A 144,179-nucleotide genomic window follows, 5' to 3' on the forward strand; every position below is an offset into this window, starting at 1 on the left:
AATAGGAATGGGTGTTGTATTTTATCAAAGGCTTTTTCTGCATATATTGAGATAATCATGTGGTTCTTGTTGGTTTGTTTGTTGATGTGGTCAATTATGTGGATGGTTTTCCTAATATTGAACCAGCCCTGCATCCCTGGGATAAATCCTACTTGATCATGGTGGATGACCTTTCTGATCACTTGCTGGAGTCTTTTTGCTAGTATCCTATTTAAGATTTTTGCATCTATATTCATTAGGGAGATTGGTCTATAGTTTTCTTTCTCTGTTTTTGACCTGCCTGGTTTTGGAATCAGTACCATGTTTATGTCATAAAAGGAGTTTGGTAGAACTCCCTCTTTGCTTATTATGTCAAATAGTTTGTATAGTATTGGGATTAACTGTTCTCTGAATGTTTGATAGAATTCACTGGTGAATCCATCAGGCCCTGGGGATTTTTTCTTAGGAAGTTCTTTGAATGCTTGTTGGATTTCATTTTCTGATATGGAATTATTTAAGAATTCTATTTCCTCTTCTGTTACTCTAGGCAGTTTGTATTTTTGTATATATTCATCCATATCACCTAAATTGGTGTATTTATTGCCATATAATTGGGCAAAGTAATTTCTAAGGATTGCCTTAATTTCCTCTTCATCGGAGGTGCTGTTCCCCTTTTCATCTTTGATTCTGTTAATTTGCTTTTCTTCCTTCCTTTTTATAATTAGATTGACCAGTACTTTGTCTATTTTGTTTGTTTTTTCAAAGTACCAGCTTCTTGTCTTATTTATTAAATCAATAGTTCTATCTCTTTTGATTTTATTAATTTCTCCCTTAATTTTTAGGATTTCTAGTTTGGTTTTCTGCTAGGGTTTTTATTTTGATCACTTTCGAGTTTTTTTATTTGCATTTCCAATTGATTGATCTCTGCTCTCCCTAGTTTGTTGATATATGCACTCAGGGATATGAATTTACCTCTGATTACTGCTTTGGCTGCATCCCAAAAAGTTTGAAAGGATGCCTCACCATTGTCATTTTCCTCGATAAAATTATTAATTGTTTCTATGATTTCTTCTCTAACTAAATGATTTTGGAGTATCATATTGTTTAATTTCCAATTAGTTTTTGATTTGGTTTTCCATGTAGCTTTACTGATCATTATTTTTATTGCCTTGTGATCTGAGAAGGCTGCATTTAATATTTCTGCTTTTTTGCATTTGTGTGCTATGTTTCTGTGACCTAATGTATGGTCAATTTTTGTGAATGTGCCATGTGGTGCTGAGAAGAAGGTGTATTCCTTTTTATCCCTATTTATTTTTCTCCATATGTCTATTAATTCTAATTTTTCTAAGATTTCATTCACTTCTTTCACCTCTTTCTTATTTATTTTTTGATTTGATTTATCTAAATTTGATAATGGTTGGTTTAAGTCTCCCACTAATATGGTTTTACTGTCTATTTCTTCCTTCAATTCTCCTAGTTTCTCCATTAGAAATCTGGGTGCTATATTATTCGGTGCATACATGTTGATTAGTGATATTTCCTCATTATCTAAAGTCCCTTTTAACAAAATATAATTACCTTCCCTATCCCTTTTGATCAGGTCTATTTTTGCTTTGGCTTTATCAGATATCATGATTGCCACTCCTGCCTTCTTTCTGTCAGTTGAGGCCCAGAAGGTCTTACTCCATCCTTTAATTCTGACCTTGTGGGTGTCAACCCGCCTCATGTGTGTTTCTTGAAGACAACATATGATAAGGTTTTGGATTCTAATCCATTCTGCTATTCATCTACATTTTATGGGTGAGTTCATCCCATTCACGTTCAAAGTTATGACTGTCATTTGTGGACTCCCTGGCATTTTGATAGCCTTCCCTAATTCTAACCTTTTCTTCTTCGGCTCTACCTTTTAGTCCAGTGATTTACTTTAAATTGGTCCCCCTTGTCCCCTCTCTTGATATGTTTCCCTTTTTAGTCCCTCCCTTTTTGTTCCCTCCCCTTCCCCCCCTCTCTTTTCCTCCCCTTTTGTTCCCCCCTCCCTTGGTTTTCCCTTCTCCCTACCCTTGTTGGGTAAGATAGAATTCAAGATCCCAATGGATCTGGATGTTTTTCCCTCTCAGGGTTGATTTCCCTGAGAGTAAAGTTTAAGTAAAAACTCTCTTCCTCTCCTTCTTATAGGAGTCTTCTTCCCCTCCCCTTCCCATGTGAATCTTTGTGTGAGAACGATTATTCTATTTGGTCTTTCTTTTCCCCCTATTTACACATTACATTTTCCCCACATATTAGTATACATAGATTGATAGAGATGTAGTCCTTATAGAAGAGAGTTTGAGTAAAAGAAGAAGATAACATTTTTCTCCTTTTCCCTTTTCTTCATATTTACCTTTTCAGGTATTCCATGCTCTTTGATTTTCGATATTGAACTTTCCACAGAGCTCTGGTCTTTTTATTGCAAAAAGTTGGAAATCTTCTATTCTGTTGAATGCCCATACTTTCCCTTGGAAGTATATAGTCAGTTTTGCTGGATAGCTGATTCTTGGTTGAAGACCCAGCTCTCTTGCCTTTCTGAAGATCATGTTCCATGCCTTACGATCATTCAGAGTAGAACTTGCAAGGTCTTGTGTGACCCTGATTGGCATTCCTTTATATCTAAATGGTCTTTTTCTGGCTTCTTGTAGGTTTTTTCTTTTGTTTGAGAGTTTTGGAATTTGGCAATTACATTCCTGGGAGTTGCCTTTTGGGGGTAGTGTAGAAGGTGTTCTGTGAGCTCTGTCAGTGGCTGTATTGCCCCCTTGTTCTAGAATCTCTGGGCAATTTTCTTTGATTATCTCTTGTATTACGATGTCGAGTTTGCTGTTTATTTCTCGCTTTTCTGGAAGTCCAATTATTCTTAAATTATCTCTTCTCCCTCTATTTTCCAAATCTGTCACCTTGTCAGTGAGATATTTTATGTTCTCTTCTAATTTCTTGGTCTTTTGGCTTTGCTTTATTAGTTCTTGCTTTAAAGCCTGGTTTTCTTTTTCACTTTGGTCAAACTGGTTTTGTAGATGCGTGAATTTCTTTTGCATTATTTCCCACTTTTCCTCCCAGAAGGCTTCCATCTTTTTGATCATTTCAGATTCAAATTCTTCATGGGTTTGTGGAGAGTTTCCATTTCCTTTGGAAGGTTTCAGAGCTTTTGCTTGTGTTTCTTATTCTATCTCCTCTGTGTTTTGTATTTTTGCTCCATAAAATGTGTCCAAAGTCACCCCCTTCTACTTGTTTTTTTTTTTAATTTTGGGACTTTTGTGCTTCTGTGGAGTTTGCCATCTCTATCTGAGTGGGGGGGGGGGACTAGCTTTTCTTATCTCTGTCTGGCGTTCAGAGGTTTTAGCCCTAGGCAGATTGTCCATTCTATGCAGTTGTTATTCTGTCTTCCCGGGAAGCCAAGAGTTGTTGGTGTGTCCCTGTTACTGCCCTGCTCTCCTCGGCACCCTCCTGATGCTTCTCCATTGCCTTACTTCCTCGCTCTAAGCCTAGCTTGGCCCTTGTTCCTATGCCTTAGCCGACCAGCGCCTGTACTACGCAGGGGGAGGGGCCATGGCTTCCAGGAGCTCTGAGGGCTCCTAATGAGATTAGCTTTCTCTGGGTTGAATTTAGTATGCTTTGAGGCAGGGACTTTTTTTGTGATTTTCAGATGGAAGGATCCAGCCAGGGGGTTACAAGCTCCCCCCTCTCTCTCTGTTTCCCTGATGTCTGGGTGCCCCCTTGACTGGGTTAGGTTGTTTTCAGGATGTGGCCTTCAGAATAGCAGGCTCCCGAGGCCCTTTTGCCAGTCCTGAGGGTTGCTGTTGTTTCAGAATACCCTGCTCTCTGAGGGGGAGGGGCCACGGCTTCCTGGAGCTCCGAGGGCTCCTCTCTGGGGTTTACTAGCTCCCCCGTCTCTCTCTGTTTCCCTGCTGTCTGGGTGCCCCCTCAACTGGGTCAGGTTGTTTTCAGGATGTGGCCTTCAGAATAGCAGGCCATGAGGCTCTGAGGTTGCCTCTGCTGCCTTGGACTCGGACTCGGCGCTCTGGGTTGGGGGTATGGGTCCTAAGACCTTCCTTCTGCCTACCCCTTAGGTTCGAGTGGTCTCGGGTTCTGGCTTTTGGGGGGGGCCATACCTTTTGATCCAGGTCCAGGTCCAGGAGGAGGACTCCCGGGGTCTATGCTGTTGATCGTTTTGAATTTTGGTGCCCTAGGAGCATTTGGTTTGAGATCGGTAAGGAAGGGTTTCAGGAGATCTGAACTTTAGCTTTCTCTAAGCCGCCATCTTGACCAGAAGTCGCAAAGAAGTTTTTAATGCTTGCCTTAATTTCCACGTCTTTGGAGGTAATCCTTTTCATCTATGATACTGTTAATTTGCTTTTCTTCTCTCCTTTTTTTAATTGGTTTGACCAGTACCTTGTCTATTTTGTTTGTTCTTTCAAATTACCAGTTTCTTGTCTAATTTATTAGTAAATAGTTCTATCACTTTCAATTTTATTAATTTCTCCCCTAATTTTTAGGATTTCTAATTTGGTTTTCTTCTGAGGGTTTTTAATTTGTTCGCTTTTGAGTTTTTTATTTCATGCCCAATTCATTTATCTCTGTCCTCCCTAATTTGTTAATATATGCACTCAGGGATATGAATTTTCCTCTGAGTACTGCTTTGGTTACATCCCATAAGGTTTGAAAAGATGTCTCATCATTGTCATTTTCTTCAATGAAATTATTAATTGTTTTTATGATTTGTTCCCTAACTAACCGATTTTGGAGCATCATATTATTTAATTTCCAATTGACTTTTGATTTTGCTCTTCATGTACTATTACTGATCATTATTTTTATAGCCTTATGATCTGAAAAGGTTGTATTAATTATTTGTGCTTTTCTACATTTGTATGTCATGTTTTTATGACCTAGTGTACGGTCAATCTTTGTGAATGTGCCATGTGCTACTGAAAAGGTGTATTCCTTTTTGTCCATATTTATTTTTCTCCATATATCTATCAACTATTTTTTCTAACATTTCATTCACCTCTTTTACCTCTTTTTTATTTATTTATTTTTATTTGATTTATCTAAATTTGATAGTGGTTGGTTCAGATCTCCCACTAGTATAGTTTTATTATCTATTTCCTCCTTCAGTTCTCCTAGTTTCTCCATTAGAAATTTGGGTACTATACCATTTGGTGCATACATGTTGATTAGTGATATTTCTTCATTGTCTATACTCCCTTTTATCAGGTTGTATTTACCTTCTCTATCCCTTTTAATCAGGTCTATTTTTGCTTTGGATTTGTCAGATATCATGATTGCTACTCCTGACTTCTTTCTGTCAGTTGAGGCCCAATAGGTCTTACTCCAACCTTTAATTCTGACCTTGTGAGTTTCTACCCGCTTCATGCATGTTTCCTGAAGACAACATATGGTAGAGTTTTGGATTCTAATCCATTTTGCTATTTGTCTACATTTTATGGGTGAGTTCATCCCATTCACGGTCAATGTTATGATTGTCATTTGTGAGTTCCCCAGCATTTTGATATCCTCCCCTAATTCTGACCTTTCTTCTTTTGCTATTACCTTTTAAACCCATGGTTTATTTTAAATCAGTCCCCCTAGACCCCTCCCTTGTTATGCTTCCCTTTTTAGCCCCTCCCTTTTTGTTCCCTTCCCCTCCCTCCTCTCCTTCCCTACCTTTTTGTGTTCCTTTTCACCCTTCTCCCCTTGGTTTTCCCTTCTCCCTTACCCTGTTGGATAAGATAGAATTCAAGATCCCAATGGATCTAGATGCTCTTCCCTCTCAGAGTTGGTTTCACTGAGAGTAAGATTTAAGTAATACCAATTGGCACTCTTTTCCTCTCCTTCTTATAAGAGAATTCTTCCCCTCCCCTTCCCATGTGTATCTTTGTGTGACAAAGATTGTTCTATTTAATTTATTTCTATTTCTTCAAGTACATCTTAGTACCATCATTGATTCCCCACTTCCTTTTTCTTTCTTTTTTTCTCCCTCCCCTCCAAAATATGTTATCTTTCCCTATGAGTGATTCTTCTGATTACTCTATTAATGCATACAATTTTTGAAAGTCGCACATAACATTTCCCCCATATGTTAGTATATGTAATTTGATCTAATTGTGGCCCTTATAGAAGAGAGTTTGAATAAAAGAGAAAAAAAAAGAACTTTTCTCCTTTTCCCTTTCTTTCATATTTACCTTTTCATGTTTCTCTTGCTCTTTGTGTTTGGATGTCAAACTTTCCACTGAGTTTTGGGCTTTTCTTTATGAATATTTGGAAATCTCCTATTTTGTCGAATGCCCATACTTTCCCCTGGAAGTATATAGTCAATTTTGATGGGTAGCTGATTCTTGGTTGAAGACCCAGTTTTCTTACCTTTCTGAATATCATGTTCCGGGCTTTAAGGTCTCTTAGCGTGTTCACTCCTAGGTCATGTGCGATCCTTATTGATGAGCCTCTGTATCTGAAGTTTCTCTTCCTAGCTTCTTGTAATATTTTCTCCTTAGCTTGGAAGTTCTTGAATTTGGTGATTACATTCCTGGGGGTTGTCTTTTGGGGATTTAGTCTAGAGGGTATTCTATGAACTCTTTTGATTTCTATTTTTCCTCCTTGTTTGACAACATCAGGGTAATTCTCTTCAATGATTTCTTGTAGTATGGCATCAAGGTTTTTGTTAATCTCTGGTTTTCAGGTAGACCAATGATTCTCAAATTGTCTCTCCTTCCCCTCTTTTCCTGGTCTGTCACCTTTCAGTGAGATATTTTATGTTTTTTTTTTCTAATTCATTAATTTTTTGACTTTGCTTTATTAATTCTTGCTGTTTTGCAAGATCACTGTCTTCTAGTTGCTTAATTCTGGTCTTTAAGGACTGGTTTTGCTTTTCACTTTGGTCTGCCCTTCTGTTAGAGGCTTCCAGCTCTTTCTCCAATTGTGAGATTTTGTCTGTCAGGATGAAGACTTCTTTCTGAATTTGTTCCCATTTTTCTAGCCAGAAGGTTTCTATCTTTTGGATAAGCATCATTTTGAGTTCTTCTAGAGCTTGTGGATAATTTCCATTTTGGGGGGTGCGTATTTTGATTTTGTTTGCATTTCATCCTCTTTTTTCATCTGTAGCCTGCATTTTCCCACCATAAAAGTTTTCAATAGTCACTTTTTTTCCCTTTCTTCTTGGAGGATTCATCTTGGGCACTCTGAGCCATCCCTCTGGTGATTTTCCCTTTCCTTTTCAGTCAGAAATCTGAGTGAAATGGGCAGATTTTGATGTTTTTGCCTCAGGTTGATTCTTCCCAGCCTCCAAAGTTTGTTAGCGGCCCGCCCACTCGGTCTGTGGTCTCTTCTCTCCCGTGCATGCAGGTTTCCCCTGTAAAACTACTCCACAGGGTAGTTCCCTGGTAGTCCTTGTCCATTCCCAAGGACCTTGGTGTGCCTGTCCCCCCTCACTACAGTGAGGAGCGGAGGAGACTTTGCTTCAGGTCATTTCTAGAGCCTCCATGGCTTTTGCAGTTTGCAGGAGCCCCCATGGTCTGCAGACTCTCCAGTGAAACCTCTCTGGGGAGTAGTTCCCTGGGAGTCCTCCTTAGATCCCAAGGACCTTGGAGTGCTCCCCACTCACTGCAGAGATGTTCCTCACTCACTCACTCACTGTCTCTGGTGAGTTCACTGGGGTGAAGGAGGGCAGCTCCACTCAGCTCATACTTGTCAGCGAGTTTTCTCTCCCTCTTATAGTGTGTAAGTGTTCAAACCCCACATACCTTTATTGTTGTGGGCTGCTGCAGAGTCCCTCAGATCTTCCAAAGATGATTTTTATGCTCTTTTGAGGTAGTCTATTATATTTGGTACAGGGAGAGGAAGCAATTCGTGTCTAGATTGCTGCCATGTTTACCCAGAAGTCTCAGTAACTATTTATTAAACGTCTCCCATGTATCAAACGAATGCAGACTATCACTCCAAATTTGTGAGAGAAGCAAGAATACTCTGAATAATACTAAATATTAACAAACTGAATGCACTCATCGTACTTTTGTTAATAAGGCATGAGCAGGAAGACTGAGACTTATTTTGAGGATTCTTTACTATCTCTCCAGTTTATTTTTAGTAATAGGAAGCCTAATTTTAAATTTCCAAATGTTCAAGGGTGTCTATTCAGCATGCACTTCCCTTCTTAGAAAACCAAGAAGCATACTTAATGTCTCATTTGACAAAATGAGAGTCTGATATGAACCATTTTAGTTTCTATTTAGAAATGAGTGCAAATTAGTCAGAAATGAGAGTTGAAAAACATGACTTAGTTTGTGTTAATAACATCATTGTTTATTCACAATTACAATCATCTGAGGAATATTTTCAAGAAACCTAAAATGAATAACTGAAGAAGCATTTATTAACTAATTATTTTGTACCAGACACTGTGCTAAGTGAATACAAGCAAACTAAATTCTCAATATTCCCTTCCAAACAACTTGGAAATGAAAAAAATATAGCTAATATGGAAAATAATGCCTCAATCAAATTTTGGAATAGCAATCATTGGATAAGACATTCTTCTGGTCTAAGAAAACTTAAGTGGTCAAGCAGAAGTCTATATAATGGGATGGAGGACTGCCTGGAGCTCACATACAATGGTGGCAACATTGGCCTCAGCAGCAGCTTCAGGAGCTCTCAGCCTGTAGAAGAAAAAGGTGTTGGATAGCTGGAAAAGAAAGAGTTTAGAGGGGACAGCTAGGTGGCTCAATGAATTGAGAGCCAAGACTAGGGATAGGAAGTCTGGGTTTCACATTTGATCTCAGACACTTTTTAGTTCTGTGACCCTGGACAAATCACTTAGCCCCAATTGCCTAGCCTTTACCACTTTTTTTGTCTTGAAATCAGTATTTAGTATCTATTCTAATATATAAGGTAAGGGAAAGAAAGAAAGAAAGAAAGAAAGAAAAGAAGAAAGAAAGAAAGAAAGAAAGAGAAAGAAAGAAAGAAGAAGAAAGAAAGAAAGAAAGAAAGAAAGAAAGAGAAGAAAGAAAGAAGAAAGAAAGAAAGGAAAGAAAGAAAGAAAGAAGAAGAAAGAAAGAAAGAAAGAAAGAAGAAGAAAGGAAGGAAGGAAGGAAGAAAGAAAGAAAGAAGGAAGGAAGGAAGGAAGGAAGGAAGGAAGGAAGGAAGGAAGGAAGAGAAGGAAGGAAGGAAGGAGGAAGGAAGGAAGAAGAAGAAAGAAGAAAGAAAGAAAGAAAGAAAGAAAGAAAGAAAGAAAGAAGAAAGAAAGAAAGAAAGAAAGAAAGAAAGAAAGAAAGAAAGAAAGAAAGAAGAAAGAAAGAAAGAAAGAAAGAAAAGAAAGAAAGAAAGAAAGGAAGGAAGGAAGGAAGAAAGAAAGAAAGGAAGGAAGGAAGGAAGGAAGGAAGGAAGGAAGGAAGGAAGGAAGGAAGGAAGGAAGAAAGAAAGAAAAGAAAGAAAGAAGAAAGAAAGAAAGAAAGAAAGAAGAAAGAAAGAAAGAAAGAAAGAAGAAAGAAAGAAAGAAAGAAAGAAAGAAAGAAAGAAAGAAAGAAAGGAAGAAGGAAGGAAGGAAGGAAGGAAGGAAGGAAGGAAGGAAGGAAGGAAGGAAGGAAGGAAGGAAGGAAGGAAGGAAGGAAGGAAGGAAGGAAGGAAGAGGAAGGAAGGAAGGAAGGAAGGAAGGAAGGAAGAAAGACTTGCTGGAATTGTCTGGCAGCTCTATTGCCCATATGCAGTTTTGGTTTGTAATTAGAGCGTGGAGAGGTATGCTGGTGTAGGATCACAAGGGAGTAGGGCCCTGGTCACAGTTCCAAAGCAAAGAGGGGTGATAACACTTGTGACTGCAGCAGATAGAAAACCTTTCCTGGGTAAAGACAGGACGGTAGACTAGGAGAGCAGTGACTACACCTCTCCAGGATCACACTGCCTTGGAAGCATCAAACACTTGCAGAAAGAGCTCTGAAAAGAGCAACATGAAAAATCCTGAAGCTTGGGACTATGTCTCCTCATCCTCATATGAACAGAGTTCGACATTAACATAAAGTTCCAAGTGAAGAAACAGGCTGAGAAAATGAATAAACAACACTATTGTGCTGCATGGAAATGATAAGAGGGGTGATGGCTTCAGGGAAAAAAAAAAAAACATGACAAGACATATGAACTGATGCAAAGTGAAGTGAGAAGAACAAGGAGACAATTGTGCACAATAATTACAATGTTGTAATGGTGATCAACTGCAAAAGACTTGGCCACTGAGAAACAATTGAATGATCCAAGATAATTCCAAAGGACTCAGGATGAAAAAAATGCTATCTATCTCCAGAGAGAATTGAGGAATTCTGAGTACAAGTTGAAGTACAATTTTTAAACTTTATTTTTCTTGCTTTCTAAAAATATAGCTAATATGGAAATTTATTGCATGATTTTACAAGTATAATTGATTTCATATTGCTTACCCTTTTAGTGAGAAGGGGAGAAAGTAGAAAAGAGAAGGAAAATTTGGAACTCAAAATTGTAAGAGAATGTTAAGAATAAACAAATAATAAAACTATAAAATAAGAAGAGAACTGGTCCTTGCACCCAAAGACTATGTAATAATGTAATGGGGAAGACAAAATTAACACACAGAGAAGAAAAAATTTTTTGTTAAATAGTGAGGTAATAAAGGAATTTTTACTGTCAGGATCTACCATTTTGCTACTATTTGTATAAGAAAATTTTAATTAAAGTGTATTTGTAATTGGTCTATTTGTAAAAAAGTCTAATAACCCCTAGATAATGAGAATGTGAATATTTCTTTTCAATCCAATGAAAGTGGGAGGAGGAGGGGAGAGAGAAGGAAGGAGGAGACTGGGAGAAAGAGGACAGGCTAGGAGAGTAGTTTAATTTCATGGAACATAGAATCTGGGCTTTTGTTTCTAGCTACATGGCTTTTATATATCACTTTGTACAAGGGATTTAGATGCTCTAGATTTCCATTTCTCTAAGCATTAATAATAATAATTGGCATTTACATGCCATTTTAAGATTTCCCGAGAACTTTACATATGCTAACTCATTTAAGCACTATCATTTACCCTACCTCTTTCATTACAGTATTTTCATTTATTACATTAAGGAAACTTTTTTTCATGCACATTAATGTTTGATGATTAGTTGTCAGGGTAAAACATCTGGATATAGATAATTTAGTTGCAGAATTCAGTGACATAACACAGAAGGAGAAATATATTGAACTCTAGGTGGTATTAAACTAAGCTATGTACTTTACAGGCAAATAGGGGTCATACTATAATTTTCTCCCTTGAACACTATTTTATCTATTCTATTCTATCTCTTAGTCTTCATAGACAGGGATTGACAAAAAGAAGAAAAAGAGATGAAGAGAAGGAAATGAAAGGGAAAAAAGAGAATAAAAATGGAATTGTAATTAGAGGAAAAGGATTCATAAGAGGAGCACTATGAACCTAATTAATTCTTCTTCCTTGTTCCTAAGAGCACAAGGTTGTCACTTCCCTTAGGCACCAATTTCTTGAAATCTGAAAACCAAAGTGTAGTTCGAGAAAAAAAAACTTGTATTCAGGCCCATCTATCCTTTGTCATATACCAAAAATCTACTACTTCTTTAAAAAAAAAAACAATCTCTTATTTTATTAGTAACAACTCTAAGATAGAAGGGCAAGGGATAAGCAATTGGGTTTGAGTGATTTGCCCAGGGTCACACAGATAAGAAGTGTATGAAACCAGATTTGAACCCAGGTTCTCTCAACTCCAGGCCTGGTGCTCTATCCATTGTACTAACTAGTTGCCCCCCAAGATCTATTTCTTTTCTTTTTTTAAAAACCCCTACCTTCCATCTTGGAATCAATACTGAGCATTGGTTCCAAGGCAGAAGAGTGGTAAAGGCTAAGCAATGGGGGTTAAATGACTTGTCCAGGGTCACACAGCTAGGAAGTGTCTGAGGTCAGATTTGAACCTAGGTCTTTAGGCCTGGCTCTCAATCCACTGAGCAACCCAGCTCCCCCTCTAAGATCTATTTCTTAACAATTTATTCACACATTTAATCACAAAGTTAACTAGAAATATTCCAAGTCCATGTAAAAATAGTATAGTCAACATCTTATAACAGGTATGTTTTCTAGGATGGAATGCTAGTTTTTCAGAAATCATATATAAAAAGTTTCTAATACTTAGTTACTCTGATGCTAAATCAAGTGAAAATTCATTTTTTTATCCCTTTAAAACAAAGAGTAACAAACATAAGAGTATAGACTACATTAGGGAGGCTGGTGACTTTCCAGGGAAACCATTAAATAAAAAGAGGAGTTGTTAGACAATATCTAAAATAAGAGAAAATAATTACTTTGTAATGTAAGTTAAAGAATACTGGTCCATTCAGAAACTGTAAAATATATATCTACATGGAAAGCTCTTGAAGTTTTTGCTCTTGAGGGATCCAGCAAAGAAATCTTTTTGGATATCTTTGTTGAATAAAGTCCTAGGTTTTTTTTTAAGAGTTATTTTTATTAATTCTATAATCAAAATCAAACAGTGAGAAATACTTCTGAGCTTAAGTGGGGCACTGTGTCCATTTCTTCTTCCTTTCTACTCTGAACCCAAGGGGAACCAGCCTTTTAATGAGAGTGAGTCTAGTTTTTTTTTTTTTTTGTCACACTTTTTAAGTCTGTAGGTTCCCTCACCCCAAGTCCCTGGGGACAATTATTTTAAGCTTAGGTTTATGCTCATGTTCAAGGTTTTCCTAAAAGGAATAGTGGCTGAGGGAAGAGAAAGAAAAGTACTCAATCAGTTATGGGACAGCTATTTTTTTCCTACACATAAAAGAAATGCTAAACGCACAAGACAACATTCATTCAGAGAACGCTTTCAAAAAGAATTCAGAAAGTTAATTTACAATCACTTTTAAATGTGCTAGGAGGCTGACATTTAATGATCAAAACTTTATTTCCCTTTCTGCAAGTTGTAAGATTGATGATTAGACATTTGACATTTTACCACAGCTCTGTGTAGTCCAAACAACTCACAGTATCTATGCTGGTTAAACAGCCTAGTCTTGGACCAGAGTTCTTATCAGTGATCAGCTTCTCTCATGAAGAAATTCTCTTGGCTACCAATCAGCTTCACTCAGTGGTTTCAGGATCTCCAGACTTCTCGATTATACAATATCATCTCTAAGCCTAGATACACCCATCTTAATGTTGATATTTAAGTCAAATACTCTAGAAAAGAAATATAAAGTGGAGAAAGTTAGGCATGAATTCAAGCTGGTTCAGTGCTAAAACCCAGTCTCCATGTGAGAGTTTAGCAGTGGAATGGGGAAACCGAATGAACTTTTTCTCATATCAAAGAGTTGGAACAAAGGAAATGGCCTGGAAGTTAGCTTTCCTTTGAAATGATGTAGCATTCTATTCTCTACCAGGGTCAGAGGATAGAAGGACAAAGGGAATAGTGGATTTGCCAGGTTACACCAAAATGCCAAGTTTTTTCAGTGCTGGATCACCACATGAACAGAGGACCCACAAGGTCAATAAGATCAGAAATAGAAACTCTGAGCATGCTCCATAGGATGGCACTTGTTACATAAATGCTATCAAATTATTTTTATATGCATGTATATATTGTAATATGGCCTTCTGGGAGGATCCTGGCTCTATAATCTTTCATTTGTGACATTGCCTATTAGTAGTATTTCTAATTTTTGAGTTAAGCTGAAAAGTTTCCAGTTCTTGGATGCAACCCTTTTTTTTGTAGACTGGAAATGCATGAAAATATAAATGATCAATGGGGTGAAGAAGGTAAGGAGCCATTTTTCTACTGCCATCTTTGAACAATTTCTATAAAACCTGAACTTTATTGACTTGATAATGAAGACTGTAGCAAGGGGGAAAAAACGCTTTTCCTGAAGGGTATCAAACTTAATTGAATGGTGACAGTAGAAAAGCAGAAAATCATCTGCCTTTCATGAGCCATTTTGGGAACGTCTAAGGGTAGAACTGGTTCTACTATATTAAAACTGTTCCACTGGAGAAGAGCTGAGAGGCTAAAATCTGTTTGCAATTACCAAATCAAAATGCAATTAACTAGTCACTGGGAACAAACAATGATTTCTTTAAATTCTCTTTTTTGAAATGCAGAATTGGTGAGGGGGATCAGATTCCACATTCCCTGAGTTAGGATGTTTTCACTTATGGAACCTTCCTCTGAAAGACCCTCTGAGGGCCACAGTTAATAGACTCTCCTGTGAGCCAAGGAGGGTTAATGGGGGATGTGAAGTGGGCAGAGGAGGAAAAATTGTTGGCAAAACAAAGCAAAGAGCTTTTCTACCTACAGAGGTAATCTCTCTTTTTTTTCCTTTTTCCTTTTTTTAAAAACATCAAAGGACCAGTCACTCTTTGCTCCTTTTGCAGACTTTTGTTTGGATCTCAAACAGAAAGTGTGAATTGATTTGTAAAGTCAGGATCAAATATTTCTATGACTTGATTTTCCTCCCACATAATCATTACAAGCAAAGCATCTGCTATGTCTGGAATGTATAATTCAGGTTAATAGAAATAATGTGCAGCTCAAGACATGGTGTGCTTTTTAAATAGTGTCCTACAGATCTTAACTCAGTCACAACCTAGAAAAGCTTTAAGAGTGCATTAAGATTTTGGGGACAACCTGTATGTTCCAAGCAAAGCACAACTACTAGGAAGGAAAAAAATCTCTCATAGTTAAAATGCATTCGGACACGTAACATTTTTACCTTCTGGTTAAAATATATTTGTGATAGATATGGAAATCTAATAATGCAGAGATGGTAGGTTTTTAATGATTCCACTCTCTCGGTGGATATTTGAATGAGTTATTCAATGAATCAGCTATTTCATCAGCATCCCCTTCCCTCCACCTGTTCAGCTGATCTCTGTATCTTTTCACACTGTGTGATGCTGTCCTGACATTTACCTCAATTCCTCCCCCAGACATTCAAATCCAGCAGGCTAGTAGTAGTCTTCCTCTGGTTACCACTTTGTCTGTCTGTCAACCTTCTTTTACCCCTCTTTCTGAGCCTACATGGTAATATTTCTTGATGTCTCTTAAATCAGTTGACCAAAAAGCATGTATTAAGTCCTTACCATGTGCCTGGCACTGTGCTAAGTGCTGGGAATATGAAGACAAAAATGAAATAGCTGTACACAGACAAGCAAAATGCAAGGGAATTGAGGGAGAGCCTTACCAATTACAGGGAGAATGAAGGAAAGGCACCTGTCCCTCAGGATTCTTAACTTGAGCATCTCTGAGCTTGAAACCAACCATTCCAACCCCTGAATTTTTTATATTAATTGTTTTCTTTGTAACACTATCCATTTAATTTTATGTATTTTAAAAATATGATTCTGAGAAGGGATATGTGGCCTTCTCAGACTGCCAAAGAGATCTAAGACAGAAACAAGAGAAATAAACCCCTTTGTAGGATGTGAGTTGCGCTTGAAGGAAATTCTTATGAAGTAGCCAGCATTTATATGAAGCTTAAAATGTTGCAAAGTCCTTCATATACATTTTATCATTTGAACGTTACCATACCCTGTGGGATAAGTGCAAGAGAAATTATTATCCCCATTTTACAGAAGAAATTGAGTCTGAGAAGGGCGAAGTACCTTGCTTGAGGGGCAACACAGCTAGAATCTTTTTTAATCTTTGTTTTTTTGTAACAAATTTACACATATGTTTTCCAAAGTTATGTGATTCCCCCTCTCAGAGTGGACAAGAAATTCAATCTGGGTTATTCATGTTTTTTCATGCAAACAGTAAGAATCTTAAGCAAGTTTTAGACCTCTTGACTCCAAGTCAAGTATTCTATCTGTTAAACTCATATTACCTCCTGAGATATTGATGAGGAGGGAGCGCACTCCTTGAAATGGGACAGGGAGTATGAAGTCTCCGGAATAGCAAGTAAGGCCATCTTGGCTGGATCTTAGAATGAGTGGAGAGGAAGTTTATGAAGTAAGACTGTAAAAGTAAGTGGAATTTAAACACCAGATTGAAGAGTTAATATTGCATTCCAGAGATAAGGAAGATTTTGGAATCAGGTGTAGAAGTTTGTAACATGGTACAGTTTAAAGAGCAGCAAATTTAGAGTCAGAGGACCTAGGTTTGATTCCATCTTTGCCAGTTGCTACCTCTGTGACTTTCACCAAGTCCTCATTGAGCCTCAGTTTCCTCAAAAGGAAAATGATAAAATTGGATTAAATGACTTCTAAAGTCTCTTACAAATTTAAATCAGTGACACTACATTTTGATGTGGAGGCAATAAGAAGCTACTAAAATGTTTTATCAGGAGATTATATGATATATATGATATGATAAATAATCTGATTTAGGAATATTAATTTAGAAATTCTGTGCAAAATAGGTTAGAAGACCAACTGTAAATTGGCATAGTACTTCAGAGTATACAAGAATAGGACCAATTAAGAGACGATGAGAATTTAAACAAGTGGAAAGGCCACAGGAAAAGAGAGAAAGGGGTATGGATCTGGAAATGAAAGATATTGTGTAGAGAGAATTAAGAAGACATCAACTGATTGGATATATGGTTTCGGCTAGAGAGAAGAGCCAAGCATGACTCCAAGTTTGGGGATATAAGTGACTGAAAGGATGATGATGCTCTCACACTCAAGTATGTTGTTATTCAGTCATGTCCTACTCTTTGTGACCCTATTTGGAGTTTTCTTGTAAAAAATATTGGAGCAATTTGTCATTTCCTTTTCTAGTTCATTTTATAGATGAGGAAACTGAGGCAAACAAGGGTAAGTGACTTGTTCAGGGTCACACAGCTAGGAAGTTTCTGAGACTAGATTTGAACTCACGTCTTCCTGATTCCAACCCCTATATCCAAGTATAATAGCCTTCTTAAGCCTACCATGAGCTTCCTTGGATTCACTTACATTTGTGTTTCTTCTAGAATTCTGGTGTTCTATGATTCTCAGTTATATGACTTCACTGGGAGAATAATGATATTTAAAAGGTAAGCTATTGTAACAATAAATATTATTCAATAAAAATATTGCACAACTGCACAGATATGATCTGATCTAAAAAGTAGGAAAACTCATGTCTATTCTTTGATGCCCTCCCTTTTTTCTACAGGAGGGGACTTCAAGAGGCATAAGTCGAGGTTCTAATCTTCACCCTGGCACTAACTCTGTAAACTTTGGAAAGTCACAATTTTCAATGATTATAGTTTCCTTACTTATAAAAAGATGGATGATTTCTAAGGTTTCTATCAGTACCAAAATTCCATAACTCTGACTCTCTCTAGAATCTGAACTCCTACAAGAGTCATTCATTTCTTCATGTATATATTTATTCCATAAATTTCATGAAGTACTTATTACAAATAAATCACTCTGCTAGAATATAGAGAGATCATAAATGAGACATGGTCCCAGCCTTCAAGGAGATGGGTACATTTTGTTCAACAATGCCTTGCCTTTTCCTTAAGCAAAGGAGAAAATGTTTTTGTTGAGACAAAGAGAAAGCTACACAGAAGACATAAAAAGTTTTCCTTGACATTTTTTAAACCCCTACCTTGTCTTTGAGAATCAATACTGTATATTGGTTCCCAGGCAGAAGAGCGATAAGGGCCAAGCAATGGGGATTAAGTGGGCACAGGCAATGCTAACTCATTCCAGTTTATTCTAGTCAGAATGTCATGGAAAAGGGGGAATCTATGGACCACATGAGTAGATTAAGGAATTGCTTCTGTTTTTTAAGTCTAATTGATTTTTTCAATGAATAAAATATATTTCCTCTCTTCCATACACACCCCAATTGAAAACTAAAGAAAAATAAAACTTTTGTAAGAAATACAAAAAGTAAGTGAAACAAATTTTTGCTTTGGCCATTTCTAAAAAAAAGTCTCAATATTTATTCTAAACTCATCACGTCTCCATCAGGAAATGGGTAGTCTGTTTCATCAAGAATTCTATGAAATTTTAGTTTGTTGTTGCATTGATCAGAGTACTTGAATCTTTCTTTTTTAATTTAAAATGTTTTTATTCCAAACTTTATAAAACCAAATGAGAAAAGCATTTCCTCATACAAAAGGATACTCAAATTAAATCATAAATCTTCTATATATATACACCTATTTTATAGTTTAGTTTCTTCATATCTACATAATAAATACCATCTACTAACATTCCAGTTCCTCCTCACCTTCCTTGCATCAAAAAATTATTGTCAAGATAGCAAATACATAATTAAATTTTTCATATTTCACCTATTTGTTCACTTTCTGGAGGTAACATTCACAGTTTATTCTTCCAGGATTAATTCTGTGGCTGTATATTATATTCTCCGGATTCTATTCATTTTACTTTTATTTATTTTGTGTTGTTCTTTCCAAGTTAAAAGAATCAGTCTGTTCATTTCTTAAGTTCTTGAGTCTTTCAAAACATTTAAAAATATAGAATTCTTGTTCTTGTATAAATAGTTCTAGGTTCTGCTTACTTCACTCTGCATAGGTTCATTCAAGTCTTATCTTATTCCCTGCATCATTTCTCCTTTTTAAGTTTATTTTTTTTCCTGTTTGGATATAGCTATAGTTCTTTTTAAACCCTCACATTCCCACTTAGAGTCAATACTGTGTATTTGTTCCAAGACAGAAGAGCAGTAAGGGCTAGGCAATGGGGGGTTAAGTGACTTGTCCAGAGTTACACAGCTAGGAAATGTCTGAGGTTCCATTTGAACCCAGGATTTTGCATCGCTATGCCTGGCTCTCAATCTGCTGAGCCAACAAAGTTATAAGAACCATTTTCTGACATTTTTATTCCATGCTCTCTCCCTCCCTCTTTCTGCTCCCCCTTCCTGAGACAACAGATAATACAAATTACACATGTGCTCTCATGCAATACATATTTCATATTTGTCATGTTGTGAAAGAAGACACATCCATTTTATATGGAAAAAACCACAAAGGAGATAAAGGGAAAATGGTATCCTTCAATATGCATTCAGACTTTTTCAGTTCCTTCTCTAGGGGTACATAGCTTTTTTTTTTTTAAATCATAAGTCTTTTAGAGTTGTCTTGGATCCTTGCATTTAATAAATCATTCACAGTTGATCATTATACATCATTACCGTTACTGTGTACATTCTCCTGGTTCTGCTCACTTCATTTTGCATCATTTCAATTAAGTCTATCCAGGTTTTGTTTTTAATGATTATCCTGTTAGTCATTTTTTGTAGCACAATAGTATTCTATTCCATACATATGCCACAACTTGTTCCGCCATTCCCCAATTGATAGACTTTCTTCAGTTTCCAATTCTTGGCCAACACAAAAAGTATCAATATAAATATCTTTGTACAAGTAGGTTCTTTTCCCCTATATTTGATCTTTTTAGGTAGACCTATTAGTGGTATTTTAGATCAAAGGATATGCACAGTTTTATGGCCCTCCCTTCATCATTTCTTATAGCAAAACCATATTCTACCACATTGATATGCCATAATATTTTCAGCCAATCCACAGTTGATGGTCACCCTCTTAATTTCCAGAGCTTTGCCCCTGAAAAAAGAGCTCTTATACATATGTTTGTATATATAGATGCCCTTTTTTTTCTTGATCTCTTTTGAGTATAGACCCAGTAGTAGTATTAATAGGTTAATAACTTTGAGAGCATAGTATCAAATTATTTTCAAGAATGACTGGATCAGTTCATAGCTCCACTTATAGAGCATCCATGTATCCGTTTGCCTATAATTCCTGCAGCATTCATGATTTTACATTGTTTGATCAATTTTGAAAATCTGATGGGTGTGAGGTGGAGCCCCAAACTTTAATTTTATTTTTATTTCTCTAATCATTAGTAATGTGGTCGCAGTTTTGTTATTGTTACTGGAGTTATATCATCTAGATTCTGATCTTTCTTAGACCTAAAAAGGATTTCATCCTCTACGTGGACCATAAGATCTAGCACAGAATTGGAATGCATGAGTTTTAATTTTGTTGCCACAGAGATCCTTAGAAATGCCCTTTAAAGAAATTTACTGGAGAGAAAATTGGATGGTTAAGGACTTCCATTTCTTTCTCTGCTTGGTTTCCTATGAAGTTATCTGTAGTGTTATTGGGTTCTACTTTCATTTTCCTACCTAGCCAGACCACTTCTTGCTGTCTCATTCTCTTTGACTCCTATGTAGTCCAAAACCTCACTTTCTCTCTCTTTTGTTGGCTTATTGTCGTGGCCTCATCTGGATTTCTCTTTTTCTTTTCCCTTTTCTTTCTTTCATTGTATTTGTGATCTGTAGTGGGTAGGTCTTGTTACTCACATCAAGAGTGCTTACCTAGGTCCTGGGAGAGGAAATTATTGGTAATTTAACTCTATCCTTTTTTTAATGGAATGTCTACAAAGCTATCCCTCTAGTATCATTAATGAAAACTATAGTCTCAATTAATAGAAGTCATTTTGTTAGATTTACATTCAGCCAGAAATTCCTCTTTACCCCATCAAAGTCTATGACCATACAAATCCTGGTCTTATACCTGTTTCGCCCACAAGAGAAAAGTTACGTCTATTTTATTAAGTGAGATTCAGCTTTTCTCAATGTCCTACTGGCCAAAAATATGCTCAAGATTCTGGCAGGGAAAGAGAGTCTAATTGAGCCCAAATTCCTTCTTGGAGCAGTGTTTCTAACAAAGAGATGACCAAATGAAGAAAATGCTATATAGCTATTCCTTCCCTCATGCTGTAAAACACACACATGGCATAAATTATGTGGGTACACTACTGATCCTCTCTATTTTTCTAATTTTCACATATCTCTACAAATGTGTTATAATCTCAAAACAGCAACAGATGTACTCTCTGATTTCTTATTGAAAGTGACAAAACAGATAAAGACTTGGCAAGATGGAGATTTCACTTATCTCAATATTTCAGAAATAAGTCATCAAACAAACACATGGAGAGATAGCTAGTAGGGGTTCCTTGTTTGGACTCATATGAGCTTTCATGGCTCTCTTCTTCCCTTTGTAAGGCATGAGAGGTGTGAGCAATGAGCTTTATTTGAAGTCAGAAGTCCTGGCCTGAAACTTGCTATCTGTGGGAGCAGAGGGAATTTACCTTATTCCTCAGCAAGAAAATGATAGAATTGAACCAGATGACCTCTATGGTACCTCCCAGTTCATCATTCTGAAACAGAAAGGTAGCCTGTGATGTCATTGTTACCAATAACCTAGAAGGTTAAAATTAGGAAATTGGGACCAAAAAGTATTTCTCTTTAAAAAATAAAGGGATAGGGATTTAGGGGGAAATTAAGGTGATAATAAAAGGTAGCCATAAAAATATAAGAAATACTAAAACTCAATCTTATTTAAAGTTTTTAACTTGGTCTCAAATTTGTGTTAATTTACTTTTTACTAGATAGACACTTTTCTATCAAAAGAAAAGTTTCTCTTTTTTCATATTCTATATATATGCCACAACTTGTTCAGCCATTCCCCAATTGATGGATATTTCTTCGGTTTCCAATTCTTTGCCAACCCAAAAAGTACTGATATAAATATCTTTGTACAAGTAAGTTCTTTTCCCTTATCTTTGATCTTTTTAGGTAGACCTCTTTTTCTCTCTTTTTCTTTTCCCTTTTCTTTCTTTCATTGTTTTTGAAACTTGTAATGCATAGGTCTTGTTATTTCTGGAGTGTTATATCTTCTTATATCTGGAGTGCTTACCCGGGCTCTGAGGTATGTGTATATTGAAGTTTTGACTTGTAGAATGCAGAGCAAGTGCACAAGTGATCCTGGGAGCACATGAGGTGCATTTATTTGGCACCATTCTTCAGAGGAAAGAAATAATTCAATATTGACCAAAGCACAAGACCAACTATTAAATCTTCTTCTTCTAGAACTAGGGCAGTGCTTTTTGAGCAAAACTGTCAAGAAGATAAGCTGAAAAACCAATCCAAAATGTTTGTTTGGAAAGCACTCGGAATTCACGATCGATTTTAAATTCAACATATTTACATGAACTACAAGGAATAAGCAGGTTTAGTGCTTGGTATTACAATTTTACAGATGAAAAAACTGAGGCTAAAAGAGTTTGAGTGAGAAAGAGAGGTAGATGTAGAGAGGTAGATAGAACATTTATCAAGTACTTAATACATGTTGGGGCACGATGCTAATACTAAAAACACAAATATACATAAATAAGACAGACGCTACCCTCAGGTAGCTTTTGCTCTAAAGTTGGAAGAAAATATTTAAGGAGAGGTATAAAGGTGGTGGTGGTGGTAAGGAATAAAAGTAGTAGGTGAGAGATTAGAAAAGAGAGCTCCAGAGTTCATGGATCTTAGAGTGGGTTTCCTGCTGAAGTGGTGAACTCATTAAGGAAGTTACCAGTCATGAACTGCTCTCTGCCCTCAGGAGCCTACCATTCAATTGCTCTTGGTCCTGAGATTCCCATTCATAGTCCTTTTGGTTATTGTTAGCTGTGTCCAAACTCTTTATGACCTCATTTAGTGTTTTCTTGGCAAAAATACTAGAATGGCTTTCCATTTTCTTCTCCAGCTTTATTTTAGAGATGAGGAAACTGAGGCAAACAGGGTTAAGTCAGGGTCACAAAACTAGTAATATCTAAGGTCAAATGCCCAGCACTTAATTCGCTGTATTACCTAGCTTCCCTTAAATTACAGCCTTATATGCTACATAATACACACATACAAAATAACCATAAATTCTGATGATTTCCATCAATCAACAACCCAGAGTTACCATATGTAGCTTTGTTGTGTCGTGTTTTGACACTTGAGACTACATAAAAACAGTGTCTGGTTAGTGTGTCTGGCAATGTGATGCTTAGTGTTTGTGATTATACTTTCTTTCCAAGGGGGAATTTTGCCTGCTTTTAATGGATTAAGACCCTCTAATTGAACAAATTATTTTAATCTAGACTAAAAAATCAGTCTGTGGATAACCCAAAGACCTACAGACTATTAATAAACATTATTTGACTGATGGACTTTATGTATGTATATACACAAATCATCCACACAATGATATGACTGTTTTCATCATGGAGTAGAGAGGATAGATGGAGCTTCTCTAGGAGTGGGGTACCTTATTGGCACAGTGGTTAGAGAGCTGGGCTGAGAGTCAAGAAGACCTGAATTCAAATATGGCCTCAGACATTTACTAGCTGTGTGAACCTGGTTAAGTCACTTAACCTTATTTGCCTCAGTTTACTCATCTATAAAAGGAGTTGGAGAAGGAAATGGTAAACACTCCAGTATCTTTGCCAAGAAAATCCCAAGTGAGCATGTGAAGAGTCAGACATGACTCAAAACAACTGAACAACTCCTTCTTTTAAAGGCTTTCTCCCTTAGTTTGCATTGGAAAGAAATAAAATGGCCAGTCTTCTTATCTGACTCATGGGAGGGAGTGGTATTTGGTGTTTCCTTGCCATTTACCACTCTGGGTGGCCGAAGCAGAAAGACAGGGCCATCTCCCTAGAGTGTAACTCTCCCACAATGGCAAGTAGCAGGCCTACATGAGTCAGTCAGGAAAAAGAAGTGGTTGGGCATGGTCCATGGTAAATTCCAATGTGCTGAACATGGGAGGATCTTCACATAAATTTCAGGCTAGAGCCTGTTGGGATCATTCAACTGACAGAAGTCAAATGTTCTTGGCACTAATTTCTTCCCCTTATTAAAGGTTTGTTTTATCTTCTTTTTCCAGGTATTGGGGAAAGGGAGCAAATCTGCTTCAAGAATAGATTGAATTAAAGCTGAAGGAACTTTGATTTAAGAGAATTCTCCCTCTCTGACTCCTCACTTAATCTGTATTATTATAAATCTTTGGGTTTTTTGTTGAGTTTAGGAATTCTATGTATCCTTCTTGAAAAATTGTTTTTATTATGATAAACATTTTCCAGATTATGTCTATATTATTTTTAAAAATTTATTTTTTGATATTTTCAATCCATGTTTTCTCTCTCCCTCTGACCAAGAAAGCAGATAATATGATGTAGTTGTAAATATATTATCGTATAATGCATACTTCCATTTTTGTCATGCTATGAAAGACATAATACTTACACTAGAGAAAAATTCATGGGGAAATTAAGAATGGTATGTTTCAATTTGAACTCTGTTCCTTCTATAGTAGTAGATATATATATATATATATATATATATATATTTTGTCATAAATTTCTTGGAATTGTCCTGGATCCTTGCCCTATTAATAATAGTTGTCATTCACAATTGATCATCATACATTATTGTTTTTACTGTATACAATGGTCTCCTGTTTTCTAGTGTTTTAATTGAAATGGGTATTGTATTTTGTCAAATCATGACACTATCCTGCTATAGTGGACCCAGTTTCCCATTCCCCTTTGGAAAATAGATGACTTCCATGGCCAAACAATCCATCCCTCTGCTGGTGAACCTCTCTGAACTTAAGTAGGCTTATCCTTCGGTGGTAGATATTGTTCTTCCACAGAATTATTGCAAGATTTTCTTTCCAGTTTAATAGTACCTATCAATGGGTATTGTATTTTGTCAAATCATGTCACTATCCTGCTTTAATGGATCCATTTTCCCATTCCTCTTTGGAAAATAGATGACTTCCATGGCCAAACAATCCATCCCTCTGCTGGTGAACCTCTCTGAACTTAAGTAGGCTTATCCTTAGGTGGTAGATATTGTTCTTCCACAGAATTATTGCAAGACTTTCTTTCCAGTTTGATAGTACCTGTCAAAATATATATTCAACTGATATCATTTTTGATATCCCAAATAACCACAATGATTATGAAGTAGACGTCAAGTAAAGTTTCATTTCAACGATTCTCCTTACATATAAGCATTTTTTAGTTTATTTTTTATACAACACTAACCAGTTTTTGTTTTTAATTATATTTAATGTCTCAGATACCAGACTCTGTGGCAAACTTTGACTAACTTTGACACTTAGTTTCCTTAAGGAGACAGTATTTAATCTGCTTCAACCATCTAACTGGCCAAATCAAAATACACAAGTAAACCACTTTCTTCACAAAATGAAGACAGGACAGCTCTATATAGAATCAGGGATCTTAGCCTTGTGAAGAGTTAGAATACACAATAATGAGAAATGGTGATAGATGTAAGGGAAAAGGATAGAAAAGGATCATTTCCATAGTTTCTAAACAGGGTACTATTCAGAGGGCAGAGAGTTCATATAATACAGGTTCTCTGTGAAGAGGATGGGGTTGTGCTATATAAGATTATATAGGGAAAGAGAGATTCGTCGCAAATAATTAGCCCAATAGACCCCCTCCCCCAAGTATACAAGGGAGGCATGCTGTTGGGCTATTTTAATACTACGCACATAGCCCTATGAATCTCTTTTACTTTTTTCAATTGAGGGGGGGTGTAAAATAAAGACTATCCCATACTCAATAGGCATCAATACACTTACTGTTTAGATATGAGAAAGGGACCTTATTTCCTCTATTCAGGAAAATCCTTGATACCATCTGTACCATACGTATATTAGAAGGTTTTTCTGGAGTAACTTCATATGGGAGTAATGAGTCAAAAAGAGTAACCCCCTTCTTAACTCAGGCCATAGATCTACATGTAAACCCAGGGTCTTAGATAAGGAGTGCTTGGCCATGCAGATAAGATCATCATGGAGAGAATTTAGAAGGGTGTATAGAAAGGGAAGAATTTGCTTTTTCTTTACTGCTAGTTCAGGAATCATTTTGTATTTCATTCTATTGAATCATACAATATATGTCAAAAACATTTTCTAATTCCATCTATAAGGGATGGGGTGGTATAATAAAAAGTACAGTGAAATGGGAATTAAAAGACATGGGGTCTAATCCAAGCTTTGTCATTATTCAGTTATGTGGCCTTGGGCAAATCATTTATGCTCTCTAAAAGTAGATTATCTCTAAATCCTTTCCAGCTCTAAAGTCCATTATTCTACATGTTAATCTGATATATTATTCATGGCAGCTTAGATCCAGAAATAAGGTTTTCATGAAAAAAAATCCCACAAAATGTCTTTACATTCACTTTAGTTTCTGTTTAAAAATCTAAAATATATGGAGGAGGGAAAAGCCACTTAATTACTTTTGATTATTTTCATTTTTGTTGGCTGGTTCCTCATGTATAAACTAATAACTATGCACTAAAATCCTTCTCATATGTTGTTACATTGTGTATCAGAGATACATGGTCTATCCATTTCTAGGTCATTCATCAACCTGCTTTTTGCCTTGTTCCCACATTTAATTTGATCAAATTTTTGACATTTTCTCAATTAATGGAATGAACTCAGAGCTCTACCTCAATACATCAAATATTTTTTATTTAATGAACTAAAGAATATTTCCAAATGTAATTACTCATTTCTCTCAAAATTAAAACCTCTAATCTTCTAGGATTAAATAAATATGAAAATTACTGAATTTATATTATATTAACAATGAAATAGATGTTAAAAGAAAATATAATTATTTACATTGTTTGCTCTCAGAAAGATCATAGCCATAGAAACCTCTAGTTATCAATGTAATGACGAATGACTTCTCTTAACTTCTGCATGCAGTTTCATATCATTCTCTTCAATTAAGAACACCAATAACATTTCTTCATGAGTTCTCCTCATTTCACAAAGTATTTTTTTACAAAGAAAGATTCCCTTGATCTTTTCTTCCTCTAATCTTCCTTTTGTCTTCTTCATCTTAGCTCCAGAATGAGAGTCTCAAGGTTCCACTTTTAATAGTCTCTCTACAGAATTATTTCTCACAAAATTCTCTTTGTTAAGTTTTCTTCCCATTGAAAATACACTTAAAAGTTATCTCAAGAGTTTTTCTCATTCTTGTTCCCCCTAAAATTTCTCTATTCCTTTTTTCAGTAAAGCTCCATTTCACTCTCTTTTCTCAGTTTCTCTCTAAATTGTCAGACCTAACTACTTAATGCTAAACAATCTATTTGGTTCTTACTGCTAAAGGAATCGTAACTGTGGCCTCTTTAGGAGATGAGTTTAAACCAGGTGTTACATTTCTCTTGTCAGTCAAATATTTTTAGTTTCCTTAAAACCATTTCAGGGTACATTAAATCCACATTAATGTTACATAAATCTTAAAATATGAAATTCACATTCACAATGTAAAGCATCATTTGATAGATTGCTTTAAATAAGAAGAAAAAATTATCATTGCCAAGAGTAATGATAGATAAATAGTATAGAAAAATAATATATTCATGCAACATCATAAAATTTTCAAATTATGGGTTGGATGAATCTTTAATGGCCTATTGATTAACATAAATCTGTATCCAAGATTCACTGCCAGAATTGTAAAACTCTGTGTCTGGTTTTTGTTTGTTTGTTTGTTTTGTTTCGCCTTACTCTAGAAGATTTTGTAGGTGATCTGGGCAAAAAAGGTACTGCCTCTTGGTTCAGTCTTCACCTCATTCCCCATATGAATTAGAGTACCGAATTCCAGGCACATTTATTAAGTATTTATGTGCTAAGTATGGCTTACTCAAATCCATCCTTTAGTCAGGAGATCATCAAACTGCCTGGGAAACTAGATGTAAGTCAATGTTCTTGAACTGATGTTTCAAACTTTTTTCCTTCATGATATTTTAAATATTTCTTTTGCATTAAGGAAATGCCTTGTTTTATTTGTAGACTTAGGTGTCTGCTCTACTTCACTTCACAATTTCTCCTTTATTTGAAATACTTCACATTTATTATTTTTCTATTTAGTCATCAAATTTCATCAACACTGTCTGAATTTCAAAGTTTCTCTACCCATTTCTCCATGACACCAATCCCCCAGCAAATCCCTGCCATCTTACTTCAATTTTTGATAACAAACTTGGGTCGCATGTGCCCTTGTTTCTTGAAGCTGGCTCCTTGGGCATCAACTTCCTTTAAACCAAGGATTCATTTTTCTTGAATGTACATAATGTATTTGTGACTATATTGTAGTCCACGATTGTAAAGGGTTTTATGTACATGAATGTCATACTGAGTTCTCATCTCCTCAAAAAATTATAATTTAGTGGAAGATAACCATAAAGAGGATACCTTGAAAATATGATGGGGAAAGAGATGGGAAGGTAGAAAAAATCATCAGGAGAGTAAGGGTATAAAATAATTGATAGTCTAATATTTACAAAAACATATATTATACAAATTAACATATAAAGAAATCAAATATTTAAATAAAGCTATCTTAAATAAAGAAATTGAAGATGCTATAAATGAGCTCAATAAGTAAATTCTCTAAGACTAAATGTATTCACAAGTGAATTCTATCAAACATTTAGAGAACAACTAATTTCAATACTACCTAAGCTATTTGAAAAAATGATAAAGAAAGGTTCCTACAAAATTTCATCTGTGATAGAAATATGGTTTTGATACCTATATCAGAAGAGCATAAATAGATAAAGAAAACTAGACCAACTTCCCAAATGAAAATTGATAAAAAAAATGTTTCATGAAATACTAGCAAGGAGGTAATAAAATATACCGTGACCAGATGGAATTTATCCCAGAAAAGTAGACTTAATTCAATATGAGGAAAACTATAGGAATAATTAACCATATCAATAGAAAAATACCAAAAACAGATCATTATCTCAACAGACACAGAAAGAAGCTTTTGACAACCTCCTATTAAAAGCACCAGAAAACATAGGAATAAATTGAATTAAAAAAAAAATTATAAGAAGTATCTCTCTAAATCCAAGACCAAGCTTTCTATGTAATAGGAATAAACTAGAAGCCTTCCAAGGAAGGTCAGGGGTGAAGCAAGTATGTCCATAATCACTAAAATTATAAAATATTGTACTAGAAATGCCAGCTATATCAATTAGAGAAGAAAAAGAAGTTGATGAAATAAGAATAGGTAAGAGGAAAAGGTATCATTCTTTGTAGATTACATGATGATATACCTAGAGAATCCTAGAAAATGAACTAAAACATTAGTTGAAATAATGCATAAGTTTAGAAAAGCTGCAGGATATAAAATAAACCAACATATATAAATAAATCACCAGCAATTCTATTCACAAGAAAAAACAGTAGGAAGAGACAGAAAGAGAAATTCCATTAAAAATAATTGCAGACAATACAAAATACTTGGGAATCTACTTACCAAGACAAACCTAGGAGCTATATTTTTCTACAAGTAGAGCCATCTCCTTTTTTTATATGTCTTTGAGATAATTTTATTATAGAGGCAACTTAATAGTTTAATGGGCTTAGAGTTGGGAAGATCTTAGTTCAAATCCCAGCTAGGACTAAAGACATCACCTAAAGTCACTACATTTCAATTGATATTTTCTGAGGGATTTAGGCTTGATGGTTTCTAGAGTCCCTTCCTGAATTATCCTATGAACTTTTTCCTCTGATTTATACAGAACTGCTTATTAGGCATGTAGATTTCCATTTTTTATTTGAAACATTTCAGACCATGGTGAATTCTCTTAATTCTTAGTGTGCTTTTATTTAGAAACTTCTTGCTGTCATGAGGTCCTGGGTTCAAATTTGACCTTGGGCACTCCTTAGCCATGTTACCCTGGGCAAGTCACTTAATTCCAATGCCTCAGCCCTGCTGCTCCTCTGCCTTGGAACCAATATTCAGTGTTGATTCTAAGACAGAAGGGAAGGGTTTACAAAAAAAAGAAAAAATGAAATTTCTTGCTGTCAAAAGACAGACTCCCTCATCCTTCTAGACCATTGGCATTAAGACCTTGGGAATGATGTGAGAGGAAACAGAGCAGAAAGAGGCCTGTAGGAAATGCCTGCTTATGCCACATTGCAGTGTTGAGAGACTGAAATAGCCGCAAAAGCAAACAACATTTTCAGTTATCGTTTAAACAGAAGAGACAGACTGAATTTCCTTAGTTTAGATTTTGTCAGACTTTGATGGATATGCCATAGGTGGAAAGCCAACTTTATTTTCCCAATGGACAACAGATTAGTCTCCAGTTTGGAACTGTATTTTGTGAGGTTTTTAGTGGGTTTTTTTCTTAAGTTGTTTGTTTTTTTTTTCCCCTCCCAAGACAGTGTGTTGCCCAGTGGTGAGAGCCTAGCTTGGACACTGGGAATTTTGGGACTTGATTGAGCTGCTGAATAGCTTTATTCTTTACAGTGGTGGAAAATAAAACATCCTCCCTTTCTCCCTATGGGGTTGTGGTGTGAATTAGCTAATGAGTCTGGAAAAGTGAAGGGTGAGGACTACCACTGTCTTCTAGAGGAGGAAAGGGATTATTATGCTCCGGAGGCGAGATTGAAATTATTCTCAAACAAATATCTGTGAAGGGAGAGATTCTGCCTTTAGACAAGATCCCAAACTGGCTCTGCTAATGAGCATCCCTTACTTTCAAACCCAGTGGAGACATAGAAGAAGGAAGCCCTGGTTCCTATTCTATAATCAGAATAGCTCTGATTCTGTGCAGACTCAGTGCAAAAGATAGACTTCAAAAATTGGAGTGACTTGCTCCCCAGAGAAGCTCAGATTCTAGGTCACTGGCCTAGATCTTTTTCTTGTAATTGGAGCTCCAGAGAAAGAACACTGACTCTGATGTGGGAGAATCTGAGTTCAAATTTTTTTCTCTGATACTTACCTGTATGGGCAAGTCACTTAACCTCCCTAGGACCTAATTTTCTCAAGTGTAAAATAAAGGAGTTGGAATAAATGGCTGCTTTGGTCCCCTCAAGTTTCCAAAATTAGGCTGGAAGCTTGTCAAAAGCAGGACCTGGGTTGTGCCTGTCCCCAGTACTTGGCTCCAAGGATTGTTTAATAAATGTATGATGTGCTGAACTTAACAGAAATAAGTCATTAAGATATGTCATCACAGAGCAGGGGTATGGAAGTGAAGGGGATTTGTTTTTCTTTGCTTTAATCTTTCTGACCTACTCTCAGACTAGATCACACAGGAATTACAAAGCAAGTGTGGGCTTTACTTTTTATTTATTGTAATTTCTTTATTATTTTTAGAGCTAGAAAATAGTTTTGAGTTCATCTCGCCCAAATGCTTCATTTTACAGTTGAAAAAAACTGAGACAAAAATTTGAAAGTCTTCTACCTGGGGAAGAGCTGAAGTCTGGCAGGCAATTAAATTTTATTAAGCATCTACTATATGTCAGGAATTATTCTGACTACCAGAGACACAAAGAAAGACATCTCGGTCTCGGATTCCCCTTTCCAGGACACTTTCTATCCTAAAACATTAATGTAGTTGTACTTATCTTCGTTATTTAAGACCAAGTTGCATACTTTCACTAGGAAAATAACTGAATTTACAACATGACGTTCATTTCCCCAATCTGTGCAATTGCTAGAGTTTTAAAAATCAGGATATGCATTCTTTTTCCCCATCGCGCCAGCGGAGGATGCATCACATAACTATTTCTCTCATATCAAAAACAAAGAAGGACTGGATTTCCAAAGGAAAAGGCACATGGTTTGCAATTAAGGAAATGGACTTAACATCACCATTGATTCAAAATGTGCTTCCAAAAAGAACAACAAGTGTGCCAGCTGTTGATATGGAGATTAGGAACACAAAGGTCAAATTACTTTGTCTAACTTTAATCTAAACATAAAGTAAGCTCCTCAACTAGCTCCTCTCAGATCTTCCTCTTTCTCTCTCATTTAACTTTCATTTTCTTGGTGGTCCCTGACACTCCTGTGCCAAACTCCTACAGAGTCTACCTATCCCCAGATCTGCTTGAGTAGCTGCCAGAGAAGTCCAGAATAGGTATTGGTGAGAAGCTTTTCTCTTCGTTTTTAAGGCATATCTTGTACTCTATGTAATCATTTTGGAGCTGCAGGCAGGAGAGGTGTAGATAATTTTCTTTCCCTTCCTCTCCTCCAGAAAGACGGTACTTCTTAGTTAAATAAGATGGCATCTATTTAGGATGTGAAGGAGGCAACCAAAGATCTTATGGCTTCTCTAAGAGCATTTTTGGGAAGCCAAGGTTTCAGTTGAGAGAACTTTCTCAGACAGTGTTAGCTACAATTGGGAGAAATTGATGCAGCATTGAATAGCAGCACAGGAGAGGAAACATGAAGCTCACTCGTGTTAAGATGAGTCCAAGTGAAATTATGATGCTCTGTTTGCTCTATGTAGTTCTTCTGGAAGGAATCAGTAATGTTGAAGGGAGGATGACAATGATCTCATTAACTAAGGGCAATGGGTACAAAATACAGAGTGGAAGATATTTGGCTCAGAATACCTTTTTTAACTCTTACCTTCCGTCTTAGAATCAATAATGTGTACTGGTTCCAAAACAGAAGAAGGGTATGGATTAGGTATTGGAGGTTAAATGACTTGCCCAGGGACACACAGCTGCCAAATTTGAACCCAGGGCCTCCTATCTCTAAGTCTGGCTCCTTTTGTCCATCGAATCACTAAGCTTCCCCAACTCAAAATCTTTTTTTTTTTAATTAAAACCCTTACCATCTGTCTTAAAATCAATACTCTATTGGTTCCAAGGCAGAAGAGTGGTAAGGGTCAGGCAATGGGGGTTAAGTGACTTGGGCAGGGTCACACAGCAAGGAAGTGTCTGAGGCTCAAGTTTGAACCCAGGACATCCCCTTTCTAGGTCTGGCTCTCCATCCATTGAGCTACCCAGCTGCCCACTCAAATCTTTTAAAGAAGTAGAATAGGCAGCTTCAGGAGGTGGGGCCAGCTATAGACCATCTTCAGTCAGAGAGGCTAGATGACTTCAAGGCAGAGACTCTCTGAACTGGATTCTTATTGAGGTATAGACTGGACTAAATGACCTCTGAGGTCTCATCCATGTTGGAGATTATGTGACTCTATGATTATGGAGAAGTTTGTCGGCTTCACATGTGTTATTCAAAGACTGATGATACCTCTCCCGAGATTATCCTACTTTGGAGAAGTAGAGAATGAGGTAGAAAAAAAGGGAAAAGGACTAATTGACTCATGACTAGCCACTGAGCCAGCAATTTCCTACTGAAATGATAATCTTCTCTTTGACTTTCTACTAGATGGTAAAGTCCAAGAAGGCAGGATTTACTGAAATTTTGTATCTTCCAGTATAAAATGCTATGCATGCTACAGGAGCTTAATAAATGTATGACTTTGAATGTATCAATTTATGAATTCACTCAATTTTATTCTTTTTCTGTCTTAGCTACTTTTTATGAATCCTGTTGAGGACACCATTTATTCCAAGTTGAAATATATGACAGGGACTAAATATGTTATTCCTTTGATGAAGAGAATTTCTAACTGAGGAAACTCCCTCTAAAATTCAGGGAGAGCTGCGATACCAAACTCAATAGAAACTGAGATTTTTGGGGGCAGCTGGGTGGCTCAGTGGATGAAGAGCCAGGCCTAGACTGGGTTCAAATCTGACCTCAGACACTTCCTAGCTGTGTGACCCTGGTCAAGTCACTTAACCCCCATTGCCTGGCTCCTACTACTCTTCTGCCTTGGAGCCAATACACAGTATTGACTCCAAGACAGAAGATAAGGGTTTAAAAAAAAAAACAAAAGAAACTGAGATTATTTCTCAATCATTACAGAAGAGTCCTCTGAGGGCCACATGTTGACTTAAGTCTCAAAATGTCATGTTCTCTATGTTTTATTGTATTTTATTATTTTATTAAATATTTCCCAATTGCATTTTAATCTGGCTTAGGGTCATTTGGGAGGCTTCAGGCTGGATAAAGCTCTGTGACACATCTGACCTACAGCACTTAAAAGTTGTCACTTGATCAGGGTCACCCAACCAGCCAGTACATGCTAGAGGCAAGACTTGTACCCAGGAGTTCCTGACTTCAAGGTCCCCTCTAGCCACTCTGTCAGGTTTTAGACAAGCTGGCAAGTTAATGGTGCCCATTGAACAGTCTAGTCTCATGATGGGTGCCTAGGATTCTGCTGGCTATAAACTCATGATCACATCTCTGTTGCTAGAGGCCATGGGATTCTTAGGGTGCATTTACAAGTCTCTATCTTAATAAGGGTGAGAGTCAAGGCTGCAGTAAACTGCAGCCTTCCCAGGGCTATCCAGCTAACTTCCCTGTTTTCTCCCCAACCTAATTTGCTGCAAATTAGTCTGAATCATGGGAAAGAGTGATTCTATTTCAGAATTTTAAGGGAAGAAGAAAGTGCCTTTGTCCCTAAGTGATTTATTTGAAAAAAGAAAGACCTAAATAAGTAAAAAATGAAGAGCTGGAAACTGTGGGTCTTCATGATTGAAGAGATTAGAAAGGATCAAAACTTTTATTATTGGATGTTTTCTCACAAACTAGAAACTGGAAAAACAGTCTGTTAGAAAACATGACCACACACATTCAGTATTTGGCAGTTGTTAGCAACATGGAGAAGGAAAACAACAAAAAACAACATAGATTTGCCAATACATTGAAGTATCAAAGTACCAAAATGCAAAGGCAGAACAATAGAGATGCTTCTGCTGCTAATAGTGGGGAGGACATCCAGAGCCTCCTAACCCATGTCCCTTCTTCCCTTTAGGTAGAAACCTATCATTGGCTGGAGACATTCTGTGGATCAGCAACTATTAAAAATATGGCTCAAGGGTCCCTAGTGATGAATTTACTTTTACTAACTATAGTAGGGGGATCTTAGGTCAGGCTGGTCCCTACTGGATCAGAGCTGATTTTGAAATGAAGAAAACACTTCTAGGTCATGCAGTAGTTAGCAAAATGCTTGATAGCAGCATTAAAAGAATATTCAACAAAAATAGAGCAATAAGTTTCAGTAAATGTGCCCCCTCACCTGCCTTTCCCTCCCTCCCTCCATCCCTTCCTCTCTCTCTCTCTCTCTCTCTCTCTCTCTCTCTCTCTCTCTCTCTCTCTCTCTCTCTCTCTCTCTCTCTCCCTCTCCCTCTCTCTGTCTCTCTGTCTCTCTCTTTTTCTCTGTCTCTCTGTCTCTCTCTGTTTCTCTGTCTCTCACTCTCTCCGCCTGCTCCTCCCTCCCCATACAAGCATGGCAAACACACACACACACACACACACACACACACACACACACACCCTTTGCCTTAAAATAAATATAGTCTGATTAATATGGTAAGGTATGATGATCCACTTAGTCTTGGGACATGGCAAAGGCTAAAGTTTCCTCTACAAAGGCACGTCTATAGTGACCTATTCTTAGGCATTATAGCCTATATCAGTGGTCCCCAAACTATGGCCCGCAGGCCACATGCGGCTCCCTGAGGCCATTTATCCAGCCCCCACTGCACTTCCAGAAGGGTCATGTTTTCTCATCTGTAAGATGAAGTCATACAAGACAGTACTAGAAGCCGTATCTAATTCTAGAGCTACAAGTTTATGATCCTATTTCTCTTTACCAAGAAAAAGAGATAAGAAAGAGTTAGAACCCAGTCTCTCTACCCCACAGAGCCTCTGCCTCTCTAGGGCCCTGAAGCAAGAAAGAGTTCATGGTGTCCCTAGTTGGACTTTGAAAGCATTTATTTTCCCATAGAAACATAACAAGCATTTCCCATAACAAACAAGGTTATAAATGGTGATTAGGTGTAATTGAAATAGTACTTTTCCTACCACACTGAAGGTACATTCTTGGGTAAATGGTCTCTTGTGGACTGGCCTGAGTCTTAACCACCATAACTAGTGACTTACAAATGACCTTTTCGAAGGTAAGTTGGGAGCTATCTTGGATAATGAATAAAAAATAGGCAGGGAAAATGTAAGTGAAGATTTTTAAAAAGCTGTTTAGGAGCTTTGTTGGGTCAGTTTTCAGTGGGAGCTTCTAGAGAAGGGGTTTTTAGACTTTTTGGTTTTCTGTTATGGACTCTTTTATCATTCTACTGAAACCTATGGCACTTTTCTCCTAATTGTGTTTTTAAATATATAAAATAAAATACCTAGGATTAGGAAGGAAACCAGTTGTATTAGAATACTCTAATAAAGTGTTTTTTTTTTTTAAACCAGATTGATATACCCCAGGTTAAGGACTCTGAATCTGTCCTCTAGAGAAGTGTCAAGAGCTCAATGGAATCACTAAAAAACAGGATGATCTCTACCATAAAGTATAGAAAGTATAGTGTCAGCACCAGAAGAGTCCTTCTATGAGTCAACTGTACAGGAAGAGGAAGTGCACTTATCTTTGAAGTGCAGAATTGCTGTTTTATTAGGTAAGCTTAGCCTTTCAATGAAGTCTAACAAAAGAAATTGCATTTGAGTGCTCCTATGTGTTACCAATTAACCTAGCCTTTTATCTCTTGCTTCCTCTCCAAGAAAGGGAGGCATAGTCCTTGGTTTCTTTTGTGTGCCATTTGCTGGCCAAATACAGTGGAGGGTTGAATCTCATCATGTTCCACATTGGAATGATTTGGTAACTTAGAGTTTCTCTGAAGTGCTTTAAATGCCTCAGGCATCCCATCCTCCTAAAGTTGGAACCATTATGAATTTTTTTTTAGGCTGCCATGATGATTTGAACTACTAGAATAAAAACCAAATTGAATGGTTACTTAAGGAGTCTGGACCACACTATCTACTACTGTGCTATTCTTTTAGATTTTTTCCTCTAATATGTTAGTACTGATGGTCTATTGTCTAAACCATTCAACTACTTAAACCATTCAACTACACCTAGGAGGAGGTAAGAACTCCCTGGCATCTTTGTATTTCATCTTCACTCCTTTCATTTTTTGCCCTGCTACTATCCATACCCTCCTATATCACCATTTTCCATCTCCTGTTCCAAAGGACTATGGTCAAAACAATACTATCATTGATTCTGGAAAGAGTACTTCAGAGAACCACAGTATGGTGCCATCATCTTTGTCACTTTCCAGATCATAAATTCCCTCCATGGCTCTTGCACCCCATTAGAATGTAAAGTCCTTGAGCCCAGGAACTTTTTTATATGTCTAAATTATATCCCCAGCACTTTGAGCAGTGCTTGGCATTTAAGAAGTACTTACTAAATGCTTTTCATTCAGTTATGCAATTAGTTGATCATCTTTATTTAGGCCAAACCTGAATGAAGCATATTTTAGTGACTATAGCTGAATTCAATGAAAAAAACAGTCCTTATGCTCCAAATTTGAAATAAAGCTTCAGGGCTAAAAGACTGACCTATAGAGTCAAATGGATTGCTAGGTGGCATAATGGAGAGTGTGCTGGACCTGAAGGCAGGAAGACACATATTCCTGAGTTCAAATCTAGTCTCAGCACACACTAACTGTGTGACTCTGGGCAAGTAACCCTATTGCCTCGATTTCTTCAACTATAAAATGAACTAAAGAAAGAAATGACTAACTACTACTGTATCTTTGTCAAGAAAACCCCAAATAGGGTCACAAGGAGTCAGATGTGACTGAAATGACTGAGCAACAATAGATTCAGATGGATCTCAGTTTAACTACTCTCTCTCACTCTTTTGACTTTGGTGATTTTATTGTGGAGGAGGGATGAGAGCAAGAGATAATTTTCTCTCTCTTTCCTCCCCAGAATCCATTGATCATGCCATCAGAAATAACTGTCAGAAGTATGAGATCCTGGGAGTATAAGGAGACATCCCTTCCAGGCTGGAGCAATGGTTCCCCCAAAAAATTTAACAGAGGGGATTATGAACTCTGTTTATGGGGAGGGGTGGTGAGATAGTCTTAAGAAAAACAGTAAGCCTCAAAGCCTCATAAAAAGCTGCAAAAGGAAGTTCAAAAAGCCTCTATCAAGGGAGAAAAAAGAACTTCCAGTAATCAGGAGTTTTAAGTTAACCCTTTGCCAATTGTGTTCTCTATGCATGAGCCTCTGGACTTTGTACTTTAAGTTTTTGTCCTCACTGGTGCTGTGTGATAATGGAAAGTATATCACAGATCCTTGAATGGAACACTCTTCAAACTTTGGCTTTTACTCTATATCTTAGCATTTGCTTAAAAGCTAATTAAAACTGACAGATCATTATTGGAAAGTACAGCAATGGGTGTTTGTGAATAATATTAGGAACCCAGACCCTCAAATTTATCCCAAGATCCCCAAGGGACTAGTAATTAGTCACCTTCTGGGATCCAGACAACAAAGGAGCCTGAGAGAGAATGACGAGAGAGGTAGAAAAGCAAATTGAGGAAATAGTAGCATGAAATCCCAGATGGGAAAAAATTTCCAGGAAAGGATAGTCAGCATGCTGTGTGAAAGGTGATAGAAAAGTCAAGTAGGAGTGGGACCAAGAAAAAAAAAAATCTCGTCATATCTGGCAATTAAAAGATCACTTGTAATTTTGGAGAGAGTATTGTCAATTGATTGTTGAGGCTTATGGTCCAAAAATAAAGGGTTAAGGAGTGAGTGAGAAGAGAGAAAGTAGACTTAATTAATATAGACAGCATTGCATTAGAATTTTGACTGATAGAAGAATGAGATGTAGTACAAAGATTAAGGAGGTAGAGTTTAGTGAAAGTTTTTTTTTTTTTAAGACAAGAGAATTTAGAATGTTGAAGGCAACAGAGAAAGACCCATCAGAAAGGAAACATCTTGAGATTAAATATATTATTGCATATATATATACATATTTATATATATATATTCCTCCCTTCTCTGTCTCCACTCCTTTGTGAGCCAATTAAACTCTTCAGTATACTATACACTATAGTATACACAGCACAGCATCTCTTACCCCAGTGTCCTTTTGCTTATCACGTCTTACTAAACTTGATTACTCCCATAATTCACCTCCTTCACTGCTATTAACATGCTATTGAAGTAAATTGGAAGAAATCTCCCAAAACATGATGACTGGATCATCACAAATTTATGTTCTCTAAAATCAATGGTTCCCTTATGGCAGCAAGACAAAACTTCTATTCCTTCCTAATTGATTTGCTATTCCATTTTCTTCAAATCTTCTAGACTATCCTTTCCTCCCACCCTCTCAGGTGAGAAATAACCTCATCTTTCACAAAAAAAAAATTTGATGCCATTCATTAAGAGCCCCCCCCCCCCATTTCCCCTACTCATCTCACATCCTCCAGCCATTTCCTCTCACCATCTCATTCCTTCTGATCTCAAATAAAGAAATGGCCCTTCTATTTACCAAAATCAACACCTCAGCATGCACCTTAAGTCCCATCCTCTCACCTTCTCCAGGAGATTATCTCCACTCTAATCCCCACCCTCTCTCTTACCTTCAATTTCTTCCTACCTGTTGACTACTTTCTTACTGTTCATGAGCATCCTTAAAAAAAAAAAAAACTTCATATAATCTAACTATCTCCATTATCATCTTATATCTCTCCTCCTCTTTCTGACTAAACTCCTTGAGAGAATTGTCTATACTCGGTGCCTTCCTTCTTCTCACTCTCTTCTAAACACTCTAGTCTCATCACTCAACTGAAACTGCTCCCTCCAAGGTTAGCAATTCTTTCTTAATTGCCAAATTGAAGGGCCTTTTCTTGACCCCTGCAGCATTGGACACTTAATCATCTTCTCTTGAATGTTCTTTCTTCTCTATGTTTTTGTTGCATAGTTTCTCCTTCTGTCCTTCCTAACTGCCTCTTCCTTGTAACCCAAGTGCCTATCATAAATGCCCCTTCTTTGTCTCTTTTGCTGGTTATTCATTCATCCTTCACCCATTTCTTAGTCTTTCTGACTTTCTTCAAGACTCAGTTCAAATTCTACTTTGTAGGCAGGTTCCTGAGCTTCTAGTGCTTTCCTGTCTACGACAGCATTCCATCTGCTCTATGTATATCTTGTACATGCCAATTATTTTCATCTTGTCTTCCTGAATGCAAAAGAAAAACATATCGCTTGTTTATATGGATACATGATTTAGAGTTTTGGTTTCAAAAGATGACTCTATAACAAAAATGAAGAATATGGAAATAGGTATCTGGTGCTAACATTTGTATAAGTCAGTGGAATTGCTTGTCAACTTTGAGAGTGGGGAGGGTAGAAAGGAGGGAAAGAAAATGTATCATATAATAATGGAAAATATTTTTAAAAATTAAATTCAATTAAAAAAATTTTAAAATCTTGTCTTCCTGGTTAAGTTAAGGGCTCCTTGAGAGCAAAATCTACTTTTGCTTTTCCTTGTATCCCAAGTAATTCTGAGCTAAAAGTAAATCCTTAATAAATGTTTGTTGACTGATTACTTGTAAACTTTATTATAGCACTTTATATAGCACTTTGGGCAGTTAGCTGGAACAATGAATAGATTCACTTTACTGGTTTCAAATCCAGTCTAAGATATTTCCTAGCTCTGTGACCCTGGACAAGTCACTTAGTCTTGTTTGCCTCAATTTCTTAATCTATAAAATGAGAGGGAGAAAGAAAGGCAAACCACTCCAGTAACTTTGCCAAAAAATCTCCAAATGGGGTCAGGAAGGGTTGGACATGACTGAATAAACACTTTACATAATCATTACACATTTAATTTAATTTTGTCTTCACCAGAACCCTGGGAAGTGGGTGCTATCATCATTTCCATTTAATAAACAAGAAACCAAAGATGAGAGAGATAAGTGAGTGCCATGAGTCACACAGCTAGAAAGTAGGCAAAGTAGGATTTGAAGCCTGATCTTCCTAATTCTGAATCCATTAAATTATTCACTATCCCAAGACCCCATTCTCCAAACATTCTCTATTACTTGGGGCCTGGAAGGTGGGCACTATTATTTAAGACTTGTGACATCATTTGCGGTTAATAAAGGAAAAATTATTGGGTGAATAATGCAGTATATTTGGAAGTGATGACCTTATAATTGTAATATTAGGTAATTAGGTGAACTTTCTGATTTGTCATTTTTTAAAGTAGAATTCATCAGCTTCCCTCTACCCCGGGGTACTTCAAAACAGTAAAAACTTGAAAATATACTTTTGCAATTATTGCTGGGGAATATTGAAGAAGAATATGTTTCTGTTTTCCTTATAAAAATAATGCCAGGTAAAACTTTTAGGACACTTAATTTTCAATATCTTCTCCCTTACACTTGGCATATGAAAAATATCTTCTCAATAAATTTGATGTCTTTGTAGAGGACATATTTCATATGTCAGTCATAAGAATTATTTCTCTGCAACTATTTTGATGCTCTTTTCAAATCAGAAAACAGAGGATAGATGGAATGACAAGGATGATAAACCTTATTTTGGAATAGTGCAAGTCTGCATCTATGAATTCCTATTTTAATGATATTCCATTTAGGCTGTGACCCATTAGTCATTGTATAGAGTGGACTAACAAAGGATTATTATGTTCCTGCATTAAGAGTTATGGGAAAGATCATAAATTATCTTTATGGGTCATTTCCTCCAAACAGTCATTGTAGTACTACTAATGGGGAGCAGGAGAGTATTTCTGTGTTGCTTTTGTTTGAAATCGGTGGGATTGGAATGGTACAAAACTAGTTTGATCTTTTGTAGTGAGACTTTTCATTGATTGCTGTTTAATACATTATATTATCTTATAACAGATTTATACCTGTTAGAGGCGAATCAGCTTCCTTAGCATCATGTCAATGGTGAGGAAATATGGCTTAGAGAGACTGCTTAGTGATAGCTTGACTTTCACTGAAACTCAAGATAAGGTGAGGTCTCTCCCCATCTCACTCTGTTTCATTATGTGCTGGTTATTTTAGGGTAGCACTTAATAAATATTTATTGAACTTAATTGAATGGATGATAGAGGCAGACTTAGACACTTCAGAATGTTTTTTAGCCCCTTGGTATGTCTGAAATATGAACTTTTGGAACATGAAAGCCTATTTGGTTCTAGATCAAGGGTTCTTTTCCTTTGTTATGTGTCATGGTCCCCTTTGGCAGACTGATAACCTATAGACCCCTTCTCAGAGTAATGTTTTAAAAGGATAAAACAAAATTCATAAGATTACAGAGGAAACCCAATACTTTGAAACATTTAAATATTTTTTAAACAGCCTTACATATCTCAGTTTAAGAATCTCTCTTATAGATTTTCACTATGTTTATGAAACTCTTCTGTTTTTACTAAACAAGAATGCATATTCTCTGTTAGAGCCAGGTTAGCAGCTAGGTGGCTCAATGGATAGAGGCCAGACCTGGAGTCAGGAAAACTCAGCCTCCTGAGTTCAAATCTAGTCTCAGACTCTTAAAAGTTGTGTGACCCTATTCAAGTTACTTTATCCTGTTTGCCTCAATTTCCTCATCTGTAAAATGAGCCAGTGAAGGAAATGGCAAACTGCTCAAGTATCTTGAAGAAAACGCCAAATGGGTCACAAGGAGTCAAATTTGATTGAAATTACTGAAAAAGAGCAAGAACTGTGAGAACTGGGCAAACCCATAAGGAGCTGCTAGACAAATTCCCATTTTGTAATGGATGGAACTGAGGTACAGAGAGAGAAAATGATTTTATCTTTCCATATTTAATAATTCGAGACAGACAACTCAATGGTTTCTACTACTTGGTACCTTTTTAAAGAGAAAAAAATCAATTACCTTAGAATTCCTAGAATATTATGATAGAATTATGTAAAAGGTATTTAATAAATTCTGAAAGTTGAAGGGACTATTGTTAGTTTTAAGTTATTCATTATGGATGGCTTCCACGTCTTTCATTTGATTTTCCCAAGATGGTGACATTTTACTGTACCTTGGCCTTTCCTCCATGCATTTTACACTGGTATGACCTGGTCAGTGATGGATCGTCCTCAGTCAGGCCAGAGAACATGCTATCTGATAAAGAACTATCATGTATGCAGCCCAGCATTAGAGGATGCTCAGGAATGGCTGCCATGTTCTCTGAGTCCCCCCTCAGTACTAATTAACACCATTCCTCATCCTCCCCAAAGAAGTCAAGCCAAATGCCCTCAATTCTCTGTGGGGAATCTAAAGGATATTTGCCCAGGAATATTCATTCACCATAGAGCCTCTAGGGTATCTGAATATAGAAAAAGAGCTTTGAACCTGGCGTCCATAAACTTTTAAAAAAATATTTTGATAATCAAATTTCAATATAACAAGTTTCCTTTGTAATCTTATGCAATTTATTTTATGCATTTAGATGTATTATTTTGAGAAGAGACCCATAGATTTCAGTAGGTTGCCAAAGGCAGGGAATAGTCCAAGGAAGTTGCCCCATCTGAACCAAAAATTTCCTGAGTGCTTCAGCCCTACCAATGTGTTTGTAGAGAGAAGAGGCGCTTGGCTACTGCAAATTGGTCCTAATTTGCTCAATCTTGTTCCCCCATTTCAATGTGTATATTTTTCCTCACCACACCAAAGTTTCTTCCTTTATTCTGTGATTGTGTGTATTCTTTGTTTATACTAGCCCCAGGAATTTTATGTGCATAAGGCATAGACTCTACATCAGCCTGACTTTTTGTAGTGATTTTTCAATCTGGGGTCCTTGTGGCAGTCATTTCCATTCATGCATCTGTCCTCAGAAGATAGAAGATTAGACCTGGAATCAAGAAGATCTGAGTTCAAATTTGTCCCTATACACTTCCTAACTGTGTGACCTTGAGAAGATCATTTAATCTCTGTCTGCCTCAGTTTCCTCAACTATAAAATTATGAGTTTATAATGAAATGTTATATCAAAATAATGAAATTATAATAATCCTCTCAAGATTGTTAAGAGGAAAAAATGAGAAAATATCTACAAACTATTTAGCTCAGGGCTTAAAACATAGCAGTCACTTGATGGATGTTTGTCCCCTTCCAACCCTCCCCTACCATTACATTTTGCACAAAACCCACATTGCATAATAATAATTACAAGATTAGAATTTATATGGACATGAATTTTGTAGTCCTTGAATAACTCACTTATGTGAAAGATAAATTCTTCATCATCTTGCATCTCTACAAGGAAGGAGGGAAAGAAGGAAGGAATTAGGGAGAGAAAGAAAGAAAGAAGGAAGAAGGGAAAGAGGGAGGAAAAGTAGACAGAAAAGGAAAGGAAGGAAAACAAAAAAGAGATTAAAAACCAGCAAATATGGAGGGCATTTAAGATTATTATAAAATTGAATGAATAGCTTCTAATAGTTGTCTACTTTGTTACTATGAATTTTATGCCTCTTTTGATGATGAAACATTAAACACTAGAGATGTGTTTCTCATTAAAAGCCTGATTTTTATTGTTAATGTGTATTTTCTGTTTTTCTTTTCTTTCTTTTTTTTTTAGTTCCTACACCTTGCTTTAGGAGTCACCTCAAAGGATGGATTTACAGAGCAACCTGTTAACAGAGCAATAACCAGAGCCCTGCACTTAGCTACTACCTGTCAACACTCTCAGCAAAGTGCTTTGAGATGATCCAACTCCTATTGTTTTCTTCTCCTCTCTTTTATCAGCTAGAAGCCATTTCAAACACATGGATGTTATAGGTTCCCAGAAGGGCTTCAGGGAGCACTAAAGCCTACAACCAAGATTTCACAGAATCAGAAAAATTAAGAGGTCAGTGCCTGGGGCTATCTGAGACATTGTGTCATCACAGTATTTTAGTAGCATGGACTCCTAAGGAGCACTCTTGCCAGAAAGAGCCAGATTCTAACTGGCTCATGTGGAATTGTATGGGATATTGTTTACTATGAGGCAAATGAAAAACCACATGGTCCTCCCATTTAAGCTTTACGTCTTTCAGAAGGAGATAGGAAACACACTCAGCACAGGGCCAAAATATGCCTGTTTGAAAGTAAATAAGCAGAGAATCAAGAGTCACCAATTCATGACTCTTATTACCAGCCCTTCCTCCAGGTTCCTTAGCCATCTTTTGTCCTTTTATTGCATTAATTAGCCAGTTCAATTTGACTGATTTCATGTCTTGAATACACAGGCACACACACCTACACACATACATACACACAGCCACTATATGACCTATATCCCTGGAGAGGTGTTACCTGAAAGCCTGTCATCTTTATTGAGTTTTCTTCTTTGTACCCGGGACTTTAATTTGGGGGGGGGGGTCATTGTTGGAGTAAAGTGGTTCCAGGTGTAGCCAGCCGCGTTCAAGTGGTAAATCATTCCTTTCAGAGGTTAGACTATTAGTCTGTGATTTGTTTTCAAAATGCTCTGAAGGAGGGTTTTTTCCTGAAATTACACCTACAGTTCTTCTCAAAGGATGTAGTTAAAATGAGGGATTTCTAAAGAAACAAAGGCCTTCCTGATTTGAATACTTAGAAATTCTCAAACCTCCCCAAAGCGATTGCATGTTCAAGAAATTCTTTTCAAAAGATCAGAATGGAAAGAGCCTACTTTGAGTCAGAAGACTTGATTTTGAATCCTGAATCTATAACTCTCTGTTTGATTTCTCTATCTCAGTTTCCTCATCTGTAAAAACAAGAAGGTTGTTTGGATTAGATCATAGCTGATATCTCTGTCTATCTATCTGTGATTTAAAATTAGAGAGTGCTTTATGTGCCCTATATTATTTGATCATCACAATAAGTCTGAGATAATAATGATGATGATGATAATATTAGCTGGTATTTAGTATTTTAAGATTTGCAAAATCCTTTACATATGTTATTTCATTTGATACTCACAACAATCCTATAAAATAGGTTCTATTATTATTATTACAGTTTTGCAGTGAGGAAACTGAGGCTCAGGCAAAAGGTGACTTGTTCAGGGTCACACAGTAAGTATCCTCAACCAGTTTCTCAACTCGGGTCTTACTGACTTCATTTCCAGCACTTTTGTTTTTAATTCTCAATTCATTCATGAGGAAACTGAAGTTCAGAGAAGTTAGGAGTACTGTCCATGATCACAAAGCTGATAAATATAAAAAGTAGAATTGGAACTCAGATCTTCTTGGTTATAAGACCAGCACTTGATCTATGATGCCATGTTGCATGTATCTCATAAGTACATAATGATTTTTTTGTGGTCTTCTCCATTTGAATGTGAGCTCCTCCTGAAGCTGGACTTTGGTTTTGCCTTTTTTTTTATATCTCTAGCACTTGGCACCAGACCAGGCACATAGAGAGCCCTTAATAAATGCTAATTGACTGGGTGACTGATTTATTGTGCAGAATATCTATTGGATGAGCTTAAAGTTCCTTTCTAGCTCTAAACTTTTCCTAAAAATGATGGCACTGTGACCATTTTAGGTGGCAAATGAACTAGAGATGAACTTGGAAATATTCATTTTTAGCAAAATAAGTAATAAACAAAAGTCCAATGACGTTGGACTCCTGATTTGTAGAATGAGGGTAGTGAATTGATCTAGATAATCTCTAATATCTTTGAAACACTGAGTCTAGGCTACTATGAGGAGCATCCTTCTATGGTCAAGTTGTTTATAGTTAATAATCTGCCAGAATGGGCCAGAGACTTTAGCATTTATTGTCTGCATCATTCCTTTATCATGTACACATTCTTTAGTGAGTTTCTCTTTTTTCATTACATTCACTACATTCATTTTAATTACATTTCATTTTTTCATTACATTTCATTACATATATCTTGTCTCCCCAACAATTATTCAATCAAGAAGTATGATGGGCCCATAGCCCAAAACAAAATTGTCCATTCCCTCAAGGAGCTGTTACTCTACTAGATTTAAATAGCAAACATATAAGTAAGTGCAAAGCTAGCTAAGGTAAATATGAAATAGTAGGTGGGGGTCCCCAGGGCTTTGAAGAGAGCCGGGGATTCTAAAGTGAAGAGAGAGCGTGTTCTAGGTGTGGGAGCTCATCTGTGCAAGATCAGAGATGCAATATTGCAGATGCAGACCTGCAGAATAAGCAGGTCTATGTTTCTAGAAAGTAGAATGTGTGAAGGGTAGTACAGTAAAACAAGTAGGGAAAAGGGGGATAGATCTTAACTTTGTAGAAGGCTTTAAATGGCTTTAAATATTAAATAGAAGAATTTATTAAGTACTTTTAGTTGCTTAATGACAGTTAGGTGGTATAGTGGATAGAGCATTGGGTTTAGAATTAGGAAGAGTTATCTTCCTGGGTTTGAGTCTAGCCTCAGATACTTACTAACTGTATGACCCTGGGCAAGTCATTTCATCTTATTTGTCTCAGTTTCCTCACCTGTAAAATAAAATGGAGAAGGAAATGGCAAACCACTCTAGTATCTTTGTCAAGAAAACCCCAAAAGGGGTCATGAGGAGTTGGACATGACTGGCACAACCAAACAACAGCTGCTTAGTAAATGTTTATTGACTGTCTGGTTAGAGGGATCTAATATATATATCTACATATATATATATATTCATACATATGAAAGTAGATTCATGCTTGGCAGTTGATTGAATATGGCAGTGAGGGAGAGTAAAGAGTTGAGGGTGACTCTGAGGTGCTGGAAGATGCTAGTGTTTTCAACAGATGTAGGGAAGAGTGCTGGGTTTTGAAAGGAGGAAGATGTTCTATTTTGTATATGTTGAATTTGAGATGCTTATGGGATATCAAATGGGGGAATGTCTAGTAATAGTCCATTGATAATATGAAACTGGTGCTCTTGAGAGAGTAGGACTAGATAAGAGAAAATTTTAATCACTTTGAGGGAAAAGATCTTGTGTTTCTTTATCCTATCAGTGTCTAGTATCGTGTCATACATCACTGATTGGGATGAAACTAAAGCAGAAAATCCCAGTTACAATAGTACCATATAATAGAACTTGCTTTAAAAAAAACAACATATTGTCATTCAGAATGTTTACCATCCAACATAAAAGATATCCCAAACTTAAAACAACTTAAAAGTATACTAATCCTCTTGGGACACCCTTGAAATATAAATTGAGGCTTGATAAAATGCAACGCAAAAAAGTTCTACAATAAGCACTCTTCTTAGTTTCGGAGCTTCCTTAATAAGGATCTCAAACCCCAAACTAAGAGACCAGGTGGGGCTGCTGGAGGTGTCCTAATTATATAATGTAGGGTTTTGTTTAGGTCAGAAAAAAATTGTCAATAGATAAAGTCTGCCTGAAGATAAACATTTACTTTATAGTTGGAGTATGCATAGATGTGTGCTAAAATAAACATGCCCTATGGACTAGAAACCATAGCTCAGTAGAACATTTAGCCTTAACCAAATGCTTCCAAAGAGTTTGGCTTGTTGATTAGCAAAGTGGATGTCTTAAAGGAACATTTAGATTACATTTAGATTAGATATTTTAAACTTGTCTATGGAACACTCAAATTTATGGCACTTTCCATGTCAGCAACCAAGTCAACAACCATTTATAAAGCACTTACTATGGCCAGAGCCAGTGTGAAGGACCTAGAGTGGCCCAAGTTTCATAAGACAAATAAGGACAAGTGCTGAGGGAAGATTTATTTCTCAGGACTTCTGAGTCAACAGGTGGTATACTGAAAGAGAAATACAGCCAAAGAAATTTGGGAGATTAGTCCTTCAGTTTGAATGCAGAAGCCTCCCTCCTTATACACAGAGGATGTCTATTCCCTTCCCTTCATGCCTTCCCTTCATTTTGGGGCCTTTCCTGGTTGTCTCATCTCCTAGTGTCTCCTCCTCTGAAGGAGCTTCTATACTAAGTATATTCTGCATGTCCCTAGTTCTTTTCATGCCCATCTCCCCATTAGATTGTGAACCTCCTGAGGATAGGAACTGCTTTTTGTCTTCTATTTTATCACCAGTGTTTAGCACAGTGTCTGGCACATAGTAGGTTCGTAACATGTTTGGTGACTGACTCACCTACCACACTGCTCCACCACTGGACTCACAAGGACAGTTTTATCTTCCTTCTGCCCCATCTCCTTACCCTCGCCAGCACTCTCTTTTTCTATTTTCTGAGGCTGAAACTATGGTGAATAAAATGTATTCCACTGATGTCTCTTCCATGATTATTATAGAATTCTTCTTCCCCAATCCTTTTCAATTGAGAGTTATTTATATAGAGGAAGGACATGGATTAGATTATTTTTATTATATTTAATATTATTATATAACCACATGTAGAAGGCTAGTAGAATAATTATTATACCATTATTTTGTGTATAATTATATATTTTTACATGTTCTTACCAGTAAAATATAAGTTCCCTCAGGTCAAAGCCTTTCGTTTCTATGGTTTTGTATCACCAGCACCCAGCACAATGCCTATCATGCCAATCAATAACTTGCATTTGTGGAGTGCTTTATCTGCAAAGTGATTTACAAACATTATCTCTTATGAATTAGGTACTGCATATATTATTGTGCCTTTTTGACAACAGCCTGTAAAGCAAATAATGGAAGGATTATTTCCCCATCTTAAAGATGAAGAAACTGAGACTCAGAGAAGTGAAGAGAAATACCCCAAGTCAAACAACTAGCAAGCAGAAGATGGGAACTGAACCCAGGTCTCCTCTCAATAAGGCCAGTGTGCTTTCTCTGTACTATACAGTTTTCTTCCTGGTGACAATCAATAAGCATCTAATTTGTTAAGCATCCACTAAATGCCAAGAGCTGTGGTAAGTACTGGAAATACAAAGGCAGAAATGAAATAGTTCTTGCCCTCAACAAGCTTACAGGCTAATTAAGAGAGACAATGTGTGTGTGTGTGTGTGTGTGTGGGCACTGTATCCGCACACACACATTCAGATTCACACACAAAATATGGAATATATAGAAGAGTATTGGGTGGGGGCAAGGCATTCCCAAAACAAGTCATTAGCATTCCTAAAGTTTTATGTAGGAGATGGCACCTAAGTTTTGTATTTAAGGGCACTAAGAGTTCAAAGTGATAAAGGAAGCCATCCAGGCATAGATAGAGATGGAATGCTGTATTTGTTAGTGACAGTAAGAAGGCCAGGATGATTGAACCATTTTCTGTGCAAAAGGAATGTGTAATAAGGCTGAAAAGGTATTTGGTGCCACTTTGGAAGCTACGTGGAAGATGGATTGGAGAATGAGAGATTAGAAGCAGGAATATCAATGAGGTGACAGACCACTGCAAAAGTCCAGAGGACAGGTGATGAGGGTCTTATGAACTCTGGTGGTCACTATGTGAGTGAAGGAAGGAGACAGATACATGAACTAGTATACAAGTAGGAAGGAAAAGATTTCTTTCTTGGGTTGAGTATGTGAAAGAGAGGAGAAGAGGATGACCTGGAGGAAGGTGATCCTAAGGATAGTGGTGCTCCTGAAAGAAAAAGGGAAGTTCAGAAGAGAGATAGAAGGAAAGCAGTGGAGTAAGGTACGACTAGGAATGGAGAAGATAAATTGGGAAAGTAAATTAAAAGTCAGTTTAGGCTAAATGTGAACAGTCATAGGACAAGGAAACTGAGGATCAATCAAAATTGAATTGACTGATTAAAGTGTTAAGACTGAGAAGAAATATGAAGTCAGAGCAGGGGTGATACTCTGGTAAAATATTGGAGGACTGAGGGACTTCAGGTTGTGGCAAAGATACAGGATAGGTTTAAGCAAAGGGAGAGATGGAATTTTCAAAGGTTTAAATAAAAAATTCAGACTTCTAGATCATGGGAATGAAAAAAATCAAGATCAAGAGTGGGGCCATTCCTGCTAAGAATAATCATAGAATGAGTACATTGAGGACACACTAGGTTAGAGTATTTTAAGGAACACTGGCATGAATATTGACATCTCTTGAATAAGGACAGGCATTGTGGCAGAAAGGGAAACTGATCCTTGAGAAAGGAAATAAAATTATTGGATCAATAGGTAATAGCCACCGGAATTCAGACTGAATGACAAATTTAGGCCAGAACCCAAAGGAGAGGACATTGGCTAGTAATGGCAGCAGAGAGAATGTCTGGAAATGGTCATGTAGAGGAGGGAGTATTCCAACTTCCCTTGTAGGGCCAATGTGTGTGAGAAAAGATGCAACCCAAACAAAAAAGATGACTATGGGTATAGTATCATATGAGAGAAGCCAGAAATCTATATCAGAATACAAAACAAATGGAGAAAGAGGTATAAAATGCATGGGTGGTTGTTCATTATGGAACAAAAATTCCAGAAGGCACATTTGATCTGGACAGATCTGAAGAGGGACCTGGGAGGGGTAGGCTTGAGGTATAAAATGGTAACAGAACAGGAGACGGAGGCAGATGAGAAGAATATGGCTAAGTTTTGATTAGAGTCAATCTTATTAGCATAAATAAGTGAGGGTGGGAATTTCTTAACCATACAGGGAAGAATCTGGGCAGAGTAACAGCAGATTGGGGCAGCTCCAGTAACTATGGAAGGTGAGTAAAACATTTGCAGTCAGATCTACTTTGGTGTCTCAGTGAGCAAAAATGAATGAGAAGAGAAAAATATTGTCCCTCTCTTTATCTGAGGTTTTCAGTGAAGTAGAATAATTGAGGGTACTCATGTTCATCAAATTTGCAGAACACACAAAGCAGGAGTTGGGGGTTGGATATAGCTAAAATAGTAGATGAGGAATTGAGCTGGAAAAATAGGGGAAAAAAAGCTGTTATAAAATAAGCATACAATGGAAAAAATGAACCAGTCATGCATCAAGAATAAAAATGTATCAACAGACAGCTTGTGTATTCCATTTCTATCTATATAGTATCAAGAGTTTTAGAAGGAGGCTCCAAGAGTATTGAGTAGACTGTGAAAATATACAGTAGCACATAAATGGTCTCAGGGGACGGACAGGCATGCCTGACTTGCCATCTACACTGTTGGAAGTATTGCCTTCATCCATGACACCACAAATCCATTATGTATCAAAGCATCCTGCAGGACTTTTCCTAAAATTGAATTATCTGGACACAATGGCTTCTTTTACTCTGTTTCTCATCTTTGGAAACCTGGTCCCAGAGTACATTTTTTCCAGTCTTCACCCCACAGGCAAACATCTTAGAAAGAAACCATACCTCTTTCAAAGGAAACACAAAAGCCAATTTATTTTCCTTCAGTGTGGAAGACAGCAATTCACCTAACTTTCAGAACAAGAAGCTAGAAGTGTAATATTGGTGACGTCTTTTAATAGTAGGTGATTATTGTTTCATCTCAGGTTAATGAAACATTACAACATCTATTCATCTGCACATTAAAGAGGAAAGGTTCACCTGTTCAGTGTTGGCTAAGAATTGTTATTTTTATTAAAAATTGTAAAATTTCAAGTCTTGAGTGGATTTAAGTGCATAAAATAGTGTTACCTATTGAGTGTAATGCTGCAAGGCAGGGATTATAGTCTCATACATCACTGTGCAATATGCAACCCCAGCAGTCCTTTTGAAAGCTCCTCACATCTGGCTGGTAGTGAATGAACCTACTGTCAAACTCTTGCTGCTGTCGTACCTGGTTTCTCAAGAATTAATGACCAGTTTTGACCAAAGGAGTTAGGGGAGTCTGGGGGCCTGAGGCAGGAGTTCACATGGTCTTCTTTAAACAAAGGAGGCCCTGTTTTCATATGTTACTATACTTAATGAGGAAGTGAGTTTGACCAGGGATTGCATTAAGAATCACTTATTTAACAGGGTACTGGGAGTTTGGGCTAAAGTTTATTTTAGGTAGTATTGTACATTTTAGCCACGCAGGGGGCTGTCTATGCTGTATCTGACTTTTCAATCTTTTTTGTTTTGTTTTGTCTTTGGTCATGGATGCACCTGGTAAGAAGGGAAATGGCCTGGTTAGCTTCCCAAGAAGCAGAAAGAATAAAAGGGGAAAAAGTTGGAAAGGTCTTCGCTATAGGATGGCTTGTTATATACCAACGATGACTTGAAAGAATAATAGCTAGCATTCATACAATGCTTTTCAAATTTGCAAAGCATTTGAGATATAATATCTCATTTCACTCTCATAACAATTCTGTAAGATATATGCTGTTATCCCCATTTTACAGATACAGAGACAGGTTTAATTAAATGACTTCCTCAATTTAACACTTACTTCAATAAATGTCTGAGGCAGAGTTTGAAATCAGGTCTGCTGACTCCAGGTCCAGCATTCTGTCATACTGCCTGATTGCAAGAGTTAAAGATGTGGATTCAGAGGACCTGGGTTCAAATACTAGCTCTGCTATTTACTGCCTGAGTGAGCTTAGGAAGATGAATAAAATTTCTTTGAGCTTCAATTTTCTTGTAGATAAAATTAAGAAGTTGAACTAGATGATTTCTAAAGTCTCTTCCATCTCTAAGTCTCATGATGGGTAAGAGGCTTTTATTAGGAGCTTGGAAACTAAAGCCCCACCAGCACAGACTTCTTATTACCCAGGTTCAGTGAACTCTTGGCTTTCCCCACCCCATAAGTCTTTATCTGATCATATCAAGTTATTGACAAATGATTTAGCAATTCAGTGCCAAGTCAATCAAACTACCTAAAAATTATTTTGTAGAGCTGGAAAAAAAATTAAATTTATCTGGAAGAACAAAAGAAGAAAATATGAAGAAAGGTGGCTTAGCTGTACCAGATCTCAAACTGTATTATAAAGTGGTAACCATCAAAACCATCTGGTATTGGCTAAGAAATAGAACAATCAAATAGATTAGGCACTCAACACTCAACAATGGTAAAGGGCCATAGTGACCTAATGTTTGACTAACCCAAAGAATCAAGCTTTTTGAAGAACTCACAACTTGACAAAATTGCTGGAAAAAATTGGAAACAGTAAGGCATGAGCCAGGCATAGACCAATACCTCATGCCATATATTAAGGTAAAGTCAAAATGAATACATGATTTAGAAATAAAGGGTGATACCATAAACAAACTAGGGGACCATGGAATAGTTTGCCTGTCAGATCTTTGGATAAGGAAAGAATTTATATCCAAATACATAGGAAATATTTAGGAAATAGATGTTTGACTTCATTAAGTTAAAAAAAGGTTTTGCACAAACAAAATCAATGCAACCAAGTTTAGAAGGGGAACAACAAATTTGTGAGGGGGGGGTGATTTTATAGCAAGTACCTCTAGAAAGGCCTCATTTCCCAAATAAGAACTGAGTCAAATTTAGTCAAACAATATAAAATATTCCCCAATTGATAGATGGTCAAGAATCCTCCCCTCTCCTACTCTCCCTATTTCTGTCAAAGGCAATACCTTCTTCCCAGTCCCTCAACCTTGCAATTTAGGTGTAGTCCTTGACTCTTCACAACATTTCACTGTCCATGTTAAATCTATTGCCAGAGCCTATAAATTTCACCTTTGCAATGCCTCTCATACATGCACCCTTCTCTCTTATGGCACTACAACCACTCTAGAACAGACCATCATTTCACAAGTCTCTTCCCACTCCAATCTCTCCTCCATTCAGTCATCAAAGTAATTTTCCTTGAGTGAAAGTCTCACCATATAATCTTACTAAATAAATTCCAATAACTTTCTGTGACCTTTAAGATCAAATGCAAAATCTCCTTTTGGCATTCAAAGCACTTCACAATGTAGCGCCCTCTTACATTTACAGTCTTCCCATACCATATTCTCTGCCATATACTCTTTTATTCAGTAATACTTCACTCCTTTTTGAACCACAAACAAAACACTCTTTATCTCAGCTCCAGGCATTTTCTCTGGCTTTCTTCCATTCCTGGAAGTCTTTCCCTCCTCATCTCTGCCTAGTGGTTTCTGTGGCTTCCTTTAAGTACCAACTAAAATTCCAACTTCCACAGAAAGCCGTTCTCAATGTCCCTCTTAATTTCAGTACCTTCCTTCTCAATTATTTTTTACTTATCCTGCACATAGCTTGTATGTGTCTGCATGCATGTACACACATGTACATTCACATATGTGAATATACCTGCATGTGTATATATGTATATGCATTATATATGGTTTGTTTTGCTTGTCTTCCTCATTAAATTGCTGTCTTCTTAAAGGTAGATCATATCTTTTGCCTCTTTTTATATCCCTTGCTTTTAGTCATAGTGCTTGGCATATAAAGGGTGATTAATAGGTATATAATGATTGGCTACTGAATGAACAAGACATTTAGACTTAATTTTTCTTGCTTATCTTTCATGGGCCTGGAAATTCTATTCCTCTCTGACATACCCAAGTTCCATTTTTCCCAGTATTGGAAAGAACAAGAGAAAGAGTATTAGTGAACTCTTAATACTTATGATCCAGAATTGACATGGCTTCTTTCTTCTTGTTCTATATGGTTATTAACACATCTATCACTTTTTCGTTCTTCCCAGTACCTTTCTTCTCCTCATAAGTATTCAAGCCACTTCATTATATCATTATATATATATATATATATATATATATATATATATATAAGAAATCAAAGTCCAAAGCTTAAGTATCTTGTCCTAAGTACAAGTACTAAATAACCGAGGAGGGATTTAAATCCCAGCCATAATCACTTCCTCTATCATCCACCTGAACAACCAAACTGGGTTTTAATGAAAATATTCTAGTAATAGCAGTCATTGGGGAAACACCACCAAGAAACTACAAGGATACATATTTTCAAAGTCTCCTATACATATCTCCTAATTGTTGCTTGAATTTGAATGACCTGACTTTCAGAATTGTGTGTATCCCAATTTTGTCTTTTGGCCAAGAGTCTTCATGTCAAAAATTCATCTGTCTGAAGGCTTCTTGCCCTTTTACAAATATACCTTAGCTGCTTAGCAGAACTTACTGTTAGTCCACCAGTGGGTTGCCATATCCAGCATTCTATAGGCAGAGTCCCAATATAAGCTCAAAAAAGCCATGATATAAGTGAACACTGATGTTTTTCAGTGCTTGGCTTGGGACTAAGAACAGCTTGTTACTGCTTCCCATCCCAGTCAATGTTTATTAAGTGTCTGCCTAGTAAATCTTCCCTTGTCCTTGTGGGTGACACTGTGCAAGGTGCCATATAGGTCAAGTGAACAGGAGGGGCACCTGTCCTCTAGGATCTTACGGCATGAAGCAAAACTTGCATTTTTGGGTGGATGTAAGAGCAACTCAAAATAAATGAGTGAGTACATAACTAATTATAAACAAGCCACAAGACAAATGAGGTAATTACATTCCGAGGAACCACAGTAGCTCTTCTTTTCCAAAGAGGGCAAAGAGGAGAGAACTCTCTGTTTCCACCACCTTTTGGCATGATTGAATGCCATTGAAGGGGAAAAAAATCAGAGGGCTAGAATTAACAGAGGCAAGAGCAAAAGGAGATTTGGATGTAAATAAGAATAGGAGAGAATGGTGGTCAAATGCAAGAAAACTTATGTAATCATATCTATTGCCTTTCTTTAGTGAATTAATTCTATTTTAATGAGTTGTTTCTCATATTAACAATTGTAATAGCACCATGGAGAGTTACTCAGAATTTGCCTTTCCATTTTCCTCATCAGTCTTTCAGAAAGTCAACAAGCAAATAATCTCTCCACTTCAAAGGGCCTCCCCAAGTTCTTATGTCCACATGTTGATGAGAAAGTCAGCAAACATTAGTAAGAGGAAGCACGTGTATGCCCTGTCTGGCATGTGCAGCTGTATTAAGTATGTAAGTGAATTAGTCTGAATCACAAAAGATTAAGTAAAATGCAACACAGAGAATACTAGCAGTGGACTGGAGGGAGATTACTTAATAGACCTTTTCCATCACTAAAGATCCCATCAGAATGAGGTGAAGTTATGATGTAAAGATGCTTAGAAATTTCTCCTTTCTTCATGGGTAGGACGAGCTAACATAATAAAAATGAAAATCCTACCCAAACTAATTTACTTATTTAGTGCCATACCCATTGAACAACCAAAAAACTTTTTACTGAATTAGAAAAAAACCATAACAAAGTAAATTTGGAAAAACAAAAGATCAAGGATATCCAGGGAAATCATGAAAAAAAATACAAAGGAAAGTGGCCTTGCACTCCCAGGTCTCAAACTATACTATAAAGCAGCGGTCATCAAAACAATGGGGTACTGGCTAAGAGACAGAAAGGAGGATCAGTGGAATAGACTGAGGGCAAGAGACCTCAGTAAGACAGTCTATGATAAGCCCAAAGATCCCAGCTTTGGGACCAAAATCCACTACTGCTGTGAAAATTGGAAGACAGTATGGGAGAGATTAGGTTTGGATCACCATCTCACAACCTACACCAAGATAAACTCAGAATGGGTGAATGACTTAAATATAAAGAAGGAAACTGTAAGTAAAGTAGGTGAACACAGAATAATATACATGTCATATCTTTGGGAAAGGAAAGATTTTAAAATCAGAGTTAGAAAAAATCATAAAATGTAAAATAAATAATTTTATTACATCAAATTAAAAAGGTTTTGTACAAACAAAACCAATGCAATCAAAATTAGAAGGAAGCAACAAATTGTGAAACAATCTTAACAAAAACCTTTGACAAAGGTCTAATTACTCAAATTTATAAAGCGCTAAATCAGTTGTACAAAATATCAAGCCATTCTCCTATTGATAAATGGGCAAGGGACATGAACAGGCAGTTTTCAGTTTAAAAAAATCAAAACTATTTATAAACAAATAAAAAAGTGTTCTAAATCTCTTATAATCAGAACTTATAATCAGAGAGATACAAATTAAAACAACTCTGAGGTATCACCTCACACCTGGCAGATTGTATAACATGACAGGAAAAGAAAGTAATGAATGCTGGAGGGGATGTGGCAAAGTAGGGATATTAATGCATTATTGGTGGAGTTGTGAATTGATCCAACCATTCTGGAGGGCAATTTGAGAAAGTCAGCAAACTATAACCAAACTGCTCTAAAAGACTGTCTGCCCTTTGATCCAGCCATAGCGCTGCTGGATTTCTACCACAAAGAGATAATAAGGAAAAAAGACATATACAAGAATATTTATAGCTGCACTCTGTGGTGGCAAAAAATTGGAAAATGAGGGGATGTCCTACAATTGGGGAATGGCTGAGCAAGTTGTGGTATCTGTTGGTGATAGAATACTATTGTGCTAAAAAGAATAATAAAGTGGAGGAATTCCAAGGAGACTGGAACAACCTCCAGGAATTGATGCAGAGTGAGAGGAACAGAACCAGGAGAACATTGTACACAGAGACTTAATACACTGTGGTACAATCAAATGTGATGGACTTCTCCATTAGTGGCAATGCAGTTATCCTGAACAACTTGGAGGGATCTATGAGAAAAAAAACCAACACTATCCACATCCAGAGAAAGAACTGTGGGAGTAGAAACACAGAAGAAAAACAACTGCTTGAATACATGGGTTGAGGGGATATGGTTGGGGATGTAGACTCTAAATGAACATCCTAATTCAAACACCAACAACATGGAAATAGGTTCTGATCAAGGACACACATAATACCCAGTGGAATTCCGTGTCAGCTATGGGAAGGGTGGGGATAAGGGAGGGAGGGAAATAATGTGATTATTGTAACCAAGGAATAATGTTCTAAATTGACTAAATAAAATTAAAAGAAAATTTAAAAATAAAATAAAAAGAAATTTCTCCTTTCTAACAGTTGCAGAACTGGTCTTTCCCCCTCAATCACAGTCACCGGATAGATAAGCTTCAGCAACAGAGTTGACTAGTGCTGCCTTTTCCTTTGTGCATGTTATTCCCATTAGCCAGCCTATAGAGGTCTTCCTTGTCCATAAGACTCCTCAAGTGCCCACTGGCAAAGGTGCTAGTCCATACCCTGGGATGTGGGGCACCTTGTGTTTCTTTTTAAAACATTATACAATCACATAAAATTATAAATACAGATGGGCAAGGACTGAAGGAAAAATTAAAGGAGTACACATTTCTCTATATTAGATATGTGTTATTGGTACATACATGGCTATATACATGTGCACATATATGAATTTAAGCATGGCACACATATAAGTCTATGTATATATAGAGCACATATATTTACATGTTGATACAGTCAGATATAGCATTGTTGTAATATACATACATATTTATAATATGCAATATTGCATTTTGTCTTCTGGCCAAGGTGCAATAGCATGTATGGGCACATGTACTTATATACAGGCATATATATCACAGATTGTACACGTGCACCTTATACATATATAGAGATTTGTGTCCACATGCATGTCTAATGTACAATATACATATACATAAATATGTACATCATATACTTAATATAGAGAACACAGAATATTCATGCACATCTAATATAGAATATGTATTCCTTTAATTTTAAAATGTTTTCAATTCAATGTATTACTTTAATCAATTATAAATACACTCTATATACACACATAGGTATAAACACATATGAAAAAGAAGCCTCAAGAATATTTTACCTTATCTTAGTTATTGAAAGTAGAAGATAAATAAATCCCTTCTTCCGCACCTCCCTGTCCTTTGGACAGATTTTTAACATTAATAACAGTGCATAGGAAATCCTAACTGCCACACATCACAGGGGAAGGTAAATTTGTCTTGGCACTGAGTGATTCTCTCCTTCTGGTCCCACAGGAAATAATAGTGTCCCTTGTTCAGCACTGAGAAATGAAAACACTACATGTTCTCTACCATTTATTACTCCAAATTCATTTAAATATCAACTTGAATGTATTAGTGTTAATGAAAATCATCTTAGATTTTGATAATAATATTATAACACATAATAAAAGATAAATAAAGTTTGCTGGCTAGGATAGTGTAGAACATTCTTAGGCAGATGGAAAGGGTAGGGTTCTGGGAAGCAAAGCTGGAGCAAGAATGCTAAATCTTCTCTAGTTTGATCTGCTTCTTGTGGCTGATATGGATATTATTCCAATTCAGTGAATCTTCATCTCATTCACTTTCTTATCAGGATGATTTTTCACTTTCTTATTTTAGCTACTAAGTTGGGTTTCTCTTCGTTTTGTCAAAATGACCTCAAAATGAGTGATTGAGGGTCAAGGGACATAAATAAGCAGTTTTCACATAAAGAAAGCAAAACTATCAATAAGCACATGAAAAAGTGTTCTAAATCTCTCCTGGATAGAGAAATGCAAATAAAAATAACTTTGAGTTACCACCTCACACCTAGCAGACTGACCAATATGGCAGCAAAGGAAATTAATAAATATTGGAGGGGATGTGGCAAAATTGGGACATTAATACACTTCTGGTGGAGTTGTGAATTAGTCCAACTTTTCTGGAGGGCAATTTGGAACTATGTGCAAAGGGCTTTAAAAGAATGCCTGCCCTTTCATCCAGCCATACCACTGTTGGGTTTGTACCCCAAAGAGATAATAAGGAAAAATATTTGTACAGAAATGTTTATAGCTGCGCTCTTTGTGGTGGCAAAAAATTGGAAAATTAGGCAATGCCCATTGGGGAATGGCTGAACAAATTGTGGTATCTCTTGGTGATAGAATACTATTGTGCTCAAAGGAATAATGAACTGGAGGAATTCCATGGGAACTGGAACAACCTCCAGGAATTGATACAGAGTGAGAGGAGCAGAACTAGGAGAACATTGTTCACAGAGACTGAGACACTATGGCACAATTGATTGTAATAGACTTTTCTACTAGCAGCAATGCAATGACCCAGGACAATCCAGAGGAACTTATGATAAAGAACGCTATCTGCATCCAGAGAAGGAACTGTGGGAACAGAAACACAGAAGAAAAACAGATGATCAATCACATAGTTCTATGGGGATATGATTAGGGTTTTGATGTTAAGAGATCCCTCTACTGCAAATATGAATAACATGGAAATAGGTTTTGAACAATGACACATGTCTAACCCAGTGGAACTGCTTGTCAGCCCCGAGATGGGCGAGTGAAGAGGGGTAGGAAAAAATCATGAATCATATAACCATGGAAAAAAAGATTAAAAATAAATAAAAATTAATAAAAATGAGTGATTGGGTTTAAATTTGATAAGGAAATTCCCAGGGATGACCTATTTTAACTTGAGCCTGTATCTAAAAACTATATCCCCTTTCAATTGATAAATAGTCAAAGGATATGCACATAAATAAAAATTATCTTTGACCATATTTTTAAAATGTTCTAAATTAATAATCAGAGGAATGCAAATTAAAGCAACTCTGAGTTACCAACTTACACATATCAGATTGACTAATATGATAGAAAAGGAAAATGACAAATATTGGAGAGATAGGGGAAAATTAAGGCATTAGTGCATAGTTGATGGAGCTGTGAATTGATCCAACCATTTTGGAGAATATTTTGGAACTATAACCACAGGACTATAACAATTTGGACACTCGATTACTCATCAATATCATTACTAGGGCCGTATCCCCAAGAGATAAAAAATAAGGAAAATGACATATATACAGAAATATTTATAGCAGTTCTTTTTGTGGTAGTAAAGAATTAGAAATTAAGAAAATACTTATCAATTTGAGAATGCCTGAATAAGTTGTGATATATGGTTGTGATGTAATACTATTGTGTTCTAATGAATGAGGAGCAGGATGCTTTTGGAAAAATCTGAAGAAAATGAATTGATGTAATGTTAAGTGAATAGAACCAAGAGAACATTGTACACATTGACAGCAATATTATGAGATGATCAAATGTGAATGACAACTATTCTCAGCAATACAATGATGCAAGAGAATCACCATTCTAAAAATCTCTAGAGGAAATACTGATTGAGACTAAATCTAGTGGAGAACACTTTTTAAAATTTTATTTTTCTTGACTTGTTTTTTGGGGGGATATCTATATTTTCTTTTACAATTTGATTAATATGGAAACATATTTGTATGACTACATAAATATAACCTATGTAAAATTTCTTAATTTCTCCATGAATGGCAAAGATAGAGGGAAGGAGAGGAATTGAGCCTTATTTTTAAAATAAATATTAAAAATTGTTTTTACATGTAATTGGAAAAAATAAAATATTTAACAATAAAAAATAATAATAAATAAAAGCTAGATCCCCTAGACCATGACATTTAAGGAAATTGATAGATCCCTTTCTTTCTGGAAGGAATTAAATTCTCTCTTGGAGAAGGGTAGGGGGAGAAGAAGGTAGAGATATCTATTCTGCCTCTCTCAGCACCACACAATGACATTAATATGTTACACATGTGGGAGAATCTTGATATACTGGTATGGTGCTTCCTCTGTTGGACTATGAACTTCTTGAAAACATTTTTTTTTGCCTTTTGTTCCACATTGGGAATTGCAACATTACAAATCAAGTAATCAGGTTCTACTTTCACTGATAAGAAAAAAAAAGGTTGATGTTTTTCACCTGCTTGTTGTTATTTTCCCAGGTCCATCCATTTAAGAGTGATTTGATCTAATTAGTCTCTGTGGAAATTCATATTTCCCCCTACCATTTACAATTGTTTGAATAATTGTTGCGATTACTTCTAAATCCACATAAGATATGCCAAATAATATTTTCCTTGTCTTTTCAATGCTTGGGGAAGGAGTGGGAGGAGAATTGAGAACTATAAATAAAATGCAATTTTAAAATGTAATAAATACATTTGTATTCTTTTTTCTCTCTTTGTAAGTTAATTTTTTTGTTGGTTACATTAAATTCCTAAGTATTTACTTCCCTCCCCTCCTTATACTAGAGAAGGCATAATTTGAACCAAAAAATATGTCTTTCATGTTTCTTCTATTTATCAGTTCTTTCTCTGGAAGTGAACATCCACAAGTTTATTCTTCAAACAATCCTGTAGCTATCTAATGTTCTTTTGGTTCTATTCATTTCACTTTTCATTATTTCATGTAGGTCTTTTTAGGTTTGGTTCTGGTTCTGTTTTTTTTTTTTTAATTAACCTTCTTTGGATTTCTTATAGTGCAATAGTATTATCACAATAATATAACACAATTTATTCAGCTATTCCTCAATTAATGAGCATCCCCTCAATTCTCAGTTCTTTGTCACCATGAAAAGAGCTGCTATAAATATTTTAGAACACATACATTATTTTCCTTTTCCCCTGATCACCTTGAAAAACAGACTAAATAGTCATATTACTGGTTTTAAGGGTATACCCAATTTTATAACTCTTTGGGCAAAACTCCAGAACGCCCTTCAAAATGGTTGAATCCATTCACAATTCCACCAATAGTGTATTAGTGTCCCTATTTTTTCCTATGCCCTCCAACATTTGTCAATTTGCCCATTTATCATTTTAGACAATTTGAATGGTGAGTTATCTCAGAATTGTTTTGATTTGTATTTCTCTAATCAATAATGATCTAAAGCATTTTTATATGACTATATATTACTTTGATTTCTTAGTCCCCAAACTGTCTGTTTGTTTATAACTTTGGACATTTATCAATTGATCATATTCTAATAAACTTAAAGTTCTCTCTATATCAGAGAAATGAAACCTCCATCTGTGAAACTGTCTATAAACATTTTTTCCCAGTTTTCTGCTTCCTTTTTAATATTGGCTACATTAGCTTTATTTGTATAAAACCCTTTTAATTTAATGTTATCAAAATTACCCATTTTATACCTCACATTGCTTTCTTTCCTCTTGCTTATTTATAAATTCTCCTATCAATAAATCTGATAGATAATGTGTTCTCTGTTTTTCTACTTCACTTATGGATATCTCCCTTTATGCCTAGGTCAGGTATCCATTTTGATCTTCTCTTGGTAAATGGTGTAATATTGGTCTATATCTAGTTTCTGCCAGATTACTTTCCAGTTTTCTAAACAATTTTTGCCAAATAACAAATTTTTATCCACCAAACTTACATCTTTGCTTTTGTCAAGTACAAGGCTACTACAATCTTTTACACTGTTGTAAGTCTGTTCTGTTCCACTGATCAATATTACTGTTTCTTAGGAAGTTCCAGATAATTTTGATAATTATTGCTTTATAGTTTATAGTTTAAGATCTGGTATTGCTGGACCTTATTCTTTTACATTTTTTTAGCATTAATTCCTTTGATTTTCTTGGCCTTTTGTTCTTCCAAATGAATTTTGTTATTATTTTTTTCCAAGCTCAATTTTTTGATAATTAATTGAGATGGCATTGAATAAATAGATTGTCTTAGTAAGGATTGTCATTTTAAAATTATATTGGCTCTGCTGATCCATGAACAACTTATATTTCTCCAATTATTTAAGTGTGATTTTATTTGCATAGAAAGTATGTTAGAAATAGGTTTGTGTAGTTTCTGGATTTGTTTTTAGCATATATATTCCCAGATATTTTATTATACCTATAGCTATCTTAACATCTACCATTTAATATCTATCTCTTTCTTCAGGGCTTTATTAGTGATGTGTAGAAATGTCAGTGATTTATGCCAATGGGCCAATTTAATATATGCTTCTTTGTTAAAATTATTGATTATTTCCACTATTTGAATCTCTGGGATTTTCTATGTATTCTATCAGATCATCTGCAAGAAGAGTTTTATTACCCTTTGCCCAATCTGGTTCCCTCATTTTCTTTCCCTGCAATTCCCAGGTGGCTAAAAGCCTTACCCCATCACCCCACCCTGCCATTGAAGTACAACCAAGGACTCTGGTCTCCTGGGAGAGACCATAGCCAGTAGGTCCCCACCTCTAGCAATCACTCTCACCTGGGTTCTTGAAGTCACAGCTTGGGAAGGGGTAGTTTCTGTCAGAAGCCTGGGCTCCTGAAGTCTTCTTTTGGTCAGCTGCTCTACTCCCACACGGTGGGTGGGTGAAAATCTCCAGAACTGAGGCTAATGCCTACACTGTTACTTCCAGGGCTTATTGTTTGTTGATTTGCTGATATATGCCAGGAGTTGTTCTCACTTCAGTCAAGTGAGACCACCCTCCTGGAGGTCAGAGACCTTCCTCCCAAGTTATCCTGGGCTTTACTGTTTCACCCCCAACTCTTAACTACTTCTGCTGTTTTAAAGTTGCTTGGAGGCATGATTTTTTATTATTTGGGGAGAATTTGTAGAATAAGGTAATATCATGTCCCATTCTGCCCTCTTCCCACAATCTTCTTTCATGAAATTGATATTCAAAGTTGATTTTGCTATTTATTGCTTGGCATTTCTCTCCTTGGCAAGAGTGTCATATGTTCTCTAACAAAGTTGATTTCTAGACTTTTTTTTTGTTTCCTCATGGTGGTGACAGTTATAAATAGTGTAACTTTACATAAGAAATCACAATAGCCATTCAATGTCTATTCTATTGTCTATTTCATATTCTTCTATGTCAACATTTTTTTTTAATGGGTCAGGTTCATACTGCTTCAACTGCTTGTCATTTCTTCTTAACAGTTTTAATATTTTTCTAATTTGGTGCTAACTTTGGTCTCTCTTTTTATCAAGCTAATTATCTGGCTATAAAGATGTCTTGAGTCATGAGATAACTCATTCCTTGGCAATGTCATTATTAGTCTTCTAAGATTTCATTTTTTTATATTATCCAGTGCTTGCCTCCTATCTCTTCTCAAAGTATGTATTTATGATAGAGAGACAGTTTTTTGGTAGTATGTGAGATTTTGGTCTCTCATGTCTTTTTTGACCAGGGAAGTATCCGGGTCTATGGAAATAGAAACAGAAAGATCAATTAGGAAGTATTGCAATAAACGATCCACATGAACAATACTAAACCATCTCAACCAAGATCCTCATTTCATACATAAGAAAACTGAGCCCCCAAAAGACAAAGTTTACATGTCCAAAGGTTGAACATACAATAAGTGGCAAAACTAGGATCCAAATCTTTTTTTTAATCAGACTCCAAATTTCATGAGTTTTCTATTAAATGTTCCACACGATTCAGTTTAGAATGCAGAGAATATTTATACTTGTGGAATCCAGTGTTTCTTTTATAAATGTATAAATCCTTATGTTCTAAATAAAAGAAGTCTTTTTTATAGTCCAGCCTTAAAATATAAATTAATTAAAGGTTAAACATAGCTTTCAGGTAAATTATTAAATTATAACAAAAAGATCATTTTCTATTTTTAAACATTTTAAAAAGTAAACTTGTTTATATCATCATAAAAAAAGCTATAGACCTTATAAGCAATGAAGAGAAACACCCAGAGTTTAGTGTCTACAGAAGGCAAAGCATCTTGCATTGCTGCTGATACTTGGTATCTCTGTCTCACTTCAGAAGGCAATCTAAGAGGAATCATTCAATCAAACCATCTTATTGAAATCTACTTATAATAGCGACTTCATTGATTACTATTATCAATCCCTCTTATTTATATGTTTGGAATAGAACATGTTATTTTTTGTATTATTGGAATAATGACAAGTATATTCAGGAAAAACCATCTAGTTCCAACTGGGAGCATCTTCATTTTATAATCAACGTCATAAGTCATATGTCAATAAAAACATAGAGACCAGTAAAAAGGTAGTCAAAAAGTACAAAATAATCTAACCTTTGATTTTCATTATTCATCTGTGGAATTGAACCTATGTCCTTCTTTTAGCCTTCTGGAAGGATTGAAGATTTAGTTTGGAGACCTACTCTTACTCCAATTACCTTGGAGGATATCCAGAAGTTTCAGGCATTCTGTCTGCCTTCCCCTTTCCCTTGAGGGGTTATTTTTCTTGATGTTCATTTCTCTGGGGCAGAGGGAGAAAAGTCAGTTACTGTGACCTGGTACACAGACTGGGAGGAGTTACTCTCCCTGAGAACTTGATTTGGAAAATGTGTTAGTAAAAATTCTTCTTAATCAAGATATAACATTCTTGGCTGAAGGCCCTTGGAATGCCAAATTGCTACCCAGTCCTGGCTCCCACACTACAAGTTTTCATTTTCACTAATTCAGGATTTTTCAGGGGCATTTGTACTCCAGGAGAGTAGGATCTCATTAAGATGGATATTTTTACCACAAAATAACCCAGAATGATATTCTCTGACACTAGACTCATTCTTTAAAATAGTCTTGTCCAGTTGTTTATAGATTTTCCCGATAATAAATAAATTTCCCCAAATAAATGTTAAAAATAGAAAATGATCTTTTTCTAATAATTTACCTGAAAACTATGTTTAACTATCAGTAATGCCTATAAACAAGTTAAGAAAGAAAAAGCAGTTCCAGGTGATGCATTCAGGTCCATAAAATCTTAATTCCACTGTTTATGTCTAAATGAGTGTACATTACTCTAGAGCAAGGTTTCCTATCTGATTCTTTCTCTAATCTTTCGTGGTTCATCCTTCAGATCAGGATTAGTCGCTGACCATTGATCAGGAGAATCCTGGGTTTGAATACTGATATTAACATGGAGTAGCTCTGTGACATTGAGTCCAGGAACTTTGTGTCCCTGGACCTCAGCTTCCTTATCTGTTAAATGGTGCTGCCATAGCCTCTATGTAATAATAATAATATCTAGCATTTACATAGCACTTTCAAGCACGCAAAACACCATACACATGTTATCTCATTGGATTCAAGTCAAGACTCATTTTAACTGTGTGATCTTCAGGGAGTCATTTAACCCATGATCCTCAGGGTCCCTCATCTGTAAAAGGAGGGGCTAGGATTTGATGGCATCTAAAACCCCTTCTAATTCTAAATTGATGATTTTAGGTTGTACTTCCCTTTCGCAGTTGTGATCATCAAATGAAATAGCATGTAGTGTTTCCAAACCTTAGAATAAAATGGAAGCAGCTATTTTCATTAGTGCCAAGTGGACGAACACTTTTGTTCTTTGCTTTTCCCAGTTCAATCACTGCTCTTTGTCAGATTTTATGACTATTAATAGAACATTCTGATGACCATTTGAATTATTTAATTGGTGAACTCGTCTTTTTGTAATAATTAAAAAATCTTCCAATAGGACAACAAAATCTACTAGTTTCAAAAATTACATTGAATGTACCCAGACTGATAAAAATGTCCACCTTTCCCTCTTAGCCTTCCTTCCTTCTTTCTGCTGTTCATATCACAAAATCATTGTTTCACAGACCATGTGCTGGAATCTTCAAGGAGGCTCTGGGGGGAGAAGGGGAGTAGCCATTGTTAGCTCTGCAGAAGTGCCTGGAATGCCATGCAGGGGGTGAGCTGCAGGGCTGGGAGAGATGCCAACTCATAGGATACTCAACCTAGAAGAGGACTGAGGGCTCTTTCAGACTGACTTCTGCCTTGTGTCAGTGAGGGACTGTGAAGAAGTAAGCAGCTGCTCCAGGTGACGCCATTCATTCGTAATAAGATGGGGCTGGGAAACTGGGAAAGCTGGACTCCTGCTCTAGCTCAGCATTCCTTGGACTATATCATCCCTTCACTACATGTGAAGACGTCTGGAGATACAGCATCAACATACGTGCTGTGTGCCACACAGTACACATGTATGTATAAACACACACACATAAATGTAGAACTTTATGGAATAAACATTTCAGTGCTTACTATGTTCTACACACTGTGCTAAGTGCTTTACAAAGGTTATTTCATTTGATCCTCACCAACAATAGTAGAAAGAAGGGGTGCATTAGCTCCATTTTACAGTTATAAACTGAGCTGGGGAGAAACTACATGAGGCCAGATATAGAAGTAGGAAGACCTGAACTCAAATCCAGCCTCAGATATTTACTAGCCATGTGACCCTGGACAAGTCACTCAATTCTATTTGCCTCAGTTCCCTCATAAAATGAGCTGGGGAAGGAAAAGGGAATGATATATTTGGCAAGAAAACCCCAAATAAGGGTTATGAAGAGTCAAACATGACTTAAATGACTTAACAACAACAAACAGAGGCAGACAAGAGGTCATATGACTGACCAGATTCACACAGAAAGGAAGAGACAGAAGCTGGATTTAAACTCAAATCTTCCTGACCTTAGGTTTAGTGTCCTTTTCATTGTACCACCTCTCTGTCTCTTAATACACACACAGACACACACATCCATCATCCATCCATTGATCTATCTCCTACCTAGAGGCAGCTAGGTAGCACGATGGATAGAGTGTTAAACCTAATGTCAGGAAAACATGAGTTCAAATCTAATCTCATAACCATATTATCTGTTAGTCCTGGAACAAGTCACTTAATCGCCACCTGCCTCAGTTTCACTATCTGTAAAATGAGGATAATGATAGCACTTTAGTCCCAGGATTGTTTTGAAAAGGGATATTTTTGTAAAGCACTTTGCAAACTTTAAACCACCAACTAAATGCTAGCTATTATTATTCTATGTGCTTACATAAATACATATATTTATGCTTGTGTGATTCACCTTGGCTCACATAGCCAGTATATGTCAAATAAACAACAGTAAAGGAATTACCATCCTCTTATGAATTTCCCAGGTTGCAAATGGAAACTTAGTTTCCTCAAGTTACTTAAATGTAGGCTCTTCTTTAAATGTTTAGTCTGGCATCTTGGACACATGCATTGGAACCATTCAAAGGATGACTCAATAGTCTCTGAACTTCTGGGGTCAGAAGATTCAGTAGCTTTGATAAAGTTGGGGAGGGAGCCTACTTCTGTCTCTGATCCTAAACAATATACTCAGGCAGAATAAAGGGGACTTTGCATTTCTTCACAAGAAGTAAAAAGGAAGGCATTAACTTCAGAACTTTAGGAAAGTCTAACTTTATAATTTATTCCATGTTTCCTCTGAAGAAGTAATGGATCTGGGAATGGATCCAGGTTTTTCAGGGTTTTTTTTTTTTAACACATGATGTCAAAAAGGGAAAAAAAAAGTCCAACATCCTAATTATAGTTTGAGGATGAAATATTAGTCTTGGGTGAATTATTTTTTCTCCTCAGTGACAATATGGAAGTCCTTCTTTCTCTAGGGAAATAAGAATATGAAATACATATAGTCATAGCTTTACTGTCAATGCATCTGTCAATTTTATCCTTAGGTGAAGGAAGACATCATCCTTTCACATTTCCTAGTTCTTTGATATCTGTGTTCTTGATTTTGCTTACAGTGTCTTATCTATTTCTTTCTTTTCTCCTCTTAAAGTAGCACAACAGCCATCTTCAATTTTCCCAGTAAAATCCAACTAATGTCACAAACATTTGAGGAAATGGCTTAGGAAAAGTCAAACAACCATTCTTGACATCTAAGTAATGAATATCAATAGCTACATAATCAGTTTGGCTATCCTGATCCTAATCAAGTTCTGAAGACAAAAGTAATTGAACCAACTCAGCTCAATATCCACAGAATTATAGTACTTGAAGAAACCCTTAAAGACTACTTCACAACTTGATCTTCTGGAAAGAACAATGGAACCAGAGGAATAAGGTTTGATTTCAAGCCCACTACTTAACAACCTGTAACCTTAACCAAGTCACTTATTCTTTCTATGAAATCAAGAAGTTGAATTAGGTGATCTTTAAAGTCACCTTCACCTCTAAAAACCCAAGATATTTGTCATAAATTGTTTCAGTTCTTAGATGATCTGGGTTCAAGTGTTTGATGGAATACAACTGATATTCAATGCTCTTTCAACTATACCATATAGCCTTGGTTAATTTATACTCTTTAGGAAGATACAAATGAGATTATGATCATATGTATGATTGCTGTATAATTCATTTAGAATAATTATATTCCATTGCCCCAAATTTATTCTTTTAACCCATTCTACTTTTGAAATGTGTATTCTGCTGGATATTAGGAACGCTAGAAAAATATGCATAAATGGGCCAGCAAGTTCTCCCAGACTAGAGATGTCCTGGAGTCAGTTTGAACCCAGTTAGGAGAGCTCAACTATTTCCCTTTTTGGATTTTCAGTGAGTATTCATGCCTTGAAAATCAGCTAATGCTTAATTTACTCTCTTGATGGTTGTCTAGACTTAAGAAAATAATGGAGAAAAATAAAAATCATATAGATTAAGCTTATAAATTGTTGTGCATACATTTTTTTTCCTGGAGAGCCATTTGTTAAATATTTACCAACAAAGTCCTGACCAAGCCATTATAGATCTCCACATGAGTCTGGAACTCCATGGAATTCTCTCATTCAATGTATTGTTTTTTAATCGCATGCTTAAAAAAAACAACTTTGGTTTGAGTCCCCACTGACATATTTCTAGGCTATACCATATTAAAGACTCATTGTATTCAAAAGCAAAAGACATATAATGAAAACAGATAAATAAAAAGGAATGGAATTTTGCAATAAATTTCTCTGTATGCATATACAGAGTAGTTATCATTTCCTTTGTCTCCATGAGACAAATATTCATATTATTTTCTAATCCCTCTCTTTCTCATACCTACCATCATAGATGGGAGGATGGAGTCAGTTCAGGTGATAAAGCTCAACTATTTGCCTTTTGAGTATTTTACCCTTTTGTCTCAGCAGGGCAAGTATAGGAATAAATGCTGTGGAGAAAAAAAGAAAGATAATGCCTGTCCTTAAAGAGCTTACATTCTAATGGAGAAAGATAACACATTAAGAGGAAACAAAGGCAGAATTCAAGATGTTTCTAGATATAGGATCCAGTGAGGCAGAAAGGGCCAGTTTGGGATGGGACATAAAGAATTGCCTGGAATTACAGCATCACACTAAGCCTTATGATCATATTTGGTAAATCAAGCAGACAGGATCTTATTTTCCTTTCCAAGACCTTGGGAATAAGGTGTTTGAGTAAGAGAAAGACAGAGGTCTTCTAGCCTGGGAAAGGGGGATAACATTTGAGTGGTAAAATCAAAATTAAATGTTCAATTGGAAACAGCTAATTTATGTAGGTTTATTATGTCCTATAATTTATCTATTTTTAGGATAACTTCTATCCTTAGATTCTTCCTCCTGTAATGTATTGAATCTAAAGATATTGATGAGTGTGGGTTGTATTGATGAATTGTTATTAAAAGGGGTGCTGAAAAAAAAGTAAGAGATAAAAGAGAAGATTCCCTTTAATCTTTGTGGTGATAGTAGAAAAATGCCGTCATCTAAAAGAGGTTGTGACATCATGAAAAGAGTGGATGAGGACTGATCTTGGAACTAGAAACATGTGGTTTCAAGTTTTCCTTTGACATATGCTCCCTAAATGTCTGTGGGCAAGACACTTACCCTTTTAATGCCCATAGGCAATCCTCTAATACTATAAGTTACACATCAATTATTAAGAAGGGAGTTTCTACAATGGGATATCCCTACCCCAAATAAAATTACAAACATAGACCAAAAAATAAAAGGTAGAGAGCAAGTAAATGTTTCTCATGAATAAAAGACTAATTAATCCAAATGATATTTTTTCTAAAGTTAAACAGTACTCCTTAAACAGAAAGTGATATGCCATTCCATCAAGGCACATGTGCAATGAATGTTATATTTTTAATTTTTATTTTATTCTGATTTTGATAAGTTATTTTATCATACCATTTCTGTTTTATTAATATATTTCAATTGTCTTCAGCAAATTGTTGACATTTTTTTAAAAACAACCTTGCTTTCAAAATCCTGTAATCTTCTCAATTCCTATAATGAATTCTAATTATTTTTATATTCATGAGATCTTTGCTTAATCTTTTCTTGCAAAATTGGAAAATGAAAATAATTTAGATCAAAAATGCTATTTTCTCTGCCACAAAAAGGCGGCGTAACCAACAGGCTTTAAAAGAATTCCTGCCCTTTGATCCAGCCATTCGACTGCTGGATTTGTATCCCCAAAGAGATAATAAGGAAAAAGACTTGTACAAAAATATTTATAGCCATGCTCTTTGTTGTGGCAAAAAAAACTGGAAAATGAGGGGGTGTTCATAGATTGGGAAATGATTGAATAAATTGTGGTATCTGATGGTGATGGGCTACTATTGTGCAGTATGGAATGATGAACTGGAAGATTTCTATCCTCCAAGAACTGAGGCAGAGTGAAAGGAGCAGAACCAGGAGAACATTGTACATAGAAATTCATACACTGTGGCACAATCAAATGTAACAGACTTTTCTAATAGCAGCAATGCAATGACCCACGACAATCAAGAAGATTTTATGAGAAAGAATGCTATCCAAATCCAGAGAAAGAACTGTGGAAACAGAAACACAGAAGAAAAACATGTGATTAATCATGTAGTTCAATGGGGATATGGAGTTGAAGGGTTTTGGCATTAAAGGATGGCTCTACTGAAAATAGGAATAACATAGAAATAGGTCTTGAAAAATGATACATATATAACCCAGTGAAATTGCTTGCCAGCTCTAGGAAAGAGGAGGGAAGAGGGGTGGGCAAAATCATGAATCATGTAACCATGGAAAAATATTCTAAATGAAAAATAATTCTTTTAAAAGTGGCACAAGAATTGAGAATTACCTCAGGTGCTTATTTTATGGTACTAACCTACATTAAAAGAAGAAAAACAGAGATAATCCTATCAACCTGACCAGATCACATTTGGAAAATTATGTCCTGTTCAAGGTGCCATTGACAGGTGTGTCACAAGGAATGTGGTCAGAAAGGTGAGAGGAATAAAAATTATGCAAGATAAAAATCTGGGAATTCTATACAAAGGAATTGTGGATGTTTAACACAGAGAAGAGAAATTTATCTCCAATACAGTTATTTGGTCTTTAAGAACTGTATTTGAAGGGATGTCATATGGAAGAGAGTTTTCATTCATTTTATTTTATTCTATTTTTAATTTGTTAATTTCTTCAGTATTTTTTTGCCCCTTTTACCAGGCTGTTGACTCTTTTTTCATTATCTTCCTGTATCACTCTCATTTCTTTTCCCAGTTTTTCTTCTGCCTCTCTTATTTGATTTTTAAAATTCTTTTTCTTCAGCTCCTCCATGAATTCTTTTTGGACTTGGGAGCAATTCCTTTTTCCTTGTAGGCTTTGGATCCTACAGTACTGACTTTGTTGTCTTCTTTGTTTGTGTTTTGGTTTTCCCTGTCACCAAAATAACTTGAAAGAAAGAAAGAAAGAAAGAAAGAAAGAAAGAAACAAACAAACAAACAAACAAACAAACAAACAAACAAAGGAAGAAAGGAAGGAAGGAAGGAAGGAAAGAAGGAAGGAACAAAGGAAGGAAGGAAGGAAAGAAGGAAGGAAAGAAGGAAAGAAGGAAGGAAGGAAGGAAAAAGGAAGGAAGGAAGAAAAGAAGGAAATAAAGAAGGAAGGAAGGAAGGAAGGAAAGAAGGAAGGAAGGAAGGAAGGAAGGAAAGAAGGAAAGAAGGAAGGAAGGAAGGAAGGAAGGGGGAGGGGGGGAGAGAGAGAGAGAGAGAGAGAGAGAGAGAGAGAGAGAGAGAGAGAGAGAGAGAGAGAGAAAGAGATTGGCCTTTGAGTTTTTATAGATTCCTGATATCAAAGCAAGTAGGCATATTTGTTAAATAGTGGACTCCTTCCATAACTACGTACTTGAAGAACCTTAGTTCTTTTTATTTCTTGAAGTTCTTTGTTTTTCAGCAACTCTCAAATGACTACCACTCTATTCTACTGAGAGTTATTACAGAAGATCACTGTATCTGTTTTATCCATTAAATTCATTAGAAACTTTTCCATAAGAAACTTCCTATTAAGTGTTTTTTTTTTTAGAAATGATGTTGGTGAAGGAAAGTTTCTTAATTCATATTTTATTTTTCTTGTATTTAGTTGGCAAAATTTTACCTTCCATTTGATTCACTGTTATGAAAACAGAAGGCTGTAATAGTAAAGCCAGAAATGAAATACTTAGCATATAAAGTTTTGTTGTTCATGCTTAAAAAAATTTTTTTTATCCAGATTACTTGTTGAAATAAAATTTTGTGTTTGTTTTCTGACATTTCACAATCCATGTTCTCTCTTTTCCTCCTAGTCCTCCACCCTCCCCAAGAATGATATAGGTCAGTGATAGTGAACCTTTTAGAAACCAAATGCCATGCCATGCCCCAACAGAGCCCAAGTGCCACACCCACCAGCACCTAACCTTTCCACAGACAGAAGAAGGAGGAAGCACTCCCATTAGGCTATTGGGGGGAGAGGCTGGTGATGTGAAAAAAGTGTCAGGCTCAGTGGAGAGGGGAAAGAGGGCAGCTCTAACTTTATAGTAATGAACTCAGGTTGGGGGGTGCCCATGCCCAAAGAGAGCACTCTGTGTGACAGCTTTAGGGTGTGTGTCATTGGTTTTCCATCATTGATATAGATTGTACATATGTCATATAATAATACATATTTTCATGTTCATCACATTATAAAACAAGACACATGTTACTTTCACTAGAGAAAATTTCATGGAGAAAATAAAGTGAAAAACATTATGCTTCGATCTGCATTTGAACTCTGTCTATTCTTTCTATGGCATGGTATACCTTTTTTCATCATGAAGCCCCTGGAATTGTCTTCTTTTATTAATAATAGTTACGTCATTCATTGACTATCAGATATTATTATTGTTTCTGTATACCGTGTTCTCCTGGTTCTGTTCACTTCATTGTATATCACTTCTTATAAGTCTTTGCAGGTTTTTTGTGATCATCTTCTTTGTCAATTTTTTATGGAACAATAGTATTCCATTATATTCATATACTATAACTTGTTCAAGTATTCCCCAATTGATGTACATCCCTCAGTTACCAGTTCTTTGCTGTCACAAAAATTATATCTTTTCCCTTATTTTTAATCTCTCTGAGATACAAACTTAGTAGTGGTATTGTTGGGTCAAAGGGTATGCAAGAAGTTTGATGACCCTCTGGGCATGGTTACAAATTGTTCTTCAAAATGGCTGTATCAGTTTACAGTTCCACCAACAGTGTATTAATACTCCAATTTTTCCACATCTCCTCCAACATTTATAATTTTCCTTTTCTGTCATATTAGGCAGTCTGATGGGTATCAGGTGGTACCTCAGAGTTGTTTTAATTTGCATTTCTATGACTAACAATAGTTTTAATTTCTTCATCAGAGAATCTCCTGTTCATATCCTTTGACAATTTGTCAATTGGGGACATATTCTTCTAAATTCAACCCACTTCTCTATATATTTGAGAAAAGAAGTCGCTAACAGAGAGACTTGTTACAAAAAGTTTTTTCCCAGTTTTTTGCTTGCCTTTCAATCTTGGTTGCATTAATTTTGTTTGTGCAGAAACCTTTTAATTTACTGCGGTCAAAATTATCTGTTTTACATCTTCAATTTTCTCTGTCTCATTTGGACCGAAATTGTTCCCTTATCCTTAGTTCTAACAAGTAAAGTATTTTGCTCCCCTAATTTGTTAATGGTATCACACTTTATTTCTAAATTATGTATCCATTTTGATTTTACCTTGGTTTATAGCATGAAGTTTTGGTCTATGCCTAATTTCTGCCATACTGTTTTCCAGTTTTCCTAGCAGTTTTTGTCAGATAGTGAGTTCTTTTTTCCAAAACCTTGTCCTTTGAGTTTGTCAAATATTAGTTACTATGGTCATTTATCATGTGTGTTGAATACCTAATCTATTCCATGGTCCTCCACTTTATTTCTTAGCTGGTACCAGATTGTTTTTATGGTTGCCACTTTATAATATAGTTTGTGATCTGCTATAGCTAAACCACTTTCCTTTGATATGTTTTCCCTTTAATTCCCTTGATATTCCAAGTCTTTTGTTCTTTCAGTTGAATTTTATGATTTCTCTAGCTCTAGGAAATAATTTTTGTGTTGTTTGGTTGGTATGGCTTCAAGAATTACCTGAGGATATTGAGAGGTTAATAACCTTCCCCATTTCATATAGAAAATACATTCCAGAGGCAGAATTTGACCTCTGCCCATCTTACTAACTCATGATGCCAGCCCTCCATCCATTATATCACACTGATTCTCTGTTGTTTGTTTCTTGCTAGGGGGATCTATGTCTAAAACTGCAGATTCCTACTTCCTTTTAGACATCCAGTGAACCAAAGTTCTATTGTAGTTATAATTTTGATAAAAAAGGAAGTACATAGACTTTTTCATTCTTAACTTCCTTTCAGAGGTGGAATTAACCTACCAAGTAAAACTTAATACAGTTCTAAATAGAACAGCCTTTGCATTTTTAAATAACTCCTCATTTATGAAGGCAGCCCTTAGCATCATTTTCTATTAGTTTGTGAAGTTCAGATGCTTTTAGTCATGGTTTGTGAATCATGATTGACTTCAAGGTTTGTATTATTAGACTAAGTAAAAAGCAATTTGGAATGGGATCTGGGATGCCAAAAATAAGGAATAGATGCAAGAATGTAAATTATAAGCAGAAACACCAGACTGTTTAGAATCAGTACCAGCTGCTAGCTGGGCACAGCACATCACACATCAATTGGGTTTTGTTTTTTTGAAGACATTTCCATATTGTCACCTCAAGTAGCTAACAGGCTTAAGCCCATTCAAATACTATCCATCTCTGATGAAACAGAAATGTATTTGAGCAGGGAATCTTAAGCTGTTTTCAGGCATGGATCTCTTTGGCAGCCTAACTGACCCCTTTTGAGAATGTTTTTTGCCTATGTTTATTAATGGAAAGAAATGATGAATTTCAGTTAGAGGTTAGTGAAAATAAAGATGCAATTCTTTCCCATCCAAATTCCCCTAAAAACTATCATGGGTTTGGGGAATCCCTCTACCCCTTGTTAAGAACCAGGTGTTTGAAGCAAAATCTAAAAAGAAGGAACATGATATAGTAGAAAGGAAATGGCTTTTTGGATAAGTGGACTTGGATTCAAATTTTGGCTCTGCTTCTTATTATGTGTCTGATGACATAAAATATTTCTAAGCCTCAGTTTCTTTGTCCCCAAAATAAGAGAATTGGCTTAGATCATCTCTAGAGCCCCTTCTTGCTCTAATTATGTTATCATAAAGAAAATAATTTTATATTCTTTATTTATAATATATAATCCATGGCCTAGAGCTGAATGATTAAACTTGCATAGACTGTGTATAGTCTCAGGGATTTCAATAATCCATCAATCACTAAGAGTTTATTAAATGCCTACTATGTGTTAGATACTACACTTGAACTCAAGTAGAAAAAGACAGAATTTGTGTTTTAACAACTTCTCATTAAGAACTTATTTTTGGCTCATGTTCTCACTCAGGGTTGTCCATGAGAACACCAGAATTGGCTACTTTTGATCTCATTCAGTAGAACCTCATCTTTAGAACCATTTTATGGCAGGGCAGAGTCAAGCTGGCCAATAAGGTACATAGACCCACCTGATCTGTACCAAATTACCCACCCAAAAACTATGCTAATATACCTTGAAATGAATTCTGAAGCATCATAACCCCCCAAAAGATGGGAGAAACAACTTTTCATTCCTAGATTACTTAGAAGGCCAGCATAAAAGGTCTAGTGCACTTGGGTAAAAAAGTGGAGAGCAAGGCAGTCCACCAAGGCAGGGTTTACTGCAACAACAGGCTTTGGGGGTGACTGAAAGACTTGCAGAGCTCTCAAGCTCAGTCATAGACAGTAAGGGGGGTTGACCAACTTCTCAGAAGGAGATTACAGGAGGATATTTCTGGCTCTTTGTGCAAAACTCTTGTCAGTTAGCCTCACAGATAGAACTATGTAGCAGTTCTGGAGCACAGTTTCAGGGTGAGGAGGAACCTCAATATATACTAGTTCTTGTGGCCACAGGAGAGCAGGGAACCTTGGTCATAACTTCAAGGTGGAAAAGAGTCACACAACCTGAGGAAGTATTAGTACTGAAAGCTTGTAGATATCAGGATCTAGCTCAGAAGGTAACTGCACAAAGAACTTGACCTATCTGGAATATAGAGCTCAATTTTAATACCTTTTTAAGTCAAAGGAAAAGAAAAAAATGTAAAAAAATGAGCAAACATTAAAAAAAAACTCAACAAATGAAGTTATTTTGATGTCAAAGGAAGACCAAAACACAAATGCAGAAGAAGACAACAAAGTCAACATTGCCATATCAAAGCCTTTAAGAAAAATAATTGCCCTCAAGCCCAAAATGGAAAAACTCAACATCAAAAAAAGGATTTAAAAAATCAAATGAGAGAGATAGAAGTAAAACTGATAAAAGAAAAGACAGTGACATAGGAAAATCAAGAAAAATGAGTCAACAGCTTGATAAAGGAGGTACAACAACTATTGACAAAAGTAATACCTTAAAAATCAGAAAAGTCAATTGTTATGAGGCACAAAAATCCACAGAAGAAAAGTCCTTAAAAAGCAGAATTGGCAGAATGGCAAAAGTCATTCAAAAATGTGTTGAAGAGAAGAATTCATTAAAAAGCAGAACTGAAAAAGAGATACAAAAGTTCACCGAGGAAAAGAATTCTTTAAAAATTAGGATTGGACAAATGGAGAAGGCACAAAAGTTTATTCAAGAAAATTATGCCTTAAAAATTAAGATTGGGTAAGTGAAAGCTATTGATTTCAGGAGACATAAAGAAGCAATCAAAGTTAAAAGAATGGGGGAAAAAAACAGGAGAAAATGTGAAATATCTCATTGGAAAAACAACTGACCTAGAAAATAAATCCAAGAGAGTTAATCTAAGAAAATATTGGACTACCAGAAAATCATGATTAAGAAAAAGAGTTTAGACATCATCTTTCAATAAATCATCAAAGAAAACTGCCCTGATATTCTATAGTTGGAGGATAAAATAGACATTGAAAGAATCTACTGATCATCTCCTCAAAGAGATCCCCCCAAAATAACTTCCAGAAATATTAGAACCAAATTCCAGAATGCCCAAGTCAAGGAGAAAATAAAACAAACAGTTAACAAGAAACAATTTGGATACTGTGGAGCCAAAGTCAGAGTAACACAAGATTAGGACCTTCTACATTAAAGTATCAGAGGGCTTGGAATTTGATATTCTAGAGATCAGAGTGAGAATTTCAACAAAGAATCACTCAGAAAAACTGAGCACAATCCTTCAGGGGAAAAATGAGTATCCAATGAAATACGTGACTTTCAAACATTCCTCATAAAAAGACCACTGAAAATTTGACTGTCAAATAAAAGATTAGAGAAACATAAAAAGGTAAAGAAGAAAGAGAAATCAAAAGACATTCAATAAGGTGAAGTTGCTTATATACCTTTTCCCTATAAGTCTGGCCTTCTATGATTTCCAAGTTCCCTACATATCCACACACATGGAACTACCTTGCTCAGAATCTCTGGGGGGAATGGAAAGACTTTCCAAAGAGGAGTGATAGATGGTTTTTTCCTCTCTTTTGAAGCATTTTCAACATTCCTTTGCTAGACAGCTGATTGTAATGAGAGAACAAGTCAGTTCATGAGGCTTACTGCCAGAAAGAAGATTTTAGTTGGCTCAACTGTTCAAATAATATGAAATATAAAATCTAAAAAAATACAATTAAGAGATAAAAAGAGGAATTCATTGGGAGGAGGAGGAGGGGAAATATAATAGTGTAAATTATTGCACATGAAGGATGAAGAGCATTTACATGGTGGTGATTGGGGGAGGTCAGGAAAATAGGAGGGGAAGGGAATTAAAGAAAGGAGTGGGTTTGATAAAAAAAAGAGGGCAAATAAGGAACTGTAGTGGTCAGAAGCTAAACAGGGGGAAATAAGATATAGAGTAATACACAGTAATTATAATGGTGCAAACGCTTTTTAGAAGTCTCTCTAATAAAGGCCTCATTCCTCAAATATATAGAAAAATAAATCAAATATATAAGAATATGTCATTCCCCAATTGAAAACTGGTCAGAGGATAGAAACAGGCAGTTCTCTAAGTAATTAAAGCTCTCATGTAATGCAAAATTAAATATTCTAAATCTCTATTAATTAGAAAAATGCAAATTAAAACAACTCTGAGGTACTACCTCACACCTATCAAATTCACTATAATAACAAAAAAGGAAAATGACAAAACTTGGAAGGGATGTGGGAAAATTGAGATACTAATGCACTTTTTTTTCCCCAAAGGAGTTGTGAACTGACAATGCAGCTATCCTGGAGAGCAACTTGGACCCTTGCCAAAAGGGCAGTAAAACAGTAATCCCTTTGTACTATTACTAGATTGTATCCCAAAGAGATAAATATAAAAAGTAGAAGGACCTATATACACAAAAAATATTTAAAACTCTTTTTGGGGGGCCAAAAGATTGGAAAATGAAGGGACACCATTAATTGGGGAATGACTAAGTAAGTTATAGTGTATGATAGTAATGGAATAATTTTCATGCTGTAAGAAATAACAAGCATAAGGAGCTCAGAAAAACCTGGAAAGACTTATACAAACTGAAACAGAGTGAAATAAGCAGAACCTGGAGAACATTAAATGATGATGAGAATACCATACAGTGAACAATCGGAATTACTTAGCAATTCTCTGCAACACAATGATCCAAAACAATCCCAAAGGAATCATTTTAAAATGTCATATATTCCAGAGAAAAAGCTGATGAGTCTGAATCCAAGCCAAAGCAATTTTGTTTCAATTTCTTTCTTAATTTTTTTTTGTTTGAGTTTCCTTCCACAAAAGAATTTATGTAGAAAAAATGTTTTAATGATGGCATGTAAAATCTGTATCAGATTGCTTACCATCTCTGCAGGAGAAGGGGGAGGAAAAAGTACCAGAGGGAGAGAATTCAAGACTCAAAATTATTTTTTAAATGTTGGAAACTTTTCACATGTAACTGGGGGAAAATAAAATAAAAATTTTGAAAAAAAATACCATCAGATTTTGGTTTATGTCTGAAGTCTTTACAGAAATAAAAGTCTTTGCAAAAAAAAAAAAGTTCTCAACTCCCATGATTTAGGCTACCAAAGAATCACATATATAGTGGAATTGATATTACACAAAGGACTTCTACATAGCCCTACAAACAATCAAAACAACTCTTATCCTCACCAATGAGTTTTCACCAACCAAGGTAGAATTCTATTATTACCTTGGATTGAACTGTCTGCAAGAGGAAAGAACTCAAGATTTCTTGTAAGTTAACTTCCTCCAAGGTGAACTTTACCTCCCTTTATTTGGAGATAATTTAGTCCTCTATTATTATCCTACTTCTATAGATTCCTTCTACCCCACCAGGGGAAACACTTAGCCTTGCTGGGGTAAAGCCCTTTACAAGACCTAGAGAGCTGATTTAACTTAGAATACCAGTGAAGGATAAATTTGAAAACTGTCCCTTTATACATTGTCTGTCCTGTTTTGCTGCTCTGCTCTGCTAATAGTTGATTCAAGAACCTCTCTATTTGGATCAAGAGTCACTCTATTTAATGCAGGAGACATGAGCAAGTAGAATTGGTCAAGAAATTTCTCCCTTTATTCTTCAATGTATGTTACCAGTTCCTCAATATGTACAGCTTTCCCATAAACATTGTTCTTTGGAAGGACTGCATAATGACTAAATAGCCTTCTTTCCAAGGAGCCAGACCTATGAATGTCCAGCTGATTTCTCTTTGTGTTATTCCTTGAGCTATTATTCTTTCTTCACATCAGTAGTTTTGAATCTCCTTTGGCCAAGGATTTAGTTCAGGGATATGAATAATGCCTCAACTCATCGATATTTATCAATGTAGGGACCAAAGGGACAAAAAGAAAACATTTGTACCTCATCGTGGCATTAAATTGTCAAGGAATTCCATTATTTAGTAGAAAGATTGAAACATAACCCTGAAATAGTGCCTTTTTCAGTAGGGGATAATAAGGAAATGAGTATATATATATATATATATATTTTTTTTTTTAACCCTTACCTTCTGTCTTGGAGCCAATACTGTGTATTGGCTCCAAGGCAGAAGAATGGTAAGGGTTAGGCAATGGGGGTCAAGTGATTTGTCCAGGGTCATACAGCTGGGAAGTGTCTGAGGCCAGATTTGAACCTAGGACCTCCCATCTCTAGGACTGGCTCTCAATTCACTGAGCTACCCAGCTGCCCCCTGGAAATAAGTATATTTTTATTGGGAGCCATCATCAATACTAGAACAAAGGATTATGTCGATGATACTATAAGAACCAAGAACTATGAAAGGGGATCTTTAATATAATTACATCAACTTTGTCATACGCATTTTGCTCAGAAAAAGGGAAAAGCTATCATTCCTATGTTTTGCAAAAATTATCCAAATTTCTCTTCTTCTTTTGGGGATACCACCCAATGATATTTAACAAGTTAGGGAAGGGTGTGATAAAGGGAGGGAAATATATACCTGAGTGACTTTTAAGTTTAATCTGCATTTCTAGCATTTTTCCTCCTACTTTATAATGTCTAGATAATCAACAAAACATTAAATTAATCCCTAAATTGTAGCTTTGCTGGTTCCCAAAGTGTAGATGATTAAACTGAAAATTTATCAATCAGCTCTTTAAAAATTAGTTGGAGCTGGCTGCAGTACACATAGTCCCAACTAAAATCCTTTCCTTTCTGGAAAGTTTTCTTCAACCCTTCCTAATTCTGATGTCTTCCTTCTTGTAATTATTTCCTATTATGCTATGTATAGCTTATATAGCTTATTTATATAGACACATATATGCATAAATATTACATATGAATGTATATATTTGTATATTGTATGCCCCATTTGATTGTAAGTTTTTTAAAAAAAGGATTCTTCCTGTGTTCCCCATGCTTAGCTCACTGCCTGGCACATAGTAGGCACTTTAAAAATGTTGATTGATTGATATCATTAGCCTTCTGGTTATTTAAGCTTGTGTCTTTAGAGTCATCTATTACTTTTCCTTCTCCTTTATTCCATATATCTCGTGACTTGCCAACTCCTATCACTTTTACCCTTACAGAATATCTTATATCCATCTCCTTTATCTTAAATAATAATATTAGCATTTTTATAGTATCTACTATGTACTACATACTGTGTGAAGCACTTTACAAATATACTATTATTTGCTTTTCACAATAATCCTTTGAGGTAAGGGCTATTATATTCCCCTTTTAATAGCTAAAGAACTGGAGGTGATAACATTAAAGAGGATCAAGAAAGAATTCTCATACAAGGTAAAAATGTATCTGGGACTAGAAGAAGGCCAAGGACACCAGGAGGTAGAAGTGAGGAAGGAGAGAATTCCAACCATGACAGATAGCCAATTAAAATGCCCAGAGTTGAGAGATGGGATTTTATGTGTGAGAAATAGCAAGGAGATCATTGTCATTGTATTGCAGAGTATATGAGTGTGTGTGAGTGTGTGTGTGTGTGAGTGAGTGTGTGTGTGTGTGTTGGAGTGTGTGTTGGAGTGTGAATGAGGTATAAAATTTAAGACTTAAACATTTTAATCTACAGTATGTCTTAACTAGTGAACACCAGTCTAAACTCTTCAACTACCTTTTGTGGAAAGGAAAACTAAAGCAATTTCTGGACTTTCTGCCACTGAATTGGAACAAACAGCAGCTGGAGTGTTAGAGAGAAGAAATTGGCAAGACTGACAGTTGGTGGGGGACGGGGCAACTGGGAGTGGCAGTTGATTTTGTGACTAGCACTTCCTTCTTGGCCCTGAAACTGGAAGGAGTTTCTCTCCCTGTCTCTGAATAGAAGTGGCTTTATTCTTGAATTTCCCTACTGTGTGCTCTCCCTGGATTTTGGTGATTGTGTTCATCAGACAAAAGGACTTAAGGGAAAAAGTTTGGACTGTAAGTCTGGTCTTTAGGGGCATCAGCCCAAAGAGACGGGCCCAACCAGTTCTGAAGGTCAGAACTTTCTTCCTCTTGATAAGACTTTGAACTTAAGAAAACTAGCACAGATTAGCACAGACAGGAATAACAGAAACCCTCCACCAGTCTATGAGGCCTGGCCTCAGCTCAAAAGCTGAGAGAGACTCAAACATCATCTAGGGAAATCCCTCTTCCCTCTTCCCTGATACCTCCCCAAACCAAACTTGTTATTTAAATTTATCTTTATTTGAATATCGCAGTCAGATAAGAGGACTAACATTTCAGGGGACATAGAGGGAGCTGAATCTCAGGCCAGTCATTCAATATAAACTGTTCTTATTGGACCCCTGCTGGGTGACCTTGGTCCGGGGAGAGGCTTGTCCCTCAGGAGGGTCCATGTTTACCTGCTCTGGGGTATCTTCCACATCAATCCATAGAGAAGACATCCCCTCAGACTATCATAAGTGACCCATTTCTCAGGAACTCCATTTTTCAAAATAGCCTCTCGGTGGGGGCATCTCTCTCCTTTTACCTCACTGGTGGTCATATCCCCTCTCTCCCTTCAACTCCTCCATTCCCTATTACAAAACCTTCCATATCCCCTGTTCATCAATCCCACCATTTTACCTATAAATATTATACTTTCAGACATTTTCATTGAGATATATCAGAACTGTCATATCAAACTCAATCAATAGATTTATTGAGGCTGAACTCATTTTTGTTCCTCATACTAATCTCTAACTTCTGTATTTCTCTTTATCATTCAACCTCAAGAATCTGAAGTCACCTTTAATTCTTCTGTTTTTCTTGACTCTTAAAAAACATTACTCTCTCTCTGCCTCTCTGTCTTTGCCTCTCTCTCTGTCTCTCTATCTCTGTCTCTCTGTCTGTCTGTCTGTCTGTCTCTTTCCACCCCCTATATCTCACCCAAACTGAAAATGCAGTGGCAGGTCAAACCACAGGCCTAATCTCAATTCTGTTCATTTTTCTGACCTGGGCTAGTCCACTCCTTGTTAAACTGCCTCCTGGTTCCAGAGTCTGGCTCATTACATTGTTGCCAGACTTATTACAGATACCACTTTATCTTAGCAAATTCTGACTCAGAACTCCACAAGCTCAAGCAATATAGCACTTTCATTCTCCATGATAAATTCCAAATACTACTTCCATATCTTCCTCATCGGGCTATCTTTACAATAGAGATGGGTTTTCCCAGGGCAAAAGAAAAAGATATGGAAGGAAAACCATTGTAGAAACTTGAGAGAGATGTCTGTGAACAAAGAATTCAGCACTAATTTGGATCTTTTAAAGATATGAACAGAAGAGAAGAATAACTTGATGAAAAATAATTTTATTTTAATATGTCAATCTAGTTCAAGGTGTTATGCTCAGTGCTGAGTGTCCAAAAATAAAAATGAAACATTCCTACCCTTCAAGGGGTTTATAGTCTTCTGGTAGGTGGCAAAGTAGACAAGTGTGACTGACAACAATATGATCACAGAGCAAATCTGATTGGATGGCCTGAGAACCTAGCCTGGTTAATAGAAGGTCTTCCCTTCTCCAGCCCACTCCCTACTAGATGTAGCTATACCTTGCTGTCTGGGTGTTGACAAGTGTAAAAACCTATTCACTTGTGCTGAATTTCAGGAGGTTTTTGAAGACAGTGAAAGATAAAACTTGAATGGTAGACCAGGAACTAGGTCATGGAAGGCCTGGGAAGTCAGACTTAAGAACTGAGACTCTTTCTTCAACATAAAGAAAAGTGGCCTAAAAGTTGATGCTTAAGACATTAATTAGTAATACTTGGATTCTCTTGCCTAAAGCCTTGAAGAAGAAGGAGAGTGGTGATGGCAGGGATCAATGAGTATAGTACAGAAATGAATCATCCCAGCATGTCTCCCGGGAGGCATTTTGCTCCTCTCTCTTTTAATGTTTACTAACGAAATCCAGTAGTTCATGGCTTATGACTTTTTTCTCTTGTTCAATGATTTTCACTGTTGTCTGCAGAGAGAAGACAGTAGCACCCAAACAATTAAAGCTCCAACTCAAGATGAACTGCTTTGAAACTCAGTCTTCAGAACACTATTCCTCTGAAACCTGGAAGTGTCTGTACTCTAAGTAGAAATGTCAAATTATTCCCTGTTTACAATATATTTTCATTAAAAACATTTAGACAAACTTGAAGGAAGTTTACTTATCCTTTCCCAGAAAAAGATTCAAATCCCAGCTCCTACTCATACAGCAACTTATAACTTTAGTGATGTTAGGGAAATCATATAATTTCCTTTAAACCTCAGGTTTTTCATCTGTGAAATAAGAGGTTTGGAATAGTTTATCTTAATCCAGATCTAAATCTTTAAAACCTAAATTCCTGTCTTTAGATGTAGGGACTTTTTGCTATCTCTTAGAACAATTGAGACATTACAAGGTACAAGAGCTGAAGAAAAATTCAGGTCTAAGATGCAACTTGGCTCAGATCCACTTGAAATTAGCCATGCAAAAACAACTGTTTTGTCTTAGAATTTTCCATGAATGATCCTTGCCCTGTTCATCTTCCAGAGCTCTCAAAGGCCACAAATGTGGACTGATATATCAGGGCAGAGAAGTGGTGGGAAGAGAGGGAGAGAGACAAGGAAAGGCTCCCCTACTCAGTTCCTCTCCCCACCAACAGCATGAAATTTCTCAAGCAGCTGAACCAAGATGTCTCAGACTAATGTTCATACACAGTGTACCTAACCAGAGGTTTCTTTCAATTTAACCAGAAATTATCCAGATAGTTTATATAGATTTCAAAACATACCATTATTTCTCAAAATTCTAACACAATGAAATGGGTTCATTACACTACTTTGAATATATCCTTGTAGCTTTGCCCTTACAACATTTCTCTAAGGGAAGAAAAAAAGAAAATATGGATGAGAAGGAAAGTTTTATAAGGGGAACTATTTCAAATTCCTAAATATGGACTTTTCCTATTCTAAAGCCTACCTGTAATTTCCAGTAGACTAGTCATATAGTTTTCTTCCCCATTTGGTACAAAAATTTGACAATAAAAATTAAATATGTATGTATGTATGTATGTATGTATGTATGTATGTATCTATCTATCTATCTATCTATCTAAAGTAAAGTCTTCTCTTTCTTATTCATCAAATCAGTTCCATCCAATTTACCAAGAGAATGGTGCTGAGTTTGGAGGGAGCAATGAAGGGTGAGATGACCAAAAAAAAGCATAGTCTATTGGGAAAAAAAAATCTGTGTCTGGCTTTCTCTATGAATTATGACTATTCAAAGGGGGAAATCTGAATGCTTGCCAAAAAGACTAACATGCAAAGGGACAGCTGGAGTTTGCTGCCAAAGGTTACAATGCATTACTGTTCCATAGGAGAGGGAAAGAAGGATCACTTACCATAATAACTTATGAATCACATGAGACATCAGGCTATCTTTACAATAGAGATGGGTCTTCTCATAGCAAAAGAAACAGGTATTGAAGGAAAACCATTGTAGAGACTTGAGAGAGAGAGATCGGTGAACAGAAAACTCAGCACCAATCTTAGATCTTTTAAAGATCTGAACTGAAGATAGGAATAAGGACAGGGAGCAGCCTCTGAGTTGTGTGGTCATGCCATAATCACATCAGACATGCTCAGCTCAGGCTGGCAAGAAAGAAGAAAATAATGAAAACAGGCTTTTTTAACCTTTTTTTCTTTAATCAGATCTAGAATTTTTGGGGGATGGTATGCTCCTAAGGAAGAATCTCTCTCTTTATCATTGCAGAGAGATGTCTCTTCTGGAATTTGCAGACTTACATCTAGCGTATATGGTTGATAGAGCAACTTGACCCATAGTCAGAAAGACTTGAATTCAAATCTAGCCTTGGATTCTTACTAGCTATGTAACTTTGGGCAAATCATTTAATTTCCATTTGCCTTAGTTTCCCCATTTTTAAAATGAGCTGGAAAAAGAAATGGTCGATCACTCCCACATCTTTGCCAAAAAACAAAATGGGGTCCTGAAAAATTAGATGTGACTGAAAATGACACAACAATTATATTCCCCTTTTAGAATTTAAGTTCTTTGAGAACTGAGATCAGCTTTCTTTTTGCTTAAATGTATGTTACCAGAACTTAGAACATTGCCCAGTACATAGTAAGCATTTGATAAAGTCTTGTTGGTTCATTGTTATTAGCAATATCAATTCAACAACAACAACAAAATGTAAACAACTTCAGTAAAATAGCATGATATAAAATAAACCAACAAAATCATCAGCTTTTTTGTTTATTATTTTTTAAAAGAGCAGAAATTCAAACTACAGATTGTATAAACATATAGTATAACTACCAAAGCAAAAAAAATCATATGAATAAAACTTTAAAATACTCTTTTGAGAAATAAAGGAAGACAAGTATATGAAGAAATATTGATTGGCTTGTATTGGAGTTGTGCTAATAGGTAAAAACAATAATTACGTAAATTTATCCATTATTCCTTAAGGTGACTTAAACATAGTAGATGCTGAACATATGTTTTATGAAATGAAATGAAGGGGATAGAAAAGTATCTGCTAAGAGGATTTCAATTACATTAAAAGTACCCGTCATTTGAAAGGATCATTGAAGAGCAGGACTAAATACAGTTTCGTTTTCCCTTGGATCTAGGAATATAAACAATTTTAAGCACATTAATTTTTTTTAAAAGCCACAGAGAATGAAAGTTGTCCTTCATTTGTTCAGCACCCTCATTTTTTTTTATCTGTAGAATCAATCCATGGCTATTTCCAGTGTCTTGGTCATGCTTTCATTTCAATTACCTCACACAAAGAAGAGTAATAGAGAACTTTGAATCTAGACAATTCTCTGTCTTTTCCTATCAATGTAACTGCCGGCAAGTTATTCAAGTTTGCAGAAGCTTCAGCTTTCCTTATCAGTAAAATGAGGACTGAGATGATTGGGTAATTAGAATACCCCTATCCAAGTCCCTCTGTGGGATTTGAATGGACTTGAAAAAGCACCAAATGAGAAATTAGGATATTTTGTCCATTTGGGGGGCATAAAGGAAGTAATCATTTGGCAGAAAGCATACCAAGGATGAAAAAAAGCCACGACTGTAATTTAGGGATGGAGAGTTACTCATAGATAAAAATTTGGAATATGTTATTGACTTCTGGGTGAAATTGAGGGAATTTCCAATAGGAATCTTATCACAAGGCAGAGATTCAAAAATGGAGGTTCTGTCATTTATAACTTCATTTGAACTATGATTTACGGAGAACAGTGTTGCCTGGTTATGAGTGGCACAAATTCTAGAATATTACTATTTGTATTTCTAAGAGTTAGTCCATTAAAAGAGCAACAGATTTATCATTTGAAGGGACAGAAGCTATACATATATAGATATAGATATAGATGCTTGCCCATTGACACATATGGCTTGATTCTTCAAGTCAAAAATAAAACTTGCTTAAAATTAAAAAAAAATTAACATGTTGATCTATGTGTAAACAACACAGAGTAAAGCAGTAAAAATACATTGGGTAGGTGGTTTCTGGGTGACTCAGTGGACTGAGGTCTAAGCCTAGAGATGGGAGGTCTTGGGTTCAAATCAGAGCTCAGATACTTCCTTACTGTGTGTCCCTGGGCAAGTCACTTAACCCCAACCTTTACCCCTCTTCTGCCTTGGAACCAGTACATAGCACTGATTATAAGACAAGGGTAAGGGTTATTTTTTTTGTTTAAATACAATGAGTGGGGTATTATAATGAGTCCTCAAGATTTTTCTTAATGAGCCAGAGGGATTGAAATCCTCCAAAATACATTAGGATTTGAATGGCATTTGAGGGCTATTGTCAGTACAATTACCACAGTGTGTTCAGTGAAATGCTATAGTTAAAAACATTTGATTTGAAAGTAAAGAACCTCTGTTTCATGGGAGGTTTGGGAAGCACCTGGGTGCAAAGAATAGAGTCTGGAGTCAGGAAGCCCTGAATTCATATCTAGCCTCTCACACTAGTGTGACCTTGGGCAAGTTTCTTTGCTTCTGCTTCAGTTTCCTCTTTTATAAAATAGGATACAATAACATCACCTACTTCCTAGGGGTGTGAAGAGCAAATGAGATAATAATTGAAATAGAATCTGACACATGGTGAGTGCTATAGAAATGTTTCCTATTATTAATAAGTCTCTTCATCTTTCTTGGTGTCATTTTCCTTGTGTTTATAGAGTACATTCCTGATCAATTCACTGCCTAGGACATTTTGACTACAGACTTTGCTTGTCCAATTTGCCTATGAAAGACTCAAGGTTAGCAGATTTTATAGTCTTTTCTTTACTTCTTGACTTGAGAGGCTGAGTTTTAAAAAAAGGGAAGGGTGAGAGTCCAGTGGGTCTCTCAGTGATCCTCTCAGCTTTTGAGGAATTACAGAAAGAAAGGGAGATTTTTTTCTCCTTAGTCCCCTTTCCCTTGCTAATAACATCTTGACACCAAAGCACATGTCTGTAATTGTGTACACTGGATGGCTATTAAAAATAAAACAGTAGACACAGTTTGGGAAGGAAAACATACAGGCTACCTCAAAATCAAAGCAGCCATCCTATGGGGTACTTATCTGTGAATCCTGGTACTAGGGACTACTGCTAAGGGCACTCCAATTTAAATGAAAGAGATGAGTTAGGAGAAATGTTTTCTAAGGTCCCTTGTAGCTCTGAATCATATTAATAAATGCAGTTCCCATTAGGTACCAAGAATTTGGAGTTTGTGCCAGATTCTTATTTGAAGGACAGAGTATATACTGACATTTAGTTGTCCAAGGCTTAATTGTGATTCACGTAAATCAGTATATTTAAGATGACTATTTTTTCAACAATAATTTTGCTCCCTGTTGTTATTTCCAGAAGCTTAGACAGAAACTCAAGGGGTTTAATCTCAGGTCTCTTACCATATGTAAGACACACACACAAACTTTTATTAAAGATATATACATATACAATCATTTTGAGGCATATAATCAGAAATCTGTACTTTCAAAATGGACAGAACAAAAGCAAAAGACATTGTTCTCTCTGCAAAACCACAATTAACAAGACCTGCCTTTCTTCAAAAAGCAAAATCTTTTGATCTGCACTGAGACTAAACAGGGGTTTCTCTGTTTACTTTTGGAAGCCCTGAGTGCTGAGAAGCTAACTCTAGGGGATGAAATATTAAAGAAGCTTTCTTTGTGTTAGGGGAGCTGAAGTTCAACATTTGTGGAAGACGTAGTGAAAACACATCTTAGAAATCATGCTGCAAGATCTTGGTTCCTTGGTGGCAAAATTGAGTTATAAACTTTCAATAAAGTTTATGTACATTTACAAGAAATGGGGGGTAGTGAAGGAATGGATTGGAAATGTAAACATGCTGGGTTTCTTTTAAAATCTATAGTCACAGGCATGACTCTTTTCTCTCTCATTCACTCAACCTACTGAAGTAACAACCATACTGTCTGGTAGTTCTGTGTTTTTTGCAAAGCTTGGGAGAACTTTGTTCTCCCTATTTTCTCTAGGAAACCAACAATTACTTAAGTAGCTAACTAAAGAGGAGTGCTCACATCCTATGTGTATTGTCTTTTGCCTTTTGTATTCCAAGATTAAATTTGAGTTGTGCATATTAGCTGAAATAGAGGGAAGAAAAAAAGAAGGGAGGAAGGGAGGAAGGAAGGAAGGAAGGAAGGAAGGAAGGAAGGAAGGAAGGAAGGAAGGAAGGAAGAAAGGAAGGAACGAACGACGAATGAACGAAGGAAAGAAGGAAGGAAGGAAGGAAGGAAGGAAGGAAGGAAGGAAGGAAGGAAGGAAGGAAGGAAGGAAGGAAGGAAGAAAAGGAAAAAAATGAATGAAGTGCTTTACTGTGTTTCAAGCCTGAGTACACACACTAAACAAAACTGCCCCTTCCTTCAACTTACACTTTAATAGGGAGAGACAAAACTTAGAGGAAAAGTAGTGGCCATAGAAGTGTCTTTTTTTTTTTTCTGAAGGTAATAGGTGGTGATGAGTTGGCCATAGGAGAAAAACATATCAAACCCCTTCAAGAATAATGGAAGAGTTGATAGATCCAATTCATGGTTCCAGAATTCAAGAGTGACAGATAGAAAAAGTATTTGTATAATTAGGAAAGTTGGCAAGAAGATAGCTAGAGGACAGGAAAGAAAATGAATACTGATTGAAGTCTTCCTGAAATAATGGGCCAAGAGAGGCAGTCACCCATGAGGAAGTGTGTGTGTGTGTGGAGAGGGGATGAAGTTTACAAGACAGAAGTTCAAGAAAATAAAGATTTAGAACTTTTAGGATACAGCCTCTGGTGACTGATGAGAGTGTTGAGAAGATGATCACTGGGTAGGGAGTCCAAAAATTTATCCAATCTCAAACTTTCCCGTCTCTTACCCCCTTCTAAAATTTGTCTATACAGCCTCCTAATGTATCTTCTCCCCATAACTTTTGCATTCTGATTCTTCTTTCACAAATTCACAGTAGTATCCTTTTTATACATAGATATAGTTACGTTATCCCTCTGTTCAAAAAATTTCAGAAGTTCTCTATTGCCTATTTAATAATGTTCATTGTCCTCTGGCATTTAAAAGCCCTCTGCAGTCTTGTTACTTCCCATGCTATCTTTACAGTATTATATTACTTCCCTCTACATATGCTAAATTTCAGCTAAATCGGGCTTCATTTTTTTGCTTCACAAGGTTCTCTGATCCTGAAAAGTCTTCCCTGCTTTTCTTGACCTCTTGATTTATTACTGTGGTTCAATCATTTCAGTCATGTCCAACTCTCTGTGACCCTATTTGGAATTTTCTTGGCAGAGGCACGAGAACGGTTTGCCATTTCCTTCACCAACTCATTTGACAGATGAGGAAACTGAGGTAAACAAGGTTAAGTGACTAAATTCAATAAGAATTTATTAAATGCCTCCTTATTGCAAGACACTGAACTGGGCATTTTGTGTGCAAAGATGAAAATCAAAAAGACTTGACCCTCAGAAAATTTAAATTCTAGGGGAGGCAGGAAGTGAGAATTATATTTTGTGCAGTATATAAAAAAAAAAGTAGAACAGTTAGATAGTACAGTGGATAGAGTGCTGAGCCTGGACTCAGAAAAAGTCATCTTCCTGAGTTCAAATCTGGCCTCAGATACTTACTAGCTGGGTGATTCTGGCAAAATCACTTAACCTGTTTACCTCAGTTTCTTCATTTGTAAAATAAGGTGGAGAAGGAAATGGCAAACCATTCTGATTTCTTTGATAAGAAAACCCCAAAGGGAGTCATTAAGACATGGGACACAACTGGGAAAAAAAAAAGTAATTTGAGCTAGGAATGTTAAAATGTGCTCAATGTTATAGTTAAAGAGATCTTTAAGACGTTTTAAATATATATATATATATTCTTTTCTATAATAGTGAGAGAAGCTAATTGGCCCTGTCTTTTTTTTTGTAATTTAAGTTTATTTATTTAATTAATTAATTTAGAATATTTTCCCATGGTTACATGAATCATGTTCTTTCCCTCCACTCTTCTCACTCCCCTTCCAGAACCAACAAGCAATTTCACTGGATTTTACATATGTCATTGATCAAGAATTATTGCAATATTATTAATATTTACATTAAGGTGATTGTTTAGAGTCTACATCGCCAATTATATCCCCATCAAAACATGTGATCAAACATTTGGGGTTTTTTTTTTCTATGTTTCTACTCCCACAGTTCTTCCTTTGGATGTGGATAGTGTTCTTTCTCATATGTCTCTCTGAATTGTCCTGGATCATTGCATTGTTGCTAGTAGAGAAGTCCATTACATTTGATTGTGCCATAGTGTATCAGTTTCTGTGTATAATGTTCTCCGGGTTCTGCTCCTTTCACTCTGCATCAATTCCTGGAGGTCCTTCCAGTTCACATGGATTCCTTCAAGTTCATTATTCCTTTGAGCACGATAGTATTCCATCACCAACATATACCACATTTTGTTCAGCCATTCCCCAATCAATGGACACCACCTCACTTCCTAATTTTTTGGCACCACAAAGAGTGCAACTATAGATATTTTTGTACAAGTCTTTTTCCTTAATCTCTTTGGGATATAAACCCAGCAGTGGTATGAATTGGCCCTGTTTATTAGACACCCAGTCAGTATTTTAGTTTATGATTCTTTTTTGTTTGTTTTTGTTTTTTAAATTTCTAGCAAAAGCTGTGAATGACAGAATCACACAGAGCCAAATGGAAATTTAGAACTGCAGTTCATTTTGACTCATCAAAAGCCCTCCTAACTTAAAATCTCTTGCTTTTCACAGTGATTTTAACTGTATGCTTTCTGGAAATTCAGCTAGTTCTCCAACCAGCAGATTAAAGGAGGGAGTTTCTACCAATCTAGCAAGATGGCAGTGTGTCTGAGAAGACTGGAGAGTTCTGTGGGAAGGATTGCAGAAAACTTTTCTTCTAACTTCTGTCAGCATCAGTTTCAAAAGATTATCTTTGTTCTCCCCAGCAGAGTCAAATCACCATGAATTCAAGTAAAATAGAAGATCCTGAGACTAAACCAAGCTAGCGTAAGACCCTCAGGTATTTCGCTATTCCTAACTGAGGAGTCAAAAATTTGTCCCACTTAGCACTCTCCAGAAAGAATGACAACTAAAATCTAGATGAAGTTCCCCAAAGAATAATGCTTGGGAATTCGAGATTGTCAATCAACACATTTATTGTGTTGTGATATATTTCACTGAATCTTTAAGTCTACCAGACACTCCTTGTTCCACTTATGTTCTACCTGCCCAATTGCCATGAGGAAAGAATACCCTTTCTGCTAGTTGACTGACTGACTGAATGGCTTATTTGTGCCATAGAAAGAGTGTTAGACTTTACCCGAAGAAGAATTGGGTTTGTAAATCCCATTAGACACTTAGTAGGTATGTGTGCCCCTTGTCATTTACCTTATTGAAACCTCAGTTTTCTTACTGCACATTAAAAATAATAGTAACACCTCCATCACAGGGTTGTTGTGACAACCCAACGAGATAATGTGTTTTTCAAAATGCAAAATGTTTAATTAAGGTTCGTTATTATTCTCAGTCTTAGAATGAGATCCAAGGATAGAAGTATAGTAAGGGCTAGACAACTGAGGTTAAATGACTTTCCCAGGGAGACACAGCTATCTGAAACCAGATTTGAACCCATGCCCTCTCATCACCAGGCTTGTTTTTCAATTCACTGAACTGCCTAGATACCTCTATTATTTTTATTATTGAGGAGTAACGATGCCAGGTTCTAGACACAGCTCCATCAGAAGTTAACTGTGACTTTAAAAAAGGCACTTAACATTTCTGATTGTCTGCCAGTAGAGTAAGGAAGATAGATAGCATGATCTTGAAGGAGTTTCCCAGCAAAGTGGCTTAATTAGTGAAAACTAGACAGTTTCAGGCTTTGTAAAATCTTCAGGAGAGGCAGCAAGTGGTGGTGAGAGAGCTGCCCATAGAATCAGGAAGACCTAGATTTCAGGTGCTGCCTCTGACACAAACTGGCTTTGTAACCTGAGCAAATCATTTATTCTCTCAGTGCTCCCAGGTATCTCTCTACAACAAGTTGTTTGATGATTGAAGAAGTTTCCCAACTGGGAGCTTCCTACATTGGTGCAATTATTTGTTGTTCAGTCATTCAGTCATGTCCAACTCTACATAACCCTTGTCCAGGCAGTGTTCTTGGCAAAGATACTGGAGTGGTTTGCATTTCCTTTTTCCAATAGGTCCCCATTTTACAGATGAGGAACTGAGACACAAAGAGTTTAAGTGACTTGCTCAGGATCCATGGCAGAGCTTCCCTCCAATGCAATCCTAGATGTGATTACGTTTTTTAAAATCTTTACAGATTTGTATATATGTCAGCTTATATTGAGGCACTTTCTCTAATAGTATATGGTCTGCATGGAAGGAATATTTATTTTACAACAAAGTATTAATGGACAACTAGTCCTTTCCAGAGCCAACTGTTGTACGTTTGATTGGCTCTGTAGCAAAAGCTGCATTCACCTTGCATACATTCATCTGGCAGAAAAGAAGCTTTGTGTGACTTCCACTGCCAGGGAATGACTTGAGAGAAATCATGCAGGCTTTATAGATTCACAGATCATAGAATAATGTTAGAGTTGGAAGGGACCTTAGAGATTGGCTCATCTAACGCTTTCCTTCTAGTTGTCTTTACGACATAGATTTACACCTTAGTTAATTCCCCATAAATTATCCCAGTCCTCACTAGAAAAACAAAAGAAAACCCTTCCCTCAAAACTGATAAAAAAGACAGCTAAACAAAACTAATACACACAATGACCTTGTCACAGAACACATCTACTTTCCATATCTACAGCCGACAACCTTTCCACCAAAAGGGAGTAGGGAGTCATGTTTCATCATCGGTCCTCTGGAACTGGAATTGGCTACTACTTTTAATACAAGTTCTCCTGTCTTTAATTGTTTTTTTTTTTACATTATTGCATTCATTGCGTTTAGATACTGATATCAGGATAAATGCAACTTTTATTTCTTTTCTGGTTCTATTTTCTTCACTTAGCAAGTCTTTCTATACATCTCTGAATGCCTCCTTTTTTGTTCTTTTTTTTTTTGAGTGCAAAAATATTTCATTCCATTTATCTCCCATAATTTGTTCAGTCCTTTCCCAATCGATAGACACATAATTCATTCCTAGCTTCTTGCTACTACAATAAGTACTACTGTGAACATTTTGTTATATGGAGGACCTTTTGGCCATTGGCCTCTTTGGGGAATATTCCCAGCAATGAAAAGGCAGAGTTAGAGGATGTGAACAGTTTACTACACTTTTTCACATAATTCTAAATTGTTTTCCTGAATGGCTGAACCAGTTCACAGTTCTATCAATACTGCCTCCGTGTGCCCTTTTTTCCCACACATCCTCCAGGACTAACCATTTCTTTTTCAATTTACCATTTTGATAGATGTGATGTGATATCTCAAAGTTGTTTAAATTTTAACTTTTATTATTTGTAGCTTTTCATAGAGTTATTCATAGTTTACATTTCTTTCTTCAAAAAAATTTTTAAATCCTTTGACCTGTTGTATTTGTTGGGAAATAGTTCATTTGTTTTTGTAAACCTACTTTCTCACCTATCAGAACTTTATTTGAGATATTTGAAACACAGACTTTTTTCACTAATTAATGTTTATAGCTTCATAGATGATTTGATTCAATCTCCTCATTTTATAGATGAAGAAATGAGGACTAAAAAGTTGCCCAAGGTCACCTGGTTAGGTGGCATGTGAGACCATGTCTTCTGACTCCAAAATGTAGCCCTCTTTCCCATATTCTATGCTATTTTACCCCTTCATTCTATAGACAAAGAACCTAAGAACCAGAGATATAGTGATTCATAATAATGATTATGATAATAACAGCTACCATATAGTGCTTTCAAGTTTGCAAAGTCTTTTACATTTATCATCTTATTTGAATTGAGGTCTATATTTCTCAAAAGATAATGGCCCCAAGGTCATTATTGGACTCCATACAAAATTCTGTTAAGAGAAATGGTCTTCCATGACATTTCATAATCTGAAGAATTGCAGGCATAAAATTGCTAGAGTAACTTTTCAGCTCCAATGCATTCTAAAAAGAACTTTTAAAATAGACTTGGATTTACTGAAGAATAAGGGAATGAAAGCAGATGCATAATTTTTCTAAGTAGGGCAAAATAAATTGCAGATGGTTAGACTTTATTTTACTTAGCATGAGTGATGCTACAAACTCAATTACAGCAGCACAGATTAACTCTCCACTTGGCTCCTCGTAGGGCCCAAACCACTGACCCTCCCAGGTATAGAGGAAGAGAATTTTCCAATGGCCTCCTTCCAAAGATTTTCTCTTGATCCCATCACTTGTTTAAAAGAGGAAATTATTTTCATGGAGTTGGAGGTCTTTGTGGCCACAAATAAAAAACCCTTATTCAAAAAATGTCCACCATTGTGAAACAATCAGAGAAAATTGATGATAGGAATACATTTCCCTCCTGCCAGAATCCTCTTCCTCCCACTCACCCCCATGTCCATACTGAGGAACAGCACCATTTGGGAACAGTACTGTGCTGGGGAACTGGGGAGGGAGAAGCCCACAGGAAACATTCAGGTTAAAATTGACCATCTTCCTCCTATTTATAGAGTTTTGCATATATTAAGTATTTAATAAGTTTCTTTTGAATTCAATTCATAGCCTCAGAAAATGGGACTGTTCTATGTTGGAATAAAAAATAAAAGGTTGTTAAGAGAGAGAGAGAGAGGAAACTGGAGGCATTCAGTTTTTGCATGGGTCATAAACATGAGCACCAACGCAGCTGATTCAACACATCCTTTTTAAATGTCACATATGCATATGCATCACGTGCCTTTTGGATTGTTGCTGGGCAAGACACCATTTGCAGCAGCAGCAGGACTAGGGAAAGCCACGTCACCACATCTGGCTCTCGGTTGGGATGAGCAGAGTGTCACACACCACTGAGAAGCCCATGTTGATATACGTGGCAGCTTTTACTCCTTAGGATTCCAGACATAGCCAAAGACTTTAAACAAAAAGAACACAGGAGAAGAATGAGTGTTCTGCTGGAAGCTTACTTATTCTGTTCTACTTTCTCTGTTTTTTAGGGAAAGAGGAATAGGCATAGATCTGGGATTTCACTATTATAGAGAACTAAGTCTCCGCTGTGGAAACTTCTGGACCATTACAGGTCAGCATGCTTCAGTCTAGGGAAATTGCCTGGAGAGGACCAAGAAGTGGTGGCTTGTCCATATTTATCAGAGGTAGACAGATTCTAGAAACTAAAACTAGACAGGTTCATATCCACTTTTTAGTAAAGGACAGTTCATTCTTTTTTAGTGGGGTGGGGTGGGGAAGGCTCATATTCCTGAGTTCAAATCTGACCTCCAGCCCTTACTCTGTATGGCAAATCGCTTAACCCTGTTGCCTTAGTTTCCTCACCTGTAAAATCAACTGGAGAAGAAAATGGGAAACTACTCTGGTATCTTTGCAAAGAAAACCCCAAATTAGGTCATGAAGAGTCAAATAAGATTAAGAACAAAAATAGGGTAACTCTTTTAACGAAAATAAGCCATCACGCACATAAGCAAGTTACCATTGTTCACATACATCAGATGCATTCAGCTCAACTTTGAAAAAAAAAAACAGATAAACGTATATATACATATATGTTCTAAAAATATTGAGTCCTGAAGAAGAGATGCTTACTATATAACTATAATAGCAAACACAGAAACATATCCAATGTGCCTTGCTTTCTATCCTACCCCCAAATATCTTTCTCCCAGATAGTCTGAATGTTTCATTACTTATTCTTCTGAAGGAAATTCTACAAATCAAAGAGAGGTTAATTTAAATTTTTTACAAGAACTAACATCTTATATTTAAAAAATTCTAGCTCCTCTGAGAGCTGGCTATATAGTCATTTCACAAGAGGATATAAAGTTGTTTAATGTCACCTGTTAAATGAATTATGGAGAATAGAGATGATAATATCTGCAATATCTCTCCTCACAGAATTGTAGTGAGGCTTGAAAGAGAAGATGAGTAGAGAAATAATCTATAAATGTTTAAAGTCTCTATAGATGCCAATTATTTTATTGCTATTATGTATGTATAGTTATATTGTATATTATTATCATTATATAGCATTGATGAGTGAATGAACAAACCATTTACAGGTTAGTGTGAATTAATTTGATCCTACTGCATTCCTCCTAACACCTGAAAATTAGACTGAGGAAATAGAGATTTTGTAAATTTTAATATAGATGGGAGGTGGGTAATTTTGAAAAATACTGTTAGTTAGGGGGGAAAACAACAGGCCTATTCCGGGGTACATAGGAGGTTCAGGGAAATAGCCAAGTATCTTTAAGCCTAGAAGGAGATAGCAGAGAAGTGTAGAAAAATAGCTGAAATGGTACCAAAGTTAAAGGATAATGAGTTCTGAATTTCTACCTATTGGTTAAGGAAAAGTGGGACAAACTATTTTTCTCCTCCTCCTTATTTCCTCGGGATTCATGACTGAAACTAGTATAAGTTAAATTAGCATGGTATAGTGGAAAAAACACAAGTATAGGATTTGGGGAAGAATTAACATTAAATTCTGTCTCTAATACGATTTCTGAGACCATGTTCAAATTTTCTGATCTCCCCAAGCCTCAATTTTGTTGTTTCCACTGCAATTTTGCTCTCTAAATATGGAAGCTTTACTGTTATTGATGGAGAAAAGACTTTGCTATTGACAACTATAGACAAATAATAGTTTGCTATTTTACAAATGTACTACTTTTTTGGTACAAATCTTGTCATTCTTCTAATTTTATCTTGAAATACTCTCGAGAAAATCTGGTTTAAGTGTGGGTTGAGTCTTTTGCCAAACTTTATGCCAAATTATTTCCCCTCCACTGCCTGTTGCTGTTTTATGAGGTGATACTTCTCATAGTAAACAAATCCAGGCCTTTGACTGAGTGACCATTTGTCCAAAGATGTGCATAAGATGTACAAGACAGATCCACTGTCTGAGCCAACTAAAGGGTGGGAGAAGTTTTAATTCCCTTTTCTCATTCCAATTTATTTTCATTCCACCCAATTCTGTTCTATATCCCAACCACCTGGTCCACTTGCTTCTCAGGCAAGGAAAGAAGAAATCTTAAGTATTCTTCAATTTTCCTGATTCATCTCCAAGTACAAGATGGGAGTGGGGGAGAATTTGACTCTCTCTTTCCCCTAACTGCAGCATTCCCCTGGCCTTCCCATCTTTTCCTTTGGTCTTTTCACCAACCCCATTTATCTCCATTCATATTTTCCCATAGACATAATGTATACTCCCGGGGACTGAAATAATAGTAGAAGAGGAATAGAGAAAGTGGATGGTGAAGAAGGAAGCAAATAAAAGATGAGGAAAGAGAGAAGAGGGAAACGTCAGGGGAAAGGTTGTGGGAGAGAGACAAGAAGAAAGAGGAAAGGGAGAAGGAGAAAGGGGAAGAAAGGGAAGGGGTAAGGGAAGGATTTTTTAATCAAGATTCACAAACTCTACACACATACATACATATACACACATACATACATATATATGTGTGTATATATAAATATTTGACTAATAATTCTTTCTCAATTGATGAAGCATCAAAAAATGGGAACAGGCAATTCTTAAAAGAAGTGCAAAGTAATCATCACCACATGGAAGAATGTTCCAAATCACTAAGAATAAGAGAAATGCACATCTAAATGCTGAATTTTTACCTTACACTCTAAAAATTAATGCAAATGACAAAAATGGCAATACTTAATGTGGAACATTTATGGAATGATAAGCACACTAATGCATTTTTGGTAGAGGCATGAAATAGTACAACTACTTTGGAAAGAAATTTCCAAAATAAAGTGATTTAAATGTCCATATCCTTTGAACCAGAGCTTGCTGAGCTTATACCTGAAGGATATCAATGATGAGAAGAATGTCCTCATCACTACCAAAATATGTAGAGCAGCTCTTTTTTGATAGCAAGGAATTGGAAGCATAGTAGATGTTCATTAATTGGAGAATGGGTAAAAGAAATTATGGCACGTGATTATAATGAAATGGTATTGTGCTGTAAGAAATATGTCTGTGATGAACATAAAGAAGCATGAAAAGACCTGTATGATCTGATATAAAGCAAAAGAAGCAAAACCAAGAAAATGATGTAAATAGTAACTGCAAAAATAAAAATGGAAAGAATACTACACATCAGCAAATCAAAAGTGAATTACAAAATTATAGAGATCAAGCAGGATTTGAAGAGATAGGAGGGGACATCACCAAGCCACCCCCTTTATTAAGAGATGATGTATAAGTGTTACATATTGCTAATTTTTTAGATTTTTTTAATGTATTGATCAGTTGTGCTGAATTTTTTTGTCTCTAAAAAAATACAAATTTTTTATATGGAATGGTACTCTGGAAGGAGAAGGAGGAGGCATACTTGGGATAACAATAGTTATATAAGAAATAGAAAATATCAGTAAAAACTTGTTTTCAAGGAATAGATTATAAAAGGTCATTTCCCCAAAATCAGCAAGTTGTTTTGAAGTCATTTTTAAACAACTAATGTTACTAGAGTTCACTTAATGATAAAAGGGAAAATCAAAGCACAACTGGGTTAGAAATGATCAGATTTTCAAAATGTAATAACTTCTCTTTAAGATTAACAAATTTTAAGACTTCTACTTGATAAGTGGTTATGCTATTTTTAATATCTATTAACTAAGGAAATACAAAAGTTATTAATTCAGTGCTTCTTTAAGAGAATTTGTATTTTATTAATTCATCCAGCATTTGGTTTACTTTTGTGAAGGTTATATGTCTATGAGCAAGACGTATTATTTATTCAGTCTACAGAAGATCTTTAACTTGTTCAATATACCAAATAATTCAACATACCACAAACCACAGCATAGGTTTTGTTGAATCCAAATGAAATTCAAAATGTCAATGCGATAGGACCTGGTATAGTAATTAGAGATTCAGTTTTGTCAGACAGAGTCAGAAAGACCTGGGATAAAGTCCTACTTCCAATACATGATAACTATGGGATGGCAGATAAATCATTTTACTTCTTAGAGGTCTACATCCTAGATAAGTTTCAGAGCAGTCACCAGCCTGCATACATAGATGTAGTTCCCCACAGGGATATTTCCTCCATAGATTAAATCACAATATCAGACACCAACAACAAAAAAGAAGGAAATAGAATAATATAGCATGTCCCAAAGGTCTTGGTGCAGTTTTACGCTAGTAAAGTTAGTAACACAGTGGATAGAGTTCCAGGTCTGGAGTCAAGAGAACCTGGGTTCAAATCTGTCCTTAAACATTTCCTAGCAAGTCACTTAGCCACAAGTGCCTAAGTCTTATCATTCTGTCTTGGAACTGATACTGATGGAAGGAAAGGCTTTAAATGTTTTTTAAGTGACATGAAATATTTCTAATATTACTAGCTTACTTAAGCTATAAAAACTTAAAACTGTTCCAAGATTTTTGGGATATGCCTCAAATAAAGATCAAAATGACAAAGCAGTACACGGGTGGATCTGCAGGCACTGGGCAGTAATTTCCCCTCCACAGGTTGCAAATCACCAATTGAACCAAAGAATCTAAGAAGTCACATCAGAGGTATCCAGAGACGTCTAGTCCAGTCTCACTAGGACAAACGTTGTATGATAGCTGAGAGAAACCCTCCATGGGAATATAAGGAGGTGAATCTCACTCTGCTGATCAAGATTTGCTGACTATTCCAGAATACCAAGATAACAAACCTATTTACAAATTGGCAAAATCCTATGGAGCCAACACCACGATCACTGACCTCTTTGCTTGGCAGAGTGATTCACAGTAGAGATTTGTGTCCCAGTTCTTGTTAGAATGGCCTATCCTTCTGTTTACAAGATACTTAACTCTATTGACTTTCTGGAAAACATATGGCTTTGCTTGTTCCTGTCAGACTTGAAGTTGTGCCCTTCATCTGGGTTCTGTGTTTGGGCTGAGCTCAAGAGAAACAGAAAACCAGTTGGTTTTCTCCTCCATCAGCTTTTCTCACATCCAAAGGTATTTGCTTTTTTTTCTTGTAAGGAATAATCTGATCTTTGTCCCTTCAAAAACAATGCCTTTGAGGGCTCCAGTTCACCAGTATTTACATTCCATTTATTTGGGTTGTATCCCTTTGAGAAAATGGCAAATCCTTTTAGTATGTCAAAGGTAAAACTGGAGGAGAGAATTTTAGGTCTTAATCAGGTCCTGCTTACACACAACCACTGAATCAACAAATAAGGATGAAATAAGTTTTAGTGGGTTTGGTGACAGATTTCTGCACATTCAATTGGATTTACCACATGGCCAATCTGACATAATTGTTTGAATGCCTAAAATTTCTCAGTTGACTAGGTTTTGACTTCATATTTTTTCACTATAAAGACAGCTTCTGCCTCAATATTGGGGAAAAAATGAGGATTCAACCTCTTTCTAGCACCTCAGGAATTTAATTCCATCTTATGCATTGTTTTTAATTTAACAATTTCCCAAGATATCTGTCAAATACTTTTGAAACCTTATATCTTATATGAGGCTTATATCTTAGTCTAATCTAAGTAGTCTATTTCATAGTGATAGTCATTCCTTTAAGCAGAATGTAACATTATGATCAATATCTCCTTAATAGAACTTTCAATAATGATTTATTGTATCCCTCAACAGTGTACCACTTTTAAACAAATATCTCTCAGGATTCAAATTGCCCATTTCCTTCTAGCATATTTTGTATACCACAACAGTAGTTAGATTCTAATATACAATTTTCCAAAGTATCTCCTGTGGAAAGATGAGGGATATTAAGTGGCACCAGGAGAACATCCTTTGCCAAAGAATATGATATGTATTAATCATTATCCAATGAGGAAAATATAGATATTTGATTTTTGTTTAAAAAGTTTAGAAACCACATTATTGCATAACTATAGAAATATTGTCAATTTCCTCTTTTATTTACAAATAAAATCAGAACATGATCAATTCCGAGAGGACCCTATTCAAAATAGATCATATTTGTTGTTCAGTCATTTCTTGCATGCTATATTAAAAAGATAATCTGTAGAACTATTTCTGGTTGCAATAACTGGTATACTCTGGCTTGAGACTAGAGAGAACAACTAGGGAAACTTGTGAGTGCCTAGTTGTAATGGAGATAGATGAGAGATAATGAGAGATATAGAGATGCTGCTAGAGGGGTTACTCTTGGGGTTGCCTATTGATCACTATTGATGACTAATAGATCAAGATATTTCCTACCATTTTCCTCCCTTCACCTCCCAGTTTCCACCCATGCCCTTCTGCCTCCCTTTCCCCTCCCCAGGTCTTAGTCAGCCACCTTCTAAGAAACTCAGGGGAACTATGAGATTTCAGAGAAATATTCTTTCCTCTTCTTTTCTCGAGTAAAGGGGTTTATTGGGAACAACAGGATGGAGATTGAGGTGAGAGGGACAGGGGTGTCCCTAATCTATAAGGAGAATTAGGAGGATTTTGGAAAATGTCAGTCCTGTCACAGCTGTGACACAGAGACAGTCAGAGAGATGGAGGACAACTGTTAAATCTTCTTTCTTCTTCCAATTACACAAAACCACCAACAAAAGTTAATTTTTTCTCAGCTTAATTCCAGAAGTCCCCCCGCCCCCAAAGGTCCTTCAACCTAAGACAGACAAAGCCAGTCTCCCTTGGTCAGGAGCCCCAGAGAAGAAGTCTCAGTTCATCTCTGCCCAGGCTCCAACTGCCTTTACTGGGAACTCTATTTTGGAATCTTCACCTTGATTGGCAGATCAGGTCCCCAGCTTTGTTTCTTGCATTTTTGAAATTCTCTCTTCCTCCATGACTCTTCCACATTCCCCCCCTTTTCTTCTTAAAAAAAAAATTCACCTTGCATTTTTTAATGATACTTCCCTTGTATATAACTCTATCTATCTATTCTTAACTCTATGCCATCTGAAATATTCCCTTACCCCCCAAAATAACAAAATCCTAACTTATCTTAGCTATTCTGCCTACCTAGTGCTAAGCTAAGAGTGTGAAAGGAAAATGGTTTAGGTAAAGGATTTACATCAACATAGTTTTACATCACAGCAAATCAAGTAATAATTTTCAAATCATTTCAACAATTTCACTAACATTCAGAATATGCAATTGTCCTATTTCCTATTATCTATAAATTCACTAAGTAAAATTTCCTATCACTAACAAATGCTAACCTACAATTATAATGCAATCTACTTCTCTACTTCAGTCTCTATTCTCCTAAGACTTGAACAAATTCACTAGACTGTCACTATTGTTAGTAGTTAGAATATTAATAAACTATTCTAATTAAATTAGTCCATTAGTAACTTAGTATTTACATGTGTACATAGGTTGTGCTTAGTACAGATTTACATATGTTCATCATTCTAAATTTCTGTGCAAACTCATGCAGAAAAGAAATATCTTAGTCTGTTTGAATTTTCCACAGAAATTTTTATCAGTGTGTCTTTTTGTTATGCATGTTGTATACTTACCCATTCCATGAGATATCTTCCTAAAATGTAATTCTATGTAGCATGTGTATGCATATATGTGATGGTAACATGTATGACTCATCCTTATGATCAAAAGTTCCAAAATTTCAAAATTCCAAAGTCCTTCCATGTCCTTTTATGCTGCTTGTATAACTCTGTCTTCCTCTCTGGTCAGCATGCCACTCTTCATCTTCCAGTCTTGATTGAAGACATGTTCTTCAAATCAGAATCCACTGGAATAATCAGGAACCAGGAACATACGAACATGTATGCAAATTACATGTACATGCAGATAAGAGTGAAATTTACAAATGCATAGAAGTAAGATGGAATCTTCGTGAATGTTTGTCAGAATTTATCAATCTTCATGTCTGAAAATAAGATTTACATGTGTTCTATTCATGCATGACGGTAAGATTTGCATATGTACATCTTTGTGAATGCAGGTAAGTTGTACATGTGTTTTTCATGGGTGGGTATGAGCATTATGCATAGGTTCTCAAGATTTTTTTTTTAAAGAATAGTGATTTGACATTGTTTCTAATCTTTTTCTGTGTGACTTTTTACAAGGAGATTCATTATATGGTTACTGTAATTATTTCTTTTATAGTTACTGTGCTTATTTCTTGGAGATAGAATTTAGAAAATTATGCATTCATTTATAACAACAGTGTTTCTTTCTGTTCAGTTATTGTGGTTGGCTGGCAGAGATTTAGAATAAAAATTATATATATTCTTTGTCGCTGCTACTCTTTCAAATGCAAGTTTTTCTTTTTGTCTGTGTTACTGGCTGCATTTCTTCAGGGGTGCTATCCTTTATCTTTAATACAATGCCCAACTCTTCATAACCCCATCTGGAATTTTCTTGGCAAAGATACTGGAGTAGTTTGTTGATTCTTTCTCCAACTCATTTTATAGATGAGGAAACTGAGGCAGGGTTATGGGACTTGCCCAGGTCACATTAGTAACAAATGTCTATGGCCTGTTTTGAATTCTGGTCTTCCAGGATTCTTATCCACTGTGTCCCCCACCTGCATAAATATAAATGTGATTAAACATGATCCTCAGTCATTTTCAAGTGCCAGCTTCTAGACGTTGATTGTCTAATTTGAGCCCAAGAAGTCATTAGAACCTGAACATTTGGGCACAGAAGAATGACGGATTTTTTGGTCTTATCTGGAGCATTCAGTTGAAGACTATGTTATAGTTCTTCTCAATGGTCAAGGTCATCCCAAGGAATTCAGATCTTGGGCAAATAACAATCTGTGCTCACTTAAGCATCTTTCAGTATCATCCATGGTCATGAGCTTATTGGGCACTGAAAATACAAAGGTAAAATAAAAAACAATACCTATTCTCAAGGAACCTATATTGCACTGAGACTTGGAGATATTGTATCTGAGTTTGAGTCCCAATTCTGGCAGGAATTAGCTCAGTGACCTCCGACAAGTCAATTTACTTCTCTGGACCTCACTTTCCTCCTCTGTAAAATGAGAGTGTTCAACTAAATAATCTTTAGGATTCCTTTCAATCCTAACATTCTGTGATTCAAAAATTAAGTAAAAATAACTAGTATTTCCTTAGTATTCAAGATTTGCAAAGCATTTTACATGCTATCTCATTTGATCCTCACAACAACTCTGTGAGGTGGATGCCATTATCACATTAATTTTATAGGTGAAGGATTAAAGCTGAGAGTAAATGAATTAATTTAACTATTTAATTTAACTAGCACTAGTTAAATAGCTAGTCATTGTCTGAGACTGGATTTGAATTCAGTTCTTCCTCACTCCAGTTCCAGACCCTCTGCTCTTCAATCATGTATTAAAGAAGAAAAGAAATCACAAAAAGGCTGAGTGAAGAGAGGGGCTATCTCACCTCTTTACCTTAGTAATAGGACTGGAGAATAGAAGAGAGGCTAGAGCTATGGGATGAATGTGCACAGCCAAGCCCCAGGTCTTTTTAAGCAATATCTCCTTTTCCTGATCTCTGGCCTGCCTCACTCATCACTACTCAGACTCTGAAACTCCAGTCCTTTTAGGACTTTGTGCCCAGAGCAGTGGAAAAAGACACAAACTTTGAAAGAACTTAATATCCAATTTCCTTACTTTAACCTAATCCCTCTCCGTTTTAAAATAATAAATAGAACATTTAACCTAATCATGTGTTTTACTTTGTGGTCATTAGTATTATTTTTTTAAATTGGGGGCCTGTGACCATCTTCAAGTCATAAACCTAGTCAGCCCTGGTCCTCTGTCCATATCTGTTATATTCACCATGCCATCCTTTTCTACAAAACCAGTATTCCCATTCATTAGTAGAGGTGACTTAGAAGTAAATCTATGATAGGGGCATTTCAGGACTTCTTTGCATATTGTTGAGTGGTGTACAAGCCATGCTGTACATTTAAATTCTGTCCTCTGGTCTCTGCTCCCTCTGCAACCACACTGAAATGTCCAGGAAAGAACATGTATTCAGACGCATTTCATTATCGTCACACACAAAAAGAAGGAGCAAAGGGCAGGCTGAATCCAGCTGCTTTCAAGGGATTTAACTAGCTAGCTTGATGGTGGTGGAGCAGTTACAGATGTGCTATACTCATGTCTGCATGATCCTAATTATGGAGCCAGCTGCCATTACTTTACATTTTTCCAAGGAACCTTTGAATGCAGGTTACACCATCCTGCCATGCATTTATTTTCTGCTCTTGTCATTTAAAAAAAAAACAAATTAAGAAAATGCACTAAAGGGCTGCTTCCCTTTTAAACAATTTACTCCCATTCTCTTAATATTTGAAATGATTGTTTCCTACATAAAACATCAGAACCTACCTCCAAAATCTCTTTTAGCAGCTCAGTAGCTATCAATTCTGATAATGGAGCTCTATGCTAGAGAAGCTTCAAAGACATTTAAAATTATTTACAAAATGCCATTTCACACAGAGAAGCAATGAATAAAGCACTTCGAAACTAGGTTAAGAAAATATAATTAGAATGCACTTAATCTAAAGAAATATAACTATAAATATTCTACTTAAGCCTTAAAACAAAAACAAAAAAACTTACCTTCTGCCTTAGAATCTGGAAGAGTAGTAATGGCAAGGCATTGGAGATTAAATGACTTGCCCAAAGTCACACAGTGAGAAAGTGTCTAATGCCAAATTTGAACCCAGAATCTCCCATCTCTGGGCCTGTCTCTCCATTCATTTAGTCACCTAGCTGCCTTAAGTCATTAAAAAAAGTATATACATATATATATATACACACACACACACACACACACACACACACACATATATATACATACACACACACACACACACACACACACATATATATATATATACTTGATCCAAATGATGTCCAACAACAATTACAAAAATCTAAGAGATTTGGGCTTAAATTATAGATTGGAAAGGAATTTTGTAATCACAGAATTTTAAAAGCTAGAAGAGAACTTCAGATCATTTAGTCAAATTCCCTATATTATGGAAATTAAATGGGACATGAAGTTTGGATATTATACTGTAAAATTCTTGAGGGAAGACCTGATTTTAATTTTTATAGGTACCTCTCAGGTTTTCCTTCAAACTTGTGCTTCCAGTGAGTATTCTGTAAATGCTTATTAATGAACAGCTAAAAATAACTAAAATAAAGAGGTATTGTTAAAATATTTCTTGTTTTGAATATCAACCAAATGATTCAACTTTCTGATTCACAGTTTTTTTAATATGAGTTTTATATAGGTTGAGTTAGGTTAGGTGGAAAAATCACATTTTCTTCTTAAAGACAACATGGTGTAATCCAGAGATATCAAACATGTGGCCAGCTGCTCTGTGGTAACAATCTCAAGTACAGCCTGAATAAGATTAAAATATAATTAGGAAATATTTATCAAAATAATAAAAATATGATAGGCCACAGATAATGTTAATATGTGGTTTTCTAAGTCAATATGTGGCCAACAGGGATCCTTATGCATGGTTAAATAGCCTTATTTCCATTTGAATTTGATGCCACTGAGACTGAACCTGGAAATCTTGTGAGAACCAAATCTGTCTCTGAGATATACAAGTTCTGGGACCCTTGGAAATTCATTTGGTCTCTCAGTATCTTGGGCAAATCTCTAAAACTCTTGAGTTTTAGAAATGGTGCTCACCTGCATCCACAGAGGGAGTTTTCTCAACCAAGGCTTTCCCGTGCCAATAAAATCATGTCTGGTCTCTAACCCTTTGATCTTCTTAATTATTCAATTTAATTTAATTTAATTTAAGTGATCTCGGGGTGACAGAATCACAGATCCATAGTTAGAAGTTACTTCAGAGGTCATTGAATCCAACCCAATGTAAAAGCAATCTTATAAGTTGACTTGGTGGCACTATCTAGACTTTTCTCCAAGCTAATAGAAGAGAGAGAGAGAGTCTCCACAGCTCAAGTCTCCTAGGTCTCTTTCAGCTCTGCTATTGTACTGTTTCATGAAACTAAAGCTACAAGGTACAAAAGAGGTGCTATTCTGCTTTGACAATCAAAGTTCCTCACGGAGGGTCACCCATGAAATCCCAAGTCTGGTTTAAGAAAAGAAAAGAAAAGAAATTACTGCTTAAGAACTCATGTATTGATCCCAGTGGCAGATCACTTCTATGTCATCTGTTTACAATAGACCAGAAGAAAGAACATCTGTTTGCAGGCAGGGGAGAGGTGCTGTGCTTGTTTTACACCTTCATCATGGGTTCCTGCTTGATAGAAAGGAAATTCACAGAAAAGCAGTCAGAAGTAAAGGACTCTGGTGACCTCCGCTCCTGATTTGTATTTCTCTCCTTGTTGCTTCAGCTGGTATTCTTCTTCCCTTTCATCTGACACAATCTCCTTCACTGAGAGTAAGACTCCTCACCTCAGTGATGGCACTTCATATGCAATGTTCAAATCTCATGTGACTTCTTAGTTTTTGGCACTGGGTGACTGAACATCTGTTTGCTTTGGAGCTTTGCTGACTGACATCATTCGCACACATTTTCTAAAGGAAAATGTTCAGAAGATCATAGATGTAGAACAGGGAAGGATTTTAGAGGACATCAATCCCAACTCTCTTATTTTTTTTACATATCAGGAATCAGGCTTGGAGAGGCTAATTGACTAACCCAAACTCACTCTGGTAACAAGTGATAAAAATGGGATTCAGATAGAAGTCCTTAGATGTTAAACCTAATTTAAGAAGAGATGAAAAAGAAAGATCCTTGCTGCCAATGCCCCTCATAAATTAATCCAGTTTTCCAAAATCATCTCTAAGGGAAGGAATCATTCTATCCATCCATGCAACCATCCATGAATCTATGCATCCATTCATCCAACCATCCAATAAATATTTCTTATGCACCAATTGTACATGAAATATTGTATTTGGATTCACAGAGGGATAGCTCATAACCCCTGATTATAATGAGGAAGAAAAATGAACACATCTAACCTTATTGTAAAATATTTCTTCAGACATTTGTGATTTCATCAACATGGTTACTCAGCCCACCAATACAGATTACAATCTCTTTATAACTTGGTTAATGGTTTTCAAAGAGTGACTATGGCTGAAAAAAAATCTATTGACACAAAGTGAATTAATGATAAACCTTTCTGAGTTTAGGTGACCACTGCATAATTTGAGAATTGGAGATGATCTCAACAGATCTAGTCTATCCCATGCACCAAAGAACCCCTATTATATACCTAACAAGTACTCATCTAGATTCTTCATGAAGACCTCCATGAAGGGAGAGCAACTACTTCTTGAGGCAACCTATTCCACATTTGGAGAGCTCCTAATGACCTCTTTTTCAACTTCTTTCTACCCATTGCTCCTGTTTCTAATCCACTGAGATCAAAAAGAACAAATCTAATCCCTCCTCTACATGACAACTCCTCAAATGCTCAATGACAGCTATTATGTCCCCAGTAAGTCTTCTTTTTTCCACATTAATCATCCCCTGTCCCTGTCAAATTATTCTCATATATCATGGACTTAAGGCCCTTCACCATCTTGTTGGCCTCTTCTAGACAGTCATCTTAGCAATTTACTTCTTAAACCATTGTGCCCAGAACTGAACATAATATTCCAGATGAAGTCTAACTACTGTAGAGTATTGTGGGACTTTCACCTCCCCTTTTTTGGAAGTTTTGTCCCTCTTAATGCAATCCAATAACACTTTAGTGTTTGGGGCCTTCAAGCCACATTACTGACTTTTATTGAGCTTAAAATTCACCTAAATCCTCCAAGTCTTTTTTTTCAGAACAATTTCTTTTCTCTATTTCCTTCATTTGTGTAGATTTTTTTTCACCCAAGTATAAGTCTTTACATTTATCTTAAATAATTTCATCTTATTAAATTCAACCCATCACAATTCAAATGAATCAATTTGGATCTTGACTCTGTCATTCACTGTTCATTAAACCTACTAACTTTGGGTCATCTGAAAATTTGGTGAGGACAACATCTATACCTTTGTCTCAATTATGGATAGAAATTTAATAGCACAAGGTCAACCCCAGATCCCTAGATATTCTATTAGAAATCTACCATGTTGACATTTAACCATTAACCACTTCTGAGTTTAGCCATCCATACAGTTTTTAATCCATTTGACTTAACATTCATTCTCCATCTTTTCCATAAAAATAGAAGATATTTTACAAAAATCATTGTTAAATCTAGATAGTTCTTGATGTTTGCTAACTGTCTCTTCAATAACCTCATCCAGAATTTCCCCAGAAATCATAGGAAAGCTGTGACCTATTTTTTAAATATCTTCTTCCTTCTTTAGAAAATCAAGACATTTGTCTTTCATTTATCTTGTAATACATCTGCTCTTTCTCATGATCTTCAAATATCACTGATGGTGACTTAAGAATCACATCTGCCAGTGCTTTCAAGACACAAAGATGTCATTCATCTGGGTGAGTGACTTCAATTCATCCAGGGAAGCTAAGTGCTCTCTTAGAAACTTCTTATTTTTATGGGTATCGACTTTCTAATAATTCTTTTTGCCTGTCATTTTCAACAAAAAGACATTTTTTCCTTTGTAGAGAAAAAAGAAAGAAAATTAAAACTAAACAGCTTCACCCTTTCTCTCATCAATTATCATCATCTCAACTCTTCAAAAGGTTTTATCTCTTCTTTGGTCTTCCTTTTTCTCTCAATATAAATGTTTAAGAAAACTTTTTAAAGTTCCCTTTGGTCTTTCCTCAACAGCCTCTGCTAATTCTGAGCTTTATCGTTCTTTAGACTATTTTGTAGGGTTGTGCCTGGCTCTTACATTATTTATCTTTTATTACCTGGCCTAACTTCCATCATGCTCTACATTTCTTTTTAAAATTTAAGGTGTGTTTTGAATTCTCTGGGTATCTCCATCAATGTCTTGAGACAAAACCTATTTTTTCCTCTGCATTAGAATTCTTTCCTTTTGTGTCTTCAGAACTTCATTCTTGAGCATCCCCTGTGCATCCAGGATTAACTCTCCTTAAGGCATTTTAGTCCTTAGAATACTATATCTACTTTCCCAAATTAGATAAATATCAAACTAAGCCTGAATGTCCTCTTTCTCTGTCAAAAATCCCTCTCTTCAAGTTTTCTAACATTTCTATGCCAACAATTTGATCCTTTTACTTTCCCTTCTTAGTGAAAATCAAATGAAGAATAGAATTTCCTATTGCTGGTTCCTCCATTTTTTGAAATATAAAATAATCTTTATGATAAAGTAATTTTTAAGTTGTTAGGTCCTCTCCTCTTTTTTCTTTTTCTTTATTTTTGTAACAAGTTATCTTTGATTGAATAGCTACAAATCTAAGAAGAATAATTTATGCTTCTCCTCATCTCCCTTTCAGTATCCCTATTCTCCTTATCCCATTCCCTCCAACAAGAGGAACAGGTAAGAGTCTGGGAACTTTGGTCAAGATCTTTTAACAACTTCTTTCTTGACTGAGGAGGAGAATTGAGTAAAATATATCCCTGTAAGTTTAGGGTGTTCTTTTTCTGTCCTTTGATTATTAATGGAGTTATAAAGAAGCTGTCATCTAAGATCAAGAGAACCTGAAAGTCTCCTTGGGATTTCTTTAAAATTAGGGGAATTGAGCATCTTCACATCTTGGACCACCTTATGGATTAAGGGGCATTTGTCCACCCTCGGGGGCCTTGGCTGCCTTCCCCACATATCTCCCTTCCAAGGGTCAGCCTTATTTCTTGAAACTACTTCATGGATGACCATACCTTAATCCTAAACACATGATTAAAACTATTTAAGCCAATTATCACATTTTTAAAAGCTTGAAAGATCAGTTCAAATTCTTTGCTTTTTTTTTAAACCCTTACCTTCTGCCTTAGAATCAATACTGTGTATTGGTTCCAAAGCAGGAGTGGTAAAGGCTAGGCAATGGGGGTCAAGTGACTTGCTAGGACACAGCTAGGAAATGTCTGAGTTCAGATTTGAACCTAGGACCTCCTGTCTCTAGGCCTGGTTCTCAATCCACTAAGATGAATTAGCCAGCTGCCCCCCAAATTCTTTCTTTATCACAACTCCATAGCTACAGCCATATATTCCTCCCATTCATTCATTCATTCATTCATTCAACTTTTATCTGTTTCCTAATTTGTCCCACCCACCAATCCACTCCATCAATTTGCTTAGCCCCTTAACTGTTCCATTTCATTATCCCCCACCCCACCTCATTATTTTGCTTTGTTTTTTAAATAATATTATCTTTATGCTTCTTAAATATATCTCTTTGGGTTCTATTCCCTAGTCCTTCATGGTCCATCTTAATCACAAACTAGGGGTAGAAACAGAATCCATATATTGCTCTGGATGTTGCCCTTCAACTTCTCAAATTTAAACTAATATTTTCTCCCCAAACTGGACCTCTGACCTACTTGTCTAATCCAGATCCCTCCAAGTCACCTATACACTTTTACCTATCCTGATTTGGTCCAAACACTTCCCTCTTCTCCTACTCATCCAACAAACTTCTCTGAAGTCGAATATAGGGGTAGCAAAGTGGATGATTGAGTGCTAGGCCTGGGGATGGGAAAACCCATGTTTAAATCTAGCCTCAGACACAAACTATATACATATATAGATGTATATGTGTGTGTGATCCTAGACAAATCACCTAACGTTTCTCTCTTCAACTATAAATTGCTGATCATAATGACACTTGCCTCCCAAATTACATTTTAATCTAGTTTGGGCTTCACTTAGGACTTTTGTGGGCCAGCCAATGGGCCACTCAAATGGAATACCTCTGCATTAGGCCACATTACCTCTCCTATAGACTTATATAAAAAAGATGTAAAGTTTGAATTTTTCTTCTATTTGATAACAATTATACAGAAGTATTGTGTGAGGATAGGAGCAAATGACATATTTATGAAGAACGTAGCATGGTACCTGGCACATAGTAGGTGCTTAATAAATGCTTCCTTCTTTTCAGCCCTTTTTCTTATACTTAAAGTCTTTCCACAGCTTGATTAGTCCTGAGTGAGCTTGTGTTTCAGGGACAGTCTTCAAAACAGCCTAGTGTCACCTTGATAGCACAGTGAGATATTTGGAATACACATTAGTGGGAGAGACCTCTCTTCTACCATAGTCCTCAAGGTCTGCAGTCTTCGTATTTGATGCCATTCCTCCCATCGTAGGGACAATGCCATGTTTCTCAGACTCCTCCAGCCTGCTCATGCTACATTCCAATATGCTCAGACTCCCTCATCCATTGTAAACACAACCAAATACAAATGCATTGTAAATACAACCAAAAATTATAACGTTGCCACTCCACCTTCCAATTATAATCTCATATCGTCCGAGTATTCCCTATCTTTTAACCTACATCAAATCTATTCTTTGCCCTCCTTGACATCTCCAGCCCCTTTACTCTTCCCTTTTTTCTCACACTCTCTCTCTTCCATGCTGTTTGCCTTTCTCTATATCAACCTTGAGTCCATAGTCTTACTGTCTTACTAGTGACTGTTTTGAATCCATTGGCCCCACTGACTCCCCACCATTCCCAACTAAATGAAAGTCCCTGAGTAGGATCTGCTATAGAATTTCTCTATTCTTGCCCCTAAGGATGCTGAAAATCATTGGGAAAAGTCACAAAATTGAGCTGACTTCACTCAATATGAGTTTGTGGCTTTTAGCCTCAGCTGAACTCTTTCTGATTCTTAATGTTTCAGAACCACAACCCTCACAGAATCTCTGGGTTTCAAAGGACCTCAGGGGTCATCTAGTTCAAATTATATCAGAACCGAGATATCTTCTGACCTCCTTAACAACTGGTAATCTAACCTCTGCTAGAAGACCCCCAGTAAAGGCTAAGCCACCACCTCAAAGTAATACTTTCAAAATGAATTAGGATTCATCTTGGATATCCTTAATTAGATTTTTCCCCTTATGTGCCCCCTTTTACCCAGAGCTCAAGTACGTAGCTGGAGAGAAACCTGAAGGACAGCCTAAAACTTATCAGTCTATTCTGATCCAAAGACCATTGGGGGATATGATTGCCTCAAGAAAAAACAAACACAGTCTTCCTTTACCTTCAACAGAAATAAAGGGGAAAGAGCAAAACTGCCAAGAGGAAAGAGGTGAACAAGGCACTGAGGGCATCACTTTACCTTGCAGCACAAGGGAATGAGGATGGGAGAATACACTGCTTCATAGCCCTGTGGCCATGGTTGCTCTGTTAAGGCCATGATGGTGAACTTTTAAGAGAGAGTAAAAGTCAAGTGCATGAGGACAAAGTCATTAACTGTTCTTCTTCTGCCCCAAACCTCAATGATCAAACTCACAGCCCTCACCATCTCCTAGGTACTGACTTCTTAACTAAGCCTTGGTTCTTTCTTTAAACAGCTCATTTTTTTTTTGGTACTGGTCAAGCATTCTCAGAAATGAAGCTGCTTCTTTAAGATATTATTCTCTCTCTCTTTCTGTGTGTGTGTGTGTGTGTGTGTGTGTGTGTGTGTGTATGTGTCTTCATGAGAACTAAAAGGAAGTGACTAACAAAGGGAATATCACTCCTGGGGGTCAGGCTGAGAGAGAACCAGAGAGATACAGGGAGACAGAGACAGATACATAAAGGAATTCTCCATAAGACTATAGTGGGGACTTGTGGAGGATAAAAAAGGAGGAAAGAAAGGAAGGTGGAAGGAAGAAGGAAGGAAAAAGGAAATAAGCATTTATTGGATGCCTGCTATGTGAGAAAGTGCCATGCTAATTAAGTGCTTTGCAAATATTACTTCATTTGATACTTACAACCTTGGAAGGTAGGTATTATTACCCCATTTTACATGTGAGAAAACCAAGCAAATAAAAGTCACAGAGCTGGTAAGCTTCTGAATCTGCATTTGAATTCAGGTCTTCCTGACTCTAGGTCCAGTATCTATCCACTGCACCATCTGTTAAAGTGTTCAAAACTATCAAAGATATCATCAGAGCTTTAAACAATAAGAACCTTAAAGAACAGCAAAATCATCAACATAAAGAAACTAGAAGAAATGCATTTGTGGAGGAAAAGTAATATGCTTGAGGTAATCTTTTTTTTTCTCTTTTTACTATTCAAATCTCTTGAAAATTAGATCCAATTATTCCTGACCTTAATCCCCCAATCTCATAGCTATGTGGGAATTCTTCAGACTGAATGAAAGAGTGAAAAGAACAATTTTGTTGTTGTTCAGTCATGCCCAAATTTCTGTGACCTCAAATTTGGGATTTTCTTGGCAAAGAAACTGGAGTGGTTTGCCATTTTCTTCTCCAGTTCATTATATAGATGAGGAAACTGAGGCAAACAGGATTAAGTGACTACTCTAGGATCAGACTACTCTAGGATCAGACTACTCTAGGATCAGTAAGTGTCTGAGGCTGGATTTGAACTCAGAAGATGAGTCTTCACCACATAGCTGCTAAAAAGAAGAATAGTAGATTCCATTAAGGCAGCAAAATCATATGGCAAGAACAAAGGAAGATCCATACCATGGATTACACTGTAACTTGAAAGCCAGAAGAGAGCTCAGAAGCCATTTAGTTCAACCCATCATTTTCTATATGAGACAGAAAAGTAGATATTTACCTAAGCTGACTCAGAAATGGGTCAGAATTGGGATTCAAACCTAGGCAGATCCTCTGGCTCAAAATCCAGGACTTCTTCCCCATGAACTCACTGTCTCAAAAACCTATTTGTCAAATTCTGTTTGCATGTGTAATTAAACATAGGAACAAGGAAGCCGGGGACCTCAACATGTGGAAATGTAATTTTGACTGAGTGTCAGGCTTTGCTTTTAGGAGAGAGGAAATCTGTAACTATAAACAAAATTATAAATGTGGCCCATTTTAAAACTTCTAAACCTAAGAACGCTCCATGAAGGTAATTGTTAATCAGCAAAGAACAAAATGCCTTGAGAGAGAAGTGTGCTTCAGATAGGTTTTGTACATTTTTGTACCTGGGAAAAGTGACATGCAAGATGAGTAGCTTCTCCCTAGCTGCCTCTAGAGCATATCCTTGAAGCCTGTTACCAAAAAGGCCAATTGGATTCTAAATAGATGACTTCTGCTTAGAAGAATGATCTGGGGGGGAGCCTGGGAGAAAGGGCCTTCACATGGAAGGCAGAATGAAGAAACTTGCAAATAAAAAGTTAGGAAAATATTCATTTTTAAAAATGTAAAGTAAAGCAGTGGTTTCCTGGAGAAGCCTCTGGCAGATTTTCTCTGACCCTAATTTATTGAAAGAAGCCATCTTAGGGTAGAAGAGATTTATTTAAGCAGGAAGAGTAGTTGCTCTGGGCCCTAGGATTGTTCCTCAGCAGCCTGTTGAAGGGTTTTCAGCAGGAGATACCTTGAGGTATCCTCAACCTATGGCTTGGCCCAGGGTGAGATGGACTTTGTCAACTCTTTCTGAACTTGGATTCTCCCATTTTCTGTCAGATTTTTAATTTCTATTGTCAAAGAGAAGGCTCTGGGAGATAGACTGATGGGCAGGAGCAGAGATCATGTGCTATTCTTCTTTACCCTAGTCCTCCAAAGTTGAGGAATCACAGACTTTTAGAACGGGAAGAAATTTGGTGATCATCTCATTCCATTTCTCTATGTAGCCTTAGTGTTGGCTTAATGGGATGTCCCCCCTTAATGGAACACTTAACTGCTTGGGCTTTTTAATAGTTTGGTGAATTACTCTGAAAAGAAACAGTTTTTTTCATTTTCTGGGCATTCCTATGAGCTATACTGTTCAAAGTGGCCAATAAATGCCCGCTGGTAAATGAACACAGGAGCCTGCCATTTAGGTATTTCATTTCCTGTCCCCAAAAAGAAAGGGGGCAAAAAAACTCGACACCCCTCATACCACTCAATATTTACATTTCCAAGTCTGAAGGCTCTTTCATTAATTAGCAGGAGAGCCACTTGAGACACTATAGCATCCAGCTTCTTGGGGAATTTGGGAGGCTGCTGCCCGAGTTCCTGCTAAAAGAAACTCAAGGAGAGGATTATGTACTTACACTCTTGGAGAGAACCTCCTGTTTGTCATAGAGTGTTTGCTTCTCCATTAATGTCAAGTAGTTCCTCCCCTCCTCCTCTTCCTCTGGGTGGCTTTGAGTTTTGGAGCTCTCCACTAAACACTGGATCTGACCTTTTCTCTCTGGGTCTTAGGGGAGTTTATATGGTAATCCTTTAAAAGCATTACAGAGATCAGAAGTTCTTAAAGTAAGTAAGACCCAATGAAAACATGCACAGGAGCCAGTCTCCTGGCTTTGCTTTTGCAAAAGACTTTTGCTGGTCTTCTGTAATTCCCATGCCCTGCCCCTGGTGACCCCATTAATGTTTAGCCCTAAATGTATCCCCTATTCCATCTTCTGTCTCAGGTAACCCCCCCCCCTTTGTCCCACCACCTCTAGCCTATCCATTTCTAGGTACACAGTTGCTGCCTTCTCAAACTCATTAAAAGACTTATTTAGCCTATGTTGGTCATAGCCTTTGGTCCACTGTGGTGGCAAACAGAAGACCAGGGCTGTTGCTCTTGAGAAAGACAAAGCTGCGCCATAAAAATACCACTTAGGTCCCAAATGTATCTGTTCAATGTATTCTATTACACTGAAGTACTGCCTCCTTCTTCTTCATTTGGCTCTCTAAAGCCTCATGATGGCTCTGTGCATTCAGTTTGGGAAGAAGAAATTAGGAGATGGTGTCTAAAACTGGAGCCCCCAAAACTGGTTCTGAATGACTCTACAAGCATATTTGAATAATAATAGATGACATTCATAATACATACATACATTCATTTCTTGTTCCTCACAATGATCTTGAAATTAGCACTGTGAATATTGTTTTTCCATTTTATAGATGAGAAAACTGGGAATCAGAGATGTTAAGTGATTTGCCCATGGTCACACAGTCAAGTATCCAAAGTGGAATGGGAATTCAGTGCCTTCCTTACTCTGGGTCCAACATTGTTTCTACTGCCTCTCTTTTCATATCTTGCAGCATAGACAGCTGGCTACCTCACTTTCATTGAATACTCTTAGGGCTTACATGCATGTGAGCATGCTACTTTTCTGAATATAAATGACAGACTTTATCTTCATATGGTGATTAAATTGAATGGAGACTGGAAATTAAGTAGAGTGCAAGATCAATTGAACCTTTTGTCAACTAGAAAAAAACGCAAAACTATTAAATAGTCAAAATCACTCTTTAATCAAGGGAAAAGGGGTTAGCGCTACTAATATGACAACAGAGCTGCTTCCCAAGACTGCAGAGCCAAGACACCCTGGTCACCAGCCCCTGGGAGTGCCACCGACTCATGGATGGACTCTGGGGAACAAAAGAACTTGGAGAACCTATATACCTTTTGGGAAATCCAGGGGCAGGGAAAGATGATTGACATTACTATGGCTACAAGGAAAATGGGAGTGTTCAAACTACACTGACAAGACACAATCAAGCTAGGGAAAAGAATCATAGCTAGAAGCTAGGGTGCAAGAGAAGGGGGCTGCTTACTAAAGGATGGTTCATGCCCTGGTCTGACCTTCCTGAGAAAGGTTCTAATACAATAGGGGACACTACCTAAAACAAATAATGCCCTTAGCATATGCTTATTTCACCCAGGGTCATCATTTCCCTTCAGGGTAGATTCCATGGGAACAGGGAACAAGGACAAGCTTTTTGGGGTCTCCAATCTACAAGCTAAATCTGAAATTGGGGTTCATTAGATCCCACTAGGCCACAAGTTTGGGATTCCTAAATTCCATGTTGACACTTTCCTGCTCCTACATTTTCCCTTCAATATAGTTGCCTCTTATGTCTAGTGGACAATTCCAGGTAACCTTTCCTCAGGTTCATATTGTAGGGAACTTAACATTGACTTAATATTAGCAGATGTAGAAGTTGATGGCATCTGCTCTCATCTACCAAAATCATTATCTAGGGTGACTTAAAAATCACTTGTAAAACCATGATGTGTACATAGAGGGTGTCCCGGAAGTCTTTACGCCAATCTATGCACTACAATTCTGAGGATACCATGTCTATTAGCTAAGTATATGAGACTCAACTTTCATAGAAGGTCTAAGCAAAAATGTCAAGTAGGTAAAGTCTGCTACACTTTTCATAGAACTTCTGTAGGTGGCAGCTAAGGCCATCACTGGGGCTAAGAAAAAATAAACTTCTTGGGAGAAAGAGAATTGAGATCTACTGTGAGATAACAGAGTATGCCCCAGGTCAATCTTGATCAGAATCCAGGGTTTCTGGGAAATGCCGGGAAGTAGACACAACCAGAAAAGTAGGCACAATCTGCCCCCTCAAAGTTTCAGCCTTTGAGGGTCCTGCCATGCTATGTTGAAACATATAGTCATGGATTTTTTCCATGCTTCCTCCAGGCTCAACCACACTGAGACAACTGACTTATCCTAGACCCCTTTTATCTTCTTTAAAAAAAAATTTGCTCATTTTCTCTCTTAGAACTTATACAACAAGTATCAGTTCAAAGGCAGAATAAGTGGTAAGAACTAGGCAATGGATGTTAAATGACTTGTCCATGGTCACACAGCTATGAAGTGTCTGAGTCCATTTTTTAACCCAAGACCTCCTAATTCGAGGTCTGATTCCCTATCCACTGAGTCACTTGGCTGCCCCATCTTTGCTTTTAATACTTTTCCTCTACCTCATCCACAACACCTTACTTCTCTCTTACTAAGTATCTATCTTCCTCTAAGCTAGCTGCTAACTAATCACAGCTGAGGCCTTTGGTTATAGGTTTAAGGCATTGCATATCCCAGGTATGATTGCACTTAAATCACAAGCAAGCATTGATTAAGCACTTAATATATGAAGAGACAGCTGGATGACACCATATTGGACAAAGCTTGGAACTAGGGAAATCTGAGTTCAAATTTCGCTTCAGGACCTCACTGCTGTGTGACCCTGGGAAAGTCACTTGCCCTCAGTTTGCCTAAATCAACTGGAGAAGGAAAGAGCAACCACTCCAGTGTCTTTGCCAAGAAAACCCCAAATGGGGCTGACAAAGAGTGACACCTGACTGAAGAACTGAACAACAATGTGTCAGAGACTGGTTAGGCCCTGTGAATACAAAGAAAATAAAAAACAACAAAACAGTGTTACTTCTTTCAATAGAGCTCTCTGTCTAATAGAGAAGACAACATGCAAACAACTCTATACTTAGAGGATATATTCAGAATGAATTGGAAGTAATCTCAGAGGAAAGGCACTATGATTAAAGGGGCCAGGAGGGAAAAGCCTTCTTGAAGAGAGAACTTTGTTGAGATTTGAAGGATATCAGAGAAGTTCAGAAGCAAAGTCAAGGAGTAAGAGACTTAGAGGCATCAAAGCTAGGCAGTGAAAATTTTAATAAAGGAACTGTAATGTGGAAGTGTCCTAGAGGGATGTAAGATGTTTTAACCCTTCTAGGAACTCCTCAGGGCCAATGCTAAACCCTTTGGTTAAAGAAACAAAGTTTATTTTAACAAAAGGAATAAGATGAACTGGTAAATATGACCCCAATACTCTTTAAACTACCTTCACCCCAGCTCCTAAGACCCCTGCAAAAGGAGAGCCTTCTGTTCTTCTTTGAGCCTTATTTACACCTCCTTATGCTATCTAAAACCCTTTCCCTGGCTATCTGACTTAACCCTACTCTTCCCACCAAAAATTAATAAAGAAAGAAAGGGAAAAACCTCTGGGATTGACTGTTGTACTAAGTAACTCAAGGTTGTAGATGGAAAGCTTTGAATTACCTTAACCAATAGGAATTCTGGTAGATGGATCACTGGCAGATGACGACTGGACTCAGGGAAACTAATTTTCTCCAAGTAAACCTTCTACCTGGATGCCAAAGATTTTCTCCATGAAAATCCTCACTTTGCAGGAAGAATCTCTGAGAGCAAAACTCCTCCTTCAGCTTGAAATCGTAGGCAGAGACAAAACTCACTCCCAGCTGAGATGAAATCCAAGAAGGAAGTGAAGTTCAGTTATTTTCAGTTTTAGACTCCCACAATTCCTTCCTACCCAGAATCCTTTCCCAGAGCTTACCTCAAAATTCCCTTCTTTCCGCTAACATTAGAAAACCAGACCATCCCTAACTTATTCCTATAGAACTCAACATTCAAGAAGCCTTCAACCTAAAATGAAAAAAAAAAATCCAATTTTGGAATATATGATATCTTAATAATCAATTGGAAAAAATATCTTTCTTTGTGTCTCAAATTATCAACATGTGAGACAAAGGTGGGGGGGAACTGTAACAGAGGGAAAGATAGAGAGAAAAGTTACAGGTGGAAATTATGATGATATTAAGAATACTTCTAAAATATAAAAACACCATAACTCCATGCAGATGGCTTATGAGTTGATGAAACTGACTGATTGGCTCACTCAATTATTTCAGAGGGTAGAGTTTCTTATTCACTTAATATTTCAAGTCTCAGCTTCCTCATTTAGAAAATGAAGGGTTTGTTCTAAGGGAACTTCTAGCTCTAACATTTAATGAGCCTTCTTCCCATGGTATATAAGCTCCTTGAGGTAAAGGACTTTCCCATTTTTGTCTTTGGCTCACAACTTAGCACAGTTCATGGCACATAAAAGGTCCTTAGGAGATACCTATTGTTTGATTTACTGATTGACTCTTCATACTTAGAAGTGCCACAAAAGAATTGGGACCAACCTAGCTAATATATCAGCATCTTTTCCAAAAAAAAAAAAAAAGGCAGGATACCTCTACTGTTTCCAAGTACTCTTCCATAGTATAGAGAGAAGAGAGGCTAGAAAAATGCCTGTTTCCTGCCAAGTTTAGGGCAATCACAAGGAATAATTGGAAAATTTGTGGGAGCATTAGATTCTGAGGAAAATAGCTTTAGGGTTGCCCTAAGTCTTGGGCATAGTAATTCACTTATTTTTTCTTAAGCCCTTACCTTCCATCTTGGAATCAATTCTGTATATGGGTTCCAAGGCAGAAGAGTGTTAAGGGCTAGGTAATGGGGGTCAAGTGACTTACCCAGGGTCACATAGCTAGGAGGTGTCTGAGGCCACATTTGAACCTAGGACTTCCTGTCTCTAGGCCTGGCTCTCAATCCACTGAGCTACCCAGCTGCCCCACAGTAATTCACTTCTAAGTCAACAAAAAATAAAGTAAAAAAAAATAAAGTTGGACATTTTTTCTTCTTGGAAAAAAATTATTGATTTTTAAAATTCTTACATATTACCAAGGATCAAGAACTGGTAGGGATCTTTAAACCATCAAATATGATATCCTACTTTTGCAGTTGGAGAAACTGAGGCATAGAGTGATGAAGTGACTTTTCCAGGTATTATGAGAATGAGGTAAAATTTAAAATCAAGTCTTCCAGACTCCAATCCTATAGCACTATCTAGTATGCTGTTTCTCATTTCTATTTCCTAATACACCCCTCTCCTTTTTCATCTCACATTCCTTATGAAAAATAATTTTTAAAGAATTGGAAACCAGTTCAGCAAAACTAACAAATGAACCAAATATAACATCATTTGCCGCATTCCATGCTCATAGTCCATCATCTCTTCAGATAAGGGAAGAAGGAAGGTACATTCTAATGTCACTTTTTGGGGGGAGGATGGGTGACAATCTTGAAATTTAAGATTTCCACATAAGGAAAAAATATATATATGCATATATATAATGACTACAAAAATGGAAATGGAAATAGTCTCCAACATAAGAAAAAAATCAGATCATATTGCTATGGCAAAGACATAACTTGACTGTCAACTTTTTGTGCCTTTTATTCTTTTTCCCAGTAAAAATCACTTTCAATCAGAAAGTTTTCTTCTTCAGAAAAATTTAACTTTGCCAGTTCTTTGTCAATGATGAGACATATTTTTTCTTCAAGCACATTGTAAACTAAACTATTTTAATATTTCTAAGAAAGGAGCTTTTTTTCACTAGAAAACCTTTTAAGGCAATCTATAAGCAGCTGATTAATTTTACAGAGTACTATTTTGGAATGACAGAATTTCACAATGAGAGGGAACATTAGGAGTCATCCAATTTAACATAGATCTAAAGCAGTAACCCTTCTAGATCCCCCAAAAGGGGTCATACAGACTTCCTTTGAAGACCTCCAATGAGTAACCTTATGTCCCAAGCAGACCATTCCATATCTGGATGGTTCCAATCATTAGGAAGCTTTTCTTTATATTGAGTTGAAATGTGCCTCCCTGGAACTTCTCTGAATAGTCAATGTTTTAGTTTCCCTGAATCATATTTGTAATAAATTAATATTCACAAAATGATCATCTTAATCATGGGTGTGCTGGAGCCAGCTCAAATAGGCTCAGTGGAGTGGATTATTAAATTTTCAGCATATTTATGCCTCAGAAATTGGCAGATTTTACAGGTTGGAATTTACTTATAGTTTTGTTGATTTTCTAAATTTAAGAAAGTAATAAAGAAAATATTAATAATGCATATTAAACCTAAACATGTGCAATACGTACTTCTTTTTCTTCCCAGAGATCCACTTCTGAAACATTTACTGACATACCATTGGTCTTCATGTGTACTTCAGGAACAATAAAATAGATAATAATATATTTTAAAAAACTCTTACCTTCTGTCTTAGAATCAATACTGATTCTAAGGCAGAAGAGCAGTAAAGGCTAGGCATTTGGAGTTCTGACTTGCCCAAGGTCATAGAGCTAGGAAGTATCTGAGTGGACATTTGAACCCAGGATCTCCTGCCTCCAGGCCTGACTCCCTATCCACTGAGCTACCTTAATACCCCCAAAACAGATTTTTAAAGCATCCTAACAAAAACCCATATAAAATTAATGGAATACAAGACTCATGTCCCTAAGGCCACTATAATAAATAACACACAAATAAAGAAGAGATCATCTCAGAGCACATAATAAATATAAAACCCAAAAGTTGAAGCCATATTTTTGGAACAAATAGAAACCACTTTCCAGAGAAATAGTAGTATGTATATACCACTAGATTTGTTGAGTGTTACCAAAACTAGTTTCCAATTAAACAGAGCATCTGAGGAAACAAAAAAGTCAAAATGGAATCAAAAGACCTCTGATCATGAGGTGATAGTCTTATGGACTCAATTAACTAAATATATCAACAAGAAACATCAAAACAAATGGATGGATGCCTCATTCACAATTGAAAATAGAGGGATTTATGATAGTGATTCAAAACTCAGACATTGGTGTAAAAACTTATTAAGTAATGCAGATTATGCAAGAAAACTGTATCAACTGAATACCTAGAAAAACATAATCTCATGACAAGAATTATTATAGACCTAATCTTCTTGTCTTTTATAAATGAGTAGATGAAAAATTCTCTAAAGATGTCCTTGAAAATTCAGCAAATAAATTATATAAGAAGCAGAGCATCAGCACAGACAAAACTATTTTCCATTGTTATATACATAAAACATTTGAATTATAAACTGTATTAGAACTGGATCATTATCACAGGGAAAAAAAAACTTTTTCCACTACTACATAGATAAAGCATTAGTGCATTTGAGTTTAAGTACTTTTTAAATGTTGTCTTCCTAAATATTCATAACCACCAAGCTTTGGAATAAAAAGATCTCAAGATATAGAGACCTAGGAAAAGAAATCAAAACTGTGTGCAACCCAGATGAAATTTGTATATCATGCCTGAAGATGCTTTCATGGGCATGCTGAAAATGAGCTTAAAACTCTAATTTTAACTAGAAAAAATAATCTGATTTCCTGGTGTAATCATCTGTCTCTACAATATTAAAAATAAAATAACAGTGGTAGGGTATGACCTGCTCTTAATCCCCAGAGTCTTTCTCCCTGAGTTTCATTGTCTTAAAGATGAGAACTAGGATGATAATTATATTACAATTAATTTAAGTTTTGCCAAGCACTTTATATCATTTTCCCCTTATTTGATCCTTCTTATACCATAGACTAGTTAAGGTCCCCTCTAACTCTGTGTGATTTGGTAATTAATATTTAATAATAGGGCAAATGGTGTATAATTAGGTTTTTCTCCCCAGGACTCTACATCCCAACTTTCCATGTTCCTTGTCATGTTATATGCTAACATGGGGAGGATATAAGTTTTGTATAGCTCCACCCTCTCTCTCTCTCTCTCTCTCTCTCTCTTCCCTTTGATAGTGGCTGTAGAAGCTGGCTTTGAGCCAGGCAGGAGAACTTACTCACATGGTCTTATTTTTGTTAGAGAATTAGGTTTCTATGCTTCTATTTCCTTTTTATTCCTTCTTCTTCAAGTGATCATTAATAAACTTTATAAAATCAATACTTGGGGTTATTGATATTGATTTAAATCTTACTGGACAATCTCTAGGCTTAGAGTCAGAAGTCCTAGAGTCTCACATGTGCCTTTTACTTGCCGTATTGTATGACATCAGCTCTCTGGGCTTCCATTACTTCATTTGTCCACTAAAGGGCTTGGACTACCTTATAGTGACTAAATTCCCTTTCATGTTTTTTATGTGGTGTGTCAGAACCACAGAAAGAGAGAGTAGAGTAGAAAAGTGCTCTTGGAAATAATCTAAATATAGATTGTAAGTAAACACAGGAAAAATTTCAATAGTAAATGGAGAGGAGATCCCTTGACATAAAGGAAAATGTGGCATTCATAAGTTAAGCAACGCAGCCAACAAGTATTTATTCAGTGATGATTATGTGCCAAGAGCATTGAGATGACATATGTAATAATTAAAATAGTGAGAGCCTCTCCTCAAGTGATCCTCCAAAAGGATATTCCAAAAGGATTCCTCATAAGAGATCTTCCTCAAAATTTAAAATAGTTGGAAGGCCATAAACTGTAATATTTAAAAGAGTTAGAGACATAAACTGTAAGAGTTAAAATAGTTGAGGTTGTAAACTGTAGTGAGTAAAATAGTGGAAGATATAAATTATAGTAGATATAAGAGTGGGTGAATAAAGTTGTGATCACAGAAAATATGTTTCACTACAGTGTCTTCGTTTTAAATCAAATATAAAGTGGTCGCCAGGGAAATATTCCCAATTATGAATATACCCAAGTCAACTGGGTTTTATAGAGAATTTAATTAATAATACAATGAGGAATTAAAGAAAAGAGAGAAAGAGAGAAAAAGGAAATAAGTATGAAGGGCCTTAAGCCAACATGTCCTAGACCTGAGTCTTAAGAGAGAGAGATCAGTCAGTCAGTCTTTTATCACTCACCACAAGGTCTATCTAAGCAAGGATTCTAGTGACAGTTTCCTCAGAGAGAGTTCCAGCCAGAGTCCTCCTCAAAGAGCCTTCCAGCCAGAGACTGTTTCAAAGGGCCTCTCTCAAGAGCCTCCAGAGGGACAGAGTCCCCTCAGAGGAGCTCCAGGGAGACCTCCTTAGAGATTGTCCTCCAAGAGCTTCCCTTCTCCAGAGCCTCTCTCAAGAGATTCTTCAAAAGGATCCTCATAAGAGATTCTGCTTTTTCTTATATAGGGGGTTTTCTCCTATGTCACCTCCCCTAAGTTCTTCCATCTACCAATCACAGTAGATGTTTTCCAAAGGACAGCCCATTCTGAATTTACTGCTGGGTCGACTAATCCCTTTAGTAAGTTTGAACCAGAAAAAAAACTTCTGAATAAGTTTTCACCTCATTGTTCCTGGCAAGTTTACAAGTTGCCTGGCCTTTAATAGGTACTTAGCACCCCATTGTATTACTTCTAAAAATAGGCATGGCTTAAAGAACTTTTTGCCTCACTATAAGTATGGGCCCAAATACCCTCATTGTTTAGCAAGGAGTTTTTCCCCCTAAAGCAGTCCTTAAGTACAGGTGGAGTAGAGGTCCTCCCATTTCTGATCCAAGTAGAGTTCTCACTGTCAAAATGGGGAATGTTCCCAGTAGGGAATTATTCCAATGGAGAATTCCCTGATGGGGAAATTTTTAACATTCACAAGTCTGAGAAATTTCAAGATTTACACATAGTAGATGGAGCACTAGCCTAGAATCAGGAAGATATGTTCCTGAGTTCAAATCCATCCATGAGCACTAGTTGTGACCCTAAGCAGGTCACTTAACCCTCTTTGCCTCCATTTCTTCATCTATAAAATGAGCTGGAGAAGGAAATGGCACACCACTCCAGTGCCTTTGCCAAGAAAGCCCCAGAAAGGGTCATGGAAGGTCAGACTCGATTGAAAAATGAACAAACAACAACTCTGTGCCAAACACTATCGTAGGTAGATGTTTCAGATACAAAGTTGAAAACAAAGATATTCTCTAACCTCAGCGAGTTTATATTCTAAGCTGGGGGCAAGGAGGCCAGCATCTTACAATCTAATGAGAAATTTATGTTTTAGTACAAGGGATAAGGAAGGCTACTTCCATAGAAGTTAATGCTATGGACCTTTAGCAGTTTAGTGAAACCTATGGATCTTTTCAGGAAAATGCTTTTAAGTGTATCAAATACATTTAAAAGGCTTACAAATAAAAACAAATTATGTGAAAAGAGGGATGTAATTTTTTCCCAATCAAGTTCATAGACCCCCCCCCCTCGAAATCTATCCATTGATTCGTCCTTGGACCCAGGGTTAAGAGCATTTACAATTGAAGATAATGAAAAGGAAAAGGTGATCGGTAGCAATGAACAAAGCATGACTGAGAGTTTGAGAATATAAAGTCAATCTTTGGGAGAAAAATATTATATAATTTTGACTGGAAACAACAAGAATTAACAGATTATTTCAAGAAAATAGAAATGAATGAGAAGGACTAGAATGGAGGTTAGAATGAGTAGCAGAGTATTTTCCCTATTCTTATATTTCAACTAAAAAAACCCAGCCTTCTCAAACAAGACATAAGTGGAATTGTAATTGTTAAAACACCTGACCCTGACATATCCTGTCAGGAGGGCTCCTGGCATCATTCACTCCCAGACACTGTTCCAGGGCTCTTTTGGTTGACCTTGTAAACAGATTCTTTTCCCCCTTTGTGGTCCTTGTGGTTTCTGTGGTCTCTCTTTGATTAATGTGCTTGAAAACTTTTAAGTTCAGCTCTGTGGCTTTGACATCCAACTCCCAGGGGGTTCAGGTGCTGGTTTCCTGTTACTGGTTTGCTCCTGAGGAATAATTAGAGAGAGAGTGCTTTCTAAGCAAAGTCATCTTTGAAAATGAATTAAAATAAGAATTCTATAGGCAAGACATATTTTGGAACTGGAAGGAAAGGGGTAGGGACTTGGCCTTAGGGTGATTATCTCTGTTTTAATCTTTCTTTTAAAATTTAACACAGATATAGATATAGATAGATGTAGATACACACACATACACACACATGCATATATACGTATATGTTAAATCTAAGACATAACATATACGCACATATATGTATATGCATTTACACATACATACATAGATCTTAGTTCTGAAAAATGGATTCTTTCAATTATTTGCCAAGTTTGCTTATTGTATATTATATTCCAATCTTTAAATCTCTCAGTAATTGAGAAGACATCTAAGGTCAGAAGAATACTGGAGCCCAGGGCAGAATGACATATACAGACTATCATAATAAGAAGCTTAGTCCAAAGATTTTGGACAGATTTCTATGACCCCATTGACAGAGTATTTATAATAAAGAAAAAAAGGCAATGACAGACCATATGTGCCCCTCCCCCCTTTATTGCACTCAGGAGGGGAACCAACAATCCACTGAATAGCTATCAGCATGAGATAACTGATTGTAGTAGAAATTTCACAGTGTTTATATTGTTCATGTAAAATTAACTCATCTCTGCCAAATTGCCATCTATTTTATCCTTACTTGAAAACGTAATCACAGAAAACTGGAATAAGAGGTGGCCATGAGTAACCATAGAATTGGGCATGTCACCTGATTTCTTTCATGCACACAGCACACTTCAACATGTAAAACAAATGGGGAAGATTCCTCTATATTTCAGAAAGATGGAATGATTTATTTATATTTTTATAAATGGAGAAGATTCCTTTGTTTCATATTCATATATTATAGAGACAGAGATAGAGATAGATAGAAAGAGACAGACAGACTGACAGAGAGAGAAAAACAGAGACAAAGTGGGGGGAGGAAGAGAGGAAAGGAAAAGAAAGGAAAAGAAAGGAAAGGAAAGGAAAGGAAAGGAAAGGAAAGGAAAGGAAAGGAAAGGAAAGGAAAGGAAAGGAAAGGAAAGGAAAGGAAAGGAAAGGAAAGGAAAGGAAAGGAAAGGAAAGGAAAGGAAAGGAAAGGAAAGGAAAGGAAAGGAAAGGAAAGGAAAGGAAAGGAAAGGAAAGGAAAGGAAAGGAAAGGAAAGGAAAGGAAAGGAAAGGAAAGGAAAGGAAAGGAAAGGAAAGGAAAGGAAAGGAAAGGAAAGGAAAGGAAAGGAAAATATGCTTCAATCTACACTCTGAGTTAATAAGTTCTTTACCCGAAGGTGAACAGTATGTTTTACCATGAGTCCTTTGGACTTGTGGTTGGTTATTGCATTGATCAGAGTTCCTAGGTCTTCATCTTTATAATGTTGTTGTTAATAAATTGTTCCTCTAGTTTTGCTCACTTAACTTCTTCATACAAGTCTTCCCAGGTTTATCTCAAATAAATCTTAAAATCCCTTCTAGCTGGTTCATTGAATATAAGCTGAAATAGAGGAGTGGGGGAATGCTAGGTCAACATTTCAGGATAAATTCAATTTAACAGAAGATATAGGGCTAGTATGGATGGGATAATTTATGTTTTATTTGCAACATGTAGTACATTTTTAGAAGGAGGATCATTTCACAATATGATGAGAAACAGATACAAAAGCACTTTAATTAGGAAATCCCAGACAATTAAACACTAACAGCCTTTACTACCACTAAGGAATTTCTTATTCTCATCTAATTGGAGCCCAGTGGACACTGGAGATCCAAGACAAGACACTATGTTCTCAGAATGGGACTCCGATCTCCTGCCCTGAGTAACTTCATCAAAGGACCCTGGTGATGTCCAGCAGGTTTCTCCTGCTGATGAATTTAATCAGTAAGATGTTTTCTCCTTGTTCTAAATGAGGCCAAAGGGAAAAGTCAATTCTTGAGCTCTGCCTCAGGCACTTATTTCAGTAAAATCATGTATGTAAATATCTTCTAATGCTGGATGGATACCTCAGGGTTCTGGCTTGTTGTCAGTTGGCTCTCAGAAATACCTCGTTCGGGAACACTTGACAGAAAGCATATCTTATGACTGGTTTGCTGGCAAATGGAAACAGTAAAGAAAAAGAAAAACTTGGAGCTTAGTAAGCAACAGTGATGACATTTAAGTAAATGCATTTATAGTCTATAATCTGGATGTTAGATTAAAAGTGATGCAGACAAAATGGTATTATAGAAAAAAAAAAGAAAACAGTATTTTTCTATAGAAAAAAAAAAGAATTCTGGTGCCAAAATCAGGATAATCCAATATCTACCTAGACCTCAGTTGCCTTATTGGTAAAATGAAGAAGTTGGTTCTAAAATGTTCCTTCCAACTCTATTTCTATTATGAGAAGGTGGGTTTCTCTTTAAGGAATCAGTTGCACTAAAAGGCCACTAATAGTTGTTCCCTTCCAACTCTAAAATTCTATAACAATGAAACTAGGTCATTTATTTATCTTTGTAACAAGCTATAACAATTGGACTAAACCTGTGTCCAAGTAGTCAGCTCACAATCCACAGATCCATTTTGTACAAGTCTTCATTTCCTTTTTAATACTAATTCAAGATGACACTAAAGAGTTGATGGTGGGAGTTAATAACTGGAAAATTCTTGTTCTTTTCTTGAAAGCTGTTATCATTTAAATCTTACCACCTTTATAGGTTTGTTCCAACCTGACCACTTGACTATCTCTATTTTACTAAATATTCCTATACGTGTTGAGTATTTCATAGTCTGTTTCATTAATATATAATAAGTGTTAAATGAATTGGCTTAGTTCATCTCTTTGTTTTATTCTTATAGACAGAATTCCATAATATTTCCATATACCATTGGGTCTTCAACCATGTGATGGGTCACCAGAGTCAAAATAAGCCATAGTTTATTGAAAATATCATTCAGAACAAATATTTTATTATGGTATAGAGGTTCTTGGGAACTATGGAAGCAGGGAACTAATTTTAACAGTTCTTACCAAGCTGGAAAAGCTTCAAATATGGACTGTGATTGGATTACCATGCATGATAAAGCCTGGTTAATTTTGGAAAGATTCATAACCTAAAGTTTGATTGTGGATCAATAAAGGGTTTATCCACAGAAATTTATGAAACTCTCCTCAGAAGACAGTATTACTTAACTGGTTGATGAAAGGAATGTTATAAATATAATTTACCTAGGCTTTAGCAAATATTTGTTAAAGATCCCATTTGTTTGTACCAAAAAGAAATAATAAGGAAAAAGACTTGCACAAAAATGTTTATAGCCACACTGTGATGGCCAAAAATTGGAAAATGAGGGGGGTCCATTGATTGGGGAATGGCTAAACAAATTGTGGTATCTGATAGTGATGGAATACTATTGTGCTCAAAGGAATAATGAACTGGAGGAATTCCATGTGAGCTGGAATGATACAGAATCTAGGAATTGATACAGAATGAAAGGAGCAGAACCAGGAGAACCAGTACAACAGAGACTGATACATGGTGTTACAATTGATTGTAATAGACTTTTCTACTAGCAGGAATGCAATGATCCAAGACAATTCAGAGGAACTTATGAGAAAGAACATTATCCACATCCAGAGAAAGAACTGTGGGAGTAGAAACACAGAAGAAAAACATGATCAATCACATGACTCATTGGGGATGTGATTAGGGTTTTGGCATTAAAGATCATTGTATTGCAAATATGAATAACATGGAAATAGGTTTTGAACAGTGAGGGAGGAGGGAAGAGGGGTGGAAAAATCATGAATCATGTAGCCATGGAAAAATATTCTAAATATATAAATAAAATCCTATTCTTTTTGTGGAGAGCTGTGGGACTAGGTGATGGCATAATCTTATGAATTCAAAAATGTTTGAATGGCTAGATTAAAAAAGATGGCACTGATGTTCCATGTCAATATGAAGAAAATCTCCACTGAAGAGCCCAGATCTTTACCATGACTTCTTTTTATTATTGATTTTATCAAGGTATAGATAGCATGATTATTGGATTTGTAGATAACACATATTGGGGGGAGGGATAGTCCATATGCTGGATCATAAATGTCATAAATATGTCAGAATCCATAAAGTTCTTGACAGCCAAGAATGTTGGGCTCAATCTAATAAGGTAAAATCACATAGAATTAAATGTAAAATCTAACACTGGAATTCAAAATAAATTTATCTTCAAAGGCATTTTATGGGTGGAAGAGGGTATAATTACTTGTAAATTGTTTTTTAAAGAGCTGGAAGTTTTAGAATATGGCAAGCTCAATATGATCACGTCTGGTATTAGCCCAAAATGCTAACTTGGTCATAAGTTGCATTAATTGAGCAGCAGAGTTTCTAGGAGTAAGATGGTGATATTCCCTCTGTATTCTGCCTTGATCCAGCTCCACATTGATTGTTGTCTTCAGTTCTAGGTGCAACAGTTTAGGAAGATTGATAAGTTTGAAATTATACAAAGAAGGATAACCAGAATGGTGAAATGCCTTGAGTCCACATCATCTGACAATTGGTTTAAGGAACTGGGGTTGTTTAGCTTGGAAAAGTGAAGAAATAGGGGGTTGCTATAGTTATGTTGAAGTATTTAAAGTAAAGAACTATTATTTAAAAGAGGGACTTATTTGTTCACATTGTTCCCAGGGGACAGACCTAGGAGTGATGAGTAGCAGGTGCAAATATATATGCTTAATATAACAAAACAAACAAACAAAAAATCCTTACATTTGGAGCAATCTAAAAATGGCTGCCTTAGAAAATAATGGGTATTCCCTCCCTGAAGGTCTTTAAGCAGAGACCACATGGTCACTTTTCAGTTCATTAAAGTTAGTATTTTTTTTTTAAGATACGAGTTGAATGACATAGCTTCTAAAGTTTCTTCTAATCCTAAAATTCTATAATTCTATCATGGTTTTTAGGTAGTTAGGTGTCATTGGAGGAAGGATTAATCAGCCATCCTCTCAATTCAAAAGTGTTTCTATTGTAATGAGGTACATAAATAATAGGAAATGTTCATATTCTACCATAGGATTTAAAAGGCTTTTAGTCTATGATACAATTTGAGGTTTGTTCATAAGGAAGGTACATATAATATTAATATGTATGCATGGTTATCTGATTTATAATTTTACATGATATGTGATTTTGATGTATAGAAGAGTCAGAGAGAAAGAAAAAAGGAAGGAAGGAAGGAAGGAAGGAAGGAAGGAAGGAAGGAAGGAAGGAAGGAAGGAAGGAAGGAAGGAAGGGAGGGAGGAAGGAAGGAAGGGAGGGAGGGAGGGAGGAAGATTAAAGATCTAGAGAGACAAAGAGAGGGGAAAGAGGTGAGGGGGAAGAGAAACAGGAAGAAGAGGAGGAGAGAAAAAGGGGAGAATGGAGAGAGAGAGAGATGAAGATGAAAGTCCCTCACAGACTAAACAGACATTATCCCCCAGAAGGAGATGACTTTTACAATAAATATTGTAAGCTGTGTCAGTTTATTACACCAAAGATAACAATCTGCCTTTATGGGTGAGATTTATTTTATTGGATCTTGGAAGCCATACTTAAAGGTTACAGTTGATCTCACTTGGTTATGGTATGGTATTATATGGGCAATCCAGACCAGGTGCTCTTTTTCCTCAGATGCAACACCTTAGGAGTTTGAATTCCCTAACCATTTCTCCTGTCAATGCTTTGTCAAAATAGATGGCTAAAGTACAGGAGCATGCAGAAACTTTTAGCACATCTAAAATAGCTGATGACAGAAGTTTGAATTTCAATCACTGAAATCAATTCTATAGCATCTGAGGGAGATCAAGATGCTCCCACTGACCTATACTTGCTCAGGCTGATTCTGGCCTTAGATACCATGCCCCAGAAATCCCTTCATCCTGGAAAATCATGTCATTTCTGGAATTCACAACTCATAAATACATTCCACACCTAAGGCCCCTCTCTCTGATTGGATGACTCCTTCTAGAATCCCCTACATAAGGAGGGTGCACAAGCTAGTCATCTTTATTTTTCATGAGGTTTCACTCAGGACTTCTCAATCATGCCTTCAACCTCTCTCCCACCCTTTCAACTTCCTTTCATTTTCAGTCTTCCCCCATTAGGATGTAAGCTCCTAAGGGCAAGAACTATCTTTTTGCTTTATGTATTCTTAGCATTCAGCACCATACCTGTCACATAATAAATGATGAACAAATGCTGTATAAATAATGGCAAGAATGCTGTAGGATTCAGTTGATGGGTCAGAGTGTTGTTCCCATCTCTGAAAAAAAAAGAGAATGACTCACAGAATGTGGTAAGCCATCTCAAACCATTCTCCACCCCCCCCCCCATGTCATTTAAAATTTTTGTTATTCTGAATTTGGTAAAAATCAACAAACATGAATGTTTCTATATACAATGAAAAGAAAAAAGAGGCTTGCTTGGATTTCTATTCTATTCAGAATGGTTTTTCCTTTCTAGTTTGTATATCATAAATTTGACAAATTAGTTACAAAGCTGTCCTAGTGATTTCTGCCTCTTTCACCCCTCTCTTCAAAAAACCTCCTTTGTGTACCAACATCTTGAAGATAACTGATGAGAGGATGTTTCCACTCTCCACTTCAGAGGAGGAACATATATCCTCTCATTGTTTCCTATCTACTAAGAGGACACTTTTAATTGACTGTTGAGTCAGATCTCGGTGGTTATAAAGGAGCATTACCTGGCCCTGGCTTCAAAATATAAGGATGACACATCTCTGAAAAGATGTTCTTCTCCCAACAGGGTTGTATATTACCAACAAAACTCAGCAGGCATAGAAATTCCATCCCAATAACTAAAGAATATCTAAAATATTTTAGAATTCATCTACCAAGGCACATAGGAATTTATATAAATACACCAATAAAACACTATTTACAGAAATATAGAAGTAAATAATAAGAGACATTATTTGTTCATGATTGTAGCATTACAATATAATAAAAAGAATAATGCTACCTGAAATAATTTACTCACACTGTGCCATACCAATCAAATTATATAAGGATTAGTTTATAAATTGAGAAAAAATAACAAAATTCATATAGAGGAACAAAAGGTCAAAATCTTAAGTAACATAAATTTCTATGGAAGAACCTAGTTACCAAAAAAAAAATTATTGGGTCAGGTTTCTGAAAAAGTGGGGGCGAGGGACAGTACGAAGCAATGCCAGACAGGATGATGCATAATCTCCATTTATTATGACAACAGAAAAGATTTTTATAGAAAATAGAGTACTAAGCATTACATCATTTTAAAGAGGCATTGCTTACCCACAGAATATTGTTTATGAAATGAGTTTACCCAAAACATTTCTAGTGCTCCTCTACAAACTGAAGCAAATTAAGAAAGAGTGATAGCTAATCCATTCTGAGTAACTTTGGGAAAGGATAGTCTGGGTCATTTGGTCATGACATTACAAAGGCTTCTTTACTCTTCAAAATAAGGAATAGCTCAAGGTTTTATTATGATCATTTTGGGGAGGAATTCTTCAGGGGTTCTCCTTATCTGAGTTTCAGCCAAAGAAAGACTCACAGTTGTGAAAATTTGAGCTTGACAGAAATCTCAGGCAAACTTACAAATGTCTTTAATGGTTTCTTTCCTCAGTGGGTCTAATTTGTGCTAGGTTCCTCTCTCTTTTTCTTTCTCTATTTTTGCTCTCAACATTGGAACCCTGTCTCAACAAATTTCTAAAGTGGGAAGCAATGGAGCCTTGTAGTTTGGTATCTCAAACTACATTCCAAAATAGTAATCACCAAAACTCTTCCATGATTATTGAAATATAGAAAAGTTGTTCCTTGAAGCAGATTTGGTACTCAAACTCCAAAAGCAAATTAACATAGGAACTTGGGGTCTGACAAGATCAATGACCCGAAATACTTTAAGGATTCATGGCTCAACAAAAACTGCTGAGAAAATTAAAATTTATGATTTAGCAAAAATCAGAATTAAGTAGCATCTCATATCAAACACTAGGAGAAGCTCCCATTAGACATGGATTTGGACATAAAGGGTTACATTATAAATAAATTAGAAGAATAATGAAGAGATTGCTTTTTATGGTTTTGGAAAGGAGAAGAGCTCATTACTACATGAAAAAGAGGAAGCATCACAGAAAAAAAGAGCAATTCCCTTGATTCGTTTTAGCATATAAAAACCACAGAGGTAGTTAAGCAATTAAGATGGCAGCTATTAAGTTCCTCTTTTCTTAAAAAGCAGCAGTCTAGCCTGTGCTTGAAAAGCAAACCAAGCTTCTATTATGGAGGGGGAAATAAATTACTAAAGAAGAAAAGGGACACCTCCACAAAGGGTGGTGACAATAAGTTCCTCCAGCACACATACAGACAACTTCCTTGTGGTATGGAATGATTAAAAGCCTGGCTTGTTCTGTTTGCCAGCACTGCCTGGTAAATTATAGATTGATAATCACAAATGCTGTTATTCCTTCTTGGTTTTTAAATGTTGAATTGTCAAGTTTTGATGATAAGTGAGCTGTGGAAGGAAGTTCTTCTAGATGTTCCTCAAATCTCACCATAGAGACTCCATACAAGTATTCTCAAAATTCTAGGCACTAAGTTTTGTGTTGTTTTTTTAAGGTAATAAATCTAGGGGCAGCTGGGTAGCTCAGTGGATTGAGAGCTAGGTGTAGAGATGGGAGGTCCTAGGTTCAAACCTGGCCTCAGACACTTCCCAGCTGTGTGACCCTGGGCAAGTCACTTGACCCCCATTGCCTAGCCCTTACCACTCTTCTTGCCTTGGAATCAATGTGCAGTATTGATTCTAAGACAGAAGGTAAGGGTTTTAAAAAAAGGTAATAAATCTTAGCAATAATATCTAATTTATACATATTAAGTTCACATCAAGAGAGAAGAAAAAAATTATCATTAGACTGTCGTGAGTGGACATTTAGTAGTTGTATGGCTTGGGTTAGTCGTTTAATTTCTACCTGCTTTTGTTCCTTAAGTATAAAATGAGGATAATAATTGCACAAGATAAAATGAGATAATATTTGTAAAGTGTTTAGCATAATGTCTAGTATATAGTGGGTACTTAATAAGTATTTGTTCTCTTTCCTCCTTTGCCTTATGGTAAAGTCTTTACAATCAGACAAGCAGCTCTTTCTTATTAGGCAGTGAACTTAAAAGCAGGCTTTTAAATTATCTATAAATGTTCACATTTCAAAGGCAACTGTTGTACATCACGTGTATAATTGGTCTTTAAAATCCCAGCACTCTGTTGGAGCATCTCCACACTAATACTCTCTTTGACAATGTTTATCAACTTTGACAGCATTGTTTGCTGGAGGTTTTTTTCATTTCCTTTGAAAGAGGTCTCAACTTCATTTTGTAGTATGTATGCTAAGAAAGGAACATTTAGTCCAGAAGTTCAAACCACACTATAGACAGATGGTGATTTGGCAGGAGTAGAGGACAAAAAGAAGGAAAAGTCCAGTTCTTTCTGATCACATATCAAAGGAACAAATAAGCACATGTGATCAGCATTCTTCTATCCTACCAATCCTAATTTCAAAACTTATCATAGAAAGTATTTAAGGTGTCTGATTCTTCCTGCATCACAAAAACTAAACCAAAATACCATTTATTGTGCATATGGTAAATAAAGCAATTTCCTAGTATTTGTGATCTATGTTTTCTCTTTGAGAATTGCTTAAATTTCCTCCTTTAAAAAAATAAGTATTATTCCCAATATCCTTGAAATGGGCCATAGCTGAAGGGGGAAGAAGAGAGAAACTTTTGTCCAAACCATAATTATACTTGATAAGTTGTTTTATGAAATCCTTTGGCACTCCTGATCCCCCTAGATAGGATTAGTAAGTTTGTCCTATACTGAACAATGAATCTTTAAATATCCATTGACCTTAGTCTAGGTAGTAGTAGACATAATCTAATCTTAAGTGTCCTTTTGCCTTATAAATTTCTCCCATTGTATCTAGGCTTCTCCAAGGTAGTCTAGCCCCTGGCTGGAATCCTCCTTTCCTAGCCTCCATGCAACCAATCCATTGTCCTTCCTTTTCTTTATTCCCCAAAGTGTACATAAGACCCAAGTCCTGCAGTTTGTTGGGAATTCCCATGATGAAGATTTTTATTTGTGGTGCATTTTCCCAGTCACAGAGGCTGGCCCTATGTGGTCTTGCACATACCTCTGTGGTAGCCATAAGGACTTTGTCTCCCTTGTCTTGACTTGTTCTTTACAGCTGCTTTAGCAATTCTGTTATTCTGTCTCCCCCCCCCCCCCCAGGTTGCCATACTTCACAACGATCAATTACTTTTATGCATCTTATCCCTCTAAGGTATTGGCAACTCTACTGGGGAACTAATTTGCCAACCTGCCTTAGCTCCTCCTACATCACCAATTGTGCTCCCAAATCAACAAATGTAATTGTTTCCAAATATACAACTATAAAAATTAAAATTAATATATAATAGCTTCAAATATTATATTTTATAAGATTTATTAATAATCACTAGAAGTAACAAAATAAAAGCATGTGCCCAAAACTAATCTACCTGTTCAAAAAGCCTGCATTAAGAGCTGCAAACTGCCAAAGAGGACTAGACCAGGAAACCCATTCAATTTATCTCCTGTCTATGTCAGCACTTAATGACAGGAAGTCAGAGGGTTCCTGGGAATTATAGTTTTTAGGTTAACAGATTTCTAATTACAAACAACTGAATAAAGAATATTAGAATAAGTCTCTTGACTCTGCTTAGATAAGAATTTATCTGCTCCCCAATAGTCTAACATGTCCATAGTAATGACCTACCCTTTCCTGTCTGATCATTTTGTTGACCTAAAGTTTGGTAATCTATACCACTGGTAAATTCAGAAAGAAAGAAGGGCCACTAAATCATGTATTAGTTTGCTTGTGATATATTGACAGATTGACTTCAAAAAACTCACAATGCCATAATAATAGTAATAAGACCAGTAGCATTTACATAGCACCTACTATGTGCCAAGCACTGTGCTAAGAACTTTACAAATATTATGTCTTTTGATTGTTATGACATGCCTGGGAGGTTGATGCTCTTATTATCCCCATTTTACTGATGAGGAAACTGAGGCAAGTGGGTATTAAGTGACTTGCCCAGGATCATAAAGCTGCTAAGTTGGATTTGAAAGCAAATCTTCCTAACTGAAAGACCAGAGCTCTATTCTCTTGGCCATCTAGCTGTCTACTTTTGTTGTTATTGTTGTTGTTAAATATTTCCCAGTTGCAGTTTTAATCTGGTTCATGCAGCACTCTGGAATGTTGCCAACACAATTCAGCCCAGGACATATTGATATTTCTGTTATACAGTTAAAAACTAGTATTACAAGGCACTGCCAGATCACTTAGGAAAACCAGTATTTATCTATGAGTGCATCATCTTATTTCAGGCATCATTAACCATCAGAGTTCTTGTCTGGCTACCAAATCAAGTTCTTTTTGTCCCTTTGACTCAGACAATTGATAATGTCCTATTCAGAGAGAAACCAGCAGCTCCCAAGTGACTGAATATTTGATGAATTGATTGATTGCTCTCAGAGAGAAAGAGAGGTGCTCACATTTCACTGGTTTGACCAGGGAAGAAACCTTCTTTCCAACCTCAAAGGATGGACTGGAAACAGCCATTCACTTACAAAGAACCTGATAATTATTTTAAATGATGCATATGTGAGAAGTTAAAGTGGTTATCTAATTACCAAAGCTGTTGTTGCTATTGATTACTACAGAAGAAGAAGAAAAAAGGCAACTACTAATTAGATTAAAAAAAAAAAATAAAACCCTCCATCATAGCGACTTTTTATCCAGGAAATGAGGATCATTTATCTCCTCTCTTGTGACTTTTGAACATCTGAGTTTCCATTTATCTGTGACCTATTAGGATTATTTTGACTTTGTCATGTGAGGGTAAAACTGTATAGTTTTTTATTAATGTATTGTTATTTATCATATATATTAATTCATAATTGTACAAATAAGATATTTGCTTGTTTTTTGTATTACATTGGAAATAAAGCTTTAAGAATAGACACTTTAATGATGATTACATCCCATTACTGTAGCCACTTGGGAAACTTCAAGACAATCTTTCCCTTGTTAGCTTTCAGTGGCTAGAAGAAAAAAGATATTGTGAGACTCTTTGGAGGCTGCCTTCTAATTTTTTGCTAATCATATTGTGGGGCTATCTGGAAGGGTGACCCATGGCATGTCCTGAGTTTTGAGAAGGCACTTCCTCAGCCCTGCAGCCATATATAGACCTCAGATAATTCGTGTGCCTGCCCAGAGCTCCATCTCACAGGGAGAGGCGTACGAAATATGCTTGCCCTTGCCCCTGCCCAGATGGGGAGCACTGAATACAAGCCCCTTCTGTTGCCTGGAGAGAAGTATCTGGCATAGTCTGTCAGCAGCATAACCTGGTCACAGTGATAATAAGCAGTCCTGGCTGAGCTGGAGGCAGAGAGCTGGCCCTTGACAGCACTACAGGCTCACCACTCCATATTGGCTCTCATTTCCAATTTGTTGAGGCAGCAGAAAAACTCCAGCTGTGCTCTTACAAGAAGCTATGACAGAGTTTGGTTGAAATCTCTGCATTTGGTGGCTTTGTTATTATGAGCAATCTTCTAGAACAGGAGGAACCAGTCCCTGGACACTGCAAATGAGGGTTTTGCATCACTGCCCAGGATGACAAGTTGGCTCAATTTGACAAGATGGAAAATGCAAAATTACCCATTAAGAGTGGAAACCCATCCACTCTCCCTTGTATAAAAGTCCAAGCAGAACAATAATCTGGATCAACACCCTGGATTGTAATGCAGATGAAATCTCATTAAGGCTTGGGAAGACTCAGTTTCCTGATTCTGTTTTCTATCTTGACCCAAACCAGAAATGAGCCTGCTTATAGAAAAGAATATAGGAAGTGTTCATGGGTAGAATTGCTCTGCTCTCAGATTTGGGAGAAAAACACCCTTCTATTTTTTTTTCTGCTTTCCATCATTATGCTCTCTTTTCTGTAGAGAAAGCAGAGAAGGAAGGGCAAGAAAGGAACACCACTATCTTGCTGTTAAAATATTTACCTATTTCTTCTTTTCAAAAAATTCCCATTGCTCCCTTATTCTTCGATTCCGATTATGTCATACTCATTACAATTGTG

The sequence above is a fragment of the Monodelphis domestica genome, chromosome 3 (genome assembly GCF_027887165.1).
Source record: "Monodelphis domestica isolate mMonDom1 chromosome 3, mMonDom1.pri, whole genome shotgun sequence".
NCBI classification, from domain to species: domain Eukaryota; kingdom Metazoa; phylum Chordata; class Mammalia; order Didelphimorphia; family Didelphidae; genus Monodelphis; species Monodelphis domestica.